The sequence below is a fragment of the Schistocerca cancellata genome, chromosome 3 (assembly GCF_023864275.1).
Source record: "Schistocerca cancellata isolate TAMUIC-IGC-003103 chromosome 3, iqSchCanc2.1, whole genome shotgun sequence".
NCBI lineage: Eukaryota > Metazoa > Arthropoda > Insecta > Orthoptera > Acrididae > Schistocerca > Schistocerca cancellata.
Genome location: NC_064628.1, coordinates 658,849,752 through 658,993,930, shown reverse-complemented (window position 1 = coordinate 658,993,930; position 144,179 = coordinate 658,849,752). Strand labels below are relative to the sequence as shown.

General features: G+C 41.7%; 1 protein-coding gene across 2 annotated transcripts; it reads right to left on the bottom strand.

Annotated features, from left to right (window-relative positions):
• Positions 1-25,566: 25,566 nt before the first annotated feature.
• Positions 25,567-125,994, bottom strand: LOC126175626 (sialin-like). Of its 2 annotated transcripts, none has more exons than XM_049922510.1 (9): positions 125,765-125,994; positions 115,213-115,297; positions 100,984-101,198; positions 95,063-95,215; positions 83,467-83,599; positions 73,127-73,368; positions 60,933-61,053; positions 42,245-42,396; positions 25,567-27,525 (listed from the first exon to the last, which is right to left on the bottom strand). In XM_049922510.1, exons 1-8 carry the CDS (start codon positions 125,984-125,986, stop codon positions 42,275-42,277), a joined length of 1,293 nt encoding a protein of 430 aa, XP_049778467.1. In that variant the 5' UTR covers positions 125,987-125,994; the 3' UTR covers positions 25,567-27,525; positions 42,245-42,274. The 2 variants fall into 2 exon arrangements, with proteins under 2 accessions (XP_049778467.1, XP_049778468.1); XM_049922511.1 differs by having other exon boundaries at positions 73,127-73,350.
• Between the last annotated feature and the right edge of the window lie 18,185 nt (positions 125,995-144,179).

The window sequence follows — 144,179 nt, the reverse complement described above, 5'->3', positions numbered from 1 at the left end:
TTCACACCTTTTTTCCAAATTGTGTATCTACCCTACAAAGTAATATCATTAGCGCTAATTGGTCATTTAACTGCCTGGCACTGTCCTCGCTTGTTTCTCTCAATTTCCCACAAATTCCCTTCAAACTAGTTCCTGTTTTCTCTGACAGATCTTTACTCAAATCTTTATTACTAGCCTCCAGTTTATTCTCTAACTTCTCTCTAAGTTCTTTTGTGTTAGCACAATCATCTTCATTTATAGATGCCATCGGTTCATTGAAAAAGTCTCGGAACTGAACTACTTCAGCCAGAACAGAATAAGCTGCATAACCATCTGCTGATGCATCACAATTACTGGTGGACCTCAGTAGCTGAACAACATCAGAAAAACAGACAACTCATTCAAAACAACATCACTGACCTGATTTACAATACTCTCATCCCAAAACTTTCCAACTGACTAGGAGACATATCAACCGAATCACTATGAAATACATTTTCCTCTCTCTAAGAAGCAGCGCTACATAAAACACCAGAGTCTGAATGTCGCATCACTCTAACTTTGTCACTTCTCTCCCTTTTTTCCAAAATGTGCTCCATTTCGTCTCCTGTTGACCAAATGTAAGCTTGTTCATCCTCTACTGAACAAGGTAATCACCAGTGGCAACAAAACAGCCTTCCCTGCTTACATCAACATCCAAATCCAGCAAAAAATGTCATCAGTTCCACATCTGTCCAAAACATGAAAAAGCTTCGACTAAATCTTCAGCAGTTCCTTGAAAGCTCCTTGTCAAGACAAGAATGTTACTGTTCAAATTACTTCTCAGCACCACAGACTTGGCATCAACATCAGAAAAATCAACAAAAAATACATGACAGCAAAAACACACAAAACTGAACATAGTACTGCTGTATAAAAGTAATATTAGAAAATGAACTACAAAGTAGCACTATTTAGATTTCCACGAAAGTGCAAACAGCCTTGGACTTCAACAGTACACACAACACTACCTTTAGACCCTGTTCCAAAAGACCAAGATGAACTGCACATTGCTCATTGCTTTTAGCACATTTTAATCATACAGAAATGGCTCCTCAATCAGCTCTGTATCTCAACTCCTTCATCTTAATTTTCTCAACCCTATGCTTCAAGTCACAAAAATTGATTGGACTTCACTCCAAATTTACTCACAATACTATAAATGTCTACAGAAATTCCAACGAGTTCCACACTTGCTTCCCTTCATTCAACCCTGATTCATGAACAGGAGAAAATAGATAACAATTTCAAAATGTTCCTCAGTCAGGAGTAGACAATGTTTATAATGCACCAGCATCCATGTGTGATAATAGACATAACAGCCTGTCAGGCCCTTTAAAGGAAAAGAAAAAATGTACCCTTCAGAAAGAAATACTATGTTCAAGGTACAAGAACTAATGTTTCTACAAGCCATCAAATCATTATCCTGTCAGTAAAAGGAATTCCGTTAGAAAAAAACATAATTTCATCTGTAAACTTGAAATAACAATCTCTCACACAGTGAACATTGTATTTTGAAGTATTTTTCAAAATAAGAGACAAGTTTCCAGTATTTTTAAATGTGAGCAAAACTTCATTTACTAACCAGTGCCACGAAATGTTACTAATTTTCTGCACTATTTTTCTTTAATTTTCAGTATAACTGTAATAAATGATCACAAATAGCATGTATTCACTTTTTAAACCAGATGTGAAAAACAATTTTGACTCACAGTATTTCCTGAGCACAACACAGCTGACCCAGTAAGTGCGTATCCCAGAGTACAGGTAAGACACTAAGCACTCGTTAGATTGTTAGTCAAAAATGAACGTAAATGTAAAGCTGTGTATTCTGATCACAAGTAGTAGTATGATGGAATATAAAATTTAATTAAAATACTGCTGAGCATTGCAATTAACTGAAAGAAGTTGTGGTTCAGCAGCAATCAGAAGCCCACAACAAAGAGAGATTCTGTAAAGATAGTCCAAATTTTAACAGACCACAAAGATATTAAAAAGATTACATGCAAAATTGTAATTAACACTTTGCCGTCCGCACGTCTGGTACAAATTTATTCGCTTGGCGCCGGCAGCGCTAATTCGGATTACTTGGCTTATCGCAGGCCTTTGTTGACATTATCAGGAGATTATAAATTTTTACGTTTCACTAATCTCATCGTTAGTTCTTATAAGTCCTCAACCACGCTCCCCTACTTCGCAAGGGACTAGCAGTTACAGTGCCCCAGCAATTACAATATTTTTACTTCGCCTTGCTAACAGTCGAATAACAGCAGTCCATTAGCTAGACAACTGAAGCTGGTGCATCTGGAATGGTTTATCTAAGTGTCATGTTTGTAGAAAAGGCAGATTTTCTGAGGTATCGATATAGTGTCGTTCAGACAAATGGACTGAGAGGTATCGATTCTGAAGTTATATTGTAGGTTGTTGTTGCTGTTGTGATTTTCGGTCCGAAGTCTGGTTTGATGGAGCTCACCACACTAACCTATCATGTGTAAGCCTCTTCATCCACTTACAACTACTGCAGCCTTGCAGCCTGTATCATTCTGAACCTAGTTCCTGTAGTGAAGCATTTGTCTCTCTGATTTAGACCCGCCCCCCTCTTCCCCCCGCCCCCCCCCCCCCCCCCCCCGATGTTGCCGTTGATAATGGAATCAAGACTAAAGAAAAATCAAGACACGCTTACTGGATTTGTCGACATGGAAAAGCTTTCGAAGAGTAAAGTGCTCGGATTAAAAGGAATGTAAGACAGGGATGTATTCTCTCGTCCTACTGTTCAATCTGTGCATCGAAGAAGCGATGATGGAAATAAAAGAAGTGTTCAAGACTGGGATTAAAATTAAACTTGAAAATATATCAATGATAAGATTCGCCGATGGCATTGCTATCCTAAGCGAAAGTGAAGAAGAATTACGGGATCTATTGAACGGAATGAACAGTGTAATGAGTACAGAATATGGATGAGAGTAAATCGAAGAAAGACGAAAGTAATCGGAAAACTTAACATCAGGATTGATGGTCAAGAAGCAGATGAAGTTAAGGCATTCTGCTACTTACGCAGCAAAATAACCAATGACGGACGGAGCAAGGACATGAAAAGCAAGCTAGCTCTGGTAAAAAGGGCATTCCTGGGCAAAAAAGTGTAGTAGTATCCTTTGTAGGCCGTAATTTTAGGAAGAAATTCTTTAGCATGTATGTCTGGAACACAGCATTGTATGATAGTGAAACATGGATCGTTGGAAAACCGGAAAAGAAGAGAAAAGAGAATGGAAGCATTTGAGATGGGGTGTTACAGAAGAATATTGAAAATTAGGTGGACTGATACGGTAAAGAATGACGAAGTTCTGCGCAGAATCGATAGGAAAGTAATATATGGAAAACACTGACAAGAAAAGGGACCGTATGACAAGACATCTGTTAAGACATCAAGGAATAACTTCCGTGGTACTAGAGGGAGCTGTAGAGGGTAAAAACTGTAGAGGAAGGCAGAGATTGCTACACGTGTAGCATCAAATAACTGAGAACGTAGGTTGCAAGTGCTACTCTGAGATGAAGAGGTTGGGACAGGAGAGGTACTTTTGACGGGAGGCTTCAGACCAGTCAGAAGACTGTTGACTCAAAAAAAAGAAAAATGCATCTTATAATCTCCTTTTGAGACACCATTCATTTGGTTTAAGCGACCTTCGAAGTTCTTTGTGACTATAACAGAGTTACGATGTCATCGACAACCCTCAAAGTTTTTATTTCTTCTCCCTGAACGTTAATTACCTTTCATGTTTGTCCTTGCTTTCATTCACAGCTTTCTCGCTGAGCAAACTGAATAACATCAGGGATAAGTTACAAGCCTGGCTCACTCCCTTCTCAATTGCTGCTTCTCTTTCATGTCTTTCCACTGTTATAACTGCAGTCTGGTTTCCGTACATACTGTAGAACTCCCTTGTTTTATTCCCGCTACATACAGAATTTTAAAGAGGGTATTCTGACCAATATTGTGAAAAGGCTTTCTCAGAATCTACAAAGGCTATAAGCGTAGGTTTGCCTTTTTTCAGGGGTATTCCAGAAACCCAATCTGATTTTCTCCAACTGTCGGCTTCTACCATTTATTCCAGCCATCCATACTAAAATTATAACTGTGACAGTAACTCTGTCTGTACACTTTCACGACTAAACCGCTGAACCGATTTTGATGAAATTTGGCATGGAGATAGCTTGAACGTTTATGTAATTCTCAACGAGTTTCACCCATACTTCCGTACTAATACTAATATTATTAAATGCGAAAATAACTCTATCACGTTTTTCCCCTCTGCTGCTGAACCCTGAGGAAGATCACAAGTTACTTTAGAAATGTGTATTATTTTTCTGAGTATTACTAATATTCTCAAATATGGTATACACGAGTGGAAAGCAGACGACACAGGAGCGATGATCGGTGACTCGTAGTGTTTATAGATTATTCCGTGACAGTGTAAAACCAATATTATTATGCGTGCGTTTTATGAGTCAGTTGCTACACCACTTGGCATAGCTGTCGAGTTTTTTTGGGATATAAGAGTAAAATGCGACGGTAAGAAAATGCAAATTGCTCTGAGCACTATGGGACTTACCTTCTGAGGTCATCAGTCCGCCGGCCGTGGTGGCCGAGCGGTTCTAGGCGCTTCAGTGTGGAACCGCGCGACCGCTACGGTCGCAGGTTCGAATCCTGCCTCGGGCATGGATGTGTGTGATGTCCTTAGGTTAGTTAGGTTTACGGAGTTCTAAGTTCTAGGGGACTGATGACCACAGATGTTAAGTCTCATAGTGCTCAGAGCCATTTGAACCATTTGTCATCAGTCCCCTAGAACTTAAAACTACTTAAACCTAACTAACCTAAGGACATCACACACATCCATTTCCGAGGCCGGATTCGAGCCTGCGACCGTAGCGGTCACGCGGTTCCAGACTGTAGCGCGTAGAACCGCTCGGCCACCCCGGGCGACCGACGGTAAGCCCGAGATCATATTTAAAAATAATACGATACGTTGAAAACGTAAGTTTGATTTGGCGCATGGATCGAATAGGGCTCGAGTTGCAATAATTACTGGAACGTAACAAATCTCGGAGCAATCTCAGTTTCGCTGAAATTGGATGCAGAACGTCAGGCAGCCGTAAGAGGTGCGGAGACAATAGACAGTCACAAGCACGTCACATTTTAGACCTAAACGTCACGCGTCTCTTACAGCTTCCGAGACGTTTGAAGACTCACAGCGACAGCGTCGCTTAATGTCTGTACGGCAAACAGAAAGAAGTCGTACCTTCTTTACTTAAGGAACGTGGGAAGCTGTTGGTGAGGATGCATTGGGTTCTGATGTATTAATTGACTATATTAATCGTAATAATCTTATGGGGATGGATAAAAAATGTAGGCACTATAATGCATTAAGTGGAAGGAAGAAAGGGTTAGTATCTGTTACACTGCCTGCAAAATCTGCCCCATGTGTGTCAGTGGATTCCCTAAAGATCTACTACTTCTGTACTAATGTAATGAATCGAGGTATATCTTAAATATAATCAGGAAATACAATGCATGTCTTCAGATTCGACATACTGCAAAATAACAGAAACACAAGCATTATATATCTACATACCAGTACAGCATAATTATTATACATACATCTTTACCTGACTATACACACAAATATTCATAAATTACTGGCTTACTTATTCATCATCAGTCATAATAACAAAGATACCGATATGCGAGCGCAGCCGGGGTAACATCTGGTCCATAAATAATTCACGTATTTATTTTGCAGAATTAAACTGATGGCCTTAGAATTCAAATTACTGCGTTGCTCTTGAAGTCTGAAGATATTTCTGCTGTCCCGTTTCCCTTTCATACATGTTAGACACAAACTTGAAGGAGCATAAGGGATCACGTATCATTGCCAACAACCATAATCTTAAAAGTAATTATCGAAGATTTTTCGAAGGTTGAGTTTTGTTTCATTGAAACCTCTGTTTGCGACATCGGATTTGGAAAGAGCGGAGAGAGATTTGAGCTTTAAGTTTTAATTAACGTATTTATTACCAAAAATTGTTACAGCACAAAGTATCAATGTTATTTTGACATTTCCAAGGCAGACGAAACATAATTAAAACATAGATCATTGATTTACAAGTCTCTGAGTGAGTCCCCTCACCTCTCATTCCTCGGCATGCCCCTTTCAGTTTGTGTCTAAAATTCTATTTTGCTGTATCCCTCCTCCGTTCTGTGCTAATCCTTACTACAATTAAAAACATATTTGCTTATTTGACCTTCATTAACTATGTCATGACCGTAAAATTTATGCGTAAAATTTGCCCCTCTTTTCAAGCCTTAAATCAAATATTGAGAACTCCTCTATAAAAATTACTTTAACCTCCAAACCACCTAGAAAAATCACGTTCAAGGTCACAGCCATTGGTAGCACTGCGTGACCCTCTTTGCTACCTATAACTTTTATCTGAAACATTTTCCTGTATCTCATCTCTGTCCCTGAATTATTCCTATTTATGTATTAAAAGGGCCCACCCTGCATTGCAAAGCGTGGGTGATGAGCTTCATCCTTGTCGAACCCTATGGTTTATCAGTATGTCTTCCGATATAGCATGGTCAGTTTCTATTCTTATTTTTGTACCTTTATATACGCTTTCTGTCACCTTTATTATTTGCTGAGGATATCCATTCATGTGCAATATGTTCCATAAGTATAAAAACGAGACGTGCTTCATTATTAAACTCTCTTAGTTTTTCTATAATTTCTTTAAGTGTGAAAACATTATAAGTACAGTATCTTTCTTTTCTAAATCCATTTTGTTCCTCAGATAACAAATTTTCGACTATAAATGGTAGACGTTGCTTTATTATCTTGGCGTGAATCTCATACGCCATGTTTCCTAATGTTATACCAAGATAATTATTGCATTTATTTCGTTTTTCTTCTTTAAAGACAGAAATGACATCTGTAATCGTCCATGGTTTTGCAAGCTGACGTCTTTGCCAACACATATTATGTAAAATAAGGAATCTCATTTCTACAAATAACACCTCGTATTTAAGTAATTCAGCGTTTATGCCACTGGGGCCTGTTGCTTTCCGATTTTTTGTTTTATTCAAGGCGTTGTTTAGTTCTTGGCTCAGTATGAGATCGCCGTCGTATGGTTCACCCATTTCAGGCGATATTCCTCTAAAGCTGTTTATAAAGTGCAATTATCTCTGTTCTGGTATAGTATTTAGGTGTGCTGTCCCTTTTTCAGTTTTATTAAAATGCTTTATCATCTCGTAAGCTAAAAACTGTCTTCCATGGATGTTATGTTCAATTCTACTCACAAAGTTATTCCACGATCCTGACGAAGGCTTTACTTTATTTCTTGTCTCTTTATAATCCTGTTTCGTTTATTCTGTTTTCGACTGTAAATATATCTGATACCCCTCGTTTCTTTTCCTAAATTGCTTTTCGACGTCTTCATTCCATACTCTTAAGTCCCTATTTACTCCTTTTGTTATTCTTTTTTCCTAGTGACTCGGTTTTCGCCTGTTCAATACATTAATTCATATTTCCGCATTCGGTTTCTAAACTATCATAAGTATCTGTCTGATTTATGCAAAGATTCAGTTTGTTTTGATACAGATGTTTCATGATTTCTTCCGCATGCGCGACGCCTAAGGTTTGAGGATGACATGGCGGTCGGTCGTTACCGTTGGGCCTTCAGGGCCTGTTCGGACGGTGTTTGTTTTCTGTTTCTGTTTCATACTCTCATCCTGTAATAGGCAGACCTTAAAATTTTCCTCCCTTCTTGTGTCAACACTTCTTGTCACCTTCCACCTAGTCACAATATCTATTGTTGCTACTACTGGATAGTGACCCGAATAAATGTCACTACTTCTGAAAAACGAACATCGCGCGTATTTTACTGTTGGCGATCACGCAAACTATTATTGATCTCTGTCCCCTCCCGCACAAAGTGTATTTATGTGTGTTTCTTTTCCTAAAAAATGATTTAATTATTTACAGTCCATTACTTGAGACAAAATGTATGAGAGAAAGTCCATTGTCACTTATGTATTGCTCGCCAAAAGTTCCCGCTGCTAATGTAGCTACCTAACAAAAATATTGTACTGTTACCGATAACACAAATCACTTTCAAATGAAGTTCACTGGCACAGTACACCGCAGTCACCCATCATAGACTAGACAGTGTTCTGGGTTTGTGATCGCGGGGCGGGTGGAAGACGATGTTAGCAATCTTGTGAATCCCTAGAACGCGTGTTTGTCGCATCGGTGCATTGTTGCTGCCAGTCGAATCCAACGTCGCCAGATAGAAATAGGTTTCCCGTGGCATCAAATTTGTGGCCGTTTTTAAGACTGGTGGGATTTTTAAATCAAACAATAGACATTTTATATTAATTTCGAGTATAAGAGGCACCTGAATTTTGAAGGCAATTTTTCGGAGGAAAAAGTGCTTCTTATAGTTTGTAAAATGCGGTAATGGCACTGGATTATTTCCTACACTGGCATTTAAATCTTAGCAGATTAATAGGTGGTCCATTTTGTTGTATTTATTTACTTCTCTTTGTACGGTTTCACAAAGAGCCTCAGTCTCTTCTTTTCTTCCATCTTCAAGAGCTTACAACGGAGTCATTGTTATATGCCTTTGATCTGTTCTGAATCCCTATGTTATGATTCTGTCATTTATGTAAGTACAATCTTCGAATCATAATTATTCAATGTATTATCCACTAGTGTAGATGCTCCATAACTTGCTCTTTTGTTACTTCCTACACCGCTGTAGATCGTTAGGTATCCATCTAAATTTGTAGTTCCTCTCAGAGTTTTCTTCGTTTCTGTAAGTGTTGCAATGTTAATGTTTCTTTGTTTCAGTTCTTTACATAGCTCTGTTCCTTTAAGTGCAGGATTCTCATATTCCAAGTCACGATTTTGATCTTTTCAACTATTCCAAATTGTTTGTCCTTATCTTGCTTGGGTCGTCTTCTATTTAATCCATCAGACAGGTTTCTTTGAAGATTATGACTAAATTAAAGTGTCCGGTATGGGAAGCCACCACATAGCCAAGCTAGACATATGGTAAGGCTGCCAAAGTTGGGCCTCATACTTGTCAGTAATTTTTAATCAAGGTATACTTCTTTTAGCCTTTGGTAAACCATCACCTAACTGTAAGGCAGCAACTGCTGAATTTTTCTTCGGGGTTATTTCACTTAGTATGGCTGACTTCACTACATCTAAGAGCCCTTCCTCCCTCTCGACTGAGCCTTCCCAGATGCCATCCAATATGAAACCTTTAGGGGCCTCGTTGTGGACTGGTCGCTTCATCTGGTTCCAACACTTCAACCTGTCTGGCTTGGGTGTCTTTGCCAGGAGCTTAAGCTCCCACCAGTATAGCTCTCAGTGCATAACGGGACATGCAAACCTCCTCATCACATTAAGGCTGCAGTCCTTGTGGAGGATTAGTAATACATGGTGCCTATTTGTTACGTTTTTGTTGCGGAGTAACACCCTGGCCCATGTCACCGAACGTGTATAAAATTCAAATGTGAAAACTACTCCTCTGTATGCTATTTCGAAGAAGTCTCATGTAGTTGCCATTGTGTGACAATATGAGTCAGTCCCCACTAAGTATATCTTAACCTGTAAGCTAGACCAATAGTGCTAAAGAGTGAGATACGTGTATTTTTTTAACGTTAAAGAATAAATCATTTACTTTGATAAACCATGCACACAGTTTTAAGTTTCTTTAAAGTGTGGCATGGAAATCAAACTTTTTTCCTCAAGTGCAGCTTAATGTGTCAGATAGACCAGTCATACCATGGATGTTTTATAATGTTGTAGAACAAATCTTTACATACTTCGATAAATCATACAGACAACTTTTGATCCCTTTAATGCGTGGTTCAATGGTGGAACCTAGCTCTTGCCAAGAGCAGCTTTACCTGTAAGTTAGATCAGATATGTGAACCATATCCGTTTTTCACCATTACAGAACAATTATATTAGTCAGATCAGTAGTACCATGTGTATTTTGAAGTGCTATAGTACAAATAATGGTATAAACAGTTTTTGGTTTCTGTATAGTGTGGTATAAAGATTGAACTGTTCTTGCCAGCAAGCGCCTTTAATATGCAAGTTGGATCTGTATTTCCATGAGTGTTTTGTAAAATTATAGACTAAATCTGTATGTATGTTGATAAATAAGGAAGACGATTTTTGGTTCCTTTGATGTGTGGTATGGTAATCGAGCTTTGCTCATTACCAAGTGCAGCTTGTCCTCTAAGTTACATCACTAGTGACAATAAATGAGCAATGTGTTTTTTCAGTTATAGAACCATTAGGTTATAGCAGTACAGTCACGTGTGCATTCTGTATTGTTACAGAAAAAATTTTCACGTATTTTGTTAAATAATTCTGAAAATTTTAATTTGACCCTAAAATCGACTTTCGTTGACTGTCAGAGATCTACGCGAAAACTTTTACATCATCTTTGACAGAACAATATTTGCGAACATAACATATTGTATTTGCTGGTTTTTTATTTTATGCTTTTGTTACAAAATTATGGAGTTTCAGTGAAACAATGCATTTATTATCTCAGAAAAATGCACCAGTCTTCGAAAGACTTCTTGTAATAAAATGCCAGTAAATGTGATGTCAGTGTATAAACATCCTATTATTTGGTAGCTGATTATGGAGATAGAATCTGTAAACTTCTCTGAGTAGCCTTAGTGCCATAGCTGACATCAGTAAATTACAAAACTTCCCTCATAAGTTTGGTTTTGTACACCAGCAGAACATAATCACAGGTAGTTCGAAGATAAAAAGTATTAAAAATATCAATATTAGCCAGTCAATAACGTTAGCTATATTTCTCTTGCAGTATTGTCCTCTTCTCCCATTACAATGTTGCTTTTTTGGGTGATGAAGTGTATCTTAAGTTACACAAGAATTGCACTTTTCCAGGGGCTGACACATTACTTTAGCTATCCTGTGTTTTGTGCAGTTGTGGAACAATAATACAAACAATTTGGATTTCGAAATATTTAATTTTGGGCCCCACTGTGCCTTGCATCAAGTGTTGCATAAAGATCTAAGTCTGCTCATGGTCCAGTGAAGCTAATTCTGGAAGTTAGGTTAACAGTGTCACTTGAATTTTGATAAATAATACAAGATGTTCTTGATATGGAAATATTGTAAGTTGCACTATTATCGTCAATATCTTTAGAAATTCTTCACTTGCATCTTAGATGTGGAAATAACATTGACATAAACATTTTGTGTGAGTTGCTGACGAAGGTTATGTCCTTGAAAATGGTGCCAACATAGATTGTGATAAATGGGCTGCAAAGCAAAACTGGGCTAATTCCAGCATCTAGTACTTCTTTAAATTTCCTGGCACATTAAACTAGGGATGACTGTGCTAGCTGCGCCATCGTGCAGTTTTAAATTTCCTGCCACAGCCATATCTCCATCATTTTGACTTGTAACATCATTGCCTCTAAGTTTGGGCAACCTGCACGTGACATCAAGCAGTGTAGGTCATAGACTGCATTCAAGATCAAAACCGACATTGTATAGCGAAGTTACTGGAAAAAAATGCTACAATCCCTTTTGAACTGTGGGCATCTAACCTAGCACTCATCCCTCCTCAAAGATTTTTCTTTTTTCATTTATATTTGGTGTTTTCACAAGTTTCATTTCATTTGTTTTTATAATTGCCACATTATTACCTTGCTATTTACCTCTTGTTGTTTCAACCGTCTGAAAAAAAGAGAGAATTTTGATCTTAGAAAGATGTTGCTTTGTTAAACTTCCTAAATAAGAAACTTGTGTGAATAAATTTTTCTTACTAGGACTGTGATCGCAGTAGTTATTAGCTCCATATAATGTCAGCATTCATGAAGTACTTTATCATCATATTTATTTTTACAATTGTTTCTTACAAACATTTATTAGTACTGTGTGGTATACATTCCATTTTTATATTCATGGTAATCATTTGAACTCTTTTCAGTATCATTAACTATACTAATGAAAATATTTGTTTCACATTGAAGAAAAATGATACTTTTTATATGCGTTCTTCTAAGGTATGGAAATCCTTTGCTATTCACTGAAAACATTAAGGTGTGTAAAAAGTGAAAGCAATAATCAGTACCTTCTTTGAACATGTAAGAAGTATAGGCGGAAAGTTAGTGGGGTAGCATTCCTCTTTCAGTATGCAATACTTATATGAAGTATTTGTTGCTTAGCTCCTACACAAAAGGGATTTAATCAGTATGATTTCACTTACTGAATTATGCCTTATTCTCAAATTTTATCTTGATGTTAATTAATTTTCCAGAGATCAGCAAGTCATCCTTCAAAGATTCATTTCTAATGCAATAACTGTTATGTAACAAAAGAATGAGAAATATGTTGTTGCATGATACCAAACTTTTAGACCTTGACATCAAGTCCTCATGAAGAAAATTGCATTTCTGATGAGAAAATGAAAGTCAAATTAGAAAATAAATAGTTGATGAAACTGAAAAGTGTTTACTAAATGGCAGTGTAGTTCATCTGATACAAAAAAGAAAGAAAGAGAGTAATCGTAAAAGCATGCAAGATAGCGTATATATGAATGTCGATCTTAAAAGATAATGTGAAATAATTGTGTCATTAGATAGTTTCAGATTCCTGTATGTAGATAGGTGATATTCAATAATGATAAGTCATTATACGTTGGAGACGCTGCCACTATGACTCCTTTGGATACATATACTGGCCTTCATATCAGATAGAGACAGAACGCTTCATTGGTAAACGTGTCTTTTTAGATATCCACAGAGCAAAAAGTCACATGGATTCCGGCTATACATCTGGGAATAACACGTGGAAGGTTACATTAAGCAGATCTTTCACTGGACGAGTGACATGTGATGTTACACCGTCTTGCATCAAAACCGTGGTTTCAACACAGTTGCGCTCTTCTAAAGCACGAATCATATGCTGTACAGGGAGGTTTCGATAATGTGAAGGCGTCACGATACACATCATACGCCCTCTCGATGTAATCTCTTCAAAGAAGAACAGACCGAGAGTACAGGCGTTTGTTAAACTACACCACACAGTCACATACAGCGAGTGCAACGCCTCTTCGTGCACAACACTTGGTTTAATAGCAGCACAAATTCGGCAGTTCTGTGTATTCACTGCATCCTATAGTGAAAAATGTGCATCGTGGCTCCATAGAATGTTGGCCGACCACGTGTCCTCAACTTCGACCCGTGCCAGAAACCGAACAGCAAATTGAGAACGTTGCTTCGGATCATCATGTTTGGGTAGCTCCACCGTCTGGATCGTGCACGAATACCAGTGTAAAATCAACCAGAAAACGTTCCGTGCTGTTGATCATGGGATGGACAATTCTTGTAACACTGTACGAGTACTAGCACTACACGGGGAACGTGCTGCATAGTCAGTCAGAGCAAAATCAACCCCAACAACGACGTCTACTGGGATAGGACGCTGTCCTCTTCCAGGTGCCACACAAAGCTCACCCGTTTTAGAATTTCATTATCATCTTCTTTGAAACATTTAATGACATCGAACCTCTTTTCAGAATTTTCAGTCGGCGGTACTCTCCCGATGCAGCACTGTAATAGCTGCCGTTCACATGAAACAGCTAACAGCACACGGTCTCTTTTCTCGACAGTCATACTGTTCATTCAACGTTACGACTTGGCAAATGACAGACAATGCACAGCTTTACGTTTGGGCCTGGTGGCCACAACTGGAACTAATCTGTTGTCCAGCCTACATCGGTACCGTATTAACGCGTTGGCATATCTACCAAGCGTCGCTGCCATACGGTAATTACAACCCACAGTGGACCTCCGTAAATAGCTGCATTTCTATTATAACTACCGGTACATCAGTTGTAAAAGAAGTAATAGTGTTAGACTCTCGCAGAAAAGAAATAGATTATCGGAGCCACGGAACGTGGGATGGAAAAAGGGATATACAGAATTTTTCAAGACACAGTCACTCTCTCGATTAATAATTCTGAAGCAGAAATGTCCGATGCTGCAAACGCATCATACAGAGTGAGGAAATGGACCTCGCTGAGTTCCTGTGTCGTAAAGCTTAGACAATGTCGAGGACCGGACATACCTTTCGGCAGTCGTATTCCTTAAGAAGAACTTGTCATTCGCGTTTGGTCTGGGCATCGTAGACTTCTCCGCTAGTGAGGGCTGACTCACTGACTTTACTTGTTCAGTATGGAAAAATGAAGTAGGAAGCCTGCCGTCAAATTACGATCTTCTCCATATGTTTGATACTGACAAAACTGTATATTATTTCACTTCGACCAAACACTGACTTTTAAAGACATAAAAACGTTATGGAAGAGAGGAAAACTAAGAAAGCTTCACGCAATTGCTTGCAGTGAACATGGGTGGTTCTCAGAAACTAAAACCTCCTTTGATAGTGAAAACTTCTAGACATAGACGTTTCAGGGATATCAAATTATCAGATCTTTAACATAATGAAGCGCTTCAGTAACCGTCAATTGTTCAGATGCAAGGTAAACATTTTTTTTAGTTTACCTAGGTTTCGATGACAATAACGGTATTTCTTCAGCAACTATAAATAACCCGTACAGACATATATTAAACATTGAAATACATCATCATTCTAATGATTTCATAATAAGGAAAATCTTGATACTTACAAAAATTAAATTATTTTGAGGACCAAATGTTGGCCATGTCACAGAATAAAACTAATACAGTTCTGACTTAGTAGCTTGTTCTTACGAAAATTGTTTAAGGTACTGTACCATAGGTAGACATTTGTCCATTTGCAGGACTGTTTCCTGTCACATTTTGTTTACAATTTGCGTTGCGCTAAGTAATTTTGAGACAGCTTGTCTCTAGCACTTGCGCATGCGCTTGGTAGCTGGCCGAGCCTCGCCGCAGAACTGCTCGCGACGCCTAGTTTCCTTGTTGCTTACGTGTGACTCTTATTTCTGGCCCGGCGTAGCTACGTTTACGTTTTTCTTATTGTTTTTAGTATCGACAGACATAATCTTATGATTATGCGTCTTTATTCTGTATTAGTTTTATTCTGTGACGTGGCCAACGTTTGGCCCTCAAAATATTTTATTTTTTGTAAGTATCACGATTTTCCTTATTACGAAATCATTAGATTGATGATGTGTTTCAATGTTTAATATATGTCTGTATGGGTTAATTTATAGGTTATGAAGAAGATACCATTGTTAGCTTCGAAACCTAGGTAAATTAAAAAATTTTTACCTAGCAACTGAAGGCTGAATTTCTTATTATATCAAATTATTACTGCTTACTGCCCCAACAAAAGGGCGTGGATGGCAGCAGAATTCCTCGATGAGTGGCTACATGAACAAAGACAGGAAAACACAGAAGTGGAAAGTTAGGCTGTTGCCAAACAGTTCCGCAGTTTTCAGTAACCGACCTGCTCTGGGTAATGTGAAACTCTATTTTTTTCCTTGTGAACGTCACTTTGGTATATCAAGCGATTGGCCGGGAAGTAATTTAGAATCCTGAAACTTCGTATTACGAAGAAGTTGGGCAATAGTGTTGGACAGTACCAATTATGGCCATGGTCCAATACATTAGTATTCACAGTGATGACCATTCTTGTGAAAGCGTGAAAAATGTCATTCTGATGATGACAGCGAACCGCTTCGGTGCACATTCATCAAAGAGCCACCGAATCAAGTGAAACAACTGGAAAGCACAGAAATGCACTCGCGTTTATACGATACCTGGGGTCTTATTTCTGAGTTAGGAGAAACTGTTTCATTTGATGGTTTCTGACAATAAGACGATTGTATGGAAGTGTGGAGTGCCCCGAATGACGTTAAAATGTTGACTGTTTCCGATGAGAAAACCTAAGATGATGATCGAGCATAAGAAACAGAGTCGACTCCATAAGTGACTCTATAAATGGGACAAAGTCATCATTGGCAGCGTTGCACATGCACGTCCTTACCAAGCAAGTAGACGGTGAGGCGTTTCCGGCTTTGCTTACAAGAGAAAATGCGCTTGACTAATCTCACTGCAGGTCACGGAGGCAGAAAAAGGTCACTGATTTATTTGCAAATTTGGAATGTTCTTATATTTTCCGGAAATGTGTATGTGCCTTTAGTTCGAAATGTTGAACCGAATAAAGAGTAAGGGAAAAATTAATTTAATTTGAATTTGAGGTCCAGTTGTTACTTTCTGCTTTCCCTTGAATAGAAATAAGAACGTTATAGAGACTACAACACATTATTGACTTAAATTTTGCAGGTACTAACCATATTTGTGCTTTTTTCGATTACACTTTGATTAGCCAAACTGTCGTAAAATAGATCTCCCAGTCATTAGGAATTTTTCCGAGGGCTCTTGAACTTTCGACTGTATATAGATTGTTGAAACTTTAGTGATACATGTAAAATAGGATTGTGTTGATGGGGACAATGATTACCTCGATTGTCATTTGAGAATTTCGTTTCTTAGTGTATAGTTTAGTATCAATGGTAATCTGATGAAGTCTATGTCATTCCTCCAAATACGTTCCAGATGATACAAGCACTGGAGCTAAAATGCTCTTTGAATGTCTTGTAAAGTTAGTCGATTGCATGTTTCTTATCTTACTGATTGTGATTTTTATATAAATGTTGGTAGTGTAGGTACATCAGGAGCTATGCAATCTTGGCCCGCGTCCCATCGACGAAAGTTCCGTAAGGATACCTCAGAATGACGAAACAACGACAAAATGGTTACTGCTCTCTGCAGTACGGACAGGCAGCTGTCCAGCGAGTAAAATATGACTTCATAGTGCCAACACGCCACTTAACCCCACTTAACATCACTTCTCTGGTCGGTAATGGCTTCAGTGTCGTGTGGTCCAATCGAAACAACAACGGTGACAATGCAGAGGCAGTACAAATAAGTTTCGACGTGAATACGGTGAAACGTCCCCTTAGAAAAATTATACACGACTGTGCTTAAACTGACACACAATATTTTTAGCACAACGCAATCTGACTTTCAAAAATCCCTACAAAAGAATGGCCCTGACTAACATTAACCTATACCTTTCACAAATCACTTACCTCAACCGAGCGAGGTGGCGCAGTGGTTAGACACTGGACTCGCATTCGGGAGGACGACGGTTCAATCCCGCGTCCGGCCATCATGATTTAGGTTTTCCGTGATTTCCCTAAATCACTCCAGGCAAATGCCGGGATGGTTCCTCTGAAAGGGCACGGCCGACTTCCTTCCCCATCCTTCCCTAATTCGATGAGACCGATGACCACGCTGTCTGGTCTCCTTCCCCAAACAACCAACCAACCAACTTACCTCACCAAAAATCTTCGTTACTCGAACTACTGCAATACAGCGAGCGCCACTACTGCCAGCTAAATAAAAGATTCAAACTACTGAAGGCACTAACTACTGATAGGCATAGTTAGCAAATGAAAGATTTTGATAGAGAACAAACAATGTATTTACCTTAATAGTCATAATATATATAGCAGTTCATGACATCCAGTCTTACAAATTTCAAAACTCCGCCATTTCTCTCCCCACATCCACCACTGCTGGCGGCTCACCTCCAACTGCTCAACGCTACGCGCTGTTAACATCAATCTGCCCAACACTACAATGGCAGACAACAATGCAAACTAGCCACAGACTGCACAGAGCACAGCCAGTGATTTTTCATACAGAGCGCTACGTGGCGTTACCAATAAGAAAACCTAAACAGCCTACTTAACAACGGGCGTGACGCCGGCAGTCACCATTCTCGACAGAGAAAGCTGAATTTGCAAAGCTGCGAAAGCACTTAACACTGCCTTATAAGATTGATTTAAGTAGGATACACATCGATTCCATTGACGACGTGTGTGAACGAAAAATGACATCTCTTTCAAAGATTATTGGGTAGTATAGGGTGGTTTGGAGCTTTCATGATGTTTGTACAGCAAGTGATTTCATTGGTCGGGCCTGGATATTATTAAAATAATAATGATTTACTTCATTCTAACGCACGGCGAAACCCGCGTGATGGCGGTTCCATGGCAAGCCCTCTTTCACTGTTTTCCCTCTGTGAAGCTGACCGTTGTGCACCTTATTTCCCTACTAAATAAAGTAAATTTTGAATTTTAATTGCTGCATATTGCTTCGCAGAAGTGTGAAGCTATACTGTTATGGAATTCGAGCTCAATTCGAACGTTGTCGGTTGTTACCGCCTCTGTTGCTATAGGGCCAACGTGGACTATTTCTGCATTTCAACATCGGGGATGAGTTACAGTTAAAATTTGCACCATTCTATTTACAGTTAACATTCGTGATCTCAACTTATATCTTCATCGCTTCTCGGCACACACCATCATCATACTCGTTCGGCCGGCCGGAGTGGCCGAGCGGTTAAAGGCGCTACAGTCTGGAACCGCACGACCGCTACGGTCGCAGGTTCGAATCCTGCCTCGTGCATGAATGTGTGTGATGTGCTTAGGTTAGTTAGGTTTAAGTAGCTCTAAGTCCTAGGGGACTTATGACCACAGCAGTTGAGTCCCATAGTGCTCAGAGCCATATGAACCATTTTATTTGAACCATACTCGTTCATGTCTGATAGGACCCCTTTCCTTTCAGATAGAATCATAAGATTGTTGTTTCTCTGAATGCAAAGTCATTTCCGCCACAGTTACCTTACTGTCTTCTGATTGGGTTTCCCCCTTCGACGTTTGCCTTTATTTTACTCTATTCCCTTCTCCAGCGAACTCAGCGCAGTATCCACTCCTGTTACCCACAACCAAAGGAAATTCCATATATTCCTGCTTTATTTCTAGCTCTTGGCGAGCTTCCTTATTCCACGTTAGATATTTCAATATTTTCTATGTGTCTTTGTATTTTACATTGATATTCAGAATTTATAAGGAACTTCTTACGGCCTGGTGGTGGTAATTACGTACCAGGTAGCAAATATGTATATAATTCCATACTCATGCAAAGACATGCAACAGAGATATACAAAATGTTGTATCTACAGGTTTATAAAGGTTGAAGTTCTACTGTGAAGCCGCGCGGGGTAGCTGTGCGGCCTAGGGCACCTTGCCACGGTTCGCGCGGCTCCCCCCGTCAGAGATTCGAGTCCTCCCTTGGGCATGGGCGTGTGTGTTGTCCTTAGTGTAGGTTAGTTTAAGTTAGATTAAGTAGTGTGTAAGCCTAGGGACTGATGACCTAAGCAGTTTGGTTCCATAGAACTTATCACAAATTTCCAATCGCTACTGTGAAATTAATACCATGATGAAAAGATTGTAATATTCTATAACAGAAGCTACATATAGACTTGAACAGCCGAGAGAAGGGATGTATATTCCCAGCTGTCACGTAATATTACAGTGAAAAAAAAAACAAACAAACAAACAAACCAGAAGACGTCTTTCATAAAAGCAGCAAAGAATTTATGTATGCCTCAACAAGTGTTCACAGAGACAAGTAAAATAAGCTATAAAAATAGTACCTTAATATTTACGAATAAGAAAACTAGAGTTGTAATTATGTTAACATTCAAGTACTCTTTTTGAGAGCAGAAACGTAAGCCCACAATGGAGGCGGTTCAGCTATCTGCGTTATGATTTCTCAATACAATGCAGAACTCTGCCTCAGAGAGTAACTGTTTCAAATCCCGAAAAAGGTGTACCCATACGAACACAGTAGAAGTATCAAGAACAGCACGTAATTCACACAAGCTACAAGGAATACGCTAGCAAAGCAAAGATAGTATTGTGCATCGTTGCACATGTATACGGAACGTACTATTGTTGCTAATTTTATACATTATTATCAGAAAGTTAAATACTGAGAAGTCCTCCTGAGCTGAAACGCACTATTGTAGCTAATTTCGCACGCTATGCGCAGAAACATAAATGGTGGTAAGTCCAACGGAGCTGAAGGAATGAAAGAACAGATTACCCGTTATACGAATGTATTGGCTGCCTGGAGACGGTACGAGATGAGATGAGATTGTTGTACGGCTGAACACTAGCCACCCCAGGGCTCAGAGTGCGTGTCGGTAGGTGTGGCTAGGCGGGGGCGAGTACAGGTACGAAGACGAGCAGTATCCGCGAAAAGCCGCATGGAACTTCCGGCACTATCTACTAGGTCATATATATATTGTGAAAAGCGATGGTCCCATAACACTCCCCTGTGGCACCCCAGAGGTTACTTTAACGTCTGTAGACGTCTCTTCATTGAGAACAACATGCTGTGTTCTGTTTGCTACACAGCTGGTCTGATATTCCGTAGGCTCTTACTTTGTTTATCAGGCGACAGTGGGGAACTGTATCGAACGCCTTCCGGAAGTCAAGGAAAATGGCACCTACTTGGGAGCCTGTATCTAATATTTTCTGGGTCTCATGAACAAATAAAGCGAGTTGGGTCTCAAACGATGGCTGTTTCCGGAATCCATCTTGATTCCTACAGAGTAGAGTCTGGGTTTCCACAAATGACATGATACGCGAGCAAAAAACATGTTCTAAAATTCTACAACAGATCGATGCGCATCTGCTCGATGACCCTTCTTGAAGACTGGGACTACCTGTGCTCTTTTCCAATCATTAGGAACCTTCCGTTCCCCTAGACACTTGCTGTACACGGCTGTTAGAAGGGGGTCAAGTTCTTTCGTTTATTCTGTGTAGAATCGAATTAGTATCTCGTCAGGTCCAGTGGACTTTCCTCTGTTGAGTGATTTCAGTTGCTTTTCTATTCCTTGGACACTTATTTCGATGTCAGCCATTTTTTCGTTTGTGCGAGGATTTAGAGAAGGAACTGCAGTGCGGTCTTCCTATGTGAAACAGCTTTGGAAAAAGGTGTTTAGCATTTCAGTTTTACGCGTGTCATCCTCTGTTTCAATGCCATCATCATCCCAGACTGTCTGGATATGCTGTTTCGAGCCACTTACTGATTTAACGCAAGACCAGAACTTCCTAGGATTTTCTGTTAAGTCGGTACATAGAATTTTACTTTCGAATTCACTGAACGCTTCAAGCATAGCCCTCCTTACGCTAACTCTGACATTGTTTAGCTTCTGTTTGTATGAGAGGTTTTGGCTGCGTTGAAATTTGCAGTGAAACTCTCTTTGCTTTCGCAGTAGTTTCCTAACTTTGTTGTTGAACCACGGTGGGTTTTTCCCGTCTCTCACAGTTTTACTCGGCACGTACCTGAATAAAACGCATTTTACGATTGCCTTGAACTTTTTCCATAAACACTCAACATTGTCAGTGTCGGAACAGAAATTTTCGTTTTGATCTGTTAAATAGTCTGAAAGCTGCCTCCTGTTACTCTTGCTAAACAGATAGACCTTCCTCCCTTTTTTTATATTCCTATTTACTTCCATATTCAGGGATGCTGCAAAGGCCTTGTGATCACTGATTCCCTGTTCTGCGCTTACAGAGTCGAAAAGTTCGGGTCTGTTTGTTATCAGTAGGTCCAAGGTGTTATCTCCACGAGTCGGTTCTCTGTTTAATTGCTCAAGGTAATTATCGGATAGTGCATTCAGTATAATGTCACTCGATGCTCTGTCCCTACCACCCGTACTAAATACCTGAGTGTCCCAGTCTATATCTGGTAAATTGAAATCTCCACTTAAGACTATAACATGCTGAGAAAATTTATGTGAAATGTATTCCAGATTTTCTCTCAGTTGTTCTGCCACTAATGCTGCTGAGTTGGGAGATAGGTAAAAAGAGCCAATTATTAACCTAGCTCGGGTGTTGAGTGTAACCTTCACCCATAATAATTCACAAGAACTATCCACTTCTACTTCACTACAGGATAAACTACTAGTAACAGCGACAAACACGCCACCGCCGGTTGCATGCAATCTATCCTTTTTAAACACCGTCTGTGCCTTTGTAAAAATTTCGGCAGAATTTATCTCTGGCTTCAGTCAGGTTTCCGTACCTGTAACGATTTGATCTTCGGTGCTTTCTATCAGCGCTTGAAGTTCCGGTACTTTACCAACGCAACTTCGACAGATTACAATTACAATACCGATTGCTGCTTGGTCCCTGCACCCTTTGAGGCTGTTGCCCATTCTGTACTTGCCCAAAGCCATCTAACCTAAAAAGCCACCCAGTCCACGCCACACAACCCCTGCTACCCGTGTAGCCGCCTGCTGTGTGTAGTGGACTCCTGACCTATCCAGCGGAACCCGAAACCCCACCACCCTATGGCGCAAGTCCAGGAATCTGCAGCCCACACAGTCGCAGAACCGTCTCAGCCTTTGATTCAGACCCTCCACTCGGCTCTGTACCAAAGGTCCGCAGTCAGTCCTGTCGACGACGCTGCAGATGGTGAGCTCTGCTTTCCTCCCGCTAGCGAGACTGGCAGTATTCACCAAATCAGATAGCCGCCGGAAGCCAGAGAGGATTTCCTCCGATCCATAGCGACACACATCATTGGTTCCGACATGAACGACCACCTGCAGGTGGGTGCACCCTGTACGCTTCATGGCATCCGGAAGGACCCTTTCCACATCTGCAATGATTCCCCCCGGTATGCACACGGAGTGCACAATGGTTTTCTTCTCCTCTCTTGCTGCCATATCCCTAAGGAGCCTCATTACGCGTCTGACGTTGGAGCTCCAAATTACCAGTAAGCCCACGCTCTGCGACCGCGCAGTAACCCTTGGGTACCTTCGCACCCTCTAGACATGTCACGAAGACACGACTTCTTTAGGTACCCTACTTGACAAAAAAGTAAAGAACCCGGAAGTAGGGAAGGAAACGGAATGAAACTTCGCTGATTGAGAAGGAACGTGATGTTATTTCAGCGATTACAATATAGAGTCAAGTTTAGAAAGAACTAGGCAGTATCTATGACCCCACTTAGCAATATGACGAAGCATACCTTCTGGCATACCATGCTCTCATTCTGTTTGGAAAATCCGTTGCATCTCTTCCGGGGGAAAGCTTGCCTACAGCTGTTGAAAATATTCCGTATCGGAAATTGGCACTGGGGTGGAACTGACGTTGGAGCTATTCCCCCACGAGCTCCATTGGGGACAGGTCTGGAGATTTTGCTGGCCACAGCAGTACAACAACGACGCACAGAGTTCACTGAGACACATAACATGTGTGGAAGACCATTCTCCAGTTGAAAATGGCACCATGGTACTTTCGTATAAAAGGTAACGCTTGAGGACGCAGGATTTCCGTGACATACCCTTCTGTCGTTAGAGTTCCTTCAAACACAACCAGCTGCGACCTGAAGTCGTACCCAATAGCTCCCACATTACGACTCCAGGAGGCCTGTGCCTCTTCAAAACATTGGACACATCTGAATATTGCACGATTCGACCAGCCGGCCAAATGGAGCCCCTTTCAATCTGACAGTTGCCGATAACACTTCCTTACAAGAGTACGCGACCTCTCTGTTTCCCTCACAGTGGTTGCTCAGTATCTGACTGTTCAAGCCCGTTATATAACCTACAGTCCTGATAACAAAACTAAACATGAGTAACACTATTGCACTCTGATGACCGATACATCTGTCACAGATAACTGCAAGTCTAATCATTTACCTATCCTCCAAAGTATGTAGGTTTAGTAAGTTAAATTGACATCCGACCATGTCTTCATGGATGTCTCACTTTTTTTTTCAGGCCTAATACTGAATTTTATGAACAGCTATATAGCTTACTGAAACGAAAAACCTCTGTAGTCTGCTACTATAAACCTATATCATTCACCGTGAAAATAAAATTGAGACCCCCTCTGTGACCGAGCGGTTCTAGGCGCTTCAGTCTGGAACCGCGCGACCGCTACGGTAACAGGTTCGAATACTGCCTGGGGCAAGGATGTGTGTGATGTCCTTAGGTTGGTTAGGTTTAAGTAGTTAGGTTTAAGTAGTTAGGTTTAAGTAGTTCTAAGTTCTAGGGGACTGATGACCTCAGATGTTAAGTCCCATAGTGCTCAGAGCCATTTGAACCATTTGAAAATAAAATTGTTTCTGCATCCTCAGCATACTGGATAAAATAATATCATAAGCAGCCATCTGCGCATTTGCACGTATTGTGGTTCAAAAATGGTTCAAATGGCTCTGAGCACTATGGGACTCAACTGCTGTGGTCATAAGTCCCCTAGAACTTAGAACTACTTAACCCTAACTAACCTAAGGACATCACACACATCCACGCCCGAGGCAGGATTCGAATCTGCGACCGTAGCGGTCGTGCGGTTCCAGACTGTAGCGCCTTTAACCGCTCGGCGACTCCGGCCGGCACGTATTGTGGTCTTCAGCAAAAGTATGTTACTGGCCTTTTGTTTGTCTCATTGTATCTGTCTTTTCTCAACTTTTGGAAATCTGCAAAGAAACTATTTGGGCCGGCCGAAGTGGCCGTGCGGTTCTAGGCGCTACAGTCTGGAAGCGAGCGACCGCTACGGTCGCAGGTTCGAATCCTGCCTCGGGCATGGATGTGTGTGATGTCCTTAGGTTAGTTAGGTTTAATTAGTTCTAAGTTCTAGGCGACTGATGACCTCAGAAGTTAAGTCGCATAGTGCTCAGAGTCAGTCAAACTATTTGGTCTACCTACCACTCATTCATCTGGATGTATCTCCTGCCCAGCAACAATTCATTTTCATTACATTTCACCATATCTTTTACATTCATCCGTTTTATGGATGTGCATCGGTGTTCCATGAGTGTAAAAGCCAGCGACGTTCGTCGGCGTCTTATTCGATCATAAACTGACGTGGACACCTGGTTACTGTAGGGTCTGGGGAGCTGACAGAGTGCGACTATTGTTTTGTATGTCTTCTATGTCATGTTTATTGGATTACTTGTCGTGGTGGTACAAGGAGTTAGGTTCTGGTCTAACCAACAGTCACCAGTAATTCGATTTGTTTTCCAACTTCCTATGAAAAGAGTTTGTGGGCTAAAAAATCGTATATTGTTCACCTACACTGCCTTACTTCATTATTATCATCTATATTTATACGATATTTTCTACTCACTGGCGAACGACAAGGCCATTCGGGATCGACATGAAAGTTGATCTAGTAGCATTTGATGTAGACCAAATACCAATCTTAGCTACGAGTGGGGGCAACGGCTACTCTAGCAAAGGTTATTTTGGTTCTCCTGGAATAGTAAAGAGAGAGACAGTACTGTGGAAGAAACCTGTTTTGTAACAGACGTGCGAAGAAGTGCCTCTTACGCTCCCCCATATTTGGCAAGATGCTTCGCTCCTTTCTCTTAGAGTGAAACCATCAGTGTTCAGTGCTTGTGACATACAAATTACAGTAAACCATAGTTTAATCGAATTTGAATGTCATAAAAGCAGCTGGCAATTAGATGAATATGACAGATTTTAAGGTTTAGTGTTGTGTCTGATTAAGACAATTGATTTTAGTGCGGCTTACCTCATAGACGTCCACAAAAATTTATGCAAACTTTCCAGGGTATTAAAATTTCCATTTATTGTACGTAGAATACGATGATATTACAAGGAGGATATGAATCATTCCTAAAAACATAATTTTGTAACAATATTAATTGATTCATTGTTAATATTGTTAATAATTAACATTAAAACTAGTAGGACTATTGACGTCATCCTTTTCACTTAATTTTTTAAATTGTATTCTCCTCCAACTTTTTACTCTACTCAATCCAGAAAGCTTCAAACAAAATTGTCAATACGTTGCGAGATATAGGTATAAAATATTCACCAACGATAATTTATTTATAAATATATTAATAAAGCTAGGTTGACAGCAAAAATTAAAAATCCGAGCTAGAAGTTAATGAGATCAACTGTGATAACCCTGGTGGACCTCAATAACAATTATTATAACCAGTCATAAAGTGCACTTGTCTAATACTCCTCAAAAGTGGACAATAACGAAATAAAGTTAAACTTTAATGCCACCCTCTGTGTGTTTCATAAGTATGTATACAAAATTTTGAGAGAGATTCATCACACCAGACTAGAAAGAAAGTCAGATAAAGATTCGTCCAAAATTACTCTATTTTAAGGCTTTAATGGAAGTTTGATATTAATATTTTCATTGATAAGGTCAACAGCTGAAGTAGGTAAGCAATAATTAAAATTCATTTCATTACATTATCGACTGAAGTCAATCCACTCCTGCGCTCATCGTATCCTTGATGACAGGGTACTGATAGTGAAACACGTTTACATTTGACATTTCCATTTGCATTTGCACTGCATGTATCACATACATAGTAGTAGTAGTGAGCTGCCTAGTTAATGTTCCCTTTAAGCGTAATAGGATATACATTTTATGAGCAGGCAAATGCGATTTTTATACAAGCCTACACGAATAGTGAGACTGTATCAAAACGCAGACCCGTCAGAAGAGAGGCAAGTAATACACCCTTTACTGGGTTTACAATAACTCTAGTCAGATATGATCCATTGTACCAGAAATGATGGGTCGAGGTAGTACAAGATTTACTGGCACACCAGACCACAATGTATCCAGTAGGCTGTCGAAGAGTATTCAAGTATCACATCGCCAGAGTGTATTTTAGTATAAAGATATTCAGTGAGATCCCGTCCATATAGATCAAAATATTCGGGGTCTATACATATATGAAATAAGTAAATTAATAGCTTTCTTTATTGAGCATTCTTTTCGGTAACTATCTGAGTAATTATCTGACTATTTAGATTCAGGGATTGAAAATTCACGATGACGGCACAAGAAATAGCAATACTCAATGAATAATAATCTCTACTCACGATTCCCATAACTGTTATTCTATGATGCACAGTAGTGTGCAATAAAAGTTAAATGCAGCTATTTAATATAACTGAGATAGCAACTCAGTCTACCAAAGTAACGGTCTTCTCGCTAACTTTACGATTTCAATTTTAGCGATTAGCATGCATAAATAGTGGACAGTATTTTTACGATAGTTGATAATTAATGCAGCGTTTTCTTACGTATAAATTGTCTCTTTGCATTGGAAACAATCATGAATAATTTTACTTTCAGTCAGGAATGACTTCAAGGAAGAAAAGTAAGATGTATTAATGAGGAGATTATGTGGCAGAAACTAAAAAACATGAGACGACAAGTCATTTAGTGAAGGTATAAATCATGTATTTGAGAATGAACTTGGATTTAAATTTGCGAAGAAATGAACTCGTGCTCTTCCTGACGCTCCACTCACAATTCTGCACACAATTAGTTTAGAAAATTTTTTAGCAGAATTTCGATGGTGGTTCCTTGCCGAGGGCGACTACAATGGTTATAGCTGGTCGTGATGGTAACTGCTGCTCTCTTGGTCACGGTGATGGCGTGGCGCGGCAGAAAGAGATCCTCAGTACGCACGGTGCTGTAAGCATTTTCTCTCCTTACTGATGACCACAGAGTTCGTGTTGTCTGCACCAACGACGATGTTGCGTAGCTGCATCGACCACAGTGACGCTGCAACAAATAACATTAACAGATTAGCATATGTGTCGTATTGATTCAGTGTAGAAGCCTAAGTCTTGTTCGGACTGTCAAAGCCCTTGGAATAACAGTGCGCCAAAAAGGTAAAACTGTAGGTAATAGTTGACTGTCAGAATCCGATGTCTAGAGTGATTATCTCTTTAGGACCTTTTATGATTTTTCATGGAGCGTAAATATTGAGTCTTAAGTCTGAATGTTTAGTGTAGATGTGTGACTGTTGACATCATTTGGCCCATAACCACCGACAGCGTGACGTTTAATTACTTGGCAGATGGCGAAGTTTGTGTTATCATCCTTGACAGTGGAGCACACTCTAGTGATGAGATGTAAGCCATCACTTTGGGTTCCTCTACCGGGCATACACTGGCAATGATGTAAGTAGGCTGTTTATGTTTTCTTTATGTAAGTTTGCTGTTTATGTTTTTTATTGGCAACGTTACATAGCACTTTGTATGAAAATCACTGGCTGTGCTGTGTGCAGTATGTGGCTAGTTTGCATTGTTGTCTGCCATTGTTGTCATGAACTGCTATAGCTGGATGCGAACAGCGCGTAGCGCTGGGCAGTTGGAGGTGAGCCGCCAGCAGTGGTGGATGTGGGGAGAGAGATGGCGGAGTTTTGAAAAATGTCATGAACTGCTGTATATATTATGAATCTTGAGGTAAATACATTGTTTGTTCTCTATTAGAATCTTTCATTTGCTAAGACTATCAGTAGTTAGTGCCTTCCGTAGTTTGTATCTTTTATTTAGCTGGCAGTAGTGGCGCTCGCCGTATTGCAGTAGTTCGAGCAACGAAGATTTTTGTGAGGTAAGTGATTTGTGAAAGGTATAGTTTAATGTTTGTCAGGGCCATTCTTTTTCAGGGATTTTTGATAGTCAGATTGCGTTGCGCTAAAAACATTGTGTGTCAGGTTAAGCACAGTCTTGTACAATTGTTCTAAGTGGACATTTCATATGTATAAATTGTTCTAAGGGGACGTTTCATATGGCGACCCTGCCAGGATTCGAACCTTGAATCTTCTGATTTTTTCTTGTAGTTTGTGTATTTAGTGTAGCTTTTGTTTATTGCTAGTGCGTAATTGTAGAGAGAATCTCCTTTGTAGTTGCAGTCTTTCATTGTTGTAATGTAAAACAGTTGTGGCATGCATGTAGATTTGCAACAAGTATTTCGCAGCTGCGCTTGTAATTAACTACATATTATTTTCAGTGCTATGTTAATGTGTTCTCTTATTTTTGCTATTCAAATTGTGCTTTTCTGTGTTATCGTGTGAAATATTGTCACAATAATGGCGTGTGAAAAACGTAACACTCGGCTCCAAAGTAAAATGAGAAACGACAGTGAAGACGAAAGCAATGTGTTAGCGCCACTGTGTAATGAGTTAACTAATGTTCAAAGTAGTAATTTGGTAACTGTGCATAGGGAAATGGAGCGGGCGTCAAACAATGGCGTAGACAGTCAAACAGGTAGTGAACAGGGAAGCATTATCGATCGATCGGTCGGCAACAGCTCGCCTCAGGAATCCGAAATGATAGGACACAATTTTGCAAATACTGTAGATTCAGGTTTTGCGTCCTCACCGCTTTCTCAAATGAGTCAAGACACATTTCCTGCTTGTCAAAATGTGAATGTTGCTGGTGCAAATGCACTGCCGAAAAGCGTAGAGGAACAGATTCCAGACACTAATGCATTGTTATTACAATTAATGCAACAAATGGGACAAAATCTTCAAAAGTTAGACACAATGGAACAACACCAGAAACAAACACAGCAACAGTTACACACAATGGAACAAAATCAGAGACAAACACAGCAAAAGCTTCAAAAGTTAGACACCACACTTGAACAAACACGTGAAGATTTAACTACTGAATTACATAACATTGAATCAAAATGTCAAAAAGTCTGTAATGACGTAAAAACACAAATTTGTGAGCATTTTCAGCCTATTTTTTCGCGGCATGAAAATGCATTACAGAATCACGAAGCAGCCATAAAAGAGCTGCAAACTATTGTTCATGAAAATCACGACACTTTGCAAGCTAAAATTGACTCAGTTGCATCTACCGATTCGGTTACGCAACTGGCAAAAACTCAGGAAAACTTAAAGAACACAGTAGATTCGATTTCAACACAAATGGACACTCTGAAACTTGGTTCAGAAAAACACACTGAGGAAATGTGTTCACTATCGGAGAAAGTAGCTGAACTTTCGGATCAGGTCACTAACTTATCTACAAAGGTAGATGATGATCTGAATGACACAAGACCCGTAGCCTTCACTGACACAGAAGAGTATGAACAAATAAGAAAATTCAAACAAAATCAGAATCAAATTAATACGCAATACAAAAGAGAAATGCGGGAAGTACAAGATCAGCTGACACAGGTAATACAAGAATTACGTATTTCAGAGGACACTCGCGCCCCAATAAGGGAAGAGGGGCATATAAATACGGAAAAGCCACAAAATAATAACACAGGGCATTTCGGTAATTATGAAAGCAATTGGCAAGGTGCACCGAATTTTGAGATGGAACCGCCGACACGACGTAACAATGAGCGATATGTGACTCGCCGACATGATGACTTTGACTATAAGCTGTTCATTACTACACGTAAATTCAAAACATTCAAGAATTCTGCCAACGACATTCATCCACAAGCGTGGCTCCATCAATTCTCTCATTGTTTTCCTCCCAACTGGTCATTAGAACACAGATTAGAATTTATGTGTGGCTACTTGGAGAATGAACCAGCTGTAAGAATGCGATCGGTCATTCACGATTGTCACAGTGAAGGAGAATTTTACCATGCGTTCCTCTCAGCATATTGGTCACAAGCTACACAAGATCGCGTAAAACATAGCATCATGATGATGAAACACTTTGAACAATCTGAATTTTCCAGTCTTGTCAAATATTTTGAAGACATGTTGCACAAGAATCAATACCTGTCAAACCCATACAGCCCCTCAGAACTCATCCGCATTTGCTTAATCAAACTGCCCGAACATTTGAGACATATTATTTTAGCAGGACGTTGCAAAGACGACATTGAAGCTTTTCAGGGATTGTTACAAGAACTGGAAATTGACACAGACAGTCGCGGGATGCGAAAACAGGAAAACAATCATTACAGGTCACATCCGTCACAATTCCGTGACGACAGAAACAATAAATGGCCACGACAAACCTATTCATACAACGTAAATCGTGACCAAAACAGACACCACCCATATGACAACCACTGGCAGAGTAATAGTTACAGGGAAAGATCACCTTTCCGCGGTAATGACTATCACAGAGACAATCAGAGAAACAGACAATATGGGAACCAAAATAACTATTATCAAGGGAGACAGAATAACTTTAGACGCAACGGTCCAGCGCGTAGTTACGATTCAAGGAGAAATTCTCCACCATGTGACCGACAAGAAAGAAACTATGGAAACTACCGACATGACGACAGACGATATGATCGTAACGACAGACCTGAATTGCATCAGAACTGGCGAGTTTTAAACAGAGCTGGACCCTCTCGGCAAGGCGAATTTGTGGAAGTTAGGCCTCCTAATCCCAGTAACGGCGCGCGCCAACAAAGAAACAGACAATGAGTCGCACCGCAGGCAGCTGCGTGCGCCGGCTGGCTCCGAGAAAAATAACATTGACGCTAACCTTGAGCAAAATTCCCGTATTCTTTACCGACGTATACCACATGATAATTGCGTTAAAGTTGAAACTCTGCGTACTAGGAAGAGTAAAGGTTTACACCACATTTCTCATGTAAAACCATTTATTGACAGATAATCTGCTTTTTAACTTAGTCGTTGCAATTTTCACTTCACGCTACTTGTACAATTTGTCACACTGAGAAACTGTTAACATGCAACATTTTGGTTTGCTTGAGAGTGGATTCAGGATTTGAAGTACTTTCTGTGAGATTCAAGATGACTTAGTATTTGGTTTCTTTGACAGCTACACGATTATATCACGATGTTACTAATGAGTGACAATTTACAATGTTGCTTTTGCGGTGTATCTGTTTTATATCTGCACAGTTTTTTCTGAATTCTTCTATAAAGTGAGACATGTTTTAGTGGTGACTTTTGTGCTATTGCTACAAGGAGACAGCCTTTTCCGTAGGACAACAATACGTTACAGCACAGTACTTTCCTCATCACGGCAATAAGCGTAATAACTAAGTTATCTATACGCAAAGCATTTCACTTTGTTTATCATGAGGTAAGTACATTGACTTCTGCAGAACTTAGCTTTCGGAGGACAATGACTACGACACTTCCCAGAGATTATCTTACAGCAAGACGCACATTTAGCGCTACAGGACACGTATTTAAGTGATTAATTTGTGAACTGTTCATAATTTTTTTTGAAACCATTGTGATACTATGAGAACTCTGAATGATGTATTTGGTAAGGGAGTATGATTTTAAAGTACGTTGGAGGCAGATGACACTTTTGACATGAGCAGAGAATTTTGTTAGGTTTTGAAATTATTGGAGGAAGCTACGACGATTTTGAGATTTGACTGAGGTTTTATGATGTTATTTTTACGACGGCGATGTGTATTATGCTGTTGAGGTATGTTTATGTCAATAAAATTCTTGACCTGTGAAATGTTTTTATATGAGACTGTCACTGTAGCGGAAACTGCTGTCGTAAATATTTCCGTAAGAAAGTTAAGTGACCACCTACACATAATGCGACGTGGGCACCCAGGTGTGTCAGACACCTGGAGAACAAGCCTTTTCAGACGCTCAGGTAGAAAAGAAAGCCATTAGGGTGTGCCAGAGGCACAGGTGGAAGAGAAGGACAAAAGGAGGCCATTAAACTCGCTGTTGACAATTCTTTGTAGAGGGCATCGCTAATGCGACACGCTCGTTACTTGAAAACATATGATTTTTGTAATGCGTTGTGGGCACACAGCTGTGTCAAACACCTGGAGAACAAGCCATTAGGGAGTGCCTTTCATCGCTAATGCGACACCCTCGTTACTTAAAAACATATGATTACTCGCACTTTGTGCTAATTACTGAAATGCTTATGAATTGATGGGAAATATTCGTACATCTGCACACCTGATTATGACAAGTGTCTTTTTACGAGAGTTGAGAGCAATTAACTTATGAAACGAAATGCCACATGACTATTGAATGATATTTTTATGCTTTGCTTTTCGTAGTTGCTTATTTCATTTGATATCTGGTTTCCAGCTGTGTTACAGCATTGCTTTGATAAAATAAAATGCATTTGATAATATGAACTCTTTCTGTCAACAGATCTATTAAATAATTATTTTATGATCCACATTCTTTAAAAAAGGAGCACTTGGAAAGGAAAGAACAATAAGAAGGAACTAGTAACTGGACACATAGTTTTCTTTTCAGGTACATGGTAATATTTTTTTTACAATCAGTTGTTATGGTGCACCACTTTAATTACATAGACATTAAGATGTGAATATGCTTTTCCCTTGTCTGCATTGTTGTTTTTACTGTAATATTTTTTCTGCTTGCGCTATGTCATGTTTAGGTATAAGTTGCTGCTGTTTGCCAGGCATAGTGTTACTGAATTGTACTTTGTGTTACTCTTCTAAGCTAGTTTTTCTTGTTTCCTGCACAGTGCCTTATATTAGTTGTAATATTGCACTTGCTTTGCTAATTTATGCTGCTAGCTTTGCCAATTTGCATTTTTTGTCATTTCTGTTTGTGTTGATTTGTTGTCATGCTGCATTGCCTCGTCCCTTGGTATATATATCTGAGCTCAGTAGATTTAAGTTAGCTTAAGAGGGGGTAGACTATATAAGAAACTGACTATGGAGAATAGGTAAAGAATGCATTGCGAAGAAAGATTTGGGCCCAAATGAGTATGGTACAATCAGAAATAATTATTTTGAAAGAAATATGAATAGAATACGGGAACGAGGTATAGGTAGGATTTTCTTGGAAATAAATGATGAGGTAAGCAATGTGTGAACATATAAATACAGAAAGCATGCTTAGATAGAATTTTTTGGTGGAAACAAAGGATGAAATACGAGGAAAGATATACGAAATGAAGTTTTGGGGTGGACTGCAGTACCAAATGTTACACTGAAAACAAACCCTGTCCTTTCCTTTTGTGTTATCCCACTATGTGTTTGTGTACCCTTGTGTATTTGTGTTTTTCCTGTCTTTATGTGTTTAGCTGATGAGAGCTATGTTGTAGAATTTTTCTAATACTCTGTTATTTTCTTTGTAAAGATGCTTAGACTTTATTTATTCTGTTTTGTTTTAATTCTCATGTGTGAAGTTGACGTTTCAAAAGTTATTCTGATTTTTTATGTATGTACTCATGTCATCATTCCTGTAACACTGATGTATATGTTTATTTCTATTCTTTTGTAAAGCCCCTATTACTACAAATATTATCTGTATTGTTATGTTTTTAATGATGTATTTTGTATCTTTGTAATTGTATTCTTATGTTATATAATTGTAATTGACACCAGTTCATCATATTATTAACTTGTAAGCATTCATTTCACTGCACACATTCTGTTGGTCATAGTATATGGACAATATGTGAGAAGTAGGGACTGTTAGTGTTTGCACGTGTGTTACTAATTCAGCAAGGGATTGGATAACAGCATTGCTGGTTCTAAGGACAATTCCCAAAAACTTTGTGCGTGCACAAGTGGTGGTTTATGGACTTGCTATCTTCTCTGCAAGACTCTTCGATGGTGATTGTGCACCTGCACAGTCGCAGCAGATGGCTGCTGGCCATCTCTACCAGGACTACAGTGGGTCTACACCTTTGCTGACTCACCAGTACCACAGTTTCTACAAGGACTACAGTGGGTCTACACCTTTGCTGACTCACCAGTACCACAGTTTCTACAAGGACTGCAGTGGGTCTGCACCTCTGGTGGCCCACCAATACCATACTCTCTACCAGGACTGCAGTTGGTCTGCTCTGTGATGACCTATCTACCAATATTCGTCAGAACTTCGAATGACTCTGCTGTGGGTTTGCTCCATTGTGGCCCATTACCTGTCAGCATTTCAAGAGTCAGCACTGTCTTTCCGTTGGAAGGACAACACTACTTCTTCAATACTACATGGAAATCCACTACTTCTGTGTGCAATTTCTTTTACTAATGAGAAACTGTAATTACTATTATGATGAACAATCTGGACTGTCTTTATGGACTGTGAGAAAATTTTAGCTGTTGACCAACATTGTATTAATAAGTGTGTGCATTTGATATCTTTGTGATTGTAATTATGAAAAATTTTTTCAAATCTGTATTGGCCAGTGCCCAACACCATTTGTAAAATTTTTTGTGGGGAGCATGGGGGCTATGTAAGTAGGCTGTTTATGTTTTCTTTATGTAAGTTTGCTGTTTATGTTTTTTATTGGCAACGTTACATAGCACTTTGTATGAAAATCACTGGCTGTGCTGTGTGCAGTATGTGGCTAGTTTGCATTGTTGTCTGCCATTGTTGTCATGAACTGCTATAGCTGGATGCGAACAGCGCGTAGCGCTGGGCAGTTGGAGGTGAGCCGCCAGCAGTGGTGGATGTGGGGAGAGAGATGGCGGAGTTTTGAAAAATGTCATGAACTGCTGTATATATTATGAATCTTGAGGTAAATACATTGTTTGTTCTCTATTAGAATCTTTCATTTGCTAAGACTATCAGTAGTTAGTGCCTTCCGTAGTTTGTATCTTTTATTTAGCTGGCAGTAGTGGCGCTCGCCGTATTGCAGTAGTTCGAGCAACGAAGATTTTTGTGAGGTAAGTGATTTGTGAAAGGTATAGTTTAATGTTTGTCAGGGCCATTCTTTTTCAGGGATTTTTGATAGTCAGATTGCGTTGCGCTAAAAACATTGTGTGTCAGGTTAAGCACAGTCTTGTACAATTGTTCTAAGTGGACATTTCATATGTATAAATTGTTCTAAGGGGACGTTTCAATGAAAATATTTCGTACTGTCTAAATTAGAATAAGTATACCCGTGACAGTACTGCCGATTGGTTGTAGAATTATGGACATTCTTAAATGCTTGCGTTATGACCTTTTTGGAGAACTTCAATTTCTTCTACAGAAATAACCATGGATTTCACGAAAAGAGCTGACGTGGAATTCAGCTCCTTCTGTTTGTGGCTGACGAAGTCTCTGAGCCAGACGAAGACGCTAGTCCTGTTTCAGAGGCATCCTCTCGGTTCAAGGACTTGGCATTGACGAAGGGTGGGGTTACTGGTAGTTGGAGGCTCCAACGTTAGGCACAAGATAGGGCCCCTTAGTGATACAGCTACAAAGGAGGGGAGGAATCCGGTGTATACTCAGTGTGCATTCTGGGAGGGTTCATGCCAGATGTGGAATGGGTGCTTCCGGGTACCATGAAGGGCATAGGGGCAGCCAACTGCAGATGGTGGCTCATGTTCGTACTAACGACGCGTATCGCTTTGGATCGGAAGAGATGTTCCCTGGTTTCGCGCGGTTAGCTGAAGTAGTGAAGACTGTCAGTCTTGCTTGCGAAATAAAGGCGGAGTTCAACATGTGTAGCATCGTGTACAGAACCGACTGTGGTCCTTTGGTACAGAGCAGAGTGGAGGGCCTGAATCAGAGGCTCAGACGGTTTTCTGAATCTATAAGTTGCAGATTCCTCTACTTGCTCCATAAGCTGCTGGGTTTCCGGGTTGGGTTGAGTTGGTCAGGAGTCCACAGATAGCGGCTGCATGGGTAGCAGAGGCTGGGTGGAAGGCACTGGGCGGACGGTTTGTTAGGTTAGAGGGTCTCTGGAAAGTGAAGAAAGGGCTTCAGTTTCAAAGGGTGTGGGACGAATACAGGAAGAGGGTAGACATAGCAATAATCAATATTGTAGTTGTAAACTGTTGTACATGTGTTGGAAAAGAATCTGAGGTCCAAGTACTAGTAGAATGCTCTGACTCTCAAATCGTTATACGTACGGAAACGTGGTTAAAGATGGAAATAAGTTCAGCCGAAATTTTTGCAAAGGACCTAACCGTGATAGGAAATGACAGACTATGTACAGTTGGTGATGGAGCGTTTATTGCAGTCAGAAGTAGTGTACTTTGTAGTGAAACTGAAGTAGACAGCTCCTGTGAGTTAGTGTGGGTAGTGGTTACCCCTGACAATCACATTAATAATTGGTTCTTTTTACCGACCCTCCGAATCAGATGATGCAGTTGCTGAACAGGTCAAAGAAAAATTTAGTGTCATTTCAAACAGGTATCCCACTTATGCAATTATAGTTAGAGGTGACTTCAATCTACCCTCATTATGTTAACGAAAATACACGTTTAAAGTCGGTGATAGGCATAAAAGGTTGCCCGAAATCGTACTGAATGCCTTCTCAGTAAATTGTTTTGAGCAACTAGTTCAGGAGCCCACTCGAAGTGTAAATGGTGGCGAAAACATGCTTGATCTCTTAGCAATAAATAATCTTGCCCATATAGGGAGCATCATGACAGATGCGTGACCAGAAGATCGTTGTAGCTAGATATATACCGTAATATCCGAACCTACCAAAAATAAACACAAAATACATCGATTTAGGAAGAAAAGCAAATAAAAATTCGCTTTATGCCTTCCTAAGAGACAGTCTTTACTCCATCCAGTCTATGTAAGCGTAGACAGGATGTGGTTTAAATACAAAGAAATAGTATCGACGCCACTTGAGAGATATATACCGATTAAATTAGTAGGAGATGGTACCGAGCCCCCTTGGTACACAAAACATGTCAGAACACTGTTGCATAGGCAGCGAAAAAAGCATGCAAAATTTAATAGAAAGCAACCCACGTTTGTCCAAGTTTTACAGAAGCTTAAAGTTTGGCGTGAACATCAATGCAAGATGCCTTCAATAGTTATCACAACAAAACTCTGTCTCGAAATCTGGTAGAACACCTAAAGAGATTCTGGTCATATGTAAAGCATAGAAGTGGCAAGACGCAATCAGTATCTTCAATGAGCGGTAACAATGGTAATGTTATTGACAATAGTGTCACTAAAGCAGAGTTACTAAACAAGGCTTTCCGAAATTCCTCCACAAAAGAAAACGAAGTAAATATTCCAGAATTCGAATCAAGAACAACTGAGAACTTGAGTAACTGAAAAATGGTTCAAATGGCTCTGAGCACTATGGGACTTAACTGCTGATTTCATCAGTCCCCTAGAACTTAGAACTACTTAAACCTAACTAACCTAAGGACATCACACACATCCATGCCCGAGGCAGGATTCGAACCTGCGACCGCAGCGGTCGCGCGGTTCCAGACTGTAGCGCCTAGAACCGCTCGGCCAACCCTGCCGGCTTGAGTAACTGATAAGTATATATCCTCGATGTAGCGAAACAGTTTAAAACACTTAAGATAGACAAGACCTAAGGTTACGATTGTCAGGTTCTTATCAGTGAATGCTGATACAATGACTCCATACTTAGCAACCATATACAATCGCTCGTTCCGCATCCAAGGACTGGACAGTTGCACGATTCGCTCCAATACCCAAGAAAGTAAATAGTAATCCGCTGAATCACAGAACTTTGTCACCAACGTCGATTTACAGTAGGATTGTGGAACGTATTATGAATCCCCTCGAGAAAACTTCTTGGCAACTAGCCAACATTGATTCAGAAACATCGTTCTTGTGAAACATAACTAGCACTTTATTCTCATGAAGTAATGAGTGCTATCGACAGGGAATGTCAAATTGATTCCACTTTTTGGATATCCAGAAAGCTTTTGACACCGTTTCTCACAACAATTGCTAATTAAAATGCATGCCTATGGAGTATCGTCCCAGTTGTGTGACTGATTCGTGGTTTCCTGTCCGCAAGGCGACATTTCGTAATAACTGACGGAAAGCTATCAAGTAAAACAGAAGTAATATCTGGCGTTCCACAAAAAAGCGGTATAGGCCCTCTGTTGTACCTGATCTATATAAATGATTTAGGAGACAAAATGCTTGCCTACGGAGTATCGTCTTAGTTGTGTGACTGGATTCGTGATTTCTTGTCCGAGATACAGCCCTCTTAGATTGTTTGCAGATGGCGCTGTTATTTACCATCCTGTAAGTCATCAGATGACCAAAACGAATTTCTAAATGATTTAGAGAAGGTATCTGTACTGTGCGAAGAGGGGCAATTGATTCTAAATAATGAAAAATTTCAAGTTATCCACACGAAAACTAAAAGGATTCCGCTAAATTTCAGTTATACGACAAATCACTCAAATCTAAAGGTTGTAAACTCAACAAAATACTTAGTGACTACAGTTACGGATAACTTCAGTTGTATCGATGGCATAGATAACGATCTGGGGAACGCAAACCAAATACAGCGATCTATTGGCATATCTCTTAGAAAATGTGACAAGTCTGCTAAACAAACTGCTTACACTACGCTTGCCCGTCCTCTTCTGGAATATTGCTGTGCGGTGTGGGATCCGCATCTGACGGGATTGACGGAGGACATCGAAAAAGTTCAAAGAAGGGCATCTCCTTTTGTATTAATGCGAAATGGAGGAGAGAGTGCCACGGATATGATACACGAATTGGGATGGCAGTCACTAAGACGAACACTTTTTCACTGCGGCAGGACCGTCTCATCAAATTTCATTTAGTAACTTTATCCTTAGAGTGTGAAAACATTTTGTTGGAGCGCACCTACATAAGGAGAAATGGTCATCATAGATAATAAAATTTAGGGCCCGCGCGGAAACAATTGCGTGTTGGTTTTACTCGCTCGCTTTGGAATGGTAGAGATGTGGCTTAAAGGTGGTTCGGTGATCGCTGTGACGTCCCGACAGAGGTTCGAGTCCTCCCTCGGGCATGGATGTGCGTGCTTGTCCTTAGGATAATTTAGGTTAAGTAGTGTGTAAGCTTAGGGACTGATGACCTTAGCAGTTAAGTCCCATAAGATTTCACACACATTTGAACATTTTGAATGCTGTGACAGGCACTTAATAGTGTCTTGCAGGGTAATCATGTAGGTGTGGATGTATGTGTAGAGATCCAAGGGGTCAGAAACAACGGCATGCGGGTTGATGATGTGTCCTTTAATTTCCAGAAGACTTTCGATACAATAGCACGTTGCCGCTTAGTGAAGAAATATAAGACCAGCTGTGTAACTAGATTCATGACTTTCTAAGAGACAGAAGGCAACACGTCTTTCTTAACAGGGTGAAATCGTTCGATGCAACTTTTGGAGTACCCCAAGTAATGGTCACAGGACCGTTACTGTCCACAACGTATATAAATGATCTTGGTGGGTAACGTTGGAATCTCCGTTAGTCCGTTCGCAGTTGACGCTGTTGTATGTAGCAAAGTCGAAACGTTAGAAAACTGTAGCGAAATGAAAGAAGACCACCAGAGGATCGACGATTTTTGCAAGGACTTTCAGCTGATTCTTAAAGTAAACACATGTAAGATACCAGGACGAATAAGCCATTAATTTTCGATTACACAACTAGCGAAGAATCACTGACAACAATAAGAATAGCAAGACAGCTACGAAATGGGGTACGGACACATAAAAATAGTCGTAGCAAAAGCACATGCTAGGCTGAGGTTGACTGGAAGAATCAGAAGGTTGGTTGGCTTATTCGGGGGAGGGGGCCAAGCAGCGAGGTCATCGGTCCCATCGGATTAAGGACGGATGGCTAAAAAACAAGAAACAAAAAAAACGCCTTAAATCTGGGGAAGGAATCGCTCGTAAGTTCCAACGTGCTGCCGCCAGTCCAGGTAGCACTCTTACTGCGCATAGGGAATTAAAAAAGAATGGGTTGCAATGGTGGAGCAGCTCCTCATAAGTCACAGATGTCAGTAATGAACGCTAAGCAACCCTTGAAGAGGTGTAAAGAGCGACACCAAGGAACAGTGGGTAACTGATAACGGTTTATTTGGAGTTAAGAATCACTATACCCTGTTGCAATCTGGTGGAAGGGTTAAGGTTTCGCAAATGCCCGCAGAACATTACCAACTTTCATGTAAAGGCAACAGTGATGTGCAGAGCAGATGGTTTTACAGTATGGCGGGGTTTCTTTGTGGGTAGATGGTGTTTCACTTATTGCCCTTAAGAAGACGCCATATACGAAAAGATATGAACATATTTTACTGCTTTGCTTGCTGCCGACGGTAGGGGAACACTTCGAAATGGTTTGTGGACAACAGCATTCCTGAAACAGACTGGTCTGCCCAGGGTTCCGACCTGAACCTAATGGAACACCTTTGGTATGAGTTAGAGTATGTACTTCGCTGCAGACTGCAACGTCCAACATCACTATCTTCTCTGGTTTCGGCTCCTTAGGAAGAATGGGCTACTATTCCTGCACAGGCATTGAGGCAACTCGTTGAAAATGTGACCCCAATAGGGTGTAATCCGTAACAAAGGCTAAGGGTAGACACACCTTTTGTTAAGGTCCGTAGGTGCCCGGATACTTTCGATTACAAAGACCTGAAGAACCCTCCAGTACGCCCACTCAGGTCACTTGTGGAGTATAAACTTAGGTGTAGAGTGACGCCACGTTAGCGTGCGTTGAGGCCTTATTGCACGAGGAGCGAAAAGCTAAGTGATAGATTAGACCAGTGATTCTCAACCTCTTCACCTCAGTGCTCTCTTTCTGTCTTGCAACAATGACCAGCACACTCGAAGTTCACCATATGTACAAACTCTGCTTTATTCAATATACTTCTGTAATCATTGCTGGAAAAATGGGATGGTTCTTACACATAATTATCTTATGTTCTGATAATAAAAAAAGTCTTTTTAATTATTTCATTGAAATTTTTCAAAGTTTAGTTTTAACACGAAGTCATTGACTGGTGTGATCTTATTTTTCTAGGAATTTATATTATATCACATTGTCATTCTTTGTGACAGTCAACAAAGCACAATTTAAAGGTAAGTTGCGGGTACAATAAAAAATGCTGAACGGATAGCCTGCGCCGAACCGGTTTGAGGAATCTCTTGTCAGAGCTGTGAGACTGAGTTCATCCACTACGGGAGCGCTCTTGACGCCAAGACAGAAAACCTGCTGACATAATGGTTTGTGCATGTTGAAGCATTAATACTTATAAATTTGTAGTTAAAATATTTTCGTATTTATATTTCTTACTTCGGCTGATCTTGACTCTTTACTAAACTAACTGGTAACCAAAACATGGTTTTAATCTATAATACTAGTAATTAGGAAATTAAGTTCTCGTACCATTTCGTCTGTTGGTAAGTAAACTAAACACAGAATGCACGACAGCTCTCTCCTCAGCCTCCAACCCAAGGCTCCCTTTTCGTTGCACAGCCGCCCCTAGAAAGGAGATCGGACCAGGGAGCTGTAATGCCCCAGGTACAGAACTACTAGATTTCAGCACACCTGAGTGAAGCATTTTCGGCAGCCTCGACTACACGGGTGGTGTCTAACGTAGAAATACATATGATGCGCCATCAGTTATTAATACTGAAGCTTAGCTACTCCAGCGACAGGTACAAACGTTTTTAGCTATCTGTCAGTGACATGACTGGACATGGCTTTTATAAAGATTAGCGGAAGTAGAAATCTATGTACCTGCCGCAGAGACAAGAATAGGGATGTGATAAATGGTACGAACGTACATACAAGTGACAATTGCTTAGTTTAAGAAACTATAACTAGCATGTAATGCGAATGTATTTACCACAGAGTTCCAATGTCCAAGGGACGGATTCTAAGGTACATTGGCTTTCCAACGACCTTTCTGCGTCCTGTCTCCATCAGCCATCGGTGTTACGCCTTTGTCAAACGCTGTGTTCTCGATACCTTCATTGGCGGTTGCTTTCTGTGCTCTTTCTGAAATGAAGAGAGGTAAAAGAAAGTAGTATGACAGCATTTCTTAAATTTCATTGCGTATCTGTTGCTGATAGCGATAATGCTTCTATGAAGATGCATAATTTGAAGGCGAAATACAGTGTGGCGGTGTTGATATCATATGAACATTAACTGGCAGGAAAATCCGTTATAACGATAAGTAATGTACTGAGAGAGGAAAAATGCTAATTAATTATTTTTAATAAATAAACAAAATAGTGAAGTTAATTAATCATATTTGGTACCAAACTCTTATTGAGAGTGGAAAAATATAATTAAATATTTTTATAAATAAATAAAATAATCATGCTTGGTATCAAACTACAGGTTTGTCAGAGTACTTTGTTTCCAACCAGTATACAGTTTATATATGTAAAGTGTCTTCATTAGCACAACATTGCCTCGTTAGAACTTTTTAAACTTTTGGAATGTCATTTGACTTTTTGAATTTTGTGATAGCAAATATGTTCTAACATTTCAGATTTTAACAAGCTTGATACTATTTGTGAGGTCTGAGAGGAGACTGCCATTTGCAGAGTAAACATACTTCCGACCTGTGTTTCTGATTAGTTTAGTAATAGGACAAAGGCATCGAAGGTTACACGACACATTTATTATGTGGCAAAAATATCTTCATTTAAAGTATGGCAGGGAACCTTGTTGTGGTTTCGAAGACTGTGTGTGTGATAACTACACTCTTAAAAAGATCAATAACGACACTTAAATCCATGCAGCTATTTTTAAACGTCCAATAATTATTAAATGTCATGAAACATTTGCCTTTGACTCACAATGTACCAAAATTTGTTAAAAGTCTATTGTTTATTTCTTATTCGGGTCACTCGTACAGCCATATCATATATTATACAGTTATCACTATTTCATTACAGTATATATTTGTCAAATTTTCGTCAAGTGGCCACACATACATTCTCCCCTCCAAAATACTCACTTACAAGCGCACACGCACACACACACACACACACACACACACACACACACACACACACAGTCTCTCTCTATGTCACTCGTCAGATTTTTTAATGTTGCAGTTGTTATGTATACATTATCATAGTGGGTTTTCTCTTGATGTTTGATTGAGCCGCCCACTAACATGCCTACATAGTGTCTGCAAAAACAGGAAGGACATCCGGTTGCCCTCTACCACTAACACTGCCAAATCGAGACCAGCAGGACAGGAAAAAAGCCGGAGAAGAAGTTTGTTGTACAACGCAATTTTATGTTGCTGAAACTCTTAGGACACAAACATTTTCTTGTTTACATAGTTTCTCTGTAGAAGCAGATACATATTTCCATTAAGTTGTTCCTGTATCTGTAATATGATTTCGCCGAAGGGCCGATGAATGTGATACGTGACATTTCCAAATTATGTTCAATAATATTTGCATCTATCCTAGAACATTCGTTAACATTCGAGAATATTCGCCAAAGTTTGCGAACGTAATAGAACAGCCTAGAGTGTTTTCGCTTGAAAAATAAATTGAAGAAAAATACATTGATGTAAAAGAGACAGAAGATGTCCTGTGAACACTACAATATGACTGCGACCACCAAGGGTAGCACCAGACACAAAAATTAGTAACTGGTGGCGGATGGTTTTGGAGGTGTCATCAGATTAATTCAGAAAAGCAAATATATATCTGTCTCTCTGTGTGTGAAGAAGAAGGTTTCACATTTTCCCATTAGCAAATTCTGAATTCGACCTGATTTTAAGCATCGGCATTTAGGCATTCCTATTCTTTGTGTATCTTATGTTCATTCCAAGAGAGTCATGAACTGCGAGATGCCTTCATATTTGTGTTGGGTCCTTGCGGCTTGGCACTGACGGTGGGCTTAGTGACGAATGACCATGAGTATTCCTTTGCTCATAATTTGAACACGCTCTGTTCAGTTCTGAACTCTCAAATGTGAAAACGCAGTCTGGTCCGTTATATTTGGCCTGTTATCTTGTAATTGCTACCCTGTAGATGACGGTTTGGTACAAGTATTTTGATGGTTGCTACTTGGGCTTATAATACTGTATCTAACGTTCTATTTGCATGTTTGAAATATCATGGCATACCACAAACTCCTGTATCTGTCGTATTAGTTTCCAGTTAATTCGTGAATTTCCTCTTAGTCCTAAAAATTATCTCAGATACAACATCAGCTGTTTCCAGCCGAGATGTCTGCTAGTAAAAACAAATGACGGCTTTTTTGTCATTGTAGAAAAAATAAAAGGTTGAACACTAGGGCAGGCAATATCCATTATTATCGTTTTCGTCCATTTACATTAGAAGATATAACGAATCTTGCAGAATAATGACATAGTCTATATAGTGGCATGCAACAAAGCGTTTTCTTAACTACTAGTAAAGAAGCGCATGTGCAGAGTGGGTGAAGTGTGTTGTACCCGTCACGTAGATGTTCTGCCCAACATGTAGACTAAGGTGAGGGCCACTCTGATCACTCTTATCACTCTTAACCTTTTTGCATTATATCCAATATTCTTTTTCCATCAACGTTTTGATTTATGTGACGCAACCTGCAAAGACACCCTCTCCCATGGCAACCTCTTCATCTCATAGTAGTAACATGGCTGTTATTTCCTGCTGTCTTAACACATGTCCTGTCATATTTTAGTGTTCGCCATTTATTCCTTGCCCTCAGAATGCTGGGTATGTTATGGATACAAATTGACATTTGATTATGATTTTACATTCAGCGGCAGGAATCAATAACCTCTGAACTCTGACCTTGACCCTGACTCACAAGTGTCTGTCATGTGGTCATCAGGGTCATGTATGACATCACTGATGACCTCAAACTCATGACATCATCACTCAATAAAACCAATCTATCAATCAACAATTATAAATTAAAAATCCTCTCCCCTCCTTATCTCTAGTCAGTAAAAGTATAGTATTAAAAAGGAAAGATCCAAGATGATGGAAATGTCCCAACTACCTTAATGAAAAGTTAAAAAGAAAACTCCTCCCTAACTCCAACAAACCACGGTGTAACCACATCTCTAGCCAATCATAGCACAGTATTAAAACCCAAGATATTGAAACTAACCCTAGTGTGTAAAAAGGAAATTAAGAATTATTTTCCCTGATCCTCTTCCTTATCTCCAGTCAGTCATAGTGCATTATTAATCCAAATTGATGGGCATGTCCAATTGCGTTAGTCATAAATTTAAAGCCCTAACCAGTCAGAGGAAATTATTAAAATGATGCATAAGATTGATGTCAAATTTTCAATATACACATGAAGTCACAGTCCTTGGCCCCTCTCTTCTTCTTATTTCCAACCAGTCATAGTGCAGCGAGCTGATGGAAACAGACCAGTTTTGCTTTATACCCCACCCCCTCTTTCCAGCCTGTCAGAGTGTACTGTTATAAAACGGCGCCTGATATGAGGTCAAAAATTTATGTAACTTCAACTTAAAAGTCAGAGACATGCATTACATTATTTTTAAAGTACACACTCACACACACACACACACACACACACACACACACACACACACACACACACACACACACGCACTCACAGGTAACCTGCACAATGCACCTCCATTTCCTCTCCTCTGATTAGAGCCTAGTATTAAAATGAAAGAGCCACTCTCAATGTAGATTCATCTGAACTACACTCAAAAGTATTGGCACGATCTGACATATTTATCAAAAAGTACATTGCAAACGTTTCTCTCCTGTCCTCCAATCAGAGCCTAGTATTACTACAGATAATACAACGTAGTCACACTTGGAAATGTGTATCAAGAAATACATAAAACTTTCGGAACTGTAAAAAAAAATTACAATTATATTTTCATTATTAACATCCTAAGAAATCATTTATAGACTGGCTCACCAGTCACATCAGTAAACTTAAATTGATGTTATATATCTTTACCTGTGGAGTATTGGAACGAATATGTACTCTCTATAAATACACATATCGAAAAAAGTTTTGCAATCACCTCTGTTCCGAGAGTTCCGGAACCTGTACAAAAAATTGGAATAGAGATAAATATAAACATTATTTCCGCCCTTTTTATTGCTCATGAAAACCACACATTGCATGTTGTACATTGAAACCTTCAGAGGTGGTGGTCCAGATTGCTGTAGACACCGGTATCTCTAATACCCAGTAGCACGTCCTCTTGCACTGATGCATGCCTGTAATCGTCATGGCGTACTATCCGCAAGTTCATCAAGTTACTGTTGGTCCAGATTGTCCCACTCCTCAATGGCGATTAGGCGTAGAGCCCTCAGAGTGGTTGGCGGGCCACGTCGTCCATAAACAACCCTTTTCAATCTATCCTAGGCATGTTCGAAAGGGTTCATGTATGGAGAACATGCTGGCCACTCTATTCGAGCGATGTCGTTATCCTGAAGGAAGTCATTCACAAGATGTGCACTATGGGGGCGCCAGTTATTAATGTGCTAACATTTCACATTTGCAATGGCTTATCTCGCGCTTTCAGTAACATGTGATCTTGCAATGTTAAACACTTAAATACGTTAGCTAGTCAATTGTACTCCCAAAAGTTCACTACTCAACATTAATAATTTTTTGATATTGCGATTTTTTTCCGTCAGTGTAGATCTGCAGTGTTAGTCTAGATGAATGTAATGTTGTGTGTATTTTAAGAAATATAATAGACCATTTTAGTTGAGGGAATATTTAAGACATGAGGCGTTATGCGTTAGGTGGTGGTGGCAAGTTCCTAAGGGACCAAACTGCTGAGGTCATCAGTCCCTAAATACGTTAGATGTGAGGTGTTACTGTGTGGTGGAAACCTAGGAGATTATGAGGTGAATGACGAGCACCTAGGAGAGGAATGGGGGACACCTAGGGAATGGTGGACGTCTCTTAAAGTAACTGTGTTTTGTATAAAGAGTATGACGCTACTGAGCCGTAAATAGTATTCCAGCAAGGTAAGAATGTCGGCTTCTGGAGCTTAAATTCTGTACATTAGATCTGCAGCAGTGCCCTAGATGAATTTAACATTATGTTTAATTTAATGAGTAATCAAGACTCTAGGTGTACAATATTCAGTTTGAAGCTTCATTGTGGTTGCAAAGTGCGAGAAATCTTACATCTAAAATAATTTTATTTTGCTTTAATTTTCGTAGAGATCTCACACATTACGGTAAGCAGGGTGTCGTTTAATACGTTATACAGTAAATTTCCTGGTGTATATATTTAATTTGACGCTACATAGATCTTGCAAGTGGTTACCTTACGTCTAATACAATAAATGATAAATAATTTTATTTATTTTCTAAATACAGACTCTAACATTGCTTTTTGAAATGCCACACCTCTCTCTTGTTGGCTTTGATCATCTCGTGAGTGTCTTATGAGTATGTTTAAACAGAGCATGTCATTCTGTATCTTTGTAACATAAACATTAATTGCTTTCTAAAACTGAACATCTTCTTCCTTCCTAAAAATGAACGCGTATTTCCTTCCTTCCTAATATGATGTATGTTTGTCTTTTGGCTATGTTGTGTGTGTCGTTAACTGATTAGATGGTGCTGTCATTTAATAGTTGATTATAGGAAATAAGTCTATAAGCCTTTTAGCATGCCTTCGCGACATATTTATGACCGAAAATTTTGTCACAAGTTGTTGTACATAACGTCTGGTGGAGACATTAGTAATAATAGCAATAACTGCCATCTACTGTATGTTTCTAATAGTGCATTATCTTTGTCCTCCCCAGATTGGGAACTGAGAACAATGTAAGTGCGGAAATATTTAATTTGAGGTTGTATTGTGATTTACATCAGGAGTAGGCCTAGTTAATTACTTTCAGACTGTGAGTTTGCTTGTGCTCGCGTGCTTAGCGTTGTATTTTAGGTAACATCTATTTTCTGCAGTTATAAACCTGATTAGGTTATTTTTGGACATCGATTTCCAAGGCCTAACGTCTGTTGCAAATTGTTATTTGTAGCTATTTAGGAATCCAAATAGCATTACAGTAGCTGCTTTAGAGTGGACAATTGTGTTTTAGGCACTAATCTGACAACTATGGGTATATGTGAAATTGATATTACGATGCTTGACGTAAGCACTGTACTTTCTTTGCGTGTCAGACGTATTTTTGCTGCTATTTTAGACTTGGGAAGAATATTGTGACATTTGAAAAGCATCACATATGTGGAAAGTAATTAATTAAGCTTCTAATGTGCTTTACACCAAGTGTTGTACAAGGACAAAACTTCTAACATTTATTTTCTGCAGGGCAGACATGTGTTGATGACAGTAAGAAACTGGCGGTACAAAGAACGAACACTTAATGTTTTTACTAGTGCAAACATCTGCTAGTGACAGTAAGAAACTTGTGGTACAAAGATCGAACAGCTGACACTTTTAACAGTGTAGCCATCTGTTGATGACAGTAAGCAGTTGATTTTATTTCTTCTTTTTCAGTGCTTCTGGAAGAGTATTTAAAGTAAAATTCATGTTCGATAGCCAAGTATTACTAATTCGTTAATTATACTTAATAAGCAATTGTTGGTATTTAGTTATTTATAGGGAGTGTGTTATAGACTCACTCCAGTATTCTAAAGCAGATGATACATAGCTTCAAAGTAAATTTGTCATTGTGGCTGGTGTGCCTGTTGGTAATCGATATTTTGGAACTCACTAATGAGAATATAGCTGCTTATATTTCTGATAAATATTCTGGATACTTCTGAGCACAGCCCCGATGGGGGCTACATTGTAATAGTAGTATGAGGCTCTGACTGAAGGAGGAGTGAAGGAGATGGAATGCTATGCAGTGTACGTATAATACTTTACATAAATAATGCATACCTTTGATTTATCTGATTAAGTTGAGCTTACATAATATTTTAGAGAATATCTGTCATCATTAAGCATTACTTTCAATTTGGCATCAGTTACTCATTTTCCTACTCGGATAGTACAGGAAAGCAGCACACTGGTAGATAATGTTTTCAAAGATCAAGATACATTTAATCAAATAATAACTTTTAGTGTTCAGAATGGTCTTTCTGATCATGAGGAATAACTAATTACAGTATATGACATAGATCCATACAGTATTGCAAAACAATCCTCCAAAAGAGTATATTCAATTAACGAATTAACAACTGCAAATTTTAAGGAAAGCTTATAACAGTAAGACTGGATGAGGTGTCCAGGGCACTTGATGCTAATTTATAATTTAGTCTATTACACAGTACCATCGTGAGTATATTTGAAAATAGTTTCACTAAGAAAACAGTGAAACATAAGTGTATGAAACCAGCCAAAAAGCAATGGCTTACTAAAGGGATAAAAATATCTTGTAAACATAAAAGTGAAATGTAACTTACAGCCAGAATGTGTAATGATCCAGAAAAAGTCAAACATTATAAAAACTACTTACGGCATTAAAAAAAGATATTAAAAAATCCAGTAGTATGTCTGAGATTAACAGCCTCTTATGATAAAATTAAAACAATTTGAAGTATTATTAAAACAGAAACAATGCAATTGAGACCACAGGAAGATTTTATTACTACCAAACTCAATGAAAAGTTTGTTAACAAAAGTTAGAAGTAGAAAATATTGTTAACAATCATTTTTAGATGTTGTAGAGAAAATTTTATGTGGCTACTGATTAGAAAATGCAAGGCTGTACATGGACGAGGCAATACCTATACAATTTGATAACACTGATATTCAACCCAACTCTTCTACTGAAATCAGGAAAATAATAAATTCAATCAAAAGTAAAAGCTCACATGGAATTGATGACATTTCCAACAGAGTACTAAAAGCTTCGTCCAAACAGATAAGTAGGTTTTTCAGTCACACATGTAGCAGCTCACCAAAATAGGGCATTTTTCAGGATAGACTGAAATATGCTATCACTGAACCATTGCATAAAATGGGGAATAGGTTTGATGCTAACAACTACTGCTCAGTCTCACTTCTGACAGCTTTACCCAAAACTCTTTAAAAAGTAATATATTCAAGAGTAGGTTCACACATTTGTAAAAATAAAGTGCCAACAAAATGTCAATTTGGTTTTCAAAAGGCTTTTCAGCAGAAAATGCCAGCAGAAAATGTTATATATCCTTTCACTGATCAAATATTAAATACTCTGAATAACTGAACATCCACCACTGGAATTTTTTTATGAGTGCAGTGCACACATGGTTTAATTGACATTTAACTGGAACAATGCAGAAGGTAGACATTAATAGTGCAGATAGTCTGCAAAAATCAGCAGAGTTCTCTAACTGTGGAGGTATCAAGAATGGTGTCCCACAGCGTTCAGTCTTGAGTCCCTATTGTTCTTAATCCCTTATTGTTCTTAATATATATTAACGACCTGCCACTCTATAGTCATGAAGATAGAAAGCTAGTTATTTTCGCTGATGATACAGTTATTATAATCACACCCAGCAAACAAGAATTAGCTGAGGAAATTGTAAATAATGTCTTCCAGAAAATTAGTAAGTGGTTCTCTGCAAACTGCTCCTGCACAGGCCAAGAAGGCCCAAAGGCATCGACTGGCCGCCGTGTCATCCTCAGCCCACAGGCGTCATGGATGCGGATATGGAGGGGCATGTGGTCAGCACACCACTACTGTGCGCCCTAAAACTACAAAAAAAAAAAAAATCTCCCGGCCGTATGTTAGTTTCCGAGACCCGAGTCGCTACTTCTCAGTCAAGTAGCTCCTCAGTTTGCCTCACAAGGGCTTAGTGCACCCCGCTTGGCAACAGAGCTCGGCAGACCGGATGGTCATCCATCCAAGTGCTAGCCCAGCCCGACAGCGCTTAACTTCTGTGATCTGACGGGAACCGGTGTAACCCCTGCGGCAAGGCCGTTGGCTCTCTGCAAACTGACTCACGTTAATTAGAAAATAGCACAGTATCTACATTTTTGTACAGTAAATGGATAATATCATTGATAAATACAGACTTTGAACAGAAGTGTGTTGCTATGGCAGAATATTCAGAATTTATAGGTCTGTGCATTGATGAGAAATTGAATTGAAAGAAATATATTGCTGATCTACTGAAACTTTGTAATTCAGCTAGTTATGCTATTAAGATTATTGGAAATTTTGGTGATAAACATATCAGTAAATTAACCTACTATGCCTATTTTCCTTCACTGCTTTCATATGGCTTCATATTTTGAGGTAATTCATCACTAAGAGGAAAAGTATTCATTATACAGAAGAGTTTAATCTGAATAATAACTGGAGCTGATCTACTGAAACTTTGTAATTCAGCTACTTATGCTATTAAGATTATTGGAAATTTTGTTGATAAACATATCAGTAAATTAGCCTACTATGCCTATTTTCCTTCACTGCTTTCATATGGCTTCATATTTTGAGATAATTCATCACTAAGAGGAAAAGTATTCGTTATACAGGAGAGTTTAATCTGAATAATAACTGGAGCCCACCCAAGATAACCTTGCAGACATTTATTTAACGAACTTGGGATATTCAGAGTACCTTCACAATACTTACTTTGTATATTCACTTATGAAATTTGCTATTAATAACACATGCCAGTTCAAAAATAACAGCAATGTGCATAGCTACAGCAGTGGAAGAAAGGATGAGCTTCACTTTTCTGGATTAAATCTGACTTTGGCGCAGAAAGGGGTGCATTATACTGACAGAAATCTTTGGTCATTTACCAAATAGTATTAATAGTCTGACAGAATGCTCACCAGCATTTAAAAACAAATTGAAAGGGTTTGTGAATGACAGCTCCTACTACTCAATAGATGAATTTTTAGATATGAAGTAGTAATCGAGAAAGAAGAGATTAATTATATTGTGTAAAGAAACATTATGTTGAATTGCCACATTCCACATCGTTATGAAATGTTGTATTCATGATCGATGGAACAAGTATTAATGTAATGCAATACAAGGTAATGTTACTATTCTCTGATTGGTTAGAAAGTGAAGGGGCTGTGGTGTAAGGCATAACCGGTCTCTTTACATCATCTCGTATGTTTAATATTGCGCCCTGATTAGCTGGAGACAAGAGTGGAGTGGGAAGAGAAATGCCATGATGTGTACATTGGAAATAATTTAATTTGAAAATTTTTTCATGTCATTCTAATACTATGCTCTCGTTGGTTGGAGTTTTAAATTTGGTACTAGCTCAATTGACTATTTCCACCACCATGGATTTTTTTAATACTGTGTGTGATTGGCTGGAGATAAAAGAGTATTACACTGTGGTGATAGCCAAGGGAGGGGTAGGGGATTTTAATATGTAAAGGTTTTTTGAGACAGTCACAGTCGAAAAATAGTCAAAATGGCTTCAAAAGGGGATTTTAATTTTCAGCTAAAGTAGTTCGGCTATTCCTGACAATTTGGATTTTTCATTTTTAATACTGCATTTTGATTGGCTGTATGTAAGAAGGAGAGAGGATTTTTAATTACAGTTATTGATTGATTGATTGATGACATTATGAGTTCAAGGTAATCAATGATATCATGCATGGTACAAAATGGTTCAAATGGCTCTGAGCACTATCTGTGGTCTTCAGTCCCCTAGAACTTAGAACTACTTAAACCTAACTAACCTAAGGACATCACACACATCCATGCCCGAGGCAGGATTCGAACCTGCGACCGTAGCGGTCACGCGGTTCCAAACTGAAGCGCCTAGAACCGCACGGCCACACCGGCCGGCTATCATGCATGACCTTCATGATCACGTAAGAGTCACATGTCAGTCAAGGTCAAGGTCAATGTCAAGGGTCGAGGGTCGATGGTGATGGACCCCACTCCTACATGTGGGCAGCCCAAAGACCAAAGGTCAATTTATATCCAAAACGTGCACAGCATTCCTATTTTTCTTCTCTTCGATTCTGTGGAGAACCTATTTATTTCTTCTTTTTCCAAATTTTCCAACAGACCATGACAAACTCTCGAATAATGCTGTGCTTCAGAGGTATATTCACAGAAATTTCTATCTCAGATAGAGACCTATGTTTGATATTACTGTATTTATTTTGCGGGGGATTTTTAGCTTTACTGTGGTAGTTAGCTTCTTATGTCTTTCTTGTTTTGTCATACTTGCATTATTTTCCTTCTGAAGTACCAGAATTCCTTCAATTCGGCTACTACACAATCACCAATTTTGATGTTTCGTTAGGCGAATGAATTAAGTAAACTTTTCATTCCATTCAACATTTCCAGTAATTCTTCATCACTTTCACTGAGGTCAGGAACGTCATTAGTGAATCAGAATTTTAATATAAAAGCTGCATATTTCTTTTCATCCCTTCGTATTCTTCGATATACAAGTTTAAAAATAAAGAAACACTGCCCCTCTTGTATCACATAATTTTAGCCAGGCACTTAGCTCTTGGTCTGCTATTTTTATTGTTCCTTCTTGAGTCAATGACTATGGCTCGTTTTCTGATATAAAATAAACCTTTTTTGTTGTTGACGAAACAGTGTACAGTCGGCTTCTTTTCGTAGATGAAGGCGTTAACTAGCCAGGAACTTCTTCGAAACATATTCTAGCACAAATAAACTGAATGCAGCACAGAAAATTGATCATCAAATCAACATTTGTTCCTGTGATCTTTCGGGTATTGTGCCAGATATTAGCGTCGTAGGTGTACAATATTTTGACATGATTCATTACCTTCATCAGATGCTACCTCAGATTGCTTGTCGAGTGGACGACGCTCTAACCTCAGTTGGCATTCGGAATAGGCCGAGTATTTGAGTATTTGTACCGAAATCGCTCCCCCTACACGGTCGGTTCCAGGCGTCCTGCCGGAATCGAAAACGCACTAAACGGAAAATAGATTGTCAGCGCGCAGAGACAGGCACACCAGACCGGAACCGGAACCCCTACTAAAGCACACAGTAGCATTTGATCGTTAAATTTGACAGAGGAGAAGAAATCACTTTCCGATTAAGTGACTGACCTACTCCTTGGGGTCCGGCCGCGGTGGTCTCGCGGTTCTAAGCGCTCAGTCCGGAACCGTGCGACTGCTACGGTCGCAGGTTCGAACCCTGCCTCGGGCATGGATGTGTGTGGTGTCCTCAGGTTAGTTAGGTTTAAGTAATTCTAAGTTCTAGGGGACTGATGGCCACAGATGTTAAGTCCCATAGTGCTCAGAGCCATTTGAACCATTTTTACTCCTTGGGGTCTCAAATTCAGCAATGCCAAACATCTCAATCTTTCTTTCCTTGTATAGCCTGATCGACACCTCTCTGAGTCTGACCAGGATGCGATATCACATATTCAGGTCTTTGAGTCTGATTGCTGAAGAAAATGTTTGTTGACTACACACAAACTGTTCCCCTGGAATTTAACCAGAGCTTCTCACGTTTGTGCTCTAATTCTTGTAGCTGCAAATGTAGAAAAGGAGACTAGAAGATATTATCTGGTGCTACAACACAAGAGTACTCATGCCCACACGATGATAATATGACCGCCGGCAGTATTGGCCGAGCGGTTCTAGGCGCTTAATTCTGGAACCGCCGGACCGCTACGGTCGCAGGTTCGAATCCTGCCTCGTGCATGGATGTGAGTGATGTCCTTAGGTTAGTTAGGTTTAAGTAGTTCTAAGTTCTAGGGGACTGATGACCACAGATGTTAAGTCCCATAGTGCTCAGAGCTATTTGATAATATTACCTAAGATCCCATTCACCGGCTTTTAAGGCTACGTGGTTCCATATTTCGCGTAATATTCTGACCTAGTGTTTACAGACTTTCACCTTTTATATTCTAAAGCTAATAATTTTAAAGGGAATTTGGAATCACTACAACTTCCACCATAATCTTCAGGGAACCAAAAACTACTCCTCCATTCAGAGATTTAGGTAATGAAGAAGACTATTGATTTATTAAAACTGATTTCTATTTGCTGTAACATGAAGTGAAAACTTTTAGCACAATTAGAAAATAAAACTTAATTCTTTTCAGCCTAAAAACTATTTACCAAATTTCATTGCAAAAGTAATTATCCCTCTATAGTCGAAACATAGTGTAGTTGAGATACATATGCAAACTTCTTTTTTCCGTAATTTTTTAGTTTGATTTTACAATGGATACAAGTGCATATTTGGCCTATTTGGTGAATAACTTTCATATTTCCTGAGGCACTGCTGACGTCGCATATTTTCATTAAAGTTTTTTTTACGTACTTTTAAAATGTTGTATATAGTAAAATGGACGATTTTATTAGCATAAATTGACTCGAACATTTAATTGAAACGTTGTAGGCTTAGGCATTATACATAGCGTAGACAAGAGTCAGTCATATTGGGCAAAGCGCGAGAAACTTCAAAACGAGGTTTAGACAATATGTTAACATTAGTGAATGCAATCGCTTAGTATTTAGTGCTCATTTAAGAAACTTCAATCATTCTGTTAAGGACAACACTAAAAACATCATCATTCTTCACAAGGCAGGAATAGGTAAATTACTGAACATCCCAAAATAAACGGAGATATACAGGGTGATTCAAAAAGAATACCACAACTTTAGGAATTTAAAACTCTGCAACGACAAAAGGCAGAGCTAAGCACTATCTGTCGGCGAATTAAGGGAGCTATAAAGTTTCATTTAGTTGTACATTTGTTCGCTTGAGGCGCTGTTAACTAGGCGTCAGCGTCAGTTGATGCTAAGACGGCGACCGCTCAACAGAGAGCTTTTTGTGTTATTGAGCACGGCAGAAGTGAGAATCCGCGGGAAACAACTCAGTATGAACGTGACTCGTCTAAGGTGAACGTTTTCTGTGCCATTTCAGCCAATAACGTTTTTGGTTCCTTTTTCTTCGAAGGTGCTACTGTAACTGGACTACAGTATCTGGAGATGTTAGAGAATTGGCTGTTCCCTCAGCTCGAACAAGAAGCACAACAATTCATATTTCAGCAGGATGGAGCGCCACCACATTGGCACTTATCTGTCCGTAACTACCTGAACGTCAACTACCCGAGGCGATGGATCGGCCGCCAGGCAGCCCGTGACAGAGCACTTCATCACTGGCCTCCAAGAAGCCATGATCTTAACCTCTGCGATTTTTTCTTATGGGGGTATGTTAAGGATATGGTGTTTCGGCCACCTCTCCCAGCCACCATTGATGATTTGAAAGGAGAAATAACAGCAGCTATCCAAACCGTTACGCCTGATATGCTACAGAGAGTGTGGAACGAGTTGGAGTATCGGGTTGATATTGCTCGAGTGTCTGGAGGGGGCCATATTGAACATCTCTGAACTTGTTTTTGAGTGAAAAAAAACCTTTTTAAGTACTCTTTGTAATGATGTATAACAGAAGGTTATATTATGTTTCTTACATTAAATACACATTTTTAAAGTTGTGGTATTCTTTTTGAATCACGCTGTACATTCACGTGCTGAAACACCTGAAACTTCCTTGATGAACAGACAGAGCTAAGATACTACGTATCTATAGACAGCTTGACCTTTTAAATTTGACAAGACATGTTGGTTCATCCTTAGATCCAAATACGATTTGACAACCTCTTTACATAGTAGACACAGATGAATTACCTCAATCCTGATCGGTCTACTGATTTGACAGTTAACAGCTGTTTTATCTCTTAATATATATTCTACTCTTATACACATATGTACTAATTGTCCAAGCGTGGTACTAAAACAGAAGTGAGTGCCATCGTAAATGTATCTATAATTAGACTAAATATCCATGGGTCTGTGTTTTCCAGGTCGACAGCAATTTTGATAGCAGATTTTATAATTAACACAGAACACGTTTCATAGGGAAACGCATAATATGTAAGTAACCTGATATTTCTTGTGTTGTGCACACTGACGAGCCGAAACATTGTGACCACTGACCGCCACGAGGTTGTCTGCTGCCTGGTGGCGCTGAGGTCACGTGACGCGGTAAGAGAAGTGTATGAGCGGAGCAGAGACGATAAGTAGCGCAAAATTCGGAAATGCGTCGACTTACGCGATTTTAACAAAAGCCAGACTGTTGGGCCCATTGCCTGGGAGCGAGCATCTCGGAAACGCGATGGTGGTCGGCTGTTGGCATGCTACTGTCGTGACCATCTGTGGAAAGTTGTTAAATTATGCTGAAACCACGAATAGGCGGCAAGAAGTTGGACTTCCATACTTCATCACAGAACATACGGATCGGAGGCTTACCCGCTCTCTAAAGCAGGACAGGCGGCGATCTGTGGCAGATCTGACGACAGAGTACAGTACTGGCGCAGGCACGAGTGTTTTGGAGCACACCAATCAGCGTACAGTGTTGAGCATGCTTTTCCGCAGCAGAAGACCTCTACATGTTCACATGTTGACCCAAAAACATCGTCCACTATGATTATACTGGGCGCCGCATCATCGAGTTTGGACAGAGGTCAGTGGAATCGTGTCACCTGGTCGGGTGAGTCCCATTTATTTTTAAACTAGTTGGATGTTCGTGTCCAGGTACGCCGTCATTCAGACGAACGGCTGTTCGAAACATGCAGTGCCACAGGCGCAGGCCCGTGGGAGCAGTATTATGTTATGGGGGACATTCACCTGGGGTTCCACGGGACCTGCGGTAAAAATCGAAAGCACATGGCTGCTCAGGACTACGTGAACATTATCAGGGACCACTTATAACCCCCTATGCTTGCTGTTTTCCAGCGACAGAATCTTCCAACAGGATAACTGTCTCTGTAACAAGACTAGTATCGTGCTGCAGTGGTTAGCCATTGAAACGTCCCCTTAGAAAAATTATACATGATTGTGTTTAAACTGACACACAATATTTTTAGCGCAACGCAATCTGACTTTCAAAAATCCCTACAAAAGAATGGCCCTGACTAACATTAACCTATACCTTTCACAAATCACTTACCTCACAAAAATCTTCGTTACTCGAACTACTGCAGTACAGCGAGCGCCACTACTGCCAGCTAAATAAAAGATTCAAACTACGGAAGGCACTAACTATTGATAGCCATAGTTAGCAAATGAAAGATTTTAATAGAGAACAAACAATGTATTTACCTTAATAGTATTGAAAAATCATAATATACATAGCAGTTCATGACATCCAGTCTTACAAATTTCAAAACTCCGCCATTTCTCTCCCCACATCCACCACTGCTGGCGGCTCACCTCCAACTGCGCAACGCTACGCGGTGTTCACATCCAGCTGCCCAACACTACAATGGCAGACAACAATGCAAACTAGCCACAGACTGCACACAGCACAGCCAGTGATTTTCACACAGAGCGCTACGTAACGTTGCCAATAAGAAAACATAAACAGCCTACTTACACCATCAAATTCGGATTATCTGAATCCGATAAAACCCAGCTGGTACGCTTACGGGCACCAGCACCACGCCCACAAACTAGTCACCCGTAAATTACGAGAAGTGTATGTATGACCCGTGCGAAGGCATCTGGAGCCAGCAAACCTCTCGAAACCTATGAAATACTTGTCGAATCCATGGCACGCAGAACTAATGTGAATTGCGTTCCAGAAGTGAACCAACACGCTTTTAACTAGGTGGTCATAATGTCTTGACTCATCAGTGAACACAAATATTTTTATGTCATAGATAACGACAAGTACACCTCTCATTGTTTGTCCTCTGTATCAGGTGCCACTCAAGACCGGTACTATGCCTGAATAATAATGTGTCAATCACGTATTTAAAAAAAAATGGTTCAAATGGCTCTGAGCACTATGGGACTCAACATCTTAGGTCATAAGTCCCCTAGAACTTAGAACTACTTAAACCTAACTAACCTAAGGACATCACACACACCCATGCCCGAGGCAGGATTCGAACCTGCGACCGTAGCAGTCCCGCGGTTCCGGACTGCAGCGCCAGAGCCGCTAGACCACCGCGGCTGGCTCAATCACGTATTTCACATGCTGTTCATGGTGTACAGCGAGATACGTCTTAACAAATACTTACAAGCTGCAGAACACCAAATATACGGTACAGGAAATACTGTTCAGTCTTGTTTATGGATCTAACTTCAATATTTTCAGTAAACTGAGCAAATGTCTGTATCAAATTTTCCAGAAAAACTAATTTTCACAGCGGAAAATATGCTGACATCACTTCTCACTATTCGAAATAGAACTATGAATAATTACAGCATGGTGGGACACATGCTGAGGCATCGTCAATTGGCAGATGGATAGAAGTGTGGGGGTAAGCTGTTTGACTACAGTAAGCAGGTTCAAACGGATTCGTGTTGCAGTAGTTTTGCAGGTATGGAGAGGATAGACCTGTGCGAAACGCTGCATCGAACCAATATTTGGATTAAAATTCGCATCAGTAAAGAACGACAATATGAGATATTCGAAGGTGTGGTGTCACAGAACAGGACATTATTCACTAGCGAAAGTCATAAGGAACAGAAGCTAGTTGATACATCCAAATGACGATTCTTCTAGGCAAGTAACGATTTGCATGAAGATGTGGTCCTTGTATTGTATTGTATGGAACTGGGGACCTAGAAACGACGGAGAGGCTTTGTCTCCGCCGTAGCCCGCAGTGGTACACAACCCCACAGCAGTCCACTCACACCACCGCCGCCCCACACCGAACCCAGGATTATTGTTCGGTTCGGCCCTCGGTGCCCCCCCCCCCCCCCCTCCACGGAAACGTCTCACACAAGACGAATGTAATCTCAATGTTTGCGTGGTAGAGTAATTATGGTGTACGTGTACGTGGAGAAAGTGTTTCCGCAACAATCGCTGACATGTGTAACTGAGGCGGAATAAGAGGAACCAGCCCGCATTCGACGAGGCAGATGAAAAACCGCCGAAGAACCACAGACTGGCCGGCACACAGGACCTCGACACTAGTCCGCCGGGCGGATTCGTACCGGGGCCGGCACGCATTCCCACCTGAAAAGCAGTACGTTAGACCGCACGGCTTAGGGCCGATGTGGTCCTTGCCTGTCAAGCTGATACTGGCTTTGCCGAATGCAGAATTTGTGACTCTCTCGCTGATAAATAGGTTGCAGTATATCGTCTAGTATGTCCATTTGTACTTTCTGCAGTCCACGATGGATTTCAGAAGAATGCTGATGTGACGTAAGGCCTTTGTTAATGTATGTTGCGAAGTGGTCCGCCTACGATCACTATGACACATTACTCTTTGCTTACTGGAACTAGTTTGTTGCATGTCTTCTACACAGTTCCTAACAAACAAATTCTGCAGAATACAGTATGACCTTCTAGGGACGCCTAACACACTCCGACTTCACAAACAAGCGATGGCAGCAATATGAACTTATATCCTCTTCTGATGACTTTTATTCGGCTTTCAGTTTCGTTTTAAGTGGCACTGGTGATCAGTGATGTGATTGGTGCGACATCAAAACAATTTGCAAGTGCCCATGCTTAAATCGACATGCGAGATACTGTGCTATAGCAAAATGCTAGTGGTGTTGTAACTTCTCAATAATAATTTACTTATAGCGCCAAGTACTATGTGTGGGATGTATCATCACCTCTGCTTTTCAGCACTCACCTGAGGGTGGCACGTTCCATGGCTGCTCGTCAGCGGTAGTGAACACAGCGTAGATTAAGTACGACACGGCGGCCACCGCAGACGACAGGTAGAAGACGGCATTCCAAGCGGAACGCGTTGGCTGTAGGTACACGTAAAAAAGATTGTGTTTATTTTCTGTGTTATGTTTTAGCATGTGAACATGGGATCTAAAGATATCAAGTAACGCCAAAATGTCAATATCTAGCCGGTTCTTGTTTTTATCTGGTTTTAGTGGTGCTGCCATGGTGACTCTCCCAATATTCATAAATTAATAAAATATAAGCCGCACATATAAATTTTTTTACTAACACGGTACTATATTCCAAACGCATTCATCACAGCCAGTGACAAGTAACACGTCTGTTATACGGAACATGCAAGTGTGATTTAACGAGCATTTCGCTGTGATTTAAGTATATGGCCGAAGGAGTCAGCCTATAGGAATTGTGAAATAAACCGTGTGGTCCAGGACCGCATGCCACAAAGAGGGCAGAGTCACCACGAGATGGGGAAACTCACAGGCGTCTATTGTCTATTGAGGCCTAAGCACTGTAGTGTGCGAGTCGGACAGACGAGAACCTACATCATAGTGAAACCCAGTAGAAGCCTTTTGTGGCCAAGGAGACACAGCAATGTTTAATATGGCGGACCTAAGATCGGCTATAAAGGGAAACATTTATGAAAACTATTAAATTCTATAGTAATGCAGGGAATTAAGGCACAGTAATTTTAATCTGCCATCCTCCATAAATTTTCATGGTGATCCCAATAAGACTTGAATCTTGATCATTTCTGTAATAGTTTAGGATTTAGTGTTAAAGTGAAATTAACAAGCTTTGTAACAGAGATCTGAATACTAAAATCGTAACTCTTTGAACGATCTTAACGATAGACATTTCATATAGAAACGCATCATTAAAATGACAAACGTTGCAAATATCAATTCTGTAACTTTATTTGTTTCAAAGATATAGTAAATTTAAATTGTCAGTATTTACAGTTGACCGTCAGATCATTATTTTCTCCACAAAAAACACATAGAACGATGGCAGCATAACACCTTATTGAATCATTAGGTAATGGAATATTTTTCCAAAGAAACTACCGCACTGGCTGTGTCAATGATTTTTATTAAATCTGCGACCGGTTTCGCACCACTTATCGGTGCTACCTCAGGCAATCTGTACAAAAAATAATATAGTAAGAGCTCATATAAACTATTCAATCCCCCAATTCTGAATTGCCCTGTAGCCAATCTGCACCATTCACGTCCAATATACCGTCATCTGGTGAAAGCGCTAGTTAAAATTTAAAAACCTTTTTTTTTAATTTTTAAAATGATGGCAGCGGCAAAGACAAAGAAAATAAAATTCGTTGCTGAAAAAACTCCCCTAAACGCGAACGGCGAAGAGCGCAAACATTAGCATGAACAAACAGCGGAATTAGGTTCAAATGGCTCTGAGCACTATGGAACTTAACATCTGAGGTCATCAGTCCCCTAGAACTTAGAACTACTTAAACCTGACTAACCTAAGTACATCACACACACACATGCCCGAGGCAGGATTCAAACCTGCGACAGTAGCGGTCGCGCGGTTCCAGACTGTAGCGCCTAGATCCGCTCGGCCACCCCTGCCGGCGCGGAATTAGGGCCGTGTAAACATATGAGAACTTACCGTGCAAGTTGAGAGGAGCCGTGCGTCAGCGGACACGGCCTGACTGACTGGCCGAAACCCGGAAAAAGCTGACGCAGTGGCTTGGCTCAAATGGCTCTGAGCACTATGGGAGTCAACTTCTGAGGTCATCAGTCCCCTAGAACTTAGAACTACTTAAACCTAACTAACCTAAGGACATCACACACATCCATGCCCGAGGCAGGATTCGAACCTGCGACCGTAGCGGTCACGCGGTTCCAGACTGCAGCGCCTTTAGCCGCACGGCCACTTCGGCCGGCGTAAATTGGATCCTCTCATGTATTTTGTTTAGTTCACCTAGGAAAGCGTTACAATCCTGGGAAGAACCGTTATACAGCAAAATTATGTCATCCACATATCTTGCCCAAAAAATTATCCTTTCAGAGTACATGCTTAAGTTGACCGTCATATTACGCTCAAAAGAACGTCATAAAAATGTTGGCAAGGCTGTAAGACAATGGAGATCCCATTGCTAAGCCCTGTTTTTGGATATACCGGGTGATCAAAAAGTCAGTATAAATTTGAAAACTTAATAAAGCACGGAATGATGTAGACAGAGAGGTAAAAATTGACACTCATGCTTGGAATGACAAGGGGTTTTATTAGAACAAAAAAAAAAAAGTTCACAAAATGTCCGACAGATGGCGCTGGATAGCAAAACTGCTACCGTGACGGGTGACAGGTACGCCGATACGTTACAGAATCGCATCATCCCCAGCCTGGCTTATAAACACCTGTTGGAACGTACGATGTTTATGCAGGATGGCGATGTTTATGCAGGAAATCAGACTGAGGCCACCATCGCCTCTTTCATTTACAATTCTTTTGGTTGTAGAATACTTTAGCGTATAAGAATGTTGAAAAGAGCAATGGTCACACCAGAATGAGTCGCCTATTTACAGTTACTTAAATTGTTCTGAGCAACCTTTCAAGTAAAGTCACTTAACTAATTCTGTATCAATGGTCCAAAGAGTAATATCCAAAATCATTAAATAAGTTGAAGGATAGAATTTTGTTAACCGAAGTTGCATAACCTGTCTTGGTAGTAATTACCAAGCCAACTCACAGAAATTGAGAGAGTATTTGCTTTGTAGAATCATCTAGAATGATCAGAAATAGTAATATTCAGAATTAAGTTTAAATTCAACTCAAGCCATTTCACTTTGAAACGAGCCAAAAATTGATTTATTCTTTTGCTCCTTCAGAGCTGGCGACCGTAGTTATAAGTATTTTCAGGAGGATTCGACGGTAAGTCTGCTGCTCTCGTCGTGCTGATAGGATTATCCACTGCTGCTAGCAGTGGTGATTGGATACATAAGCTCACTACCAAGTTAAGTGGGTCAGGTAGGCAGTGTTACCGTGTGAACTGTAGGGCACTGTAGGCCGTGGATCGAACCCGTTCAATCATCACAGCTCTTAGGGAAATAGTCCGGTTAGGAGTGTACTAATCATTAGGTAAATACTGGCGAGTAACGGTCAAAAATGTATACGCAAGTGAATTTAGCAAGGTCCACGTAGCACCTAGTTAATGTGGTGTAATGGCGAGGGTAGGAGTGGAGTAAAAGTGAGCTGAGCTTGTGGCAGCTGTGCTGGATTCAAATATTAACTACGTGAATTCACTACTGCCTCTTACCATTGGGACTGAGCTATTTACAGTTGAAATACGTAGCAGTAAGCGCAAATGCGTGACAGCTACAAGTCCGTATTGGTTTTATACATACGGAATTGGGAAGTGGGTCATTCCGTCAGTGGAGGGGGTTAAAACAACCGAGTCAGTGGAGAACATACCCCATTTACTGATGGAAAGATTCAGCGGTTCGGTCGCACCCTACACGAGTTTGAGCCAAGACTTTTCGACGAAGAGGAACCGCGTGTGAGCCCGAACATCTTTGGGATGTTAGCTCGCTCAAGCAATCCAAATATCGTAAATTTGAAAACCTTGCACCCGGATGTGAATAAAACCTAAATTCTGAAACCGTAAGCTTCGTCACGAATGTTTTATTTAGATGACAAGTGTGTGGAATGATAAATAAGGGTGTTACGGTACGGACGGAGTAAGGAAATTCGGGCTACGGTCTTGCAATTATTGTCCTGAAGGCACGCAGACATTGTCTGGAATTCAGGTACTGAGCGAGGGGGCAAAGCAGTGGTTAGTACGCTCACTATGATTCGCTAGGACGACCTGGATTTAAGTTTTCCACGATTTCACTGACCCGTTCTAGGCAAATGCTGGAATGGTTTCTCCGAATCGGACACTGCCGATTTCCTTTCCCATCCTTTCGATGTCCGCCGAACTTGTGCTCCATCTCCAATGACTGAGCTGTCAGCAGAACATCAAACTCTAATTCTCTTTCCTTCCTTCAAAGCTCGGTTCGTCATATCACACCTCCTCCACGTCGTCATCTTCACCTTCGCACCGCCGCTGTGTCAGTCGTATCCGCTATGGCCTAGCTTCAGCTGGCCGCCATTGCACTCAGGAACCAGTCAGGGCGTTGGCTCCTAGCAGCTTGTATGACCTTCAGGGCCGTTCTCTGACACGAAGGCACGTGGGTCGACGCCACACTGCACACACCTGCGTCTCAAAATGGTTCAAATGGCTCTGAGCACTATGGGATTTAACATGTGGGGTCATCAGTCCCCTAGAACTTAGAACTACTTAAATCTAACTAATCTAAGTACATCACACACATCCATGCCCGAGGCAAGATTTGAACCTGCGACCGTAGCAGTCGCGCGGTTCCGGACTGAAGCTCCTAGAACCGCTCGGCCACAGCGGCCGGCGCACCTACGTCTGTCCCAGCTTGTTGGAATAAAATAGTGTTTTCCGGAACGTCGTCAGTCCAGCCAGAGGGGTTATTGCAGCTCTCGCCAACTGATCGAACATACAACTGCCAGCTGTGGAACCGAATACCATCCTGGCAAACCAGAAGAATGACTCCTACACCGCCCATCGTTGACGTCACAAGGAAGAAAAGGTATAGGATGAAACCCGCCGCTTCTCTGACAGAACCAAGTTGCCTATGAATTTAAAGTTGTCATCCAACTGATGGATTATCACCACCACTCAGTGGGACGTACCAAATGAGTCTATCATTTAAATCTGGAATTTTCGTATAGGCCGCTGATAAGGAACTTCACGCTACGTCCTGTCGCCGTTCAAAAGCTGATGAAGAAAGTTTAATACACCATAAAGATTATAAGCGGCTGAGCGTCGTAATTTAAGGTCCGTTAGCAATTTCAGGTACGGGAAGGGTTTATGCTCCATTTACCTCCTTTAGACGGACCGTTTTTGGTATGAGACTACAGCTATAATCGACATCACAATCGATAACTATGAAGCCAACAGAACACTAATCATACTGCACTATATAGGGTGTATCATATTTGATAGCGTACACCGACACAGGTGAAAGTCTAGCGTAATGGAACCAAAACCATGCCAGTAAACATGGAACCACAGACGAGCCTTCTACAAGATAATTGCGAAGATGTGCATGCCACCGCCACCTGGTCAGTGTAAATGTATTTGAAAAGTAAACTTTTCGGTTAATCTCATCTAAAAGAGCTCGTATTTCACCTATGATCTTTGGTTGGTGGTACACGCGTGATGGGACTCCACCACATTTTGCTTCTCTTGTAAGACGGCACATAATGCTCCAAAATGATCCAAGATGGACAGATCGAAACAGCACTTCCTAAAAAAAAACCAAAAAAAAAAAAACAAAGCCTGTGCACGTTGTGCGTGACATCACAACATGGTGTCGTTGTAGGCAACAGAAGCTTGAACAGAAAATTATGAAAATTCACACTAAAGGCTAGTTACCGTAATGGAGCTCGTTTGTGAGTGTAACTACTATGTGACTAAACGTGAATTGTTTTTGTTTCTTTGTGTACACTAAATTGGACGATGTGTCTGTGTTCAGTCGACTTGCGATCTTCGTGTGCTGGGTCGAACAGGGCCTGTCCTTTGGCCTCCAGTATCACCTGACCTCAACCCTACGGGTTTTGCTGTCTGAGATCAACTCAATTTTACAGCACACCTGCTGAAAAAATTGAAAAACTGGATCTGCGGATTGCACAGCCTTATGGAATTATGAGATGATCTGTAGGCGTTTGAAAGAATTCATAATTCGCTACATAGGTTCAGTCATGGGTGAAGCAGGTGGTAGAGTTAGGTTTATTGATACAATATGGGGGAAATGCAATTAGTCTACAAAAGGTATTGCTTACAACTCAGTTGTGGGATCCAGTCTACAATGCTGGTCAAGTGTATGAGACCAGTACCACATATGACTAACGGGAGATATTGAACGTGTACAGAGAAAGGCAGCACGAATGGTTAAAGGTCTGTTTGACCCGTGGGAGAGTGTCGCGGTTATGCTGAAGAAACTGAACTGGAGAAAGTCTCCTAACAAAGTTTCAAGATGCGGCCTTAAATGATGACTCAAGCATATAACCCTCTATTTATCCCTCACATACGGATCGTGAGGATAAGATTAGAATAATTACTGCACGCACAGACGCATTCAAACCATGATCCTTCTCGCGCTTCACACGTGGATGGAATAAGGAGTACAATGAGACTACCCTGTGCCATGAATTTCTCGGTGGTGTGCAGAGTGTAGATGTAGATGTAGACGTAGAAAAATGTTGTATTGCATCCAAATGCGAGGATGGCAGGTTTTTTCCTTTCCTTCTTTCAGTTATTCCGCTTTATAGAGTTGTCAGCACACCAGTGTCTAGATTTTGGACGAAGCATCTATGAGAATCGATGTTCATTGCTTGAAATTCATTACCAGGCTTGAAGTCAATTACCAGTTTAATAGCTATCATACACCTTGGAAAGATACTAATGACAGCAGCATGTGGACGTATGAAGAGCGTCGGAGTTTCTTTGGTACCCTTCTCCAGCCTCCAGTTTGTAGCAAAGCGCCTTTTGACTGGAGGCTTAAATCATCATCTTTTGCCGTTCTCTGCTCAGGGAGGTAAACGAATTAATTCTGTGTAACCTTTCTATTATGATAATGCTCGTAGTAGTGATCAAGGCAAGCTCACTTACACAGTAAAATGGAAGGCGTGATGTTATGGAACATCCAGCAGAAACTCTTGCCCTGTGTGGGCAGGCATTATGCTGCTCAAATGTAAGCCCAGGATGGCTTGCCTCAAGGGTACAAAACGAGGCGTAGAATATCGTCGATATACCGCTCTACTGTAACGTTGTCGTGGATAAAGACCAAAGGGGTCTTGCTATGCAATGATATGACATCCGATACCAGCATTCCTGGTAGTCGGGCTCTATGGTGGGTGACGGTCAGGTTGGTATCCCATCTCTGTGCAGACAAGTCTTTGCTGATAATCGGGGCTGAGTTCATGGAGGGACTCATCAGTGAAGACAATTATAATCCAGTCAAAGAGACTGCAGGCGGAATGTGCCCGACATCACCGCAAACGGGCTTGTTGGCGTACATATGTCAATGAGAGTCAGCGCAAAGCCTGCCATGAGCTCATCCGCCTTTCTGTAAGCCGCCTATCAATGGTTCTTGTGGTCACAAAAGCACCAGCTGCACGTCGGATCGATGGTAATGACGAATCCGGGACTCTTGAGTGTCTCTTGGAGGAATGCTCAGTCCTCACACTCTGTCGTCTCTCTAGGTCGACCGCTACCTTATTGACGCTGTGTTCGGCCATGGTTGCCCATTCCTCCCAACATCGTCGAATAGTGACATCGTTCCTACTGAAACTTCGACCGATTCGCCGATTACTTCAGCCGGCTTCTTTGAGCCCAACCACAAGTTCTCTCTCAAATGCTGACATCTGCATATGTTCTTCATGAGCCTGTCTGCGAGGCATACTTACTGTCCAACGGAGTATATGGATTGAAGCTTGCAAAGACTTAATGCCCAGGTATTGACATGTCCCCCCCTTACCATCCTTGCCAGTTAGGTGGTGAAACTCAGCTGCAGCTTTACACATTCATCCATTGGCCGACAAAGTTTACGATTTTTCATTTTCCGTCGATACCTGTGTGAAAATCAATTTGTGACAAATTTGCGTAGCTTCTTTATGGTGCGTCCTTTCTTTTTACCTCAGAGTCTGCAGAGGAAAAATTCCAGAAAGCTGCATGGTGTTATACGTAACTAGGGATAATTCGTGTTATTCTGATTCATCTCGGCTTATTGTTTAAAGAATGAAGAAAAAATTACCATTTAACCGTACTGTTGAGCACCTAATAGCAGAGCGCCAAGTTTTGGGCACCTGCCACCGTAGATCAGTGACCACTTCTGTGCTTCGATCTACTTCTGCGAGGCAATGACCATGCCTCCGGTACTGATCACTCTTCAGGAAGATTCAGTACTAGGAACAGAGTCGTCGATGAGACGGAGCAATGTGACAGTGGTACTCCTTCCACATGGTCAGCCACCAGACTGCTGTATTTATACCCCTCGAGGCCAGCCAGCTGGAATCGAACAACTGGGCTATTTTATGATGTCCACTCTGTGCCAGACAACGCCGTCCTGCAGCTGCCGCCACCGTCACCAGACCCCGAACCCTCGACAGCTGTCTGACCATTCAGGCACTTGGCAGCCCTACGCTCTACTGCCACTGTGGGTCAGCGCCACTGAGAAGCAGCAGCCCTCGCAAGTCTTGGGACATGCGCTGAGGACCCGTCCCAAGCTTGTGCTGCTAGGGCCTGATATAGCCTACCGAGACACCTTCTCTGCAGCAGCCGTGGACGTGGTGCCAGTTGGCTCCTTTGGTATCACCAGGGATCTGACACTTCTGCAGTGATATTGTGTAAGCGCTACCACTGATGAGGCCACCGATGTGAGGTCAGCATACTGGGAACCACACTCACCAGGCATCAATACTGGTAGCATTGAAGACTGAATGAAAGTAAGTAAGGAACTACAAGGGGCATCTGTATCCATGTGATGCCTTTGCTGTATCCACATCCATTTCTGGTTTACAGTCTCTCGCCCACACCAAGCTATTCCTACACCCAATAATTTGATGTCACAAGAAGCTACTGAAGATGAAGGTGGACAACGAACGGAAGACAGCAACTGCTCCACGGTTCTGCAACAGGGATGTTCTACCCAATAAAACGAGTGAGTGCCAACTTAAGAATTTACTTGGGCGATGTGGTCATTTTCCCTATCCATTCCTCTTCTTTATTATTTTGGGTATACTATGTACTTTTGGTGGTAGTATGTGAGAAAAATGTCTAGAGAGCTCAGGATGCTATTCGGCGTCTTCTGGAAAAAGTAGTTTTGGTACAAGTAGATAACTTAGAACTGGGCAGTGAAAAGAAAAGTCTGAGAGAGAGAACAGTCACATCGTAATGTACCTGTTCTTAATACTAACACTGTTTTGTTTGTAACACAAGTTTCCGGTAAATTTAGTGTTAAAATCTTTGTGTTTCATTATAATTTGGGTACAGCTGGCAGGCTGGGAAATTGGAGCGATGAACAATAATAAGGATAGCAGGGGCGCTAGGGTTTACGCAGTGTGCCATGAGAAATTAAGGGACAGGCAGTCATTTGATGCCTTTTCACAAGGGTTAGTGTAAAGACATAGAAGGAAAAAATACGTCAAGGTGCTACTGTGATCACTTTTCGGAGTACTTCAGAAACACGAGAAATCTGTGGGAAGTTTCATTAACACATATATACTGACTGAAGATGATAACGCCAGCAAGGCCGTTACAGGAAGCCGGACAGAGAGCACTTGATACATTTTTGTGGGGTCTGCCACCGCAAATGTCACATAGGGTAGTCGTGGAATTACCAAAGAACCTATATGAAGCAGTAGATACTGCAGTGACATTAGCCGAAATTGATGTGCTCAACAAACCATGGGGAAGTATAGCTGAAATGACACTTGGTTTGTAGACTGAGACTTGGGTTGCTGATACAGTCTAACCTGGTATACCATGGCAACTCATAAACTGCTGGAGGTGGAGGTGGTAATCAAGTCGCTCAGGATACTCCAATCAGAGTACATGACGTGAAATTCACCTCAGTTGAAACTTGTCTAATAAACAAAAAGTGTATTTGAGGGAGCACCGGCCTTGCCTCAGTGGTAACACCGGTTTCCTTCAGATCACCAAAATTAAGCGCTGTCGGGTTGGGCTAGCATTTGGATGGGTGCCAGTCCGGGTCTGCAGAGCGCCGTTGGCAAGCAGGGCGTACACAGCCTTTGTGAGGCTTTGTTGGATGTCATTCATGGGTATTGGAATCTGAGATTGATCCCTTAATGGAGGAATAAATTGCATTTCTGCAAGGCAGTATACAGATAGTCCCAAGAGGAATGGTTAGTATTCAAGGATATGAAAGGAACAGTTGTTCGAAACAAAAAGGTATAGCAAAGATGGGCTCTAAAACGCATACCTTAAGAGCTATCAGCACTTCCTCGCCTTTGATGCAGTGAAACAAATCTTTTCTATTGCAGGCTTTTTGCTTTCCATATTCTGAGATGTGGTAGTATGCAGTGAAACAAGAGAAAAATAATCCATACTGGTCCTCCCGAAGTATGGAAAGCAAAGAGCTTGCAATAGAAGAGATTTGTTTCACAGCATCGAAAATGAAAAAGTATTCATAGCTCTTAAGGTATGCGTTTAAGAACCCACGTTTACTAGACTCTTGTTTCGTGTGACAGTTATTGTCATGTCCTCAAATATTGACCAGTCCTCCTGGGACACCTTGTGTGTATCAGTTTTATGTAGTAGCGTTTGTGTTTAACATGGTTGTATGTTAATTTGTAAAGCTCATGAATCAATTTTTAAGACCGAGACATGGTGGAACGACTGGCTGTTAATGTCGACGATATTCTTGAAGCCACTCCGACTTGGGAAGAGTATTACCAGTTATGAAGGGAAGTACTTCTTGCCATGGTAAAAGGAGAAATGAGATTAAAACTGATTAAGACAGAATATATCAAGAAAGCATTAAAATTAAGTAACATTATTAGTGAGCTCGGTATTGGGCTAGAAGAACCTAATTAGGAGATTTTGAAATGTTCCCCAGCCCTAAGCATAAGAAATGATCGAGAGTCATGTTTGATTCCTTTGGTTTTCACTTAACTTTTATTATGACACGGCCAATCCCATGCCTGTCTATGGACAGAAGAATGTGAAGAACCAAAATCTTTTTGAAAGGAAAATTTATTACTTGTTGTTTTCTACTCAAAACATACTTTTTAAAGACACATTGATGGGTAACTGCGGACATGCACCTGAAAAAACTGAATATGATGTTCACTGGAAAAAGCGACAGCTACTACTAAGACTTAAAATTTTGGGTTAAGTTTAACTGAAAAATTTACATTTCTAGAATCCAGCAGAGAATTTACTAAAAACAATAAATATTTCTTCAGAGTTTTAAAGTATAAAAAGCTGACTAGATTGCAATATTTTTTAAAACCTGGGCAGAATGTAACCCCACCCCCCCTCCTTCCCTGGTATTGCGAGGTTTAAGATGGGGGAACGGGCACGTCAATCCTCTCGTTCAAAGAGCTCCGTCTGCGCAGGTCGATGCAGCTGCGCATTGTCATCCACGAAAATTATGTCAGAGCCAAATGCACCCCTAAAAAGACGGACACAGATAAATACTACAAAGTCACAATAACGTTGAGTAGCGAGTGTGCCGTGTTTAAACCTCCCACGTGAATCATCTTAATGATAGAGAATGCTGGACGTATTCTCATATGGTGAAACATTGTGGAATATGACAATTTTGGTGGTCCAGGTAATATGTTGTGGGGAGGTATCATGTCACAGGGGCGTACTGATTTCCAAATCTTCGGGCACGGTCCACTCACAGGTCAACGTTATTGTGATAATGTACCCATTCTGCATGTACGTCTTTTTAGGGCCCTGATGTCATTTTTATGGACGAAAATGCGCCACCGCATCGAACGGTTCAGGGGGAGGAGCTCTTGGAACGAGATGATATTCAGCAAATGGCCTGGCCTGAATAAATTCCCATGGGGCACTTGTGGTATGAGTTCAGGAGATGACTGCAGCAATTGCAGCACGTCCACGTACAGCAAAGACCATAAAGCAGAGTCAATCGCACTGCGGAGAAATGGAACGCCCTAGAAGAAGGACTCTTTACCAACCTTATGGCCAGCACGGGACAGCATTGTAGGGCATGCACTACCACCTGTGGTGATCACACACCCTATTAAAAACTAAGTCCCGTCTTTTTTAATGTACAGGGGGCCATCACGAATCGTGGTGACGTCACTGTAATAATTGTCTTTGAATCGCTCGTCTCACTGCGTATTTTCTGGACTATACTGTAGCAGTTCTTCCAACTTGGTCCACGTTTAATCGAGCTATGTTACTTGGCAGTGAAATATCATGTGAAAGTTACTTATGTCCTTAACTTTTGCACACCAGTGCAGAAGTTATAATCTAATGAACAAGCTTCGAAATGCCCCGTATATATTGTTCAACGTAACACCGTAACTACTTACATTGGTGTTGGTGAATGCACCAACGATGTAAGGGATGGCGATGCCCGTTAGATTGGCGAACATGTTGACGATGCCGACGATGGTGCCCGCGTAGTTGGGCGCGATGGCCTGCATGTTGAGGTAGGAGCCCGTGCAGTCTGTGGCGATGAAGAAGCCACTAAGCGCCAACATCACGATGATGACGGTGCTCTCGCAGCCCACCAGTGCCACCACGACCAGTGCGGCTGCGGGCACCAGGGTGCCTAGGCATCAACGGTTGCCGTTACAGAGCTGTACGTCATCACTGATTCTGAAAATTCAAAACACTGTTAAACAAGTGCTATGAGCAGAGATTCTAAGCATCATGGCAGGGAATTATAGACAGGGTGCATATGTAACTTGAGAGCTTCCCCCTACTCAGTTTGCATGGTGTTTGACAAAGCATCTCCAGCGATTGTTGGAGGACCTTGGCGAATAAGTGGGTGACCAACTATTTATAAACAAATTCAATGGGCAACTATTCGGCTGAAGGTTTAGGTCAGGTAAAAATTACTGCTCTAAGACAATTATGTCACACTTAGGGAAGAAGCAATATTTAAATTAAATCAGTTATTACCACAATTGTTACCAGCGTGAAGTTGGTATCTGAAATATAGAAGGGGCAGTGAAATGAAAAAGAGACAGAGGGTAAAAAGTAAGTAAACTGTTCATTGTTTCAAAAGAGTCGTCAAAAACGTTACTGAATTTATCCCACGGTGAGGCAAGACGGTCAATGCCTTCATGGAAAAACGTTTTCAGTTGTTTATGGAACCGTGATTGTACCGAGACGTGCACATCTACGTCCGAAGCAAATCGACAACTACCAGTTTCTTTCACCAGGGTTTCAAAAATATGGATATTGCGAGGGGAGGAATGGGGACTGTATGAAGGACATGTAAGCGCTTCCCAGCGAAAATTCTGCAGAGTACTCGATGCAACAGGCACATCATTTCCAGGATAGTCATGATGACCTTTTCCTTTGACGTTCTGGAACACAGCACCACAGTTAACGCACAGGACGACGTTCTTGATAGCCTTGGACACTGCTGAAAACCCTCAGCCGACTCAACCCTTCTCTGAGGTCAGCGTGGGGCACAATTCCACTGAACGTGGTTTGACCACTTTGGAGTGTAGCATGAGCACAAGTTTTTTTGCGATGTACAGGATGGAACCACGAGGCGTCGTTCAAAAGCATTCGACGAAATTTGAATGTGATATGAAGCAGAAAAGGGTGTTTATATTTCTTCATCCTTCCTGTTTTACGACTTTCTGTGGCATCTTCACAGTGAAGTACAACATTGACAATGGCATGAATACGAGTAACTGGCATAGGGTCCCTACAAGACCCGATACCCCCACCCCAGTTTGGGAACGCCTTCAGTACTACCCGCACATCTATCTTGAGCATTTCAATAATGTCTCTGTACAGAAACATGCGTTCACCAACGCCTATGCACTGGTAGGATAGACAACACTTTCGACACACCTCAGATTTCGCATGTGGGCAGCAGGTGCTAATGTAGGGCTATAGCGTCACGCAGCTGAGACTGTGTCGATTGGGTTGCCTGTCCACCCAGCATGTGGTCGTCAGTGATTGCATATGTGGACGACGTTGCCAAACTGGGCGCTTAAACGGACCCTTTGCTATTTTATTCATGTTCTTGTCAATGTCACAGTCCCTCGTAATCATGTCACAGGAGGGCGTGAAACACGAGATTTGAAAAAGCCTAAAACACTTTCTTATTTATGGACCAAATTCAAATTTTGTCGACTGATTTTAAACGCTCCCTTCTGGTCCCGCAATGTATACCAGAACAAAAAGTGGGGTCGCGCGACAGTCCAGGGGGTCAGATCACATTCCGTGGGGTTGCAACCACATGAAGTCCTGAGAGAAGGGCTGAGTCGTCTGGGGCAAGTGTTAGCAGTTCCTAAGTTATTCAAGAACTTTCCGCTACGGCACATCGCACGGAAAACTATAGTTTTTGACCGGCAATTGTGTGTAAATGAGCCTCCCCATGGGAAGAGGTGGTTTCATTGACACCCTATATACCACCTGCTGAGTCCTTTTCGTATCGATTCCGAGCGGCGGTGCGTCTGAAATGTTTTCGCCGGCCAGGCATCAGAAACCAACGTCATTTTAAAGGCAGGGAGACGCTGTTCTGATCATCAGCGCGAAGGCGTCGAGAGAAAGAGTGAAATATGGTTAACAGGGGAGTGGTTAACGATGGTTAACGACCTTTCCATCGTGTGAAACGTGCACTATGGCGTTGATAAGGTGATGAAATTTGGTGCCATTATGACATCTTTTCCCACCTTACACCTCACGTGAGCTTCAGAGCTCCGGCCTTTCTTTTACTCATGTGTCGACACCTTGCTTTTTGAACCATCGTCTAGCTCGAGGATGACGTCGCAGGGTGCCAGACTTTTGTACCGATACAGAAGAAGATCGTAGGCATCTTCGAGCCAAATTTCTGACTTCTGTGTCACAGGGGAAGAAAGTGGTAGGGTTTCAAAGACGTGTGGCGCAGTGTATATACTGAACACCAGCGCCCATATCATAGTACCTTGAGGTATACCAGAGAATATATTCGCTTTGGAAGATACTTCTCCATTAAGAAAACGACACTGTGTTCTGTTCGATAGAAAGTTTCCAGTCCCTTCGCATATCTGTTCAGATATCCCATAAGTATGTATTTTGGTTATTAGGCGATGGCGTGGAACTGTATCGAAGGTTTTGTGGAAGAGAAAAAATGTGGTATCAATGTGAGCTCTATCTGGTTCCTTCTGGAAATGACCAATTAACAGAGAAAGCTGCGTTTTTAAGATCGGTCCTATGTAGGACTTGTTCGGTTCTCCAGGAAAATCATTATACAGGATTACAATAGTAGAGGACCTCTGTCATTTTCAGTCCAAATAAAGGATTTTCCCCTCATCACCCCTTACCTTCCTCCCCCTAAGGTCAAGATCAGCCACAATCCGTCTCCCACATCCAAGAGGAGATGGATGGTGCTCACTTCCAACGTCTGCTGTAGTCAGGTTAGTATTGTATTTCCCTTCCTCTGCTGTTTTTGTTTGTATCCTGGAACTCTGTTCTCCGAGCCACTTTTATTTGCCCCACCCTGTACAAACCAGACCAATGACAACGGAGAAAAAGAATTCCCCCCCTACCCCCCTCAGGACATTTGACATTTCTAGCACAGACAAAGGAAGCCTCCCATTCCTCCCCACACTACTATGACTTTACAGTCGAAGATAAATCCCTTGTGCTGATAAAATGGCTGGACGTCCAAGTTGACTCACTTGTGTATGTAGTACAGTTGGGCTACTGTGTTTCACTATAATCTCCACCACCGCCAGTCGTGTGTGTAGTGTTTTCAACATTAAGAATGAACGTTTTTGTTATTTAGTCTTATAGTGCAGATGTTTAGCGATTTTAAAATCGAGCACGGGTATTTGGTATCTTACTTAAAAATTTAAGTGGAAACAGCAACATTTTGTGTACAGAATTTGATGTTTAAACAACGTCTGAAAGTCATGCCGTGCCTTACAAAAATGTTCGGTCGCAAGAGATAGTCTCCAGCCAGTGGAGGGACACCACTCGTTTTCCAGCTACCTGCTAACACTTCAGATGTGTGCTTTCAACACCATCAACACACAGGAGAGATGTTTTATTTATTTAAACGTTTAGGGACGTTTTATTTTAGCGTTTAAAACATTATACAGATATTTGTAATGCGGTGTACGTCGGCCCTACACAATGCAACACCAAAACAGAGGGGAGCCTCGACCTTGCTGTACTCGCTGGACAGTGTGTCTAAGGCTTTCGCCCTAACCAAGTTGCCTCCAAACACGTCTCCGACGATAGTCTGGTTGAAGGCATATGCGACACTCATCGGTGAAGAGAACCTGTTTCCAACCCTGAGCGGTCCATTCGGCATGTTGTTGGGAACATCTGTACCTCGCTGCATGGTGTCGTTGTTGCAAAGATGGACCTCGCCATGGACGTCGAGAGTGAAGTTGCACAACACGCAGTCTATTGTGCACAGCTTGAGTCGTAACACGACGCCCTGTGTCTGTACGAAAAGCAATATTCAACATGATGGCGTAGCTGTCAGGGTTCCTCCGAGCCGTGATCCGTAGGTAGCGGTCATCCACTGCAGTAGTAGCCCTTGGGCGACCTGAGTGAGGCATGTCATCGTCAGTTCCTGTCTCTCTGTTGGTTCACTCCGAGACGCCTGGAGACTTCCCTTGTTGAGATTCCTTCCTGGTACAAAGTAACAATGCGGACGCGATCGAACCACGGTATTGACCGTCCAGGCATGGTTCAACTACAGACAACACGAGCCATGTATCTCCTTCCTGGTGGAATGACTGGAAATAACCGGCTGTCGGACCGCCTCCGTCTAATAAGCGTTGGTCATGCATGTTTGTTTACATCTTTGGGCACGTTTAGAGACATCTCTGAACAGCGAAAGGGACTGTGCCTGTGATACAATATCCACAGTCAACGTTTATCTTCAGGAGTTCTGGGAACCGGAGTGATGAAAATCTTTTTTTGATGTGTGTAATTCATCCGATTACAGATCTGTTCACACAAGTAAGTGTTTCCAAATACAGAAATTTTTAAAGCATGTTTGTAAGGCGCTGGATAGTTCTTCTTATCCAAGTACGTTTTATAGAACTCTTCCAAATCAACCTGATTAAATTTCCCTTTTAACTGTGCATAATATTGTATTTCGCAGAATTTCATTTGTAAATGTCTCGGTAGTGAAGTCATGTCTACAGAGAATAGCGTAGCAAACACGGAACAAAGCAGACGATATTTCTCAAAATCTTTAAATCGGTTTTAGAATTCGTATTTCAAGTCAGATATCAAGCATTTAATAGCTGCCGCCAATGTGACGATCGATTGTTTTGATAAAGTAGGAAAATGTGTGAAATTCTTTTCTTCGTAACTGTTGTTCCCAAAGCCCAAGTTTCATTTTCAATGCGGAAATAAGTTCAGTCATGACATTAATTAACTGATCATTTCCTTGGAGTCGAGTATTAACATCATTTAGGTGGCTCGTTATATCGTCCAAGTGGTAGAGCACTTGCCCGCGAAAGGCGAATGTCCCGAGTTCGAGTTTCGGTCCGTCACACAGTTTTAATCTGCCAGTAAGTTTCATATCAGCACACATTCCACTGCAGAGTGAAGATCTTGTTCAGCAAAAACCCCGTTATTTCACATTGAACCCCATGAGCGGGAGGTCGCAAGTTGAAGCTGTAATAAGGCTGATTTGAAAGTGTTTTGTTAGCAATTATTACAGCAGAAATATTAGCTGCTAATGACTCACCATGTGCATCAGGAGGACGACGAAAAATGAGTGTTATGGAGGTGCAGAGATAAATCTTCTATGGGACATATGTATTATACTTCAGAAAATGGACATCGTCGATATTCAAGAAATGTTCAAAACAAACCATTAACTTACACCATGAACACCAAATGAAAAATGGCGTACCATAGTGATCACAAAGGTTCACACCATCAAGATCAAAGGTGGGAATTACAGACCGTGCAGACATCTAGCTAGAAATTCACTTTTTAAGAGTTCATGTAGAATCATATTGGAGTAACGGGGCGATGATAACTGATGAAAGGTGATGGCATGCAACTGAATGCGAAACAGTTTGTCGTGGAGCTTATCGTGAAACTGGCTATGCTTTAAGGCAAAGCTGCAGATAGTGTGATAATATGTTTTATAGGCACGGAAAAGACAAACATCCAGAGCTGAATTTGTCCATGGTTTCAGACGGTATGAATTACACTGTCATACACTTTTATCGAGGGGTAGTTTGCTCTAAAGGAGTATGATTTTTATACGCAGACCAGGAATCAAGAAAAAGCAAGTTATTTGACAAGCTATTGGCCAAAAGCAGTGCTCATACCATAGTAGTAGTTCTCTTATGCCCCTTTTTCCCACTCTTGCTTTCTGTGACATAAATGTTCCCCACAGCCTTTGCAAGATCACGCACAGGAGAAAGAATCGTAAGGGGCAGGTCACCTCCGACTTTTTACAGCATAATAAATAATTTTCCATCCAATTTACCATCCATCTTAACACTCGACGTAATTGCATACAAATGTGTTAAGGTATTGATGTAAGTTGATCTAGATACAACTCTCTTGTTGTTGTTGTTGTGGTCTTAGGTCCTGAGACTGGTTTGATGCAGCTCTCCATGCTACTCTATCCTGTGCAAGCTTCTTCATCTCCCAGTACCTACTGCAACCTACATCCTTCTGAATCTGCTTAGTGTATTCATCTCTTGGTCTCCCCCTACGATTTTTACCCTCCACGCTGCCCTCCAATACTAAATTGGTGATCCCTTGATGCCTCAGAACATGTCCTACCAAACGATCCCTTCTTCTGGTCAAGTTGTGCCACAAACTCCTCTTCTCCCCAATCCTATTCAGTACCTCCTCATTAGTTATGTGATCTACCCATCTAATCTTCAGCATTCTTCTGTAGCACCACATTTCGAAAGCTTCTATTCTCTTCTTGTCCAAACTATTTATCGTCCATGTTTCACTTCCATACATGGCTACACTCCATACAAATACTTTCAGAAATAACTTCCTGACACTTAAATCTATACTCGATGTTAACAAATTTCTCTTCTTCAGAAACGCTTCCCTTGCCATTGACAGTCTACATTTTATATCCTCTCTACTTCGACCATCATCAGTTATTTTGCTCCCCAAATAGCAAAACTCCTTTACCACTTTAAGTGTCTCATTTCCTAATCTAATACCCTCAACATCACCCGACTTAATTCGATTGCATTCCATTATCCTCGTTTTTCTTTTGTTGATGTTCATCTTATATCCTCCCTTCAAGACATCATCCATTCCGTTCAACTGCTCTTCCAAGTCCTTTGCTGTCTCTGACAGAATTACAATGTCATCGGCGAACCTCAAAGTTTTTACTTCTTCTCCATGGATTTTAATACCTACACCGAATTTTTCTTTTCTTTCCTTTACTGCTTGCTCAATATACAGATTGAATAACATCGGGGAGAGGCTACAACCCTGTTTTACTCCCTTCCCAACCACAACACAACTCTCTTAGTACATCTAATTTCTAGAGTTCCTTTCATATGAATTTCCTGTTAACATTCTGATTGGTCGGAGATGAAAACAAATTCCTTACTAAACGATGGGAAAAGTTAGTTTATCTCATCTAGAAATTTTCTGCCCGATTCCGCAGTTTGTTGTGCATCATCAGGTTGATGCTTGTTTGAAATTTCGTTGTCTTAAGTCTTCCAATGCTGTAGCAGTCTGAAGTTATGCAACCATCCACTGCTTGCATTGAAATCACTGTAATCTACGTCGCGCGCGGTTTGATGTGGAAAACGCAGTACATCACTGTTGTGCGCTGTCTGTAAATTGTATCTAGTGTCATGTAAACGCAGAAACACCAGTTTTTGTAACAAGTGCCTCTTGTCCTCCCTTGAATATCCGTATTTTTTCTTATGCTGCGGACGTATTCGAAATCTGTTCGTAATTGATTTATACTATGTTGCGTATGATCTTACATGTACGTAATTGTGTTTAGTATCCGCTCTTTGGAGAACGATTGTCCTTTACTACGTTAGCTCTACACGGGATTTGTGACTCCCTGTCCGACGAGGATGACGAACGACATGATTCGACACCTGTTTCTGTATCTCTTTCGCTTGTTAAGGACGTAGCATCATCATTGTTCTCCACATGTACGTTGCCCTCACAGTCGAGCGTATACGACACCATACATTCCACTGACTCGTCGCGCAAAAACGTTAATATTTCATCTGCCGCTTCTTTCTCACTCACTCTATGAAATTCCTTGTGTTCCTTCCGACGAAATACCAACTTCGGGAGCTCTTGTTGTAGATGCAATGCAATGCTTGCTTCGTTTATCGTTGTCATTGGTCTGGTTTGTACAGGATGGGGCAAATAAAAGTGGCTCGGAGAACAGAGTTCCAGGATACAAACAAAAACAGCAGAGGAAGGGAAATACAATACTAACCTGACTACAGCAGACGTTGAAAGTGAGCATCATCCATCTCTTTGCGCTTTCGGCCCCTGGTCAGCAAGCTGCTGAAGGCGGATCGAAGTAGGAGTACTGGAATTGCTGCAGTCTCATCAGAAATGTTCTGCTGCAGTTCTTTAAGACTATGGGGGTTGTTGTAATACACCTTAGACTTGAGGGCTTCATACACAGTGTAATCGCACACTGACATGTCAGTCGACCTGCATGGGCAGCTAGGGCCGCGACCAGACTGGCCTCTGGTAACAACTCTGTCAAGCGTGAAGACTGTGTGAAGGTGCTCCAAGGTTCGGCCTGCTGTCTAGGCAGATACTCGATCCTGTTGGAAGTAACTGTAGGTCAAGGTGTATGTTTATATGCATACAATCACGTCCAGTTCTATCCACTCGTCTGGCCCACTTTTATTTGCCCCTGTATTAACACCACTAGCACTGTAGCACTGTTGTGAGTTACTCTTCGACTAAGCAGTTGAACTATGGTCCGTAGCCTCATGCTGTGCTCACCATTGGATATATCCAGTTCCGCCCTCTGTTGCCGTTAGCAACCAATATTGTGGTTGCATGGTAGACAAAATGTCGGGCATCGAATGGCATAATGCTCAATGGCCTTTTGCGGCCTCGCGCTCGAGGGGTTACTTGTGAGTAACATCACAAAAACTCTTCACGTCAGAGCGAGCGAAGTGGCGCGGTGGTGAGACATTGGCGTCGCATTCGAAAGAAAGATGTTTTGAAACTTCTTTATTTAAATGAGTTCAAAAAATGGCTCTGAGCACTATGGGACTTAACTTCTAAGGTCATCAGTCCCCTAGAACTTAGAATTACTTAAACCTAACTAACCTAAGGACATCACACACATCCATGCCCGAGGCAGGATTCGAACCTGCGACCGTAGCGGTCGCGTGGTTCCAACTGTGGCGCCTAGAACCGCTCGGCCACCCCGGCCGGAGTTTAAATGAGTGTGTCTGCACTTAAACTGCAGAATGACTGAGAAGATGAAACTTCTACATTATTTGATCCTGAAACAGCTGAGTAAAACTGAACGTACTGAGCTTACTTTCTCTTTACTTTTTCTTATCATGTCAACACTGACCCACAATATCCTAGCTCAACGCAATCTGACTGCTCAAAAAAAATTACAACCTGACTTCAAATAATTAATACAAAAGAATGGCCCTGAATAAGGAGCAATCCTGACAATAACCTATACATTTCATTAAGCATTTACCTCAGAAAAATCTTCAGTACGCGAACTACTACAATACGGCGAGCGTCAATACTGCCAACTAAATAAAAGATTCTAAGTACTAAAGCCACTAACTACTAATAGGCATGTGGTTAGCACAGGAAATATTTTGTTGCAAACCAAATAATGTATTTTTTACCTTAATAAAGTGATATCCAGCTCAAACACGAATATAAATCATCATTGTCATCCAATACAAAGATATATAATCATGACTAATTTTCAGTTTCAATGTCGGATATGTACAGATCGTTAGCCTACGCTAACACTTCAGACCTCTACCCTACATCAATGCTAACTTCTTACATTTAACATCCATCAGTCCTGGCTGTTCACCTCCAACTGCCCAACAGTACTTCCATCACTGCTGGCGACTAACTTCCAACTGCCCAACAGTATTGGTGATTAACTCCCAACAACGAGTCCGACCAGCCACAGAGTCTCTTATTAAGAAAGCGCAGTCAGAGATCCAATGTTAAAGCGCTACACAGCGCTGCCGACACAGAACAGACCACTTATAGTTTCAATCGCTCGTTCAGTTAACGAAGTTAGGACTTCTGTTATTTTTATAGTCTGCTTAGGTGAGCGCTAAGATGGTTCCGTTGAAAGGGTACGGCCGATTTCTCTGTATATTCTTAAAAATTTCGAGCTTGTGCTTCTTCCATATGACCTCGTCTTGAACCGGGAGTTTAACCCTTCATTATGTCGGACTCTCCACTTTATCCTTTTTCCCTTTTCCACTTTGCACTAGGTAAATTCAGCGATATCACTTTGTGATCAATGATATCTGTCAGTGTTAACTAAATTAATTTCATATCCTGAACTCTTTACGTGCCTTTTTTGCGTGTTTAATAGCAGTTGCTAAGCCTCTACATTGTAGATATCTCTACGCAGTGTGTACCATAATGAACAGCAGGTATTTTAATGTCTTGTGCATACATCTTTGCAGTTATAAGTATCTATGTAAGCTGTTACTAAGATATGAAATTTTAGACAACCAGCTCTTACCTAATCCATTTATAATGCGGAACGTGCAGGTTTTGGACACGCGTCCTTTCCGGAGCAGGAAACCAGTGAACCACACAAATACCAAATTGCCAGCACCACCAGTGATGTGAGGAATGGCTGATATGATCCCATTCTGTCGAAAAGCACGAATACAGAGTGTTAATGACGGCGTAATTCTCTATTAAACTAAGAATGTACGTCTCATAATATTATAGCAGTAAGAAAGGCTGTTAATGAAATAATTAGTTCTTGAATTTTTCATTGTGTAAAATGGAAGGGTTAAGAAGCCAAATTTCATGTATTCAGAAAATTTACATAATCACCGATGGTAACGTGACTCCATACAACCTTTACCACAGCTTACAGTAAATACGCATATGCCACTAACAACAAGGAAGTTTAGCAGACCTTCTATAAAAGGTTGTCTAATGAGAATATCGTTGAACATTGTGACAGTATGTTCAATGAATTACGGCTATAGCCAGTCGCTCATGTAATATTACACCTACTTTACTTGCATTAACTAGTTTTCGGTGCATTTCAGGCTCAGGCTTAAAAGAGGGCATGTGAGAAGGCACTACCCCCTCCCCGTATTCCTGGAATATGAAGTACAGACGGAATTGACATACATTTCAAAAAACGATTGTCTGTGAATCCGCTAAACCGAGTTTTAGGAAACGCTATCATTTCTTGGATGAATGACCCATCGCAATATACCAAGACTTTATGAAGTTCGGCATAACTTATGATTGTAAATACGAAATGTAGGAAGGAGAAGGAAAGGGGAAGGTTGGGTAGGAAATCCTAATGCCTAGCCACAGAGGGCGTTGTGGTAGTGCAATGGCGAAAGTTGAAAATTTGTGCCGAACTGGGACTCGAACATGGATTTAATGAATCTCATGAACGGTGGCCTTAGCGGATTTTTTATTTTTTATTTTAAATGATCGCCTTAATCGAACCCAGATTTACGGCATCTCATGAACGGTGGCCTTAACAGCTTCGGCTATCTGAACACGGTCCATAATCGACTGAAATCCCAACTTACCACACGTTGCAATGCAGTGACCCTACTCCATTAAACACTCTACTCGCAAATCCTAATTCCCATAGGAGTTTAAATGATATTTGTGCATTCGCACAGAAATTAACGCCGTTACTTTCTTTTTCAGAAATGTAAATGTCTGAGTAGTGACTGTTCTGCCGGACTTGTCTTACAGAACAGACCCCACTCAGACATATACATAACTCGTGTTTCTTTTGCTGTCACACTGTTCACATGAAATTACGCCGTTTTCGTCGGTACTGTTGCGTTTTTGTGCTGACTTGAATACAAGGCAGATGCGAACCTTTTGCAGGACAGTGCTGAAACAGGACACTTCACCACGCCCCCTATTTTTGGGTACAGTCGGGGGATTTAGTTTTAAGTGGCAGGTCGTTGGATTAGCTCCAAATAATGCGCTCAGGTTCGCAGTAGATGTACTTGTCTAGTCCCATCCAAGCCTTTGTGAAAACTCGTTAATGGTCTGAAAGGTAACACATATTTTCTGACACATTAAATACACAAGTTTTTATCTACCTTATAGCCCATTATATGGGTGACATATCGATTTTGTACGGAAGCTTTAGTTTTTCTAGGTTTTAAGAAAAATCATTCGTTTCAAACTTGTGAATTGCTTATTACTACTTTCTAGATGGTTTTCGCTTTTTTCACGAGAATGATCAGTTGCTTTTTATGATTCATGTGGTCACCTAAATGGGCCGCTGAGATGCAGGACGGGCCCTGCGATACGTTCATCGTCTGGCTTCACTACAAGAAATACTCCACAGCTTCGTTAATTTTATTTGTTTATATTGGGCCTAACGTGTCAATAGGTGAGATAATTCCAGTAACAATTAGGGGAAGGTGGGGGAATTACACGCATGTGGGTAATCCCACGCAGGCTGATTTACGCAGTTTGAATGGCGCAAGCTGTTCCCAGTTAGTGCTACACCTTGCCGGCAGGAGTAACAAATACTACGCGGCTTACGCCAGCCATTTTCCAGTGGAATTGTTGGAGCAGTGAAGTATTGTTTATCTTCGGCGTGTCTCATGTAATTTTGGTCAGCTGTATTTTGCAAGGTAAGTGCTACTATAAGTTGCTTTAATGTAATTCTTGCGTATAAACTTCTAACCCTAGATGAAACCTTTAATTTAATTGCAGATTTGTCCCGCTATTTGAATTAGGTATCGAGTTATGCTAAGGTGAGTCATCGAACTTACAGTAGGGTAATGCCACGCAGCTGTTGAAGTGCGTGGTATTCCCCTTGCAGGTTATATTTTCAATACTAACGAGGTTTTTTTAAATTTCAGATGGGTAGATATAATAAAAGAAAAACCCAGAAAGCAAAATGGACGCAAGAGGAACTTTGTAAGGCTCTTCGATCCCATCAAATCTGGAAGAAAAATAAAAGAAGTATCAAGAGCTTTTGGGATTCATGAAGCTATTCTGCGAACGAGAATGAACGTTAAAAATACCAAGGGTCCAAAACTTATTTTCGACAGAACAGCAAAATGAGATTAGGGATCATGTTTTTACAATGATGAAGCTGTTCTATGGCATTACATGCATCCAGCTGCGAAAGATCGCATTTTAGTATGCAGAGGCTAATAACATTGCAAACAATTTTGATAAGTCATCTAGGTTAGCTGGAAAGAATTGGCTAGATCTATTTTTAAAAAGAAATCCAAGTATTAGCATGAGAAAACCTGAAGCAACTAGCATTAACAGAAAACAGGCATTTAATGAAGAAGAGGTTAATGCATATTTTAAAAACTTAGAACATGTCTTTGAAAAACATAAATTTAAAGAGGGGCGAGTGTTCAACGTCGATGAAATGGGCATAAATACTGTACAAATGCCCGAGAGAATTTTGGCTCCTAAAGGTGTTAAACAAATAGGTGCGGCCACGTCTTGGGAAATGGTGAAAAACGTGACTGTGATATGTTGTTTCAGTGATGCTGGTACCTACATCCCCCCTATGTTTATCTTCCCCAGGAAGAGGATGTCAAATCTCTTAAGTAAAGGTGGACCAGTTGGAGCAATATATGGTTGTTCCGTCAATGGCTGGTCCAATGAGTCATTATTTTTTGAATGGATCCAACATTTTCAGGACAATGTAAAGTCAACTATTGATGACCCTGTGCTGCTGATTTTACATAATCACAGCAGCCACATTTCACTTGATGTTTTTGAATTTTGTAAAAAAAAAAAAAACTTTCTATTGCCATGGTAACCATACCTCCACACACTTCTCACAAGCTTCAAGCACTAGATGTTACATTCTTTTCTTCTTTGAAATCAGCCTTCGATCGTGAATGTGGCATGTATATGAAGTAACAGCTGTATCAAAAAATTACACCATATGAGTTAGCAGAACTTTTTAATAAGGCATATATTAAGGTCGCTACCATGGACAAAGAGCAGTCAGGGTTTAAGGCATGTGGGATTTGCCCTTTGAATCCAAACAAATTTCAGCATGACGACTTACAACAATGTGAGATCTTCAGAGATGTTGTCCTTGAAGATGAAGAGGTTTCGAATGCAACAAATGAAAATGAAGTGGTTGTATCTACAAATGAGCCACATATCCCCAAAAGGAGTCACAAACAGATTCCTGGATCTTCAGTAGAAGATGTTCCACTCCTAGTAGGCCTAGCAGAGGTCACAACAGCATCAACTAAAAGTGCATATGTCAAGCACGTTAGTGTATTTGACATATCTCCTGTTCTAAAACAAAAAGAAGTTCTTCCTAAGACGAAACAAGCCGAGGGAAAGCCTAAGGGAATGTCAGTGATCCTTACAGAAACTCCAGAGAAGAATAAACTGCTAACGGAGTTATTAATAAAGAAACAAAAAGAAGCCATGAAAAAGAAAGCTGAAGGAAACAAGGAAAGAAATCTTAAGGATAAAGCAGATAAGTGCATAAATCTGCAACTTAAAAAAGTCTCGAAGAAGAAACAGACGTTATATGAGAAGAAACACCACCAAGAAAGTGAAAGTGGCAGCAAGGATGAGCTAAATCTGGACTTGCAGAACATTTGTGATGACGATGAAATGGATGATATTAATCCATTAGCGATTTCAGAAGATGTCTGTTTAGTTTGTGAAGAGTTTGGGAAAGATGGGGAACTATGATACGGATGTATTTCTTGTAGTAGATGGAGTCATGAAGAATGTAGTGGCTGGGACACTCCAAAAGGTTACTAGTGCGATCTTTGCTGTATGAGAAAATGAACTCGTTTCACATCAATAAAAATGTAAAAAACGAAAATTATGAGAGATGTTTGTAGAATTACATTATTTCGCTCTTAAATATACTGTTTACTATTTGTAGTAACTAATAAGCAAATAAAAATAGCAAGTATTGTACATTTTTATGGTTTGTTTGTTTTACGTGTTATTACCCAGTACTTTGCGTGTCATTACCCTCAGGAGTGGGGAATACCACGCATTTGCAATTTTTTTTATTTTAATGTTCAAAATTAAGGTACTGTTTATAACTATTTACAGACGATTGGAATATGTGGATAAATGCCCATTGTATGGTATGTACTTATTTTCGTAGGTTTTAATGACGTAACGAATTGTTCACATCGATTTTTCCTTAGGTGCGTGTATTTGCCCCACTCTCCCCTACACAAAACATTTCAGCGATCGTTAACTTAGCATCTCATCACTGTTCTCGTAGATACAGGTGTACTGAATAGTGTTGCCTGATAGTTACGCTAGTAACGGTAAGAAGTAATTTAATTCCGCTCAGTGTCATTTGTTTTCTATTGATTTAAGTAGTGCCATCTGGCAGAGGACTTTTTAGAGCATACTGTTGCAGCCGGGAGAAGTGGGGTTGCGCTTTCAGCAGGAGTCTGGGATTGGAGTTTGGGTGAGTGGTTCAATGAATGCTCGGAACTGTCAGTGACACAGTGGTATCTGCAAGAACATTTATTTATCGTGATGAGTTTACAGAATTGTAAAGTGTCTTCAGAGCGACGGTTGGAGGCCCGGTGTAAGCATGTGCCGCGAAAAAGTACTAGTGCCTCTTCAGCGAGACGTGATTTCGCTCCATAGGTCACTGGGTCTTGTTGTTGTTGTGGTCTTCAGTCCTGAGACTGGTTTGATGCAGCTCTCCATGCTATTCTATCCTGTGCAAGCTTCTTCATCTACCAGTACTTACTGCAACCTACATACTTCTGAATCTGTTTAGTGTATTCATCTCTTGGTCTCCTTCTACGATTTTTACCCTCCGCGCTGCCCTCCAATGCTAAATTAGTGATCCCCTGATGCCTCAGAACATGTCCTACCAACCGGTCCCTTCTTCTCAAGTTGTGCCACAAACCCCTCTTCTCCCCAATTCTGTTCAATATTTCCTGTTTAGTTATGTGATCTACCCATCTAATCTTCAGCATTCTTCCTGTAGCACCACATTTCGAGAGCTTCTATTCTCTTCTTGTCCAAACTATTTATCGTCCATGTTTCACTTCCATACATGGGTGCATTCCATACAAATACTTTCAGAAACGACTTCCTGACACTGAAATTTATACTCGATGTTAACAAATTTCTCTCCTTCAGAAACGCTTTCTTTGCCATTGCCAGTCTACATTTTATATCCTCTCTACTTCGACCATCATCAGTTATTTTGCTCCCCAAATAAAAAAACTTCTTTACTGCTTTAAGTGTCTCATTTCCTAATCTAATTTCCTCAGCATCATCCGACTTAATTCGACTACATTCCATTATCCTCGTTTTTCTTTTGTTGATGTTCATCTTATATCCTCCTTTCAAGACACTGTCCATTCCGTTCAACTGCTCTTCCAAGTCCTATGCTGTCTCTGACAGAATTACAATGTCATCGGCGAACCTCAAAGTTTTTATTTCTTCTCCATGGATTTTAATACCTACTCCGAATTTTTCTTTTGTTTCCTTTACTGCTTGCTCAATATACAGGTCGAGTAACATAACTGCCATCTGGTTTCTGTACAAACTGTAAATAGCCTTTCGCTCCCTGTATTTTACCCCTGCCACCTTTAGAATTTGAAAGAGAGTATTCCAGTCAACTTTGTCAAAAGCTTTCTCTAAGTCTACAAATGCAAGAAACGTAGGTTTGCCTTTCATTAATCTTTCGTCTAAGATAAGTCGTAAGGTCAGTATTGCCTCTCGTGTTCCAACATTTCTACGGAATCCAAACTGAACTTCCCGGAGGTCGGCTTCTACCAGTTTTTCAATTCGTCTGTAAGGAATTCGCGTTAGTATTTTGCAGCTGTGACTTATTAAACTGGAAGTTCTGTAATTTTCACATCTGTCAACACTTGTTTTCTTTGGGATTGGAATTATTATATTCTTCTTGAAGTCTGAGGGTATTTCACCTGTCGCATACATCTTGCTCATCAGATGGTAGAGTTTTGTCAGGACTGGCTCTCCCAAGGCATTCAGTAGTTCTAATGGAATGTTGTCTACTCCCAGGGCCTTATTTCGACTCAGGTCTTTCAGTGCTCTGTCAAACTCTTCACGCAGTATCGTATCTCCCATTTCATCTTCATCTACATCCTCTTCCATTTCCATAATATTGTCCTCAAGTACATCGCCCTTGTATAGGCCCTCTTTATACTCCTTCCACGTTTCTGCTTACCCTTCTTTGCTTAGAACTGGGTTTTCATCTGAGCTCTTGATATTCATACAAGTGAATCTCTTTTCTCCAAAGGTTTCTTTAATTTTCCTGTAGGCAGTATCTAACTTGCCCCTAGTGAGATAGCTTCTACATCCTTACATTTGTCCTCTAGCCATCCCTGCTTAGCCATTTTGCACTTCCTGTCGATATAATTTTTGAGACATTTGTATTCCTTTTTGCCTGTTTCATTTACTGCATTTTTATATTTTCTCCTTTCATCCATTAAATTCAATATTTATTCTGTTACCCAAGGATTTCTACTAGCCCTCGTCTTTTTACCTATTTGATCGTCTGCTGCCTTCACTACTTCATCCCTCAGAGCTACCCATTCTTCTTCTACTGTGTTTCTTTCCCCCATTCCTGTCAATAGTTCCCTTATGCTCTTCCTGAAACTCTGTACAACCTCTGGTTTAGTCAGTTTATCCAGGTCCCATCTCCTCAAATTCCCACCTTTTTGCAGTTTCTTCAGTTTTAATCTACAGTTCCTAACCAATAGATTGTAGTCAGAGTCCACATCTGCCCCTGGAAATGTCCTACAATTTAAAACCTGGTTCCTAAATCTCTGTCTTACCATTATATAGTCTATCGGATACCTTCTAGTATCTCCAGGATTCTTCCATGTATACAACCTTCTTTTACGATTCTTGAAACAAGTTTTAGCTATGATTAAGTTATGCTCTGTGCAAAATTCTAACAGACGGCTTCCTCTTTCATTTCTTAGCCCCAATCCATATTCACCTACTACGTTTCCTTCTCTCCCTTTTCCTACTCTCGGATTCCAGTCACCCATGACTATTAAATTTTCGTCTCCCTTCACTACCTGAATAATTTCTTTTATTTCATCATACATTTCACCAATTTCTTAATTATCTGCAGAGCTAGTTGGCATATAAACTTGTACTACTGTAGTAGGCATGGGCTTCGTGTCTATCTTGGCCACAATAATGCGTTCACTATGCTGGTTGTAGTAGCTTACCCGCACTCCTAATTTTTTTATTCATTATTAAACCTACTCCTGCGTTACCCCTATTTGACTTTGTATTTATAAACCTGAATTCGCGTGACCAAAAGTCTTGTTCCTCCTGCCACCGAACTTCACTAATTCCCACTATATCTAAGTTTAACCTATCCATTTCCCTTTTTAAATTTTCTAACCTACCTGCCCAATTAAGGGATCTGACATTCCACACTCCACGCCAGTTTTCTTTCTCGTGATAACGACGTCCTCCTGAGTAGTCCCCGCCCGGAGATCCGAATGGGGGACTATTTTACCTCCGGAATATTTTACCCTCCCCACCAATGGCAAGGTCCATGGTTCATGGGGGGGGGGGTGGGGGGGGGTGGCGGCACTGGGCCTTGGTCGTGTGCTAATCTGGCGCCAGTGAGGGGCACAAGGAGGCATCGTCTGTCCAGACAGTCCGCAACACAGTGCGGCTCCTCCTTCTTTGCTTTCAGAGATAGCACATTGTGTGTTCAGATGATTATGATAATTCTGGTTTCCAAAACGCGCAACATGGTGCTTATTAATGCCCGTACAAATTCCCAGTCTTTTCATTGTTCAGTCTAGCCATTGTCCTAAATGATGATGAAATTATGAGGAAAACACAAACACTCAGTCCCCTGGCACAGAAAATCCCCGACCCGGGAACCAAACCCAGGACCCTGTGATCTAGAGGTAGAAATGCTAGCCACTTGCCCACAAGCTGCGGACTTGTGTCTTCATGTGGAGACTGTCGACTGTGGTCCAGGATGTCTGTTGTTGGAAAGACAAGGTCCTGGTCATCCACCATGAATCGACCAAGTTTGCAGCAGATACTCATGAGTCAGCCAGGAGGCCGCGCAATCAAGCTGTGGCTGGTCAGTGCAAAGATGGCACCTTGCAGATCAGCTGTGATGACATGAAGTGGAGAAGGGCTGGCCGCATACCAGTCTCCTCATCTGTGATGACACAGCATATAACAACATTAGACCACAGCGGTGGTTTGCATCAGGTTGGCTCCATCTCGGTGCTGAACTTAGCAATTGGATGACAGAGAGGCCATCATCGATCAGCTTGTTGTGTTTTCACTGGAACTCAACAGACTGTCATTCTCTCTGGTTCTAGAGAACTGGACAGAATGGCAGCAAGACGAAAAGTGTCTTTTTGAGCCCTGACAGTTTTGTTATTTAAACGGCTGAGTCTGTGCCTGTGACGCGGTGGCTCGTGTTATAAGAGCACATTTTCCCTCGTTTATCTGTCCCGTCACCGCTACTTACCTCGCTGCGTTAATTTACTAATTATTCTGAGTCGACGGCTTAGGTCATTCTCCCTACGTCTGACTTCCCAGTGGCGCTCTGGCATTGAAGTTACTTATACTCCACAGTGCCTTGTTATACAGTACTGCAACATCTGCATTTTTGCCTTCCTCAGTTGGAGGTTGTGTGGCAATGCTCGCCGCGTGCCCAACATCTGTTGCAATGGCAGTACTTGTTGTTGAAATTCTGTTTGGCACACTAGTCTTCTGTTCTGAGTTTGCCTGGTAGAACTTTAAAAAAATTTAAAGGTGTACAATAAAACTGTTCTGCAGTCCAACAGGACGTATAGTAAGTACACAGAAAACAACCCACACATTACATTCATGTAGGTCGTGTAGCCTACAGTACATTCAGTAGTGTTATGTACACTACTGGCCATTAAAATTGCTACACCAAGAAGAAATTCAGATCATAAACGGGTATTCATTGGACAAATATATTATACCAGAACTGACATGTGATTACATTTTCACGCAACTTGGGTGCATAGATCCTGAGAAATCAGTACCCACAACAACCACCTCTGGCCGTAATAACGGCCTTGATACGCCTGGGCATTGTGTCAAACAGAGCTTGGATGGCGTGTACAGGTACAACTGCCCATGCACCTTCAACACGATACCACAGTTCATCAAGAGTAGTGACTGGCGTTTTGTGACGAACTAGTTGCTTGGCCACCATTGACCAGACGTTTTCAATTGGTGAGAGATCTGTAGAATGTGCTGGCCGGGGCAGCAGTCGAACATTTTCTGTTTCCAGAAAGGCCCGCACAAGACCTGCAACATGCGGTCGTGCATTATCCTGCTGAAATGTACGGTTTCGCAGGGTTCGAATGAAGGGTAGAGCCACGGGTCGTAACACATCTGAAATGTAACGTCCACTGTTCAAAGTGCCGTCAGTGCGAACAAGAGGTGACCGAGACGTGTAACCAATGGCACCCCATACCATCACGCCAGGTGATACGCCAGTATGGCGATGACGAATACACGCTTCCAATGTGCTTTCACCGCGATGTCGCCAAACACGGATGCGACCATCATGATGCTGTAAACAGAACCTGGATTCATCCGGAAAAATGACGTTTTGCCATTCGTGCACCCAGGTTCGACATTGAGTACACCATCGCAGGCGCTCTTGTATGTGATGCAGTGTCAAGGGTAATCGCAGCCATGGTCTCCGAGCTGATAGTCCATGCTGCTGCAAACGTCGTCGAACTGTTCGTGCAGATGGTTGTTGTCTTGCAAACGTCCCCATCTGTTGACTCAGGGATCGAGACGTGGCTGCACGATCAGTTACAGCCATGCGGATAAGATGCCTGTCATTTCGACTGCTAGTGGTACGAGGCTGTTGGTATCCAGCACGGCGTTCCGTATTACCCTCCTGAACCCACCGATTCCATATTCTGCGAACAGTCATTGGATCTCGACCATCGCAAGCAGCAATGTCGCGATACGATAAACCGCAATCGCGATAGGCTATAATCCGAACTTTATCAAAGTCGAAAACGTGATGGTACGCATTTCTCCTACTTACACGAGGCATCACAACAACGTTTCACCAGGCAACGCCGGTCAACTGCTGCTTGTGTATGAGAAATCGGTTGGAAACTTTTCTGATGTCAGCACGTTGTAGGTATCGCTACCTGCGCCAACCTTGTGAGAATGCTCTGAAAAGCTAATCATTTGCATATCACAGCATCTTCATCCTGTCGGTTAAATTTCGCGTCTGTAGCACGTCATCTTCGTGGTGTAGCAATTTTAATGGCCAGTAGTGTAAATTAATGGTGGGGGGGAGGGAGGAGGAGGGGGGGGGGGAGAAATGGAAGGAACAGACGATGTGAGCGGCGATGAGTGAAAAATGTGTGCCCGACCAGGACCGGGATCGCCTCTTATTAGGCAGTTGCGTTAAGCACTGCACCTCCGACACACGGTCTGTATCGGAAATGTGCAGACTGTCTCGGCACGCTCCCCGGCTGACCCACACTCACACATAGCGCCACCTACGCATGTCCTTCTTGCTCGCTGAACTTAGATTCCCGCTATAGGTCGAACGTAAATGAGCTTCCACACTGAAGGTTGTGGATTCATTGCCCATCGAGGCGAATCAGTTACACGAATGCGTGGTGTCTGTTCTTTCAAACATATCCGAAAGAACAGATCATGCATTCTTACAGTTCAGTAGTATCATATAACAACGTACAACGCGCGGACCTTGATTAGCAAAACAGCCTGACTACGCTTTGCTGTCAGCATAAGAATACACCGAAAACGGCAATTACGGATGTCGCCATACCACTTGTCTTCTTGTGGAGATGAATCAGCACAGCACAAAATGTTCAAATGTGTGTGAAATCTTATGGGACTTAACTGCTAAGGTCATCAGTCCCTGAGCTTACACACTACGTAACCTAAATTATCCTAAGGACAAACACAAACACCCATGTCCGAGGGAGGACTCGAACCTCCGCCAGCACCAGCCTCAGAGTCCATGACTGCAGCTCCTTAGACCGCTCGGCTAATCCTGCGCGGTAGCACAGCACAGAAATCTGTATTACTGTAAATTACTTTTTAAGTTGTGGAACTGCTAGGACACTCACACTGCGTATATCGAAGTGCAAGACTTGGGCGATGTACTGCGGCAGCGATGTGATGAGAAGATAGAAGATCCAGTCGAAGGTAATCATGATAGCGATGAGAGCCCAGACAGCTGGCGTTGACATAATGCTCTTCCACGGCACAGGCAGCTTCTTCTGCAATACCAAAGACGCAACACTCACCACTGTACACTCTTCAGTAATGTTCACGTAATTCCCAATTAAACTGCAACTGAACAGTTTTCTGAAATCTGGCTTAAAACATCGAACGAGGTGGCGCAATGGTTAGCACAGTGGACTCGCAGGGCGATGGTTCAGATGCCTGTCTGGCCAATCAGATGTAGAGTTTCCGTGATTTCCGTACATTTCTTATGGCAAACGCCAGGGTGTTTCTTTTGAATAGGGCACGACAATTTCCTTCCCCACCCTTGCCTAATCCGAGCTTATGCTCAAGTCTCTAAAGACCACGTTATCGACGGGACGCCAAACTCTAGTGTTCCTCTCTCCTTCCCTTTCTGGTTGAGCACTCCCCTTATGTACAACATTTGGTAGGTAAAGCTGCGAGTGGCTGATTTATTGACCCTTTATGTTGTGCTGCCCAATAGCATATCTAGGATCTCAGGTCTGAGCTGTGGTGGAGGGAGGGGACGACGACGACAACGACGACGACGACAACGACGACTCACGTTAGTTTCGCAGCGAATGACGAAACGCTTTTGGATTTCATGCTACAACAAATGCACACAATACAATTAAATGCTCTAATTTTATTCAGACTGATACTGAACTGATACGTCTGTCTGACAGGGGAGGATGAATTTTGGTTTACACGATGAATTAGGGTGTTTTCAAGGGGGTGGGGAGCCACTGTCCTCTCCTGCCCTTGTCTGGGTACGCCGTTACTGCCCCTGGTTACGTACCTCACCGATAGTAAGATGAATCAGTCTGAGAGGAGGCAAGCAGTTGCATGATGTCCAATCGCTTACAAGACTGTCATACCTGATTTAAGCTATTAGTTCGAAAAATACCTAGGGGAACTCGAAGATATGGTATATGTTTCAGGGAAAAACTAAGGGAAGCAGAAATGTTAGGCAGAAACTGATATTCACATATCAGATATACAAAGCAAAATGCTTTTCAATCACCTTATTGATGAAGTCATACCAACATTATAATGCCTGGAAAGCTATCGATACTGCTCCTGCGAGACATATCGAACGCACGAGCTCATTTGGTTTTCCAATAGGTTGCATTTTACGCGCCAGATATCATGTTTTGGGGATACTGTCTACTGCTACCAACATTCCAGTCTCGGGGGTAAGAAATTTGTTATGCGTCAAGATGAGTCGTCAAAGCGGGGTTTAAAAAACCGCTTGAGCGCATTTTATTGAAAAACTTCGATGGAATTTTTCAGTTTCAATTACCAGCGAGTATGAGGCCACTAAAGGAAGAGCACAAGCTCGATATGGACAAGTATGGAAGATGGATCATTTTCGAAGGAACCTTCAAACCAATTCACGTTAGCCACGGAGAACCTAAATCTGGATGACAGGACGACGATCTGAGTTGCAGGTTTCTTGAACGCGAAGCCATTTGCGTCATGAAGGCCCCACCTTGGTCGACGACATGGCTGCAGAACCGAACATAACGCACTTCACGAAGGTACAGGTCCTGTACCATAATGCCTGAGCTGTAGGGGAAAGCTGCAGTTAAACTGCCAGTATATGACAGGTTCGTGAATCTATATTATTAGACCACTTTACTGGTACTGCCGTGTTGCTTATTCACCTGGTATTATAGAAGCATACACCTAAAACAATCTCCCTAGTTTTCTAATCAGACCGCAACAAGAAATACGTTGATGACCACCTGCGAAGTTGTCATTTCAAAATCTTTTTTCTTTTTTATACTTAGTGATCTGCTGGTGTGAAACTACTTCTTCTTTCTTCAACTGTTAGGTGTTTTTATGATACATGCTTTTTTCAGTGCTATATTTTCTGTTGTTAGTTTCTATTTTATTTCTACACACTTTTCTTGGTCTACCTATTAAGCTTTCTCCTGTTGGTAGATAATTCGTTATTATTTTAGGCATTCTATTATCAGTCATTCTTCAGACATGATCTCCCCTTTTACTTCTATCTTGTCAGCTCGTTTATGCTCTCGTCCTAGTTCTTACCTTACTAAAACTCACTGTGGAATAGAATGATGTAATGACCCACTGGACATGAATGGTTCAATAGTAATTAATTATCAGTAAAATTCAGTACCACGTTCTATTATAAAGATTCAAAACTTGTAATTTTCTAACATGTTTGCCAGATCAGTTTTAGCAATAACAAATATACGACAGAATGCATTTAAAAGCATCCAAAACACGCCCACGCAAAAGAATAACAATTTGTAACATTTTAAATATATAATACGAAAATATGTCATATGTGAAGGTAGGTTTCATAAATTTCAAGATTTAAACAGTAGAAGCGTAATAGAACCTATATCTATAAAAATTGGCAACATAATGCTCAATGTTATGTTCTGGATAAATTGAAAACTGCTATTTTTTGCCAAACCAGTGTCATTGAAGTTCTAATTTGATTAAAATGTTATAAACTACACTATCCAAACCAGCAGTAACTGTGATGAAAGGATGCTGGCAGTCAAAACATATAAATGATTCATTTAAAGATCAGTTGAAAAATGCTCCTGTTGGAGCACAAAAAAAGTCGAATATCCTCCTTTTTTACAGACTCTAGCAGAAAAGTGGGGAACTAGCTGCCTCAGCCCTCATTTCGCCTTTCTCACCGACAATCATCACGTACGAATATTTCGCGCTCTTTTAAGATAGAACATTCTAAATCATTTTACACAGGTTCTCTTTATAGTGATACCTTCATACTCAGCACCTCCCTCTCACTGTCACTCTCCCTATATATGTCTGTGTCCCACTGTCTCCATTTTCTCCGATTGGCCATTCTCTTTGTCCCATTCTTTTTCTCTCCCATTGCTACTGCATCTTTCTTTCCCACTTACATTCTGCTCCTCTCACCAAATGTCCATGGGGACTGTTTGCTCGGGATTTTGACCACTAGACGGGGTAAGTTTAACAGGTGGATATAGGGGAAGACTGAAAGTGGGGAGAATTTATCACGTTAAGTTCACTGGTCTAGGGGGGCGGGGCATCTTTTGCTCCCACTGCTACTGTCTCCACCCATCACTTTTTCATCATAACTGTCTCTTCTCTCTTTTTGTGCCACTGGCACTGTCTCCCGTGTCTTCCACTGCCGCTGTCGCCCTGCTATTCTCTTTCAGCACAAAATGCGCGAATACGTACACATGCAAAAATATTTAGCAAGGAAGGACGAATAAGGATTGATGCAGCTTGTTCCCCACTTTCCTGTCACTCTTAAAAGAGAAGAATATTCGCCTATTGTGCATTTTTAGCATTTTTAGCTGGTTTCATCCTTTCCCTGTTACAGTAAGGTTACCGCTTATACGTATAAAACTAATTCTGTTCAAAATGGTTCAAATGGCTCTGAGCACTATGGGACTCAACATCTTAGGTCATAAGTCCCCTAGAACTTAGAGCTACTTAAACCTAACTAACCTAAGGACATCACACACACCCATGCCCGAGGCAGGATTCGAACCTGCGACCGTAGCAGTCCCGCGGTTCCGGACTGCAGCGCCAGAACCGCTAGACCACCGCGGCCGGCTAAACTAATTCTGTAGATTAGTAATATTTGGACAGTTTATTTATGTACGTCGACATCGTGGTTTGACACATGTAAACGACAGGTAAGTACTCATAACATGATGTTAAAACGAAATCGTCTCTCATCCAATGCAAGTTCACTTGTCACTACTTTATATAAAAATGCAAAACATATTTTAGGCTACACTTACAATATACCAAAAAATGCGATGTTTGATTTGCAACAACAAAGAATTCGTATGCTAAAATAATGTTTTGTACGGTGCTTACGCCGCCAGGTGGAGCCCCCGAATAATTTTCAGTTCAAAACGGCCTGTATAGGCGTGAACTGCCCATTATATAGAGACAGCGCGGCATAAAGATTTATTGGTGAAAAAATGGCGACTGAAAAGATAGTTTGGTAACCTCAGAACCCTTGCGATGACTCCAGAAATCTAGCCATTTGTTCACTGCATCAGTTAAAACTACATTTGCTGCTCAGATCGGATAGTATGGGCATATTTTACATGCATAACTACCCTAATTTTGAGCCTCTGGATCTCGGTAATAATAATGATCGCGAAAAAAGTTTCAAGGTTAAGAACATACAGTAAAACTTCGACGATATGTCATGAATAGAAATGCCCAGCTCCACAATTGGTATCCAAAAATCATGGTTTTTCGAGTGTGTCTTGATAACGGATACAGATTCTCGAAAACGTAAAAAATAGCGTTTCTCGATAAATGTCTAAAGAATTTAAAGTTAAAATTTGAGCTATTTTTTAAGTATAGTTATTTAGATAATTGCGGCCCCTGGTCCAAAAACAGCAAAGAACCGATTTTTGGGGTTATATGTATAAGTACGGTGACTGGATCTCGATAAAGGATAATAATACCGAAAAAAGTTTCGAATTTCGCCGAGAACATCATCTTACGAGCATATGGCAAAAATCGTGGTTTTTTCGGGGTTTTCTTAAGAACCGCCCATTAACAAATCGTGATTTTATAAGCTGTCTAAGGCCTACCCTAGACGACACCTAATGCAAAGAACCAACCGATTTCCTCAGTCTGCCTGGGATGGAAGAAGTGTTTAATGTTTAAATTTTGATCCTGTGCTGTAGAATAGCTGCAGCATGTCCGCTTTCCTGATACGTTTGCAAATGATCGTTAGATCAAGGGCTATCCGTAACATTTCACCTGTTATCTCTGTGAACAACAGAACACGAGATATGAGCCCATGAAAAATCACATTTTCATGCGAGGCTTGTTGGAATATACTGGTACCGTGGACTGTCATGCACGTGGAGATACATGTTTCCTTTTAAGATGGTCGAAATGAAGATTAATGTTTAACGTCCCGTCGACGACAAGACAACAAGATGATTAGATAAAGACCTCAAGTCCGGATTTTACAAGGATACGGTAGGATACGGAGCGTAACACTCCGGCTTTCGCCTCTTCTTTAGACAAACCAGAAAAAATCAAGAACTGTGGATGTTCAGCTAGAGACTTGAACACCACTTCTCCTGAAAACGAGTCTAGTGACACGTCTCCAAGTTTCTCGGTGGTCGTCGTCTGTTTAGCGTAAGCGATGGCACTATAAGATTGCACTCAGTGTGCTAGGAGAAAAAATGTTTCAAATGTCTCTGAGCACTATGGGACTCAACATCTGAGGTCATCAGTCCCCTAGAACTTAGAACTACTTAAACCTAAATAACCTAAGGACATCACACACATCCATGCCCGAGGCAGGATTCGAACCTGCGACCTTGGCGGTCGCGCGGTTCCAGACTGAAGCGCCTAGAACCGCTCGACCACCGCGGCCGGCGTGCTAGGAGAAGATTTACTTTGTAAGTCATCGTGTGATTGGCAGCATAGACATGACGATCACGATCTTCTTGACGATTTTCTGTTAACTAGGCTGTCAAGAGTCTATGAAAGTGTGCCTTATGAATATAACAAGAAACATAAGGACAGCAGTGAAGTTAAAGAATGTAGAGTACTTCTGACCATCTTTAAACTTTATCATTAACGGAGACAGCAACACAAGTATACGCAGCACAGTGGCTGGAAACTTAAGTTTGTGAAGTATTTATTTGTAAATCAGAAATATTATTTTTTGAAAATAACTACCGTCAGCCATCGTCGCATAGGACACTTCCAGCATACCAAAGTCACAACAGGGAGACTACTGCGCCATGGTACAGGAAGAGACAGTGAATGCCGATGTTACCTTAGCAGCTGACTGTATTGTGGCCTTGATGTAGTTACGTTCGGCTGGGTCGATGTACGGATGCTGCGACGGCGAATCTGCAGCCTGGAAGAACCATGGCACACACCACAGCAGTCCGACTCCTCCGAAAAAGTAAAAGGAAAGCGGCCAGCCGCCGATGGTCTCGCACAAAATACCCGTCACCGCCATAGATACGAGGGTTCCAACACATATTCCTGTGGGCAAACAAATGACACAGCAACTCAGTAACAACATGAAGTATTCATTGCACATACTATCTCTTAGACAGACTTATTTATGTCCTAGGTAACTACAAGGAATATCTAGGAAAGAGTTCCACAGTCTGTAAAATGAAGTAATCGTCGAGGATAATGTTTTGGCCTAAATATCATTCATGATGAGACATGGACATTGTAGTACGTATCACACGTTGTAACTAAGCGGGAGCAGCTAATTGACAGCACCATTATCCAGAAATCGGTTGGCACCAAGGGAAAGATGAAATGGCAAGATGAGAAGCATGAGGATATGTTGTACAGCCAAAGACTATGATGGGCCGTAGCACTAGGACGAGTATGTCCGCGGATAAAACCATCACCCATGTGTCACCTAGCCATGCGATTTGCTTTGAATAGTACGAAGCGCTATCCCTAGACTGTAGGGATAAGTGGTGGTGTTTATGACTGAACCACACTGCAGATTCCATCTGGCATACAACACGAAGCGTGGGACTTCAGGTGAAGTGAGAACAAGTCTAACTCTGATTTTCTGAGGCAAGGACACGTACATCCATTCCATAACCTATCACTTTGTTTCCACAGACTCATGAAACACGTTTATAAGATCCGTTGTCACCATATTATTCAATGGAGAAAATCCAAAGGAGAGCAGTGCGTTTCGTTACCGGTTCATTTAGTAAGCGCCATAGCGTCAGGGAGATCATAAACCAACTTCAGTGGTAGACGCTGCAAGAGAGGCATTCTGCATCACCATGTGTATTGTTGTTAAGCTTCCGAGAGAGTACGTTGCTAGAAGAGTCAAGAAATATATTGCTTCCTCCCGCGTATACCTCGTGAAAAGACTACGGAGATAAAATTCGAAAGTTTGAGCCCACACGTAGGGTTACCGGCAATCGTTGTTCCCACGAACTTTTCGTGACATGGATGGGATAGGGTCCAAGTGACAGAAGTATAAAAAATACCCTCCGCCATAGATCGCAAGGTGGTTTGTGGAGTATAGATGTAGATGTAGAAAAAGTCGTCATGTTGATATTATGGACACGAGATGGTCGTTAAATCGGTCGACATATTCATAAAGACTGGTAAGCTGCACAGATCACAGCAATACTCAACCATGGAAATAGGAGTAACCCGCCAGATTACAGGTCTTTATCACTAAAATCATTTTGCTGTAGGGTTCTAGAAAGTATACTGTAATAGAACATTATGAATTACCTCGAATTCAGAAAATATCTTTCCTTTGAAATACAGCTAATTCTTTATTAGCACGAAGTAGTGAATGCTATTGACAGGGGATCTCACATTTATTCGAAACTAGCTAGGGTAACCGGTTTTGCTTAGGGAGTTGATATGAGATTGTGTGGTAGTGGGAATAACTAATTGCATATTCTAACTATTTGCAATATTAGTTAAACTATAAGAGGTAAGATTTTTTATTGAAAACATATTCTAACTATTTACAATACTTGTTGCTGAACAACATTTTTCATATTGTTATACGGGGTATGTATGTTAAATTTTTTGGAATTTCTTTTCGAGAGCAAGCTACATATAGCTGACCGTGAGAGAAGTGGGGGTCTCTGAGGTTGATGACGCCATATTTTAAAGTTTATCCCTGCACTTTTTTAATTCTAGAAATGTAGGCTAATTTGATTGGAAATTGCAGTCTTTTAAGTCGGAATGGCGGTTCAGCAGAGATCAGTGGTGTTCTGGCATTAAATAGCGCGTGTCGTTTTTACTTTCCAGTCATAGGTTCTGCTTCGATGGTGTTATTTGATAGCTGTTTGACGATCATCCTTGTTCCATTGTATAGTTTTGGTCAGGTGAGATTTCTGAGTAGTATGATCGGAGATGCAATTTTAAGTCAAAGGCAGTGTGATGGCATTGCTGGTATTTCCAAAGAGTTTAGAAATTTTATGGGTAAGTTGACACATTATTCATTGTTTATCATCGTGTTGATCGATTTGTATATTCTCTCTTCACCGGGAATTTTATTTGGAATATTGAAGTTGATGTAGTCGACAAAATTATTTTTAGTTGCCAGAATTGCGCTCTCAGAATCCTGGTGTTTCTTTAATGAATTTTCTCGCATTGCTAAATCGGCTGATGTTATCCATTTTTACGATTACGACATGTCGGTGTTTTTTACATTCTTTAGTCGGGTCGTAGTGAAATGCCTCATTTGTTATGGTGTACTGTTTACTTGTTCTCGTCCGCGCTTCTCGTCGGGTAATATTGTCATGGCTGGATTGAGTTCGCAGTGTTTTATTCAAAGATTGAGTCGCAATTCTTTATTCTTCAGTCCGTTCATTTTGTCGTTCTTCGGTTCCTCTGCTTCTCACAATGCTCATTCTCGTTCACTGGGAACTTAAACGTGTTTCCCGCTTATCGTCTGCTTCGTTTATTCGCTGTTCTTTTTGTTTTCGCCGTTTTGCTTCAGAGCTGGTAAGATTTCCTTCTCTTTTACGTTCGGGCATTGTCTAAAATATAAATCAAACCATCTTCTAGTAGCAAATACACTGGGAACAGTTTTCATATTTTATTTTCGATTTTTATTCAGTGACTGTATCACTGAGCCTACCTACACTTCACTGTTCGTTTTTACTCACTCACCGCACTACTTTTTCGTTTCCTTCCTTCGTCACTCGTAAGAAACTGACCTTCGAACACACCGCGACTTCGACAGGCAATCATTCCTGGAAATTACCTACCAACGGGTAGCCCTACCAGCGGCGATTTCCATAACGTACCAAAAAGGCTTAGAATGATCCACAATGTTCCAGAGCATTCCACAATACTAGAAAGTATTCTGCGATGTTCCACAATGATCTGAGATGTTCCGCGATGTTCATGAACATTCTGAAATCTTCCCTAATGTTCCAGACGAGTGACGAACATTCCAGAACATCAAGGATCATTGTGTAACATTCCGGAACATTCTGGAAAGTTGTGGAATGCTCTCTAATACTCTCAAATTTTCTGGAATGTTCTAGAAATTTCTAGGGGGCGAAATTTCCCAGCCCTTAAATCTTCAAAAGCATGCCCTTCAGGAAAAAACCTGAACGTTCTTCGTGGATGGGGGCTGAGGACTACTACACCATGTAACTCCTTTGATCGTACCGGGACTCGTTTCTGAGTTTTAGCGGCACGCTTGTTGTAAACTTACTTTTATAATATATATTGATTACTAGAGTTCATCTATCGTCTAGTGAAGTCATCAGAAGATCAAAGTCAATTGCAAAATGACTTAGACGAGGTATCTGTATGGTATGAAAAATAGCGACTGACCGTAAGTAAAGAAACGTGTGAGGTCATCTACATAAGTACTAAAAGGAATCCATTAAATTTCGGTTACATCGTATATCACACAAATCAGTAATCAATAATTGACCATACAACTAAATAAATATATTAAAATAAAGAATACCTTAATTTCGAACGAACACATAAATAATGTAGTGGGGAAGGCTACCCAAAGACAATGATTCATTGTCAGAACACTTACAAGATGCAACAGGTCTACTAAAGAGACTGCCAAAATTACGCTTCTCCATCCTCTGTTATAGTACTGCTGAGCAGTGTGTAATCCTTACAAGATAGGATTGAAGGAGAACATCGAAAAAGTTCAAAGAAGGGCAACTCGTTTTGTATTATCGTGAATTAGGGGACAGGGTGTCATGGATATGTACGAGAGCTGGGGTGGCAACCATCAAAATAAAGACAATTTTCATTGCGGCCAGATATTTTCACTAAATTTCGATGTCCAACGTCCTCCTCCGAGTGCTAAAATATTTTGGTAACACTCAGCTACATGGGGAAAAAAGAACATTGTAATAAAATAGGACAAATCAGAACTCGCACGGAAAGATTTAAGTGTTCATTTTTGCGGCGTGCAGTTCAAGAATGGAACAGTAGAGAAATAGTGTGTAAGTGGTTCGATGAACCCTCTGCCAGATGGTTAAGTATGAATTGCAGAGTACTAATCGTCCATATGTACATGAAGCAGTTACAACGGCGGGAAAATTCTTGCTGGATATCTATATAAATAACCAGCAACTAATTCCGTTGATTAATACTTTTGAAAATAGAGAAACAGGAAATAAACGCTAATGAAATCCTTTATACAGCTTTGATACCAATCATATTATAAAATGTCGGTATTATCAACGGTCTATTGAAATCGCTCTGGCGCGAAAAAGCAACTGCAGTCTCACTAACTCACCACAAGTCTGGTTTGTGCAAGGAGGAAAGGTAAACTACTCTGTTGTGATTAACTGGTGCAACAGTGTGAGGGGGAGTGGTCATGTATAGGCCTATTGCCAAGCTTTAGCTGCGCTATTGAGGAAGAAGATAACTGTCCTGATGATTCGCAAATGGATTTCACGCGGAGGAAGTTGAACAAGTACTTTTCTGTAATTCGATAAGCACTGTAGGAAGAGATGAAAGCGAAAATACGGGGAACATTATTTCGGGACTGTTCTGTGAAGGTTCGCTATAGTCTTTATTGCAACATTGTGTCGGAAGTGATATTGTACCGAAGAAATGATGCAAATTCTCTTGAAAAGCTGGATAGTTAGGCAGTCCTAAGTAGTGTTGACAGTATTTCCCGCATCGCTCGGCAATGCTAAATCTGCGGTTTAGTAAAACAGCAGTTATTATCTCTAGAAATGCGTAAAATTCTGTAATAATTTAGGACTATAACTCGAATTCCAGAAGGGGGCAAGCGCCACCTCTTGCCTCCCCTTGTGGGCCCCTTTGGTACAGGGGGTTGTTGGCTGTTGGCTGCTTAATGAGAAGCTCCCCACCACCTGTCCGAGCGGGAGACTTTTCGAGCATGCGCGTTTGAGTTCACTGTTTTTCCGGCAGCGAAGTTGTTAGTATGTAGACATGATCTACTGGGCAGTCTGGTCAGGACATGAAGGTATCAAATTCTGTGTTCTGTGAAGGTTCGCTATAGTCTTTATTGCAACATTGTGTCGGAAGTGATATTGTACCGAAGAAATGATGCAAATTCTCGTGAAAAGCTTGGTAGTTAGGCAGTCCTAAGTAGTGTTGACAGTATTTCCCGCATCGCTTGGCAATGCTAAATCTGCAGTTTAGTAAAACAGCAGTTATTATCTCTAGAAATGCGTAAAATGCGCGTTTGAGTTCACTGTTTTTCAGGCAGCGAAGTTGTTAGTATGTAGACATGATCTACTGGGCAGTCTGGTCAGGACATGAAGGTATCAAATTAAAATAACGTAGTCTTTAAGAGTATTCAATCCTTTTCAGTTACATTTTTTTAGGAAGTTATCTGCAATATCTAGGTGTAGTACATTTTTCTGAATTTAGCGTTCTGAATGTGGTCTGACTGGATTCGTTTTGTTCCTTCTGGACGAGCGCCATGACCGAATTTTTCTAGCGGTGCGAGGTTCCCAGGAACCGCTTATTCACTAAATTTAATTTCACGGTACGTATAGTCTACTGAATCGTGTATTGAAGTCTCATTCCTTTGACCGTGCGGTCTTTGTGTAAGATATCTCACTATTTGTTCAACATATCATCTCGTATTTCAGGGGTACTACACGCGACAGAATGATTATTTTTGGTGTATAATTTTTTTTTTTTTTTTTTTTTTTTACAAATTGCACATGAATATTTAGCTAAAGAACAGTTGGCAGTTGGTTAATCGGGATTAGGCAAACTCTTGAAGCGTGATTAATCCATGTGTTCTTGTGATAGTAGTTACCATTTAATAGTGGTGTGCAGATTGTAGGTCGCAATATTTAGTGCTTAACGAATACTGACACTTTTCTTTCGATCTCGAATTTCTCTATTATAAGGGAATTCTTGCAGTCTTAAATCTTAGTACTGATGCTCGCTGCCTGCACTCTCTGTCTGCTATTTGAACGTTCCCATGATATTTCGTGGTCAAAGTAGATATTACCCGCCCCCTGTGCACGCATGCCTGTGGATTCAATGATTTTTATCCTATATAACTGTGCAGGCTTCTGCGTCCAGATTCAGTTGACCTAAGAGTTTCCTGAACCCAACGTTTCGGTCATGGTTACAGTGGCCTTCTTCTGGGTCTACTTGTGTGTTTTAACTGTACAAAGCCGCCTACATTGTGTCGTTAATGCTTACTGAGCATGATATTACGTCACAATTTTAAAAGCTCGTTGTTATGATTGGTGTCTTACGTGACCCTGCAGAGTTAACACACACCAGTAAATCCAGAAGAAGCCAACAATAAGCGTAACCGAGCTAATGGTTTCTCTAGCACGGTTTTTACGTTACGATGCGGTACCACGCTCAGAAAACTTTTATGTCAACGAATTTTATCTTATGCATTACGTTATTGTACCGTGCTGAGCTCGAGACTGGCTTCATTCCCACTAATATAACGCCTTCCCTATATCCTAACCTGATACACGTTAAAAGACCTATATTTAATTCAAGTCACAAGATGCATTTTAATGACATAAATTCCATGTATTTTTGTCCTATTTTCTACAATGCGTTTATGAAATAAATTCCCTCCATTTAAGATCCGAAAACCAGTCTCTTTCATCAGATATTCCCTTTGTGTCACATAACCCCGATCCCCCTTACAATCTAACGTGTCTAGATCAGAATGCCCACGCGAGATTAAGAGATATGCGTGCACTGAAAAGAGACAGGTTTCAAATTGAAAAATAATTAAATAAATTACCTTTAGGGCATCCCCGAAACGTCCATCTCAGTTGCATGCTTACCTACATCATAATTATTTGTTGTGTTAAATAGTTCTAATTTTTAATGATGGGAAATAATACTAGAAAAATAACAACTTTTCTCCTTTCCTTTCCCTTTCAACGATTTGAAAGTGAATAACGCCAAATTTGTGCTCTGGAAACAACAAGTACAATTTTTAGGTCACACATTTTCTGCAGTATGCAACTGTCACCTTAAAGAGAAAGTCGATGCCATACAAAACATGCCCCGCCTCTTCGACTTTCAGCAGCTAAGAAGACTTTTAGGGAAAGCAAGTTTTTATCGACGACTCTTGCAGTGAACAGCTGCAACGAAGGCGCCCTTGACAACAGCTCTGGAGGGCCAAAACACAACTGGTTGTCGCCCATTGACGTGGACCACGGAAATGAAGCACGCCTTCGAACAAGTATTGGCGAGAATACGCGAAGCCTTCCTTTCAGCACGTGTTGCACACGCGTTTACCCTTGCCGTGGTTGCGGACGTCACTCAGCTGGGAATCGGCGTTGCGCTCCAGCAAAAAATCGGTGTTGCGCTCCAGCAAAAAGTTAATGGCGCGTGGCAACTCCCGTTCCCTCGAAAATGACTGACGCTCGGACCAGGTAGAGTGCTTACGATTATGAGTTGTTCGTGATTTACAACTCTATCTGGCACTTACGTCTGTACGTGGAAGCACGGGCGTTTGCAGTATCCACTGGCCACGAACCCATAACTTTTGCCTTCAAAAGGCAATTAGAATTAGTCAGTTTACCACAGATTTCAGACTCGTTAAACGGGCAGAATACACAATTGCCGACTACGTTTTGAGTCTACAAGGCTACTGTATCCTACAAACTGACTATGATTAATTCACTGCAGCAAAAGCAGCCAATGTGCAGCTGCAAGAACTCGTGGGGAATGGAGATACAGTGATGCAGTTTAAATAGTGCCTCTGTCAGGGTCAGACAAATCACTCTGGTATGTTGCTTCAGGGCATCCTGCTAGGCCATTCGTACCTGCTCCTTTGCGAAAGCAAGGTTTCAGTCAGTGCACGACCTCGCACAACCCGGAGCTAACAGCACACTTAAACTTATCAGGAACAGGTACGTCTGGCCGGGTACGAAAACAGATTGGCTCTCTTGTATGCCAAACACGGTTTAGTCCATGTGCGACTAAGTCGGTCGTCACATTCGTAAACAAATAGGCTTCTCACATGTATGTATATATTGATCTGCTGTCGCCGTCTGAAGGATTGAGATATATCTTCATGCCAATCTACTGGTTCACCCGTTAGGCCGAAGCTGCTCCAGTGACAGACGTTTCAGGAGAAACTACAGTCAGGACATTCGCCGCTACACGGATCGCCAGGTTCGGCTGCCCGGCACTTGTCACGAGAGACCAAGGACGGCATTTCGAGTCAGTCCTGTTGCTCGAACTCGCTGGATTCTAACACCATTGATTCTAAAACCATCACGCCACTTTTTATCATCCCAGCCAGCAAGTTGATGGTTAAGTGATGCAACAGGACGCTGAAAGCTGCGATTATGTATCGTCACACGACTTAAACAGCGGCACTACCGAAACTTCCTGGCAGATTAAAACTGTGTGCCCGACCGAGACTCGAACTCGGGACCTTTGCCTTTCGCGGGCAAGTGCTCTACCAACTGAGCTACCGAAGCACGACTCACGTCCGGTACTCACAGCTTTACTTCTGCCAGTACCTCGTCTCCTACCTTCCAAACTTTACAGAAGCTCTCCTGCGAACCTTGCAGAACTAGCACTCCTGAAAGAAAGGATATTGCGGAGACATGGCTTAGCCACAGCCTGGGGGATGTTTCCAGAATGAGATTTTCACTCTGCAGCGGAGTGTGCGCTGATATGAAACTTCCTGGCAGATTAAAACTGTGTGCCCGACCGAGACTCGAACTCGGGACCTTTGCCTTTCGCGGGCAAGTGCTCTACCAACTGAGCTACCGAAGCACGACTCACGTCCGGTACTCACAGCTTTACTTCTGCCAGTACCTCGTCTCCTACCTTCCAAACTTTACAGAAGCTCTCCTTGCAGAACTAGCACTCCTGAAAGAAAGGATATTGCGGAGACATGGCTTAGCCACAGCCTGGGGGATGTTTCCAGAATGAGATTTTCACTCTGCAGCGGAGTGTGCGCTGATATGAAACTTCCTGGCAGATTAAAACTGTGTGCCCGACCGAGACTCGAACTCGGGACCTTTGCGGCACTACCGCTAGCGCACCTTGGCCTCTTCATCGCCCGAAGCAAGAAATCGGAACATCAACGGCTCAAATGGGCTGTGATGAGACACTACAGCTTCATCAGAGTTTTTTGTAGCACATCAGTACCTGTCCAAATCCGAACCGCCATTCCTGCTGCAACAAGGTAAGAAATTTCCAAGCTTTGACGTACGTAGGCATCTCGTTACAGAGAATCCATTTTGTGTAAAACATTCTCGGACTTCTTGCCACGTCAGGTCAGGGCAAAATTTCGAGATTTCGACAATTACATCCATCGTCTTCGTCAAGAAGAACTGACTGCTGCTGTGATGCCCTTATACGTATAACCCGAAGACGACTTCTGTTGTATCCACGGACCCAACCGACCAACCAACTCGCGCACGCGCGCCCTGGCCGTGACATCGCTTGCCACAGTTCCTGTCGCGGCCGTCGGCGCCTCAGGGCGTTACCGCCGACGGAAGAGGTCGCGCCATGGCGGAGTTGGGGTCCGCAGCGCCCTCTGCCTTTTGCATATAAGGAGGAGCGCTGGTCCCGAGACGGACAGTCTGTTGTCGATTGTCTATTGCTAGCCTTTCGTGGAGTTTATAGCGGAGCCATTGCAGTGTGATATTTGCTATTGTATTCGACTAGGCTCAGTACACTGATTACTCTTAGGTATTACTTGGACTTCTATTGCTGGTGCACGTTTCGTCAGAAACAAAGATAAATTATCTCTTCATTCTAGCGGGCGCAATTCTTGTAATTCTTGTAATTATTTTTCGGCCAACAGACATAGCTACATCCTGGTCACTACCCACGCTATATACAATTTGTGGTGGCTGCCCCAAAAGTACCGCCGAGGACCTTGGGTTATCGAGCCGTCACAAAAACTTCTACATCCGGTGTGAGTGGAGAAGCAATTACATTGATCAGTCCATCCGCGCCAATTGCGACCACTGTGCAGAACATCAACGGCATATTAAAAATCGAGGACTGGAGAAATAAAAAAAATGGTTCAAATGGCTCTAAGCACTATGGGACTTAACTTCTGAGGTCATCAGTCCCCTAGAACTTAGAACTACTTAAAACTAACTAACCTAAGGACATCACATACATCCATGCCCGAGGTAGGAATCGAACCTGCGATCGTAGCGGTCGCGCGGCAGACTGTAGCGCCTAGAACCGCTCGGCCACCACGGCCGGCGAGAAATCTGCACCTTCTGAGCTCAGCCTCACAAACAGACATAAAATAATGTTTGACGAAAGAAAATTTTGTCCCAGGTTCCCACATACTGTGATTAAAGAGCCTGTAGAAATAAGAATGTGTGAGAAAATCTAAACCGTGTCGACGGATGTAATCTTAGCGGTGCATGGGCTCGAGCTCTCGATGCAGAGAAGAGCGAGAGATATTCGTCGCAATGTTTACCCTACTTCGGAAGCGGTGGCACCACGAGCACAGAAGTTGACACCAGCTGCGACTGCACGACGTAATTACTAGCCAATCAGAAGCTGTCTTTAGATTATATAAGGCCACAACCGGTGCAGTTTTGATAGTCAGTTGCTCCTGACGAAGACGATGGAGGTAATCGTTGAAATCTCGAGATTTTACTCTGAATTGACGCGGAGAGAAGTCCGAGAATGTTTCATACGACAGTGCCGGCGTGGAGGCCTTTTTCTCAATCCAGAATTTTCATTTGCAAGGTTCCGAAGAAGTGCTCACGTGTTATGTTAAGGGTAAACGCTGCCCGTCCACTCCTACTGCCTCCTTACACTCGCCGTCACCAAGGTTTAAAGTATAATGAGCAGCCCCTATGCTATGCATATATTGTACAAAGGTAAACATACGACACTGTCATTGGACAGCGTTAAACGAGATTACACGTTACGCGGCAACGACCTACCAGCTCAGCACCTCTGTGCTCCATCAAGTGCGACGAGCGAGGTCGACGAGCCACCCATTTCAGCGACCAAAATTAATTCGCCGACTGCTAATGGCTTGGCACCAGCTACATTATTTAATGCTCTATTACGCAGTAGCGACATATGAAAATATGTGCCCGTTTTGGACTCGAACCTGGATTTTCATATGTTACTACTGGGTAGCAAATCCGTACCTAATACAACCGCCGCGCGGCTTGCCACGGTTCCCGTGGCTCCCCCCGCCCAAGGTTCGAGTCCTCCCTCTGGTATGGGTGTAGTGTGTGTTGTCCTTAGCGTAAGTTAGTTTAAGTTACATTAAGTAGTGTATAAGCCTATGGACCGATTACCTCAGCAGTTTGGTCCCATAGGAACTTACCATCACAAAAAATATCCTAATACAACTGATGTCCAGGAATTCCGAAGTATTTCGTACGGAGTGGGATCGTCAAATGTCTGCTCTTTCAGACATGCATGTAAGCTTTTCAGCGAGGCCTACATCACCACCGCACCATGAGCTCTCGCTGTCAACTAAAGACACCCTTTGAGGATGACAACGATGGCCACCAGTTTATACGAGGGCCAGACGTCGAGTACGACACCTGTTGCCATACGTTCCCGGCGGAACTCCAGTCTGCAGCAAAGGGGCTGTGTGGGAGTAGAAGTTCGACAAGAGCTTCCAGTGTAGTGCGTACTCTGCTTGATGCAGTGGATGCCTGTTGGCAATCCACGGGAGATTCAGCCAATCTCTGGTACCTTTGCATTCACTGCATGATCTATGCGCGATTTAAAGTTGTGCAAATGTTGCAAGCAGTAAAATAAATACTGTTCTTTTTCTGAAATTCCGAGAGCGTGTTATTTATTTTGGTTAACGTACCTACAACATTTAGGCCGCTAGCCCGAACACGACAGTAGCAGAGGACTATATACACTACTGGCCATTGAAATTGCTACACCATGAAGAAATACAGATGATAAACAGGTATTCATTGAACAAATATATTATACTAGAACTGACATATGATGACATTTTCCGCAATTTGGGTGCATAGATCCTGAGAAATGAGTACCCAGAACAACCACCTATGGCCGTAATAACGGCCTTGATACGCCTGAGCATTGAGTCAAACAGAGCTTGGATGGCGTGTACAGGTACATCTGCCCATGCAACTTCAATACGACAGCACAGTTCATCAAGAGTAGTGACTGGCGTATTGTGATGAGCCAGTTGCTCGGCCACCATTGACCAGACGTTTTCAATTGGTGAGATATTTGGAGAACGTGCTGGCCAGGGCAGCAGTTGAACATTTTCTGTATCCAGAAAGGCCCGTACAGGATCTGCAACATGCGGTCGTGCATTATCCTGATGAAATGTAGTGTTTCGCAGGGATCGAATGAAGGGTAGAGCCACGGGTCGTAACACATCTGAAGTGTAACGTCCACTGTTCAAAGTGCCGTCAATGCGAATAAGAGGTGACTGAGACGTGTAATCAATGGCACCCCATACCATCACGCCGGATGACACGCCAGTATAGCGATGACGAATACACACTTCCAATGTGCGTTCACTGCGATGTCCCCAAACGCGGATGCGACCATCATAATGCTGTAAACAGAACCTGGATTCATCCGAAAAAATGACGTTTTGCCATTCGTGCACCCAGGTTCGTCGTTGAGTACACCATCGCAGGCGCTCTGTGATGCAGCGTCAAGGGTAACCGCAGCCATGGTCTCCGAGCTGATAGCCCATGCTGCTGCAAACGTCGTCGAACTGTTCGTGCAGATGGTTGTTGTCTTGCAAACGTCCCCATCTGTTGACTCAGGGATCGAGATGTGGCTGCACGATCCGTTACAGCGATGCGGATAAGATGCCTGTAATCTCGACTGCTAGTGATACGAGGCCGTTGGGACCCAGCACGGCGTTCCGTATTACCCTCCTGAACCCACCGATTCCATATTGTGCTAACAGTCATTGGATCTCGACCAACGCGAGCAGCAATGTCGCGATACGATAAACCGCAATCGCCATAGGCTAGAATCCGACCTTTATCAAAGTCGGAAACGTGATGGTACGTATTTCTCCTCCTTACACGAGGCATCACAACAACGTTTCACCAGGCAACGCCGGCAACTGCAGTTTGTGTATGAGAAATCGGTTGGAAACTTTCCTCATGTCGGCACGTTGTAGGTGTCGCCACCGGCACCAACATTGTGTGAATGCTCTGAAAAGTTAATCATATGCGTATCACAGCATCGTCATCCTGTCGGTTAAATTTCGCGTCTGTAGCACGTCATCTTCGTGGTGCAGCATTTTTAATGGCCATTAGTGTATAACAGGTATCAATTCAGCTAATGCTTTATAGTTGACAATGAGAAATAAAGTTCTTCGTGCGCATGCAAACAACTTACATCTGTTTCAAAATTTGGTACCGTAGATACCTTATTTCTTTTCCATTTCCAGATTCGTGTCCGAAATCATAGCAGCTGCTTTAAAAGTATACACAAATACATCACATAAACCTTAAAGAGTATTGTGAATACAGAAGTGGTTTGACTTACAATGGGCAGTCTTTGTGTGGAAGTAAATGAACTACGTAGATGGAAGATATCTACTACGCACTGGACCATGATCAGTGTGCAGGCGGTGAGGGCGATGGGAATGGTTGCAAGCCGGCCGCGGTGGTCTAGCGGTTCTGGCGCTGCAGTCCGGGACCGTGGGACTGCTACGGTCGCAGGTTCGAATCCTGCCTCGGGCATGGGTGTGTGTGTGATGTCCTTAGGTTAGTTAGGTTTAAGTAGTTCTAAGTTCTAGGGGACTTATGACCTAAGATGTTGAGTCCCATAGTGCTCAGAGCCATTTTTGGAATGGTTGCAGATTGTCTGTTTGGAATTACATATACATTGTCTGAGCAGCGCTCTGTCATCAACTTCGTTACACATCAGTGGTCGGCGAACAAACTGGTCACAACTTTATAATCTTTTAGTGACTCTGAAAGACGTTCAGCAGAATAGCCTAATGTACTTAGTGATGTTGTCCTATCGACGACGAATACCACCAGCTACGATTTAAAACCACATGTTTATGAAATATAATGTTTACTGAAGGATAGGTGCAGCACAATTTGTTGACACTTACCCAGAAAAATAATGGAAAATAAGCTCCTTTCGTGGTCTGGTGCCCAAGTGCAAACAGTCGTCTGTATAGCTGGTATTATGCCACCCTATGAACCAAAAAGACATTCTTCAAGTCCGATCTGACCAATCAGGAAAAAAGCTGAAAAATAAATTAATGAGAAAAGCAAGATGTTGGATTGCTTTATTATGTAATACTATCCACTAAAATTATTATTGTGAACGTACAACAATATTTGCTGTTAAAAATGCACAGTTTTCACTCAAGTTTAAAAGAAACACGACTGGCAGTCGCGAAAAGAGATTAAGACTGGGAGAGAGAGAGAGAGAGGAAGATGAAAAGCAGTTGCATAGCAGATGGTAAGCAATCAGTTTCACACAGTATACATGTTGGGATATGAGTTTGTGGGGACAACGCAAGAGAGGAACCTCACTGACCATCGATTGCGTCCTCGCTAAGCATATCTTTGGATAAATGACTCAGTTCACTATATGGCTGCCAAGAGGTGTGAAGCGTCTTGCATGAGTGCCGTACCAGCAATTAAGTGTGTTGTAGCCAGCACCATGTCGTTATTAATTGTCGCCTTATATCAGGGTGAGATACTACATTTGTGACCCGTGTCTACCATGTAAGGATCGTTTTCGCTTTCCTTAGACTCAGGATTCAGATTCTACGCGTCAACGTTGAAGCCCTTGTGCAGCTGCCTTACGTCGCAATTCTCAAGGCAGGACAATGATTTCCGTACGGAAGTGAGCATTGTTTTACAGCCGACTTCATAGCAAACCACATTCCTCAAAAACGAACATGACTGTCATCACCGCACTACGACAGTGGTGGACTATGAAAACGAACAACGAAATCCTACATACAGTCTATTAGGCGATTAATTCGAGGCTAGTGCACACGCAGGCCAGACAAATAATGTGCATCAGCTACTCGAATGGGCATATTCGCGAGTTTCGCAGCCGTTGATGACGACACACCGCATATGGCTTGTTTCAAGCCGTTTGCGCTGCACCATGTGGCCAGCTTGCCGGACAATTTTCAGATATTCCTATCGCACCTACAACCGCGCCGCATACAGATCCCGAACAACGGTCTGTGGTACCGTTCAGGATTTGACCTTGGTCATTGGCATGACCATCAACCAACTACAACAGCAACCGTATAGTGCTCAACCTAAATTGCCGCTGTTCAGTCCAGATCAACCCACGATCAACTCACTATCTTGTTCGCAGTTGTAGAGATCATCTTCGCTACATACGAACATTAAGTGACGGTACTAAATTCTTCACGCTACTTAGGCAGCTTGGTGACCACGCACATGTGATCAGTAACGTAATTGTTTTGTTCCCTGTTCACAATTAATATCTGCTCTTCCCAAACGCCTCTCCCTGATTCCGGTGCAGCAATTACAAGAGTTATTTACGACGAACACTGGGGGACAGAATGCCTTCATTGCTTTGGTGCTGGTTACGCACATTAATGGATGGCTGTCCGATGCCAGACCACACGCTCTTGCAATTCTGGATTGTAAAACTCCCACCTCAAGTCCAAAAAATGGCTCTGAGCTCTATGGGACGTAACATCTGAGATCATCAGTCCCCTAGACCTTAGAAATACTTAAACCTAACTAACCTAAGGACATCACACACATCCATGCCCGAGGCAGGATTCGAACCTGCGACTGTAGCGGTCGCGCGTTTCCAGACTGAAGCGCCTAGAACCGCTAGGCCACTCAGGCCGGCACCTTAAGTCCAACTTGCGATGATTTCGCATGAACATGAATCAGTGTCATGCAAATTAAAGTTAGTAGACAGAATCGTTACGATTTTATAGGCTCGAAACGTGTAAATACTGTAGTAAACAATGCATCCAAAGGTAGATCACAGCAGCCTTGACACACCCGCCTCCTCCTACAGCTGAGATAGATCAAGCTCTCCCAATTGTCGCTGAACGTGACGTCAACTCTGCCACAGGGGACGGTGACTTCCACATCACCACACTCCTCCAAACATCTTCTCAACTGACAGCCACATCCTGAAAGCTGAGACGTCGCTACAGGAACTGTTTTTCTAGTTCCACACTCAATACAGCGACACTTCATGGAACTATTGACAGCCCTGCCTGTACATATAAGTGAGGCACAGTCCGCAATAGGCGTGAAAAAGTTGCCTTTACTTCACATTGCATCAACGAAGTGCCTCTGACTCCACCGTCATCACACGGAGCAGCTTGGCATCTTCAGCAACATCAGTCAACGTTATTCTCTCATCAACATGATTTCTAACGTGAGTACCTCACCTCACAGTCTACTTCAAGAATCGAATCTCTTTTATGCTATATGGCTCCATCTGACGACTGACTCTTCCACCATTGTCTGTGGGGCAGAGTCTCACTTGTTGTATCTCAGTCTTGGAGAACTGTTCACGTAAAACTTCCTTAATGCAGATATTAGTGATTTAGTGCTTGGCACTGACTTCAAAAATGGTTCAAATTGCTCTGAGCACTATGGGACTTAACATCTTAGGTCATCAGTCCCCTAGAACTTAGAACTACTTAAACCTAACTAACCTAAGAACATCACACACATCCATGCCCGAGGCAGGATTCGAACCTGCGACCGTAACAGTCCCGCGGTTCCGGACTGCAGCGCCTAGAAACGCACGGCTACCACGGCCGGCGGCACTGACTTCATTCATCATTTTCGACATTTACCAGATCTGACCCATGGTACTCTGATGGATCAAAACAGTGGCCCACTCCGCCCAATGGATCTCAGTGTCGCAACCCAATTTATGAACGTCAACAATACCTGAAAGAATGCATTACATTCCTCGTTGAACTGCAACAACTTCAGCTGCTGCACTGTCTTGACACAAGACTGGAGTCATTACGCCCACAAGACAAAATGACGCTATACATCAAACAGTCCACAAGTTCTCAGAGGAACTCAATGCCACATAACATCACATAGATCATTCTCAGATGTAGCCGTCACTCACCCCATTTCCAGACGACTCACCCACATTATCTGTGCTCGATCTCAGCACGACAATGGCTTCCTGCCCAGCAGCATCCGAATCCACACGGTCTCCATGCACAACCATGGTCAGTAACGCACTCTTCGCTTTTGTGTCCCCCACTGAAACTTCAATTGTTCCTACGACCTCTGCACAGCTGTAAGCGTTATTTACGATGTTATTTACGCAGTGTGCTATTGACAACAGCATGTTCCATAAGGTCGTCTTCTCCGTCACAGGCCACACAGATTACCATCAGACAAGCTTTATGCTGCCAAAATGGCAGTCGATAAACTTTTATAGATTGGGGTCATGAGACCCATTATGTTGGTGCTGAAGAAAGATGGGCCAGTGAGACTGTGCAGAGGCTATAGGACTTAACGCCCACACAAACACTGATATACAATACCGAACGTACAAGATTTCACCGGTTCGCGCGGCTGCCTCCGTCGGAGGTTCGAGTCCTCCCTCGGGCATGGCTGTGTGTGTTGTCCTTAGCGGAAGACAGTTTAAGTTAGATTAAGTAGTGTGGAAGCCTAGGGACCGAGGACCTCAGAAGTTTGGTCCCATAGGAACTTACCACAAATTTAAAATTTCCAAGATTTCACCCACCACCTTCATGAGTTATGTCATGTTCTCAGGATGATTAATTTCTATTGTCGCCACCTTCCTCAGGCAACCACTACGCAGACACCACTTACGGAATTTCTCATAGGAAAGAAAAGAAAACTACCAGTACACATTGATTAGATTGAACCCCCCCTCCACTTTCAGCATGTTTTAGAGGAAATAAAAGACTGTCTCGTGCAAGCCACAACATTGGGGCACTCACTTCCGCATGATCAACTCCTGACTATTACTGACATGAGATCACTAAGCAGGTCTGCAACAAAAAGTGGCTGGCATTCAGCCGTCACTCCGTTTCTTTTCGTGTAAACTGGGTAAATCGACAGTGCCTGTGGCCATTAACTACTGGCATGTACGAAGTGGATCATCACTTCAAAGATGATATGGAAGGCAGACCTCTCGTCTTCTACACCGATTATAGACCTTTAGTGGATTTGATCCATAATGCTTTATAGGATACAGGCCCTCGCTGATTCCACTATCTGGATTATAAAGTGTAGTTTCCAACCGTTGTTAGATACCTGCACGGAGCAGTGAGTGGAGGCCTACTCTTTAGAGACATCAAAGAAGAATCGACTGACACGGCTTCTGTTGATATTTAGATATGTTGTCCCAGTTGTGTGGTCTCCGTAGGAAGCAATCAAGATCAGCAGTTCGAATCGGCTTTGTGCAACGGAATATGTAACCTTTGCAGCATTTGTTGGTACCGTAGCTCCACATAACACCCATAAAGCAATTCTCTTGTTGAACGCAGCCATTTTATCTCGAAAGTGGCCCTCATGTGCTTTGGGGATCAGTGGATTGAGGCCCTTCCCTCTGTACTCTTGGCCATTCGCTCCATGCACAAGGACGACCTTTGTGCCTCACTGGAAGAGACCCTATACAGTGAAACACTCGCTCTACTGGCAGACTTCATGACCCAGGCCCCGTCAACATCGACTATGGACCTGCCTGTCCTTGTCGGAAGTGTCAGACAGAACACAGAACACAGAACACTTCTGGGTGTCACTTCCACAGCCGCACAACACTCTAAAACCTTCGTCCATAAGGCGTTGACTGCCCGTATTTTGTCAAGCTCCGTGATAAATACGAGTACCATTCAGCTATCGCTCCAGCCATCGTACACAGGTCCTCCAAGGTTCTTGAATGTGGAGCCCACACGTTTGACATTTTGCTTCATGGTAAGCCTAAAATGGAACTTACGCGACAACATTTCGATTGATAATGCACCATCTGCTTTGACCCACGCAGCCTTGGCCACTGATACACAGTGGGATGTCACAGTTGCCAATACCCCCTCATGTCTGAAAGTCCAACACTCTCTACCAGATGATCTACACTTCAAACAAGTCGTTAACTTGCTGGCGGTCGAGGGGCGCCCTGCCAAACGAGAAACCGATGAGAATGGACTCATGACTCCTCAATTCTCGCGCTGTTACAACCTATATAACGAGAGAGACGTGGCCGCCATGATGTCTCGGCTATCGTCCAATGGGTTCCTCACTATAATGGGACCTAGGACATCATGCCAAATCACTTCTATTGCGACAGATCCCCACACTTCATAAAGGGCTCATACAAGGTCTGGCCCAACATGTGACGTCTACTGGCATTCTCGTTACGGCCGTCCTCGTCACTCCCCATCTTATCCCTGGGACTACCACCTTTCCACTACGGCGCTGTGGAGGCTTCATCTCAACGGTGGACCACGGCTGCTTCTCTCCCAAGTGCTGCGGGGTGGGAAGGAGAGAGGGATGGGAGGGGCGGGGGGGTTGGACTGGGCTCTATGGGGACGTCATAACAGAGGAACCTCTCTGACTATCAACTGCCTCCTCGCTAAGCAGATCTTTCGAGAAATCCTCAATTCGCTCTGTGGCTGCCAAGCAGTGTAACATGTTTTATATGCATCGGAAATAAAGAGTGTTTTATCCAGCACCATGTCGTTATTTATTGTCAATTTTATCTTATCTCAAGTTATCCCGAGCGACTATAGTATTGAGACTATAGACCTATATTCTTTTTCCCGAAATATACACTCCTGGAAATGGAAAAAAGAACACATTAACACCGGTGTGTCAGACCCACCATACTTGCTCCGGACACTGCGAGAGGGCTGTACAAGCAATGATCACACGCACGGCACAGCGGACACACCAGGAACCGCGGTGTTGGCCGTCGAATGGCGCTAGCTGCGCAGCATTTGTGCACCGCCGCCGTCAGTGTCAGCCAGTTTGCCGTGGCATACGGAGCTCCATCGCAGTCTTTAACACTGGTAGCATGCCGCGACAGCGTGGACGTGAACCGTATGTGCAGTTGACGGACTTTGAGCGAGGGCGTATAGTGGGCATGCGGGAGGCCGGGTGGACGTACCGCCGAATTGCTCAACACGTGGGGCGTGAGGTCTCCACAGTACATCGATGTTGTCGCCAGTGGTCGGCGGAAGGTGCACGTGCCCGTCGACCTGGGACCGGACCGCAGCGACGCACGGATGCACGCCAAGACCGTAGGATCCTACGCAGTGCCGTAGGGGACCGCACCGCCACTTCCCAGCAAATTAGAGACACTGTTGCTCCTGGGGTATCGGCGAGGACCATTCGCAACCGTCTCCATGAAGCTGGGCTACGGTCCCGTACACCGTTAGGCCGTCTTCCGCTGACGCCCCAACATCGTGCAGCCCGCCTCCAGTGGTGTCGCGACAGGCGTGAATGGAGGGACGAATGGAGACGTGTCGTCTTCAGCGATGAGAGTCGCTTCTGCCTTGGTGCCAATGATGGTCGTATGCGTGTTTGGCGCCGTGCAGGTGAGCGCCACAATCAGGACTGCATACGACCGAGGCACACAGGGCCAACACCCGGCATCATGGTGTGGGGAGCGATCTCCTACACTGGCCGTACACCACTGGTGATCGTCGAGGGGACACTGAATAGTGCACGGTACATCCAAACCGTCATCGAACCCATCGTTCTACCATTCCTAGACCGGCAAGGGAACTTGCTGTTCCAACAGGACAACGCACGTCCGCATGTATCCCGTGCCACTCAACGTGCTCTAAAAGGTGTAAGTCAACTACCCTGGCCAGCAAGATCTCCGGATCTGTCCCCCATTGAGCATGTTTGGGACTGGATGAAGCGTCGTCTCACGCGGTCTGCACGTCCAGCACGAACGCTGGTCCAACTGAGGCGCCAGGTGGAAATGGCATGGCAAGCCGTTCCACAGGACTACATCCAGCATCTCTACGATCGTCTCCATGGGAGAATAGCAGCCTGCATTGCTGCGAAAGGTGGATATACACTGTACTAGTGCCGACATTGTGCATGCTCTGTTGCTTGTGTCTATGTGCCTGTGGTTCTGTCAGTGTGATCATGTGATGTATCTGACCCCAGGAATGTGTCAATAAAGTTTCCCCTTCCTGGGACAATGAATTCACGGTGTTCTTATTTCAATTTCCAGGCCGGCCGAAGTGGCCGTGCGGTTAAAGGCGCTGTAGTCTGGAACCGCAAGACCGCTACGGTCGCAGGTTCGAATCCTGCCTCGGCCATGGATGTTTGTGATGTCCTTAGGTTAGTTAGGTTTAACTAGTTCTAAGTTCTAGGGGACTAATGACCTCAGCAGTTGAGTCCCATAGTGCTCAGAGCCATTTGAACCATCAATTTCCAGGAGTGTATTTGCGGTATTGACCATGGATATTACGGTATTTGACAAGTCTGTAGTCCTGTCTGTTGGTCGTTTACGTAACATTTTGAAATACATAAGTTTAAGTTTTTGTAACTTATCATATTCAGATTTTGTTTATACGTGTGGAATCATTTGTCGCGAAAATATAGTAATGCAATGAAAACTTTTATATGAAATAATCTTTGTAAACAACACTTATTTAGCGAGTCGTCAATAGGGCATTGTAACATTTTGGAAATAAGTGTTTGTTCCGTGACAGACAGGCTGCAGCAGTGAGGTGTCTAACTACGAATACGAACGGAAGTGCGGCGGAGTGCTGACCATCTGTAAATGACCACTATTTAGAGGACTGACTGTTTACAGAAAATACCCAGATAATTACTCGAGCTCTAGGAGATGTAATACAATTACTCAAGTGTGCTATTGCTCACTGACGAAACAGGAGGCGCTGGCAACATCCCATTAAACCTGAGGTAACATTCTGAAGAATTACTGTGCATCTAGGACACACTCAGTGTTGTAGACTGGTCACTCAGTAACTTCACACACATTAAATTGAGAATATGGTACGTCAAATGAACTTTTAGATGTGTTTTTGCCCATATGGAACACACTCTTACGCAAAAAAAAAAAAAGGAGTCACCAGGAAGGAACTGGTCGAATAGGCCGGAAATGTGTAGAAATGATGTACATGTACGTACAAACAAATGATTACAGTTTCAGAAAAAACTGGGTGATTCTATCAAAAGAGAAAGGGTTTCACAAATTGAGCAAGTCAATAACCACCTCTGTCCCTTATGCAAGCAATTATTCGGCTTGACATTGATTGCTGGGTTGTTAGATATCCTCTTGAGGGATATCGTACCAAATGAGGGATATCGTACCAAATTCAGTCCAACTGGCGTGTTAGATCATTAAAATATCTATAAGGTTGGAGGGCGCTGCCCATAATGCTCTAAACTTTCAAAACTGGGAAGAGATCCGGCGGCCATGCTGGACGAGGTGGAGTTTGGCAAGCACGAAGAGAAGCAGCAGGAGCTCTCACCGTGTAAAGGCTGACACTAACCTGCTGAAATGTAAGCCCAGGACAGCTTGCCATGAAGAGCGCAGTACGTCAACGATTTACCGCTGTGCTATAACTGCGCTGCAGCTGACAGCCAAAGGAGTCCTGCTATGAAATGAAATGGCACCCCAGATCATCACTGCTGCTTGTCGGGACGTATGAGGGACGACAGTCAGGTCGGCATCCTACTGCTGTCCAGCGCGTCTCCAGACACGTAGCCGGCCGCGGTGGCCGTGCGGTTCTAGGCACGTCAGTCCGGAACCGCGTGACTGCTACGGTCGCAGGTTCGAATCCTGCCTCGGGCATGGGTGTGTGTGATGTCCTTAAGTTAGTTAGGTTTAAGTAGTTCTAAGTCTACGGGACTGATGACCTCAGATGTTAAGTCCCGTAGTGCTTAGAGCCATTTGACCCATTTGAACCAGGTCCATGACCGAGGCAGGATTCGAACCTGCGACCGTAGTAGCAGCGCGGTTCCGGACTGAAGCGCCTATAACCGCTCGGCCACAGCGGCCGGAAACTGTCTTCAGTGAAGAGTTTCGCTTCGAACTGAGCCCTGATGACCATCGATGACCATTTCTCCATAGTTTCCCTTACTGCCTGGTCAGTATTCAGAGTGCGAGTCGTATACTCTCTCATGATTGGCTGCAGCCCTGATCAACTTCAAGTAAAGGAAATAGTAACCGGTTCATTTAGGACATTGTTGTGCTAGGAACTATAGTGTCAAGAGAAACGGAGAAACCTTTACGAAGATAAAAATAATGTTGTTGAAGTGGCTTGATTCTGAAAAGAAAAATGAAATCTTGTCATGGAATGATGTTTTTATTGGAAGGCGGGTTGAAATGGGTATATGAATTCTGTAACTAGAGCTTGGTTAAATAAAAAAAGGTCAAATGATTCCTACCAGTCTATAAAAGTTTCAGTTTGTGATATTTTCTTCAAGCACATTCTCATTTGGGCTCATGAGGCTGAAGAAATCACATTCCGCGCTTCTATCCGAGACAATTTGAATTACTGGAAATCGACTGTGGGACCTCTCCGTTTCGTATCGGCCGAACTGACCACAAGACCACACAGGCAACTGCACCAGTATAAGTATGCTCTTCGGAGTCTGACGTGGTTATTAGTGGACTAAGGCTGTTTTCATTATTAGAAACAAAGTGATCGAATTATCCGTGTTACTGAGAAAACAGTTTTCACAGAAACAGATAAGTACTGAAAGGGAGGGGGAATCGCAAATGCTCAGAACCACCAAAGAATTATTTTTAATGTACCACAACTGGCAAAATTGCTAGAATTTTGGGAGTATCAAGTAATATACCCACGCATTCTTGATTCGCAAACAACAATACAACTATTAAGCGATCGCCTATTGACACTTAATCCAGCAGCTAGCGACCTTCTTCACGATCTCCAGTCGTTTTTGTAATAAAATTTTAATTTTCCTGTCCTCACAGTGAGTACTACAATTCAGATATCGCTGGTTTGGATGCCTTATTAACGTTTCCCATTGTCCATTAAACGGTGTTATAAAAATGCTTCGTAACCACACATGCTCAACGGAATATGCACAAGAAGTACAAAATGTTTTTCAATGGTGGATTATGCTGTAATATCATACTTTATATATGGCTACGTAATTACACCTACGATAGTAACTTGCACCCAGAAAGTGTTGGGTGGTGTGGCCAATAGGCAATGAACTAACTGAAGCAGAAATCTTATTGTTCAGCTATTACATTGCTGTTACAGACTTCATTGTCATCTTTGTTAAATAAGATCCTCAATGTTTTTCGTATTCCGCCCTTGTTCCAATTTGTCACTGATTAGCACCTCTTGATAACTGACATAAAAGTATTTGTTGGTGTGGATAATCTAGCTGGTAAGAAAAAAATTCTCATCAGCTGTGTGGCCGTAACATTATGTAGGATCAAATATTAAGCTTTATTTGTATCTTTGGTAATAATAGTTAACACAGATTTTACGCTTTTCTAAGGAATATTTTACGGTGCTGAAAATTTTTTTCTGCCGACGTACGTTTGTTACTGTTTTATTCAACTTATTTATAACTGTGTTAAGGCTATTCAAAGCTCTTGACTTTATCAGTATCGACATTCAAAGCATTAGGTACTGATGATGTATACAAAGAAGAAGAAAAAAGTGTAGGTACCTGAGCTAGTCCCTGGAGGACTCTGTTGGTAAACAGAACGTAGTAGCCAGCCCACGCAGACAGTGGTGTCAGAACAGTCAGAATAGATGAGACGAGAATGCCGAACAACAGGACGACTTTACCACCGAAGCGGTCAGCAAGCACGCCGCCTGGGATATGCCCTACCGTATAGCCGTAGTAGAAGCCTGCGAGGATCTCTCCTTGCATATACATGTCCCACATGAACTCCCCTTCCTGCAATAGCGATACAATATAAAAGTTGATTTTCTGAAAAGTTTATTTGGTAATATACATTAAAACATTACAGCTAGTATATCGTACACGTAATACACATAGAATGAAGTTATGTCATTTAGGATATCGTAAGTATGTGGGTTGATTCTGAATGATGGTCAGTGGGATTTCATACTCAACTTATAGTTCATCACAAAAGAAGTTGCTGAAGGATTCCAGGAGTTTAACGGTTATCAACTTTTCCAAAAGAAAATACTCGTGGAATTGAAATCTGGAAGTGTGGAATCCGGGAAACGATGCTATGCTTCACATACAAGCTTATCAAATCAACAATGGATTTAACAAACGTGTGAAGAGGTACGAAGGCCCTTCAGAGGACGTGCAATACCACAAAACTGTAAGACCCACTGATAACAACGATATGCTCGCCTCAAATACACTAACGGAAAAAAATCGCACCACTAAATAATAATTAATGTACATTGACGAAATTTTGGGAATACGTTTGTGTAGGTAACATATTTAAGTAATTACTATTGCAAATGTGATTCTTCAGTTTCTCCCGGCGTATTTGTTGCTCGAACAGTCCACGGGTGTACTGCCGGTTCATAGTGTCCAACGGGCACAAAATTTCGGCGATCAGAGATGTCGCCATTGTCAGGTGCGCTGTCTGATTGCCGAAATATTGTGCCCGTTGGACACTATGAACCGGCAGTATACCCGTGGACTGTTCGAGCATTATTGCAAATATTATATGCTGGTACGTTAATAACCGGTGTAGCCACCAGAATGTTGAAAGCAAGCGTATAAACGTGCATGCATTGTGTTGTACGGTTGCCGGATGTCAGTTTGAGGGATGGAGTTCCATGCGTGTTGCACTTCGTCGGTCAATACAGGAACGGTTAACGCCGGTTGTAGATGACGTTGGAGTTGTCATCCGATGATGTCCCATATGTGCTCGATTGGGAACTGTTCTGGTGATCGAGCAGGCCGAGGCAAGATGTCGACACTCTGAGAACATGTTGGGTTACAACAGCGGCATGTGGGTGAGCGTTATCCTGTTGGAAAACACCCCTTGGAATGCTGTTCATGATTGGCAGTACAACAGGTCTAATCCCAAGACTGACGTAGAAATTTGCAGTTAGGGTGCGTGGGACAACCACGAGAGTGCTCCAGCCGTTGTTGCCGTCATACGAAGTCGCACGCCAGATCATAACTCCAGGTGTGGGTCCAGTACGTCTAGCACGCAAAGAGGCTGGTTGCAGACCCTCAACTGGCCTCCAACACCCGTCCTTCATCCGGGACCGAGGCAGAACCAGCTTACATCAGAAAACACAACAGACTTCCACCTTGCTCTCCAATGCGCTCTCGCTTGACACCACTGAAATCGCAAATGGCAGTGGTTCGGGGTCAGTGGAATACACGCTACTCGATGTCTGGCTCGGAGCTGTCCTTGAAGTAACCGATTTGTTCGGTTCACTGTTAGTTGTGTCACTGTGGTACCACCCGCTGCTCAGCTTGCTGCTGCAGATACAGTACGATGCGCCAGAGCCACACGCTGATCACGAAGGTCTCCCTCTCGGTAGTGCCACGCGGCCGTCCGTATCCCAGTCTGTTGCGACTGTACATTTTCGCGACTGTGTACAGTTGCCACATTCATGCCAAGTTTTTTTACGGTGTCAAAGAATAAACATTTAACTCCCCGTAGCCCCATTACACGACCTCTCTCAAACTGAGTGAGGTGTTGATCTACATCTACATCTACATCTACATACATACTCCGCAATCCACCATACGGTGGAACGAGGGAAAAATGATTGCCTGTACGCCTCAGTACGAGACCTATTCTCTCTTATCTTATCTTTGTGATCTTTCCAAGAAATGTAAGTTGGCGGCAGTAAAATTGTACTGCAGTCAGCCTCAAATGCTGGTTCTCTAAATTTCCTCAGTAGCGATTCACGAAAAGAACACCTCCTTTCCTCTAGAGACTCCCACCCGAGTTCCTGAAGCATTCCGTAACACTCGCGTGATGATCAAACCTACCAGTAACAAATCTAGCAGCCCGCCTCTGAATTGCTTCTATGTACTCCCTCAATCCGACCTGATAGCGATCCCAAACGCTCGAACAGTACTCAAGAATAGGTCGTATTAGTGTTTTATAAGCGGTCTCCTTTACAGATGAACAGCATCTTCCCAAAATTCTACCAATGAACCGAAGACGACAATCCGCCTTCCCCACAACTGCCAGTACATGCTTGTCCCACTTCATATAGCTCTGCAATGTTACGCCCAAATATTTAATGGACGTGACTGTGTCAAGCGCTACTCTACTAATGGAGTATTCAAACATTACAGAATTCTTTTTCCTATTCATCTGCAGTAATTTACATTTATCTATATTTAGAATTAGCTGCCATTCTTTACACCAATCACAAATCCTGTCCGAGTCGTCTTGTATCCTCCTACAGTCACTGAACGACGACACCTTCCCGTACACCACAGCATCATCAGCAAACAGCCGCACATTGCTATCCACTCTATCCAAAAGATCATTTATGTAGATAGAAAACAACAGAGGACCTACCACACTTCTCTGGGGCACTCCAGATGATACCCTCACCTCCGATGAACACACCATCGAGGACAACGTACTGGGTTCTATTACTTAAGAAGTCTTCTAGCCACTCACATACTGGGGAACCAATCCCATATGCCCGTACCTTAGTTAGGAGTCCGCAGTGGAGCACCGAGTCAAACGCTTTCCGGAAGTCAAGGAATATGGCATCCGTCTGATACCCTTCATCCATGGTTCTCTATCGCCTTGAAGGTATTCTTGACTAAAATCAATTCATCACGTCCGGTCTCAAAGATAACTAACCACCAAGACCGTTTACAATGTGTGTTTAAGGCAAACTTGATTTGCCTGTTAGGCAGCTGGGGCGAAATATGAACAGATATCATCTTTCAGATTTAGAAACACGCCTACCAACTTTCGTTTACGTCCCACAACTTCTTCTTAGTGTTACGATTTCTTTCCCATTAATGTATCACATTTTTGGATAAAGACATCTACAAATGCTCAATAAACTTGTAAATACAATGTAAAAGTAAAGCAGTCAGACCACACTTCGTACATCACTGAAGCCTATTCTTAAGCATTCACATCGCTCATTAGACTTTTTGCAATTGCATCTGTACCACAAAAGCTTTGTCTAGGCAGATCCTGTCACAATGTTTTCGTTGACATCGTGTCGTATTAATTGATTCAAACCAGTATTCACAACCGTCATACGGATCCTTTAAATACAGGTGACATTTCTTGTTAAAGTCCTATTCGTATGAGTAAATTTAGTTTATCTTTCACAATTTGGTTTAGGGAACGAACATATTCAGAAATATTCGTGAATAGTGAATTGATATTGTGACAAAAGACAAAGTAAGTTTATAAATACTTCTAAATTTGAAGGTGTTGCCACGGACTGACTTACTAAAAAGAAAGAAAAAAAAGTTGAGCTCAAAAGACGTCTGCAAGTTTCAACATTTAATTCAACAGAATACCACACGATCAAAGGCATACCAGCGATTCCCGCTTCCTGTTTCAAAAATTCATGCAAAAATTTACCTTTCCTGTGAATAAGCTTTCCGTTAATCTAGGATTTATTAGTCTCACACAGAAAACGTGCTGCATGCACCTGGAAAGGTAGGCCTACACAGAACAAAGTTCCGTATAACCACCACACCACAATTTCCATCACGTCACTGCCACAAGGCAGGTATGAAGCTCATGATACCTGCACATTCAAATAAGTTCCTACGCGACACTCTTTCCAACTTACCGATATTTACCAGGAGAAGATCGTCACCCATTTCCATTATACAGCTCTGCTTCATCAAAATAGCATTACAATTTACATCTTCTCATACGGAATTGTTGTTGACCTTCATGTAAAACTTTTATTTATTTTTTATCACTACCTACATTTTATTTAACTACTCTCTTGAACTTTAAAGAAGACATAAAGGCCTCAGTCTAGTAGAGACACAAATGATCATTATCGATATGGGTGTCAACTAATCGTTGCAGTCAGCCATTTCTTCGTGGTGACGATGATAATGATAGTTGTTGAAAACTCGAAGAAATGACCCTACGTTGAAATCGCAAAAAATTTAATGGTCCTTGGAGCCCACTGCTAGATTCGTTCGGCCACCTGAACCACGGTGTGTTTACGTTAGACGCAACTCGCCTTGCGCCCGCCAGGACCCTCGAGCACCAGCTCACCCGGGCAGGAGTCAGGGTCACGGACCAGCTGGATCCCTTCAGCAGTGTCTCTCTCCCGCAGCGCCGTCCCGTTGACCATATCGACGATGGCCACCGAGATGTTGACGCGCGTTGCGTAGCTGATGGCCAGGCCCAGAGTGTTAAGTACCAGCATGGTGTAGCGCGTCTTCCAGAAGCCTGCGACATAAAACGAGTAGTTCTTCATCTTTGTCTTATCTGAGTTCGCTAGTTTATTAGTTAGTGAGTTAGCTACATGTTCCATAGGTGATCTATACGATTCTTTTATTAATGTGATGTGAAACGAGTCAGATTACAGGATATGTGTACATGACTATTGTTAACATTAATGAACATGTAACTCTTCAGGCTTTCCCGGCGATCTAATGACATCTTGGGTTGTCGGGTGTTCTGCCGGTTACGAAAACCAGGGATCTACAATATACCTTGTCAATGTGCCATGTCCTACATTGGCCAGACGACAAGAACTGTGGAGATCAGGTGCAAAGAACATCAGAGGCACACTAGATTAAGACAGGTAACTAAGTCAGCCATTGCTGAACACTGTCTAGAACTAGATCATGCCATGGAGTATGAGGATACCAAGATTCTAGCACAAACACCCAGATTTTGGGACAGTGTTATAAGAGAATCGATAGAAATTAAAATGGCTGACGATCTTATGAACCGTGACACAGGGTACCAGCTAAGCAGAGCCTGGGATCCGGCTCAGGAATTGTTAAAGGAGCAATGGGGCCAGCTGCAACACTACACAAACAGAAGAACCAGAGACATGGAGATGGAAAACGAGCCCCTGACGGACTGTCAGGCGCACCAGACCGAAGATGGAACACCCAGAAGTGGGACTGGTGGGCGCGGACCGCAGAGGGAACATCCAGAGCCGCAGCGGACGAAAAACGGAGCGGAAACGCTCCAACAGGTCGTGGTGAGCAGGCGCGGACCGCAGGGGGAACGCTTGGTACCCCAGACCGTAGATGAAACCCCCAGGAGCGGGTTTGGTGGGCGCGGACCGCAGAGGGAACACCCAGAACCGCAGCGGACGGAAAACGGAGCAGCATCGCTCCAGCAGGTCGCAGGGAATGGGCGCGGACCACAGAGGAAGCGCCTGCAGCCGTTGGTGGAGGGGGAAGGCCATAGGCATAAATACTGGACCAGGTCCACTCGAGGAGCAGTCTCAGGTCGCACCTGATGAAGGCTACGAGCTACGTGACCGAAATATCGTGCAAGTACGACGCTGATATCCGGCAGAACACCCGACAACCCAAGATTTCATTAATGAACATATTAATTTTTAGTCCTACTCATGCTGTTACACTTTAAAACTGGTTTGTTTTATAGGCTACCACTCTTTAAATGAAAATTCACTCATTTCGTGGATGGAATAGTAGGAGTTGTCCAGGAATGTTAGATTCGATTTAAGACTTTCTTCCCTTCCTGTCAGACAGATTATGTTATTGGGCAACTGATCATTTTTGTTGCTGCATATTGAACTCTTTTATAAACTAACGACAGCTTCAGCAATGGGTAATAAACATTATCTTTTCCTCTAATGTTGTAGTCATCGACATCACTATCCTTCTGAAATGGTGATGGACTATCTATGATGAATTTCATTAGTGAACATATATCTTGCGATGGTGCAGTTAAAATGCATAAGCCCTTGAACCAAATCATACATCTACGTCTACATGGTTGCTCTGCAATTCACACTTAAATGCCTGGCAGAGGGTTCATCGAACAATTTTCATACTACTTCTCTACCATCCCTCTCTCGAATGGCACATGGGAAAAAGGAACACGTAAATCTTTCCGTTCGAGCTCTGATTTCTCTTATTTTATTATGATGATCATTTCACCCTACGTAGGTGGGTACCAAAAAAAAATTTTTGCATTCGGAAGAGAAAGTTTGTGACTGAAATTTCGTAAATAGATCTCGCTGCAAAGGAAACCGCCTTTCTTTCAGTGACTGCCACCCCAACTCGCGTATCATATCAGTGACATTCCCACCCCTATTGCGCGATAACACGAAAAGAACTGCCCTTCTTTGCACTTTTTCCATGTCCTCTGTCAATCCTACCTGATAAGGATCCCACACCGCGCAGCAATATTCCAGCAGAGGACGGACAAGTGTAATGTAGGCTGTCTCTTTAGTGGGTTCGTCGCATCTTCTAAGTGTTCTACCAACAAAGCGCAGTCTTTGCTTTGCCTTCCCCATATTATTTATGTGGTCTTTCCAACTTAAGTTGCTCGTAATTGTAATTCCTATGTATTTAGTCGAATTGACAGCCCTTCGATTTGTGCACACCACAGACGAATACCGCGTATAATTGTTATTTGTCGCTTTTGTACAATCAGTACCCTCTTTCTAAGTGATGAACTACTCTAGAAAATTATTCCATAAGACATTGCTAAGTGCATATTTGCAAAATATGTCTGGAGGTTGATTTATATGATTCTTGGAGCAGCAGTTATGCGAATAGCAAAAATAGCTCAACTTAATTCGTAAATGAGCTCAGTAATACGCTTCTCCCATATTAAGTACACGTCTACCCTGTTTACTGACTCCCGTTCAGTTGTTTGTATCGCTCTCTTAGTTGTGAAGAACTGTGAATGGTGTATTATCTCAAAATTTAGAAAGAATCCACTTTCAGAGAACCACAACTCTTGGAAAAACATCATTAAAGGTTGAGTCTAGGTGCACAACTCCGCTCTTTTATACACTCTAAGAAAAAAAAAAAAAAAACACATCACGAATGAATTATCCTTATCTACGTTATGCCGAACTGGCGCGTTACATCGTCTAAATTCCAAGCTGATTGAAGGGCCCTGCCCATAATGCTCCAAACGTGCTCAGTTGAGGAGAGATCCGGTGATGATATTGCTAGCCAAGGTAGGGTTCGGCAAGCACGAAGGCAACCAGTAGCTTGCCAAGCCCTACCTTGGCCAGCAATGTCGCCGGATCTCTTCCCAACCAGCTCGAGATTTTGACGATCTAACACGCTAGCTGGACAGAATTTGGCACGATATTATCCTTCACGAGGACATCCAACAATTCTGACAATCTACTCCAAGCCGAATAATTCCTTTCATAAAGGTGAGATGTGGATCAACGCGTTATTGTCTTTTTCCGTTTGTGAAGCTCTTTCCCTTGAATAAATCATCCAAATTTTCTGAAAATGTAATCATTTCTTTGTCTACACATGTACAGTCGTGTGCAAAACGAGTGAGACGCCTCGCCTTTTCGTTATGCTGATCCGCACAGATTTAAAGTCTGCTACACAGCATAACAGGCAAGGCGACGAAGTGCTACCAACATATTATGCAAGTTCGTTCAGCTGATGTGCTAAGATAGCTAGCACTGGAGAAACTCGCGCTTCGAAGATGCCTCAGCATCGTCTGCCACCACTTCGTGGTAAACGAAATACCTCAAGTATAAGCCAATGTGTTGCATTCGCATATCTGTGACTATGACTTGGAGCTAAAGTGTGGTTATGGATAGTACGTATGCTCAGATTGCGAATTTGAGATCATGAATAAAGACCAGCGGAAATGAATTAGGCGTCCTTCCTCTTCCGTAACATCAAATATATTTTAGTTATTCTTTCCTAAATGAACTGCGCAGAAAATCATTCACCATAAGTGAATAACGTTTTAGTAACACCAGATGGTATTAACAGCTTGCCGGCGCGGGTTAGCCGTGCGCTCAAAGGCGTCATATCGCGGACCGCGCGGCTCCTTGCGCCGTCAGTTCGAATCCTTCCCCGGGCATGGATGTGTGTTAGGTTAGGTAGGTTGAAGTAGTTCTAGATCTAGGGGACTGGCGACCTAAGCAGTTTGGTGGCATAGTTCGTAGAGCCATTTTTTGACCTTTCGCGTAAATTTTCTTTGCATAAACGGCCGTATCTTTAGATTGCGTTGACATAGATCACTTTTTTACACCATCAAGGGAGCGTATGCCGCAGGAAGTGCGATAAATTTCCACTTGTGATGTCCACACGTACTCGAGGTAAACGGGTTTTAAGGGTTGGGTAGACAGATAGACGGTCAAGAAAGTGAGACTAGTAGGACTCCATTTTTACCGATTTACGTGACGAAATCCTAACAACGAAAATAGCTACCACAGTTACTGAAGATGAGGGCCGCATAATAACTTCCCCTACTCTTTATTCGAAATGTTCCAGTTGCAGTCGATACATCAGCATATTAATCGAAGCTACGCTTTCGATCCAAATCTCGTTTACAGGAATGCAAATAAAATCCATTTGGCTATACACGTGGTAATTCAGGTCCCACTATTATTGCTACCGCGTTTTAGATGTGCGAGCATTCCCATTGCTAGTAACCTTAAGAAACACTTCGGATAATGAACGTTTTCTGGCTGTGGCACGTCTAATGGAGAATTCGAAACATTGTAGAATACGTTTGGCAGCTACGTCACCGTTTATTTCCTGGGGTGGTGCGGAACTATCTTACTAAATTTACTCACTAATAACAGTTTTTTGTTACTTTGATAAACATCCCTAATGATTGTCACATAAGCGGTGATATAAAGGTAGACAATTCATGTTTTTGAGTCCAGAAAGCTCTATGCAACAGAAACTGCAGATCATTTTGCCATTTTCATTGCGAAATTGCCGCCTTATTCATGTCTGGGGTAATAATAGAGGGCTGTTTGCCTGGGTTGTCTGCTAGCGTGGTGAAAGGTGTTTGCTACTGCAAGGGAGGTCTGGTTTGTTTTCGGTTCTAACTTCGATAGACGCAGATAGACTATCAGTAAAGGAATTTTAAGGAATTCTCGCGCCCCCAATACGTTTTATTGCTACCTTTATTCTGTACCGGCGCCCTGTGGATGTCGATATGAAACTCTTGTAGAATTTTATACTTGTTACCGCCTACTTCTTCCGCTTCTGTCAATAATTGAATTGAGTTAAGTGTGGCACTAAATGATTTTTAACTGAGTTTCGTTATGAATCCTTACGAATTGCTAAATTTGCACACTTTCATGGTAGGTCAGCAACGATAATCCAGTATGACTGGTCTGAACGTTGACAAATACCATTTCGCGGCCGAATGCGCATAATATTTTGCTAATTCGTAACGATCTGGGGTAGTTTGTCTTACTAAAACAGTTATGTTATCTCGATAAGCTGAAATTCATTTTTATTAGTACAGTTCATACTAATTGGCGTTTCTTCTTTCATTTATACCTTATATGTAGGTGTTGTGGTTAACACACTAATCAGCATTCATATAGTCTTACACATGATTGAAAACAGTCTGATAGTTTTTGAATTTCATGCCTCTGCATACAATGTTCGTAGCACTTCGTTGCCTTACCTGTTATGCTGTGTAGCAGACTTTAAAGCTGTGCGGATCAGCATAACGAAAAGGCGAGGGGTCTCTCTCGTTTTGTCCACAACTGTACATTACATCTACTGATTTTCGTCCCTTTCGGATAATTCCTTAATGGTGCATCTGTCTTTCTTTTCCTTTTTTCTTTGTCTTAGAGTGTATTTTGTTGCATGCAAAGAGGTGATCAAAGTTGTGAACTCTTTAAAAGTAGAGCTTTGCAAACTCGACTGTTTAGAATAATTTTTGTAGACATGGGTTCGCTCTATCAAAATCCCCTTTACCACACAGCGGTCAGGTGCACTCCGAACGTAAGGTTTTGACAAGGGTTCTCGAACTAAAAAGCAAAATTGTTAATGCTCTTACAATATTCTAAATCTGAATTTCGAATTATTTTTGTGAACCTGTTTAGCTATTAAAATTAACCTTGCTCGCTGATCTCTTTAATCATCTAAATATTTTAAACAAGAGCCGCCAAGGGAGACAAAACGTAACGATCAAGGATAAAATCATAGGATTCCACGCAAAACTTCGTCTGTGATCAACGTTTTTATAAAAGATGATGTCTGAGTCTTTCCCTTGCTTTCAGAACATTGTCGAAGACTTTGCAACGGACCAGTCTGTGGTAGTAAGTTCTCACAGTCCTTGCGTGACAGAGAGCCCGCACAATTTTGAAGAGAAACTGTTATGTCAATTTCCAGACCTGAATTCTGAAACTGACAACCGGCATATATGGATACCAAATCATTTCTGGATGTATCAGCACCACTGGTTGATCTGATAAGAGGACGGAAGGAACACTTACAACTTTTGCTGCATGCTTAAAATGGAACTTTTCGAGAAAGATTGACGCCTTCTGGATGATAAGAAAATAAGAATATCTACAGCTAGCAATGGAAGTTTTGAAATTATTAGTGTCATCCGCCACTTCCTGCCTATGCGAAGCAGCGTTCCCTTCAGTGTTGAACATGATGCACATGGAGTCTATGACACGATAGAAGACCAGCTGCTGAACAAACAAGAAATGAGCCTAGCGCTGACTGCCGGTAACGGACCCCATATTAGCAGTGTTACAGCTGACAGCATTCGTAGATCTTCATTCACCGCCACGCTGTTGTATTATTGTGCAAAAAATCGTGTCAGCAGAATGGCCTCATTATTGGATTAATATCTAAATAAAGTGGGATAATAAGATAGTAAAATGAAGTCACGTATCAATAATCTGGAATTTATGTGTATAAAAATCTTTTTACACTTCGGGACGTACAGTATACCGTATTATAGTCGGAATTTATTGTGAATCTTTATGGGGAAATGGATGATAAATGATTTAACAAATATCATTCGTCACCCTAAACGTTAGAGTTGTTATGTTAGAATCCTCACTATCCAAATAATTACGGAACAGTCATTGCACGACGTGAGTAAGTAGGAGGAACAAAACTTCTTTGAAATGAGTCAATAGAATATTTGTTGCTCGTGATGGGACTCGACTCCCATAACACCAAGAAGGATCAACTATCGCTCTCATCTTGTATCACTCCTGCCTTCACAGATGCATAAATCACGGGCATAGGAAGCCAGTCCTGCGAGAGGAAGACAGGGATTTTTTCCCCGAATCGCAGAGCTCCGAATTCTCATATGTATACGATTGTGGCGGACTTGGCTTGATTTGGGGGAAGAGACCGAACAGCGAGGTCATCGGTCTCGTCGGATTAGGGGAGTATGGGGAAGGAAGTCAGCCGTGACTGTCAAAGGAACCATACCGGCATTCGCCTGAAGCGATTTATGGAAATCACGGAAAACCTAAATCAAGATGGATGGATGCGGGATTGAACCGTCGGCCTCCCGAATGCGACTCCAGTGTGCTAACTACTGCGCCACCTCGCTCGATGTGTGGCGAACTAGCTCGTTAAAGTAATTCCGGAACATCACGGGACTGCTTGCAAACGCCTAGGAACTGTAACATCACTAATTAATGCACATCTTCTTTTACCAAAATTTAATAATATGGATTCATTCAAAACATCGCCATTTATTATGGAAACTTGCATCTTTATCCATTGCTGGGTAGGTCGCTAAAATAGCTATTCACTTTGCTGCTCACAAGTGATTTATTGATGCGTTTCTTGCACTGTCCACCATCAGAAATGACAAGGGAGAATACAAGGTAATAACCAAAAATGTAATTAGCAACACGTAACTCAGTGCAAACTTTACTGAAGATGTTACATGAAGTACAGTAGTAGACATACCAAAAATAAGAACAAAATCTTCATTCAGAGTATGGAGTCATATGTATCATGTTTAGTATGTGAACTTAATGATAATAAGACGACGCTACCAAACTTAACTGATTCCACTTGCCACCTGGTGATATGAGTTTGTAGGGACAATGGCGGTGTATTGTACCCATAGGATTAGTGGAACAACCTTACATTAAAATAAACAAAAAATAAAAATGTAAATATAATAAAAGACAATATGAACAGTAAACAGGACAGTTTTACAAAAAGTAACGGATAGGAGCGACCGTCAGGCGGCGAGACTGAGTTGAAAAAAACGAAGCCACATTAGTAGTAAATGGTAAAAAATAAATCACTCGTAATGCATTATTCGTACAAAAACCAAATTATAAGATAAAATAGCTAATATGACTGACGATATAGAACCACAAAGCACGACAGTAAACGGGCACATTTAGGATGAGGGGATGTTTCTGTGTAGGTGGTGCCACTTCGGCTAAATACTCATATGAGGTGCGTGAGCAAATTTATAGAAACCATTGGCTCAGAAGTCTGTGTGCGCATTTACAATCATTTCAATGTATCGTTACAATACGGAGCAGAAATGAGGTACAATGTATAAAGCAATGACAAAAACAAGTTCGTTTGTGTGGCCATCCTCCGCAGAAAGCATATAAATACTTTTTTTGTAAATGAAACTGCCTTTCCTGCTGCCACTTAATTTATTGATCTCATACGCGTTTCGCCTTTTTCTTGTTCTAAGGCATCATCAGTGGGATCTATAACGATACAGTTTTGTAAAAAAAAGTAGTAACTTACGATTTGCTGATCTGCGTTTCCTCACATTTGGTCTGGAGGTCCCACTACTACTTTATTACTGACATATAAGGACAACTTTGCGTTCTGACCTTCTTCACACTGTTCACCATGTTTCTCATTGTTTTTTTGTGGTGTACTATTATTCTTTTGCCACTCAATATAACTATTTCGTCGGACACTGTTTTGCACAACGTAAATATTACAACTCTATTACGTGTTTCCTCCTCTTTGGCATGTTTACCTACTCATTGCCAACCTAAAGAAGTATATGTTCAAGTCTAATTTCAATTCATGATGTTAATGCCGTGTGTGTGTATGAGAGAGAGAGACAGAGAGAGAAAGAGCGCGCTGAAGAGTTATTTTTTGTGGAAGTTCGTGGTTTGAATTGTATGGTGTTGTACTAGCTGTTAGCGAGTGGTTGAAAGCTTTGATGACAGCTGATTTTGACTTTTCGTTTCAATATTCCGTGGAGGGGTTCATGGATAAGTGAGTGTAAAGATGTTGCGTGGTATTATTATTATATTGGATAGTATTATTATATTAATCGTCTTTGGGAGCGTTATTCTATTATTTTTATCTATTAGTGTAAATAATGAATTGCTTAGTATGTGTATTTGATTATTCAACAGGGTTTTTGTTTTGGTTTTCTGTATGCGGTAATTTTCTTCCAGAGTTAAGAGGTATTTTTTACTGTTGATTCTAATTATTTTAATGTCATCTTCTCTAGTGGTTGGTTTGTGGTCATGTTCTCTTAGGTGTTCTGCAAATGTAGAGTGGTTTTTTCCATATTTCCAGGTTCTCATATGTTCTTTATATCTGACATCACATGTTCCACCTGTTTGTCCTATGTATCTGCTTTCACTAGTGTTACACTATAGTTGATATATACCTGCTTTCTGGTATATGTCTTCATACAGTTCAAACCACCAACCTCCACCCCCCACACCAACCCTCCCAAAAAAAGGAAAAAAAAACACTCTTCTTCTCTTTCTCTCTCACTCTCTCTCTCTCTCACACACACATACACATACACGATATAAACATCATGAATAGAAGTTAGTCTTGAACATATACTTCGTTAGGCTGGCAACGAGTAGGTAAACATACCAAAGAGGAGGAAACACGTAGTTCAAATGGTTCAAATGGCTCTGAGCACTATGGGACTCAACATCTTAGGTCATAAGTCCCCTAGAACTTAGAACTACTTAAACCTAACTAACCTAAGGACATCACACACACCCATGCCCGAGGCAGGATTCGAACCTGCGACCGTAGCAGTCCCGCGGTTCCGGACTGCAGCGCCAGAACCGCTAGACCACCGCGGCCGGCAAACACGTAGTGGAGTTGCAATATTTACGTTGTGAAAAACAGTGTCCACCGAAATAATTATATTGAGTGGCAAAAGAATAATAGAACGCCACAAAAAAAAAAAAAACAAGGAGAAACATGGTGAACAGTGTGAAGAAGGTCAGAACGCAAAGTTGTCCTTATCTGTCAATAATAAAGTGGTAGTGCGACCTCCAGACCAGGTGTGAGGAAACGCAGATCAGCAAATCGTAATTAAGTACTTTTTTACAAAAAAAATTCGCGACGTGAACTGTTTGATAATCTAAAACTTACAAAATTGTATCGTTATGGATCCCACTGATGATGTCTTAGAACAAGAAAAAGAGGAAATGCGTATGGGATATGTAAATTAAGTGGCAGCAGGAAAGGCAGTTTTTTTTAACAAAACAAGAATCAATGACAAAAAGTTGACAGTGAGCTAATAGAATTAAAACATTCTTAAGGAGAACCTAATATTAGGACCTACTGGCACGAAAACAAGTGGTTATATCCATAGGATACATGAAAAAAATTAACCATAAGAATAGAAATGAGTAGACAGAAATACAGTGTCTAAATCTGTTTAGGAATATTAGGATCCGCAGGCACAGTTGACATGTGTGACAACAAGTAATAGCACACTAGCACAGTTAGCCTAACATAACTGAATAATGAGTAACGAACTTTTTCGGAGATGAATTTATAAATTACAATCTATTTAGAAAACTAAACACATTTTTCTAAGGAGAATAAGACTATAATGGAAAGGACAAAACGTGAATTTTTCTTATATAAACACTGTCCAGGAAAAAGCCCATGTGTATAAACTAGGTAGTGCTTAAACCAAAAGCCGGCTCAACCACACAAAGTACATACCACATTAAGAAAAACGTGTGACATAAGAGGATCATCCTCCAACATGTGGTTGTTAGAGGTAGCAATATGGCAACAGAACAAGATATACAGATGCGACTCCAATAAAATAGAGCTAAAGTTTCACACACACACACACACACACACACACACACACATATATATATATATATATATATATATATATATATATATATATATATAAACAGCGTACAGAGAACTGTGAACACTGGGAATTACTAAGTTTATTTACAAAACCTCATGCTTTAGTGTGAAGACAGGGAGAAAATGTGCCTATTTACCTGTATACTGTGCGTACTGTTGTATATATCCTTTTTAACATATCTTTAGGTTAATACTTAGATTTCTTTTATTATTTATATTTTTAATGTAAGGTTGTTCCGCTATTTCTATGGGTACAATGTAGCGCCACTCTACTAATACGTTCATGTCATCTGGCGACTAGTGATGTCAGTTAAGCTTTGCGATAACGTCATGCTATCAGTTAAGTTCCAATACGATGGATGGTACACATGACCCCGTATTCTGTATGAAGTCTTTGCCCTTATTTCTGGTATGTCTTCTCCCGTGCTTTATGTGTTGTTAATTACATTTGTGCCTACGACTTTGCATTCATCCTTGTCAGATATTTCTGATGATGAACAGAGCCAAAAACGCGGTAATAAACCACTTCTGATCAGCAAAGTCAATATCTAGTTATCTTAGCGACGTTTTCAGTAGTTTACATTATTGTCGCATGGCTTCTAGGGGACTTCTTGTTGCATCTACAGTTATTATGTGAAGACTTGGAGAAAAAAAAGATTCGCACTTAAATAAAACTAAAACTTATTATTAACTGTATAAAATATGTGAGTAATGTTGCTAATTTATTTTTAGTAAAAATACAACAGAAGCGACAAAAAAGGTTCGGGAAATCTTTGGTTTCCAAATCCAGGAACCAAAACTTGATTGTCTGTCCGTACAATTAACATGAAAATGGCGACAGGTGACATAAATCAGCTGACTGTATTCGATGTGCAGACTTCGATTCAGTAATTACAGCCTAATAAATCTAAATTATTGATTGGCGACTCCATGGAGTGTTCTGTGTACCACGACCAAGCTGTAAGCTGTAAGCTTGTTGACACTAGCGCCTACCAATTTTAATTGTATATTACAGCACTGAGGATGGTCACTAAGTGACCGAAAATCGATTTTGCGGATAATAAAACGAAAAAATACGACCAATGCTGATTCTGCTTCCAAATCTAAATTATATCACTTGATAATTTTATATAGTCTATGGATTCCAACTCCAAAAAATTATTAAAACGTAATACTATATAGCGTTGTCGATTCCAAGAAGGTAACATCCACTGGCTAGCGAAGGCTACTGTTGATTCACAAACAAATAATCACAAAAGACGAGATAAGAATTACGTAATCTTGGAATATTATAAACAAAGTGACAATTCGAGGAAAAGCCTTGAAAGTGATCACTCGCAGGAATGGCCAGATGAAAGGAAGAAACAACTCAGTGGATTAATGAAGAGATTCTGATATGCTACGAGAGTAAAAACAGTCAGGCGAAGTAAGAAGTTTGTATCTGATGTTTAAATGCGTGAAACAAGCGAGAAAGGGATAAGAAACATTCTTAGACGCAGATAATGTCACACCTGCGCTGTCCTGAGGCGCCGTCGTCACAGCAACCGACATTCTGTTCGTGAAATAATTCACTTGCTTGCTGAAGATCTCTTTCGCGACTTGCACTGCCGCCACCTACTGCACTGTTCGGCGCTGGTGCGCCTCTATTTATACTCTCTGGCGGCTGTAGCAGAAAATACGAAGAGTGCCGAAGGGGAAAGCGCCGAGGCGTATTTTAACAGATGCTGAGATACTCAAGAAATCATCCAACACCCACTGTTGCTAACGTGTGTTGCGTAACAGCCACATGACATCATTTTACATACGACACTTGACGCCTTGTAAGGCCGTATGAATCTCCTGTCCTGCTGAATGAGAAGCTTAATTCTTATTAAGCACGGCGCAAACAACTTCTTGTGTTGGGCTGCTCACACGCATGAAGAGAGGAGCACACAATGAACTGGACCCGCGAAACGCTACTTGCAGCTCTCAGTTTTTGCTCCCACAGAAATCAAAATATCGGGACAAAGACGATTGTTCACGTGAATAGCTACTCCTACGCTTTAAAATTAAGCTTCACGTAGAACAAAATGTGTAATAAAAGTCATTGCGACCAAATTTGCACTTCCATAGACTAGATTTACACAAAAAATTCCATGCTTACTTAAAGCCAATTTTCGTTTACATACTCTTCCTCTACGGCGGAGAAGAAGAGTTGCATTGGTAAAGAAAATTATTTGAATTGTCGGTATGTGCCCACATTGTCCGCTGCCGAGTTAACAGGCTCCTAAATTCTAATTCGCGACGGCGTAAATATTAATTATTACATGCACAACAAATTTTGTTCGCGGTGGAAATCGGACTTCGTAATGAAAGAGTAGATGTGAGTTCTGACAAAGTTTGTTACCGTCAATAGCAATCCAAAAATTCAGAGTTAACATTTTGTTGATTTTCATCGCAGTTACTGACATAGATTAACTTCGCCTTCTCTGGGAGTGCGTATGAAAGGTAATTTAATTACAGATTCCTAATATATCTTGATGTATCGTTTACTACCACCTATGATTGAGGCGAGGACGTGTACGTAGGACATGTATGTCATACTTAAAATCGCTTTTATAGTCACTATACACAGACTTCACACATTTCATTCGAATTTAGTTCGTTCTCTTAAAAAAATAATAGAACGTTACAAAAGAAATAGTAACATATACTATAGGTGGCATCGCTTTTTACGATATCTCGCAGGTTACAAAGTTATATTCATCTATCCACTTGAAGAATGCGGACTCCATGTCCAACGATTAGAATCAAAACGCCTCAAAGGCCGGTTCGTTGTTCATGTCCTCGAGTTGCTAGTTAGTAGTGATGGGTCAACACGGGTTTACGCCAAACCGAGTTGAAAGTTTGCGTAAACGGAGTTAAGGCGAGATTTGGCAAAAAAAAAAAAAAAAAAAAAAAAAAAAAAAAAAAAAAAAAAAAAAACCACAGAGAACATTCAATGATTCAATGCCGGTATGTCTTTCGCGTCTGAGCAGATTACGATTCATTACAGTTAACCAAACAGAGATTCGCGGTTTCCCAATCGATGGTTATATTAACGAGCTTAATGGGTACTACATAGGGC

Coding starts and splice junctions, on each gene's coding strand:
- LOC126175626 (XM_049922510.1), bottom strand. CDS start 125,986: ATGTGGGACATGTATATGCAAGGAGAGATCCTCGCAGGCTTCTACTAC. Junction 83,600..95,062: donor TGCACTTCGATATACGCAGT/GTGAGTGTCCTA, acceptor GCTTTTCGACAG/AATGGGATCATATCAGCCAT. Junction 73,369..83,466: donor CCGCATTATAAATGGATTAG/GTAAGAGCTGGT, acceptor GTTGATGCCTAG/GCACCCTGGTGCCCGCAGCC.